The sequence below is a fragment of the Calliopsis andreniformis genome, chromosome 5, assembly GCF_051401765.1.
Source record: "Calliopsis andreniformis isolate RMS-2024a chromosome 5, iyCalAndr_principal, whole genome shotgun sequence".
Classification (NCBI taxonomy): Eukaryota; Metazoa; Arthropoda; class Insecta; order Hymenoptera; family Andrenidae; genus Calliopsis; species Calliopsis andreniformis.
This window is the reverse complement of record NC_135066.1, coordinates 18,316,950-18,457,178: the sequence shown is the minus strand read 5'-3', so window position 1 is coordinate 18,457,178 and position 140,229 is coordinate 18,316,950. Positions and strand designations below refer to the sequence as shown.

Below are 140,229 nucleotides of genomic sequence, written 5' to 3'. Positions count from 1 at the left end.
TAGTAAACAACTGAAACACCCAAACCGAAATACAAAACCAAAAACAGATCTCAAAACTCTTAAATTTAAATTAAAATTTACAATCTAGAAAAATTAAAATTTTATAATTGGTCAAATAAACAAACCCCAATATTTAAACCAACCCTCAAGCCCCCAATTTCACAAATCACAAATTACAAATTACCACATCTTCAAAATCCCAAATTCTCGTACTCTTCAAACCTGGGACCTCACAAATTTCTCGATAGTATAAAAACCAAATCCTAATCTCAAACTTGTAACATATCCTTAGAATGCCGTGAATTCCCCACTCCCACGAAACCGCAGCACCTTTAGTTACCACAGTAGCCGCGAGGTGGCCACCATGCAAATCACAATCGCGCGATAAGTTCACGGGCCGCGGAACTAATAAGCAGCCACGGCGGCCGAGGAAATCAGAGGGTTTACTGCCCTCCTTACCTCATCCTGGTCTAAAGCTCTGGCTATTCGCAAACTGCAAACTCACCTTAATTTAGTTGCAAACTTCTTTCACAACTGGAAATACACTGTAAATACAAAAAGAACCCCCAGGCCATTTTCTTCATGAGACGGCTGGACTCCTCTCTACCTAACTCACTGCATCTCCGTGATTCCCTCATTCCCTGGTCCAAGGAAATCAAGTACCTCGGAGTAATCATTGACTCCAAGCTAATGTGGTCCCCTCAGTGGTGCCAGAATCGTGGGAGTGAGACAAACGTCCTACCCCCACCATGACGTCCCACGTTCTCCCACTTTTGCGACCCTCGCTCTAGGCACACATAACCAAACTGCTCCTATCCGTGTGCGCTGTCCTCGCTGGTGCCACCGTACTTATACAAGAAAATTGTCTCCTTCTTTTGGGTCTGGTGACTCCCCTTAATTAATGTAGGAGAAGCGCTACGCTGCGCTTGCGCGTTGAGAGGTCATCGCGAGATATGTGTTTCTAATTGGTTCCGAGGTTTTCGCGCATGCGATTGGTGGTGTCCGCGCAGGCGTTCGAGAGTTTCGCTTGTCAAATTGGTTTGCGGTGTCATCATCTAATCGTCAGTGCCGTATGCCACAGGATGTCGCTTCGGTGCTATACCGATTTTCTGCGCATGCGTAAATGTAAGCGTTCTACGGTATGTGCACAAGCGCGTCGCTATTCACTGGCGCGATGATTTGATCTAGGGAATTAAGGTTAGGATATGGTTGTGGGTTCGGGTCATTGCCACTGTGCAGATTTAAACTATCGCTTGTTATTTATTAATATGAGGAAAAAAAAGATTATCTTTTGGTTGAGTTCCTAGAACTCGATCTCTTCGTATGCGTAGGCGAAGCTGCTGTTTGTTGTTACATTATGATACATGTAATTTATTATTCCCTAAATGTATAACCCTGAACAAGTCAGCGGGTTTGCAGCGTCTAGCAACTCGCGTGATCTTTTGTTCTGCGAGTACAATTGCTATTACTTGCAATTGTTCACCACTAACACAGTCAGTGGTTCTGGGCTTTCGAGCACAGTGCAACGCTGGCCAGTAGTAATATTTCTGCTACTTTCCGAAAGAGACCTTTTTCGCTTCTCTAAGTATGCTCTCTTCTCCAGTATAAATTGATTCTTTACCCGACCGATGATTTCTTCCTGAATCTAGTTTCTTTCATTTTGCCAATTGTGGAGCATTTCCACATGTTTTTCCTGGTCCATTTCGTATATGGTTTTATCCATATCTGGTTTTTCGGCATTCAGTCCATAATTCGAATCCTTTGCTATGCGGAATTATTTTCGCGCATGTTTATTTAGAAGTTTCTGTTTCTTTCAGCTTCTCAGCCTTCTTCAAGTTTTCTTTCTTCCTCCTGTTTTCGATGTTCCGCAGAAGTACGGGCGGTTTCTTGTTCATTGCCGTATTCAATCACGATAACACTTCTTTTATATTATACTGTAAAACAGCAGCAGTACATTTTCCTGTGTACGATTCTCTCTCACCGAAATTTAATATTTTTCCACTCGTGTACTTCGCTATAATTCCATTAAAGCTTTCAATAGCATTATTATTGCTATTGTACAGCAAACTTTCTGCATGTGCTAATAATGGTCGAAGTACTTCTCTTATTTGTTGGTACGCTCTAATCTTCATTAATTTAGAAACGACGTTGTTTCATCTTTTTTACTAGTTTCATCGCAGAAGTAACGCAGTTTTGAACATTCGGCGTATTCACCGAAAACATGGCTTGACACGTTCTACATGTCAACATACAAATTTTTTATTTTCTTGGCAATTGTTTGATTTTGATTATATGATATCTGTATTCTGCGGCTTTCACAATGTCCGCACGCATCCGCTAAATACTGCTTTCCACGATTCGTCTCAGTGGGGGCCAGGTGGTGTCTTTGCAATCTTTTTCATTTTTTTGCAAAAATTCTGTAATAAATGATTCGTGCATTCAATTTTTTTTACACGAATCTGAGTCTTGTCGGATCCGCATCTGTAATTGTTTTATATGCGCTGCTGTCTCCATCAGCAATTAGCATTGAATATATGAGTCTGCGTTTTTGTACGCTTGTCTTGAAACCTTCGACTATAGTATCGCTTTCCATAGCCGTTGATGCTTGATTTGTGCTCCAGTTCTTGAAACATGTGCTTTCGATGCTTTTCCTTCTTCTTCGCAGCACACTGACTAATTTTACATATCTTATTTCTCACGCCGGTAAATAAAACTTTCTTCGTATGATATCCAATTATCTCTCGATCTCTTCATCCCGCTTTCGTCGACCACAACGGGGATATGAGGAATCCTAGACCTGGGAAGAACGTCGCTTTTTTCAATAGTCAAGCGTTTTTCTTCCTCAGCCGCTGCTATCATCTCTGCTTTTGCGTCAACAATGAGGGAATTTACTATTTCATCGTGATGCTTTCTAAACTGTTTGACATACGGGGTATGTCCATTGCTGCGAGAAACTCCTCCATTTGGGTATAACCGCCCCCGTTCAAAAATGTTCCCGCAACGCCGCTCTTGTTGGTTTCCATTTTATCCGTTTTGTCGGATTCACTATGGATTTCACCTTTGTAATGGCACATTGTACATATTCCACTGAGGGTGGATCTCAAACGAAACCGTTTCCTGCCGGTTATTTTCAGGTACCTGATTCCACAGTCTTCCCTATTTCTTGCACGGTCGCCAATTTTTTGAAATTCGGCAAAGATATGCTGCATGTCTATGATGCTCAAGCTACTTGGAAGAGACGATTGTTCTTCAAGCTCGTTCATAACTGCTTCCTGCGTGACGAATGTATCTTTCTCAGAGATTGTACTTTCTAAATCCGTTCCTTCTTGTCTACTTTTTGCTTCTTGCATTTCCACAGACAATTCTTCTGATATTTCGTTCAAACTCGCCATTTCAGTTTCGGAGATTGACGATTTCTCTACACGCTCATGAATAAACTCTTCGGGACTTCTACTTACGTCCTCAACATGTAAAATTGGTATCGTGTTTTCCTTCTTTTGAAGGGCCAAGCGCTGTCTCCTTTCACGCCGTTACTTTTCTTTTTGAAAATCTTTTCATGGATAATGATAATTTTCTAACGTGATTTTTTTTCACATTCAAACAATCTTGTTCGAAACGATTATCCATTTTTTCGTAGATTTCTTCAACAAACACATTTTTTCCAGCACTCATTCTCACAATTTTTTAAGACACTTCAAAATACTTTACTTTACTTCAATGCACTTCATTTGAATAAACTATGTTTTTTTTTAAACTTGGAAAAGGATTGAATAATCCAATCCGTTTGGTGTTTTGAAACAAACTGCCTATAAAACATAAAATGCGAACCTTTTGTTACTGAAATATGGTACAGCATGGAGTGAGGAGCAAAGGAAGGTACAGGTGCTTTTTGGTCAGACGACTGAGATTGTTAGTACGGTCAGAATCGTTATAATATATTGTTTATAATTCCGTTATGAAAACCACTGTTGAAGAATCGATCGACAAAATCGAAATGACGATCGTCGGACGGGCGATGTTCAGACATGAGCGCTAGACAGTTACTAACAAAGCAACATTTGCTACGAACACAACGTAAGTACCCTCACATTCACTATACCTGTCTTTTCTATTATAATAAAATCATAATTCACTAAAAGCATGTCCAAGGAAAATACATTTGTGTCTCTTTTTACACGATTCATATTTTTATGGATTTTTTAACACATTTTCTATCGGCGATTAGTAACCAGAGATCGGAGACGGCGGCAATGAACGTGTAAAAAAGAGACCCAAGTGTGTACATAAATGTATACTCTTACAGACGAGAATTCGTTTGTCGAATAAAGATAATTTCTTTCGTGGAGTTCCGTCTTGAGGATGGAATAATCTATCTTTATGCATAATCTTAGTCGACGACTATTTATTTAACCTCACATAATTTTCGATTGCGTGTCGGAGAGTCGGGGACTGTCTTGCACCTCACAATGTAACATTGTCCAACGACGAACATTTTAACATTTTTACAGTCATTTTCAGAAACAAACTTTTAACAATTTCCTAATACTATTCTCAAAATGATACGACAATGTTACATTGTGAGGTGCAAGACAGTCCCCGACTCTCCGTCACGCACTCGAAAATTATGTGAGGTTAAATAAATCGTCGACAAAGATTATACATAAAGATAAATAGATTATTCTATTCTCAAAACGGAACTCCACGAAAGAAATTATCTTTATTCGACAAGATTTCGGAAACTTATTCGATTTGTTTTCAGATGGAAATAGTAGAAATAGTATCCGCTCTCGCCCCCGCTCCCGCTACCTCCCCATTCTGTCTCTGATAGACGAAATTGAAAAATATAAGAAAAAAGTAAGTAGATACATAAATGATATAATCACATTTTATAATGAATCGCAAATAATATAATAATTGCGTTTATTTTTTTCATTGCAGATAAAGGAGCTAAAAAAAGCTGTATATGGAGGCCGTGGCCGTGGTCGCGATCACCGGGGGGGATTACATGTGAATAAATTACAAAATATTTCTATATTATGTAACATTGTAATTTAGAATTTTATTAGTCTTAATTAATGAAAATTTATTATAAATGTGAAATTTTGTGTGAATCTCATACGAAAATGTTGTTTTTAAAGTTTTAATTGACTTAGACCATTTTCGTAATTATGGGCACATGTGTATTGTTTCATTCGTGATACTCTTTCTTTCTCGCTCGCACCGTCCTTTTCTATATTCCATATGAAGCAAAATATTGGCTCAAGGTGTATTCAGTAGAGATTTACTGATGGATAAAATTGTAATTAATGTGGCAACAGCGTGACAGAATTTTCCTACGATGCGACTTGGCAATTATACATTCGTACTTCTCATTTTTAATTCAATAAGATAACGCTAAATGCAACATTATCAAATGTCTCATGTATAAATTATATGTTTTCAATAATTCCCGTTTCTTCGCAACAGCGCTTCAATAAATTCGGAGTAGGCCCCGAAGAAATCTGCCCAATAAAGAATATTCTTGACAGTAATCTAGCCTCATCCATTCGTTATTGCGAAGCCGGCGTACCGACTGAGTTGGAACCTCCTTCCCCGTCCTCTGGTGATCTCGCTCAACGTGGTAACAAACTTTACACCGTTACAAATCCTCAAATGTCAAAACCCAATCCCCAAACTTTCAAATTCCCAAATTTTCAAATCCCTCTACCAATCTCAAGCTCGCAACTTACCTAACTTTCAAAACAAACACAATCTCCAAACACAAATTACAAATTGGCCTACAAATTGAGACCCTCAAATCCCCAAAATCTCAAACATTTAAAAAAAATCCCAAATGTCACAGTCTAATTTACAAACTGACTAATCATGAAATCTTCAAGATCACAAATTATCACATTCTTCAACCATAAAAACTCATATCTTTGATACAAAAAAATATAATAATAATAATTATAATAATTAACCACTTTACTAACCTCAAATCTTCAAATCTTTCAATCCCCCAAAAATTGTTTTATTGTAAAAAAAACCTAAAAAGCTGCACAAATTTTTTCTCAAATTCACATATACAAATCCCCATACTTTCAAACTTCAAAACTCTATAATTCTCCAAAGTTTGAGGTTCCAAATTCCAAAATTTTTAAATTTTCATATTTTCTAAGAACAAGAAAGAGAAAACCTAAATTTTAAGATACAAGTACCCAAATTTAAAATTCCAAATTAAAGAAGAAGAAAACTAAACTCACAAATTTTGAAACTTCAATTATAAAGAAAGGAACACCTCCAAACCCAAATTACAAATCCCTAAAGTTCCCAACCCTAAACTCCAAAAAAAGAAACAACACAATCCTCAATTACGAAAAGTTGGGACACTCTCAAAGGTGGGACACCCTGTATACGCAATGTATACTTATTGTAAAAAAAAGTTCAAATATGTTTATTAGATATACCAAAATTACAGTATTTGTGAAATAATAGTACATACAATTCAAATATTCAAAAAAAAAGAAAAAAGTCCTTTTTATACTGGGCATCGACTTCAGAATCTGTCAGTTAGAGAGAAATCGTCATCCGCACCTGCCCAAAAAACTTCCCTTGAGACTATTACTATTTTCTAAGTACAAGTGATTGCGGGACCCATAAGGCAGTGATCCCCCATCAAGAGTAACCAGAAATTCCGTAAATGTAAAGGAACAGAATAGTATTAGCAACCACTGCTAAAAATTTTATACACATTATAACTACATTATAACACATTATAACATTATAACTCGAATGAGAGTTTACGAAGTAGTTAATGTTAGCTTTTAACACCTAGAGTTCGGATTTTATGGCTACGTTATTATCGCGATAAATGTGAAACAGATGTGTTTTTAAGTGCTTGTTCTAAATATTCTTACTATCATGCGTATTTAACTTTGCAAAAAAAATAAAGCAATACATATTCTGCATAATTTATTTGTTTTAATGAGGCTGCAGGAATTTGGAATGACTCGGGCCTCTTGAAGGCCAGATCCGCTGCTGCCCTCTTTTAGAAATCAAACAAAGGGAATATTTGAGCAAATGAAAAGATTATGCCTGGCTCGTGTTCCTTGCGGGCAACTTGAACAGTTGAATCTCAATGTTTCAAGAGCAAGAGAGTAAGGGTTACATCTGCCTTCTCTCTCAACTACTCGCAACTACCCGAAGCGTCGAGCTCACGTACACGTGACTTAAGGAGGCGATACCAGAGAATCAAAGATTTGGGGCTTTCACGGACCCGCATTATACAGTTCAATTGGTCAGCTGAACAATTAAAAATACCAATAGAACACCACAAAGCATACATCAATATCAGTGTGTCTCTCGGCCCCCTGATGAAGCTAGCTGCAATTCTGGCGAAACGTTGGGAAAATAATTCCAAAAAGACGCGGTTTACACCCAGAAACCTCAACAATGACAACAAAGAAGCATTTGCTCGCTGACGATTCAACAGTATTGACGTATAGTTCGGGAACAAATCCGGGGATTTGTTTATGAAATTGTAATAAAAGACACACTGATATTATTGTAACTGTGTGTACATATAATTTTATTTCCTACAGTTCAAAAGTAGGATCACACGTGTGAGAATTAATCTCTCGATTTCATTCAAACGGAGACGTCTGATGATTGAATACTGAACTTATAATTGCGAGTGTTGGTAATTTAACAAAGCATAGTGAACAACTATAGTCCGATTTTCTAGAGTTGAGTTCTTGTGGCCGGGTTCTCTAACTTATGATGTTGACGTTTCTCTAACTCGTGAATGGTGCTTCTCCCTGTGACGCGCGCCCTACTTATTGGGCCTCAACCAATTATCTACGAATACTTAGTCGTGAGTTCTCACAAGTTCCTACTTATACCCTATTTCTCTCTCCCGTCTGTCGTCTTTCCTTCTCAGTGCGGTCGCCTAGCGCTATTTTAGTGGTGGTTAAAAAGGATGTCGAATCCTATTGGCGACTTAAGAAGGCTCGTGTCGCACAGAAAAAATGGCAGTTAACTCGGCTTCATTTAACTCAAATTTGAAACAGGTTAAACAATGTCTTAATCTAACTCATAACTTCTTGCAGGCTTGCAGAATATTAAATCGGAATAGGAATGTCTTAGATAGATAAGTGAATACGAAAACAGTATTTAATTTAACATGGGGTGTTTTGCATATGAAGGAATCTGCTTTATCGGGTCAGTGAGAAAGGTATACTTGTTCCCAAGGATAAAAAGAGAGATCCGACCGGATACACAATCTGATAACGTTGTTTGAAATATGCATCACAACGTTCACAAAGCTGTGAACGTGATGAACAGTTGAGGGAGACCTACCGAAGTGGCAGGCGGTCAAGATTGCTGTCTTCTCTAAGAAATCAGCATAGAACGTCAGAAGAACGAAACCAGAAACAAGCTAGGGAATCGAATTGTTACAATCGGCATCATTCCGAAAGCTTACGGGGTCAGAATACATGTCGAGGTGCAGTTCCAAGACAGGAGGAAACATCCAGTGGGAGCGAATCGAAGGAACGTTGATCACGGGAAAAAATGAATGGAAGTTCGAATATAGATACCTCAACAGCAGATAAGTTCGATTTCGCATGATTGACATTGGCGTTAACAGATGCCATCAGGTCGAGTTCTGGGTAGTTCGAACGTTATAAGAATGAAAAAGTTATATCGGAATTTGATTTGGAAAAAAAAGAACTGTCGTTGATGAAATGGCTAAAAAAGATCAATGAATTTGCCACACTGAACATAAACTTTTCACATGCTTTCGCTGGAAAGAAGGGTCACCGAAAAGCTGATTGCCCAAATTCAGAGAATAAAAGACTAAGAAAAGCTAGTGATGAGACGAAAAAGAAAGATACGGGCAGTAACGAGAAAAGTGGCACGTTCATGGCTGGTAAAACCAAATGCGAATTTGATGGTATTCTGAGGCACACTGTCAATCAGTGCTATAGGAAACAGCGTGAGGAAGGTAAAGAAACGACAAGCAAGAGTATATGACTAGGCAAGAAAGGGGCACTTTTGCCATGTATAGTTAGTAAGGCTCTGCGGGTTCAAGTGCTAGTGGTTGAAGTGAGAGAGAATGCGTAAGCCGTTAAAAAAAATGCAAATTTGGGGAAGAAGAAAAAATATGTATAATTGATTTGGGAAGTGATTATACGCTCATACGAGAGAGTGTGACCGCACAGGCGAATCTTGTATTCAAGGAAACAAATAAGGTCTTATCAGAGTTCAGTTACTCAATAATTATACCTGTATTATGGTTGAAGATGAATGATGCACTGACAATATACCTTTCAGAATAAAAGCTTCCGTTGTTTGGGATAATTATTCAGCTAAAGAAATTATCATTGGTAAGAATATTTTATCAAAAATAGGAGTTCAAGTTATAACAAATTCTTACGAACCGAATAAAAGAAATGATCAGTTGAAGGACAATGCGGTAGATGTCGACGATACAAGACCTGTGTTAGACGATGATGTTTTTTGAGGGCCTTGAGAGAGAAAGCAAGGTTTGATTATTAGAATTGTTGTATAGGTATTGAAAGTGTATCTCGTTCAATTACGAGGAGTTAAACCATACCATCTTTCTAAGATTAATAGGGATAAAGTCATGGATGTGGTGACAGAGATAGAAAGAAACAAAATTATTAGGGAAAGCACCACGGCATTTGATAATTTAGTGCTGCTCGTTAAAAAAAAAAAAAAAGGGGGGGGGGGGGGAAACGCGTACAGCGATTAATTATAGGGCCCTTAATTATAAGACAAAAGTGATTAAATATCCACTACCAAATAATGGCCCAGATAAATTAAGGGGGCAGACTCCTTCGGGGCCTACTCCGAATCGATCGAAGCGCTGTTGCGAAGAAACGGGCATTAGTGAAAACATATAATTTATACATGCGACATTTGATAATGTGGCATCTAGCGTTATCCTGTTGAATTACAAATGAGAAGTGCGAAGGTATAATTGCCAAATCGCATCGTAGGAAAGTTCTGTCACGCTGTTGCCACATCAATTACAATTTTATGCATCAGTAAATCTCTACTGAATATGCCTTGAGCCGATATTTTGCTTCATACGGAATATAGAAAAGGACGGTGCGAGCGAGAAAGAAAGAGTATCACGAATGAAACAATACACATGTGCCCAAAATTATGAAAGTGGTCTAAGAAACAACATTTTCGTATGAGATTCACACAAAATTTCACATTTATAATAAATGTTTATTAATCAAGACTAATTATAATGTTACGTAATATAGAAATATTTTCTAATTTATTCAAATGTAATCCTTTCAATATCCTAAAATAAGAAATATACCATTTAGACCACTTTCATAATTATGGGCATATATATATACTAATATGTGAAATCCTAAAACTTATGTATATAGAATAAATAATTCATTAAATTCATGCTATTCATTCATTCATTCATTCATACTTTTTAAGAAATAAACAAACGAAATTATTTTAATTTTTTTTTATTTAAAAATAAAAATGTTATGAGTGGTATAATTGTAATCTGTGAAAAGGTATACAAAAATTAGAATTATTTAAAATAAAAATTGAAAACAAAAAGAATTAAAACCTACCACGAGATTCGAACCAGGCACCTACAGATTATGAAGGAATGCCTATTTCACACTCAACTAAGGTACTTTCTGGTAAAATTAGTGGATTAAACTATAACTTCTGAAACAATTCCAATTGTTTGTTTATAGTAAATAATAAATATTGAAGAATAATGATTTGTAAATCACCTTTACTTGCTACATTTTCATCGATCAAGAGTCACTCACACTGAACCTCTCGTACTGTTTGCAACGAGTGCAAGACGTTGCGGGTATTCATTAGCAATGTTATAATTTATACATTTAGTGAACAATAAACAACATTTATCATAATATAATGACAAAAACATTATAGGGGTATATATTTTTCGTAAAACCACTCGTTTCAGGGCCCAATTTCGCACAAAATGCAGTTTAACTAGGAATGTTATTATTTTGTTTATAACGTAAAAATTCAAAATTCTATTTTAGCCGTATTTTGCGTTTTGGTTCATAGTATTTGCATACAAATTTGCAAAACAATCGATCAGCATGTTGTCAGTGAAAACAACGACAATATACTATTTTTTAATATATTTTTTAAATAAATTGATATTTTTAAAAACTATTTACATAGGTGGATTCGTCGTTCAAAAATACACAATCGCCCCATTTATATCATTTTGCTATACGCATTAGTTTTGGAGATATTGAACGAAATATGTTTTCCACCCCCAACTTTCTGGGTGGTTTTCACACCCTTTAGATGAATTAGAAGCAATAAAAAAATACGTGTCGAATATTTTCGGCTATTCTACAATCCTACAAAGTTTCATCAAAATCGGAGACTTTCACCTCGCGATGTTCCCTTATTAGTAAGAATCAAAATCTCGGCTGGAGTTGGATTCGTTCGAGTTTTCCTGATGGGCAGAATTGTAATATGTACATACATATATGTGGCAACAGCGTGACGAAACTTTCAATACATTTTGGCAACTAAGCCTTTCTTGCGTCTGATTCGTGTATTCGATGAATACGCTATTCAGCTGTCAAATTCTAGATTACATTTACCGACTGATCTGTATTTTTATCGATGCTGATGATAATATGACCAAATTGATTGAGATATACCATTAACGCTTCTAACGGCAACTCGTTGAACTATTTTTGTGTCAAAACGGGTGCACAACGAAAATTACGCTTTACGCCTTCAAGAAGTGTTAAATTGAGGAAAATCGCATTTCCACGATATTGTGCTAATTCAAGGAAGGGTGCTCTGGTATGCTACGAGTGAAAAAACCATTACATCGTGAGATATTTGCGAAAATGTCACTTCAGCAGCCATCTTGCTAGTTTACAACAGCGTCTGTTTTATGCTTACAGTTTGTAATTTTACAGTTTTCTCAACGTATAGTGTTTATTGGACTTTAAACGGACCAGAGCACCCTGTAGTGAAGTCTACTCGTGGGTTCTGTACCCGCGAAAAATTCATTTATGCAAGTATCGAGACGTAAAGCGTAATTTGCGAAACCGTTTGTCTCTCTCGCTCATCGCGTATACGTGTATGACTTTCTTTGCTTGTGTGAGCGCACGCACACAGCTCAAAACACAAGGAGTCTGCCCCCTTAACTAACTTATAGAAAGTTATTTCCCATTGAAACAACTGCGTTCGTCACTTCGAATGGGCAATGGGAGTTTCTATGTATGCTCTTTGGATGGGTGATGCTCTCCCAATTTTTTAGCCGATGATTCAAAGGGTAGCCAAGGATCTCGTCCAAATGTATATTCACGACGTATTGATTTCGTTCGAGACTCTGAAAGAGACATTTAGACAGTTGGAGAAAGTTCCGAAAACATTAAGGGGGTAGACCCGGATATGTCAGGGCGGTGACATTACCAACAAAATTAGGCAAAAACTGAGGTTTAGGTCATTACATTTTTCGTCCATATATTGGAAGATTTTGATCTGAGAAAGGGCTCACTCGATAAGAAAAAATTCAATCGAATGCACTCTGATCATGATTTAGCCAGATTCTGCTGATATTCAGTAATATGAGTGTCCAAAATAAAGCAGAAGTCCACAAATTCATAGCTTTGAAATCAAAGCATTTTTAGGTAATTTAGAAATTGTTTTAAGCGAAATCTCGTTTGAACTTTCCTCTATCGAATGAGCCCTTTTCCAGCTCATAATCTTCTAATATAAGAACGAAAAGTATAATCGCATTTCGGCAGTGTCATTTTCGGCATTTTGCCAGATTAAGGATAAAAAATAAGAAAATGACAAACTTAATTCGATTGGTGCACACAAGGCGGCACCTAATCAGGAGGCCGTGATGCCCAGATTTGGCACGCGAATTATTGAGAATTTGCCCCTCCATTACACATACTATCGTACGAGTCGCGTGTATTATTCATGTTCCACAAGAAGTCCCCTGTTGAGGGGGAAGAAAGAGGCCGCTTCGGACAGCTTCGGAAAGAAGCTTGAAACTCCAAGACACTGGAAAGTGGCACGAGTCACACTCAGCCTTTTTAATATTACAGATATTTTCACTTTCTGACTCGAAAGGAGATTCTTCGGTGAGATCTCCATAAATTTTTATAAAATTTTGAAGGATGAGTGTAAAGATCAAACGATGACATTCTGTGGAATATATTGTAGCAATGCGTATTTTTTATAAAGAATTAAATTAAAACAAGTTGACAATATGATACAACCAAAAAGGGACGATTCTACATGTAATAATAAACGGAAATTAAAGAATTCTTAGTTTGTGAGAAAATTGAATTTAAAGATTTGTCTGATATGCGTATGAAAAAATACAAAATGAATTGTTGGAACTACCACCCTTGTTGATACATACAAATCCTCGTTCTTCGAATCAGAAAATCCCGTACGGTGCTCTGATGTTTTAATTCCTATGAAGCCTGTATTAATTCTTCTAGCTGCAGAAGATTTAAAGCGTTTTCTGTGTACGCTAATTATTTCGTATAACTTCATAAATAGCTTAGCATTCGAGAAATTAAAGTATCATAATACGGTAACATCATTCTATAACTTCGAAAACAAAGAGTTGTATATATCAACAATAATGACACATTCAACAACTTATTCTATAATATAAATGTAATACAATACGAACAAAATGACATTATGTAAAAATAACGAATAATTTTTTATTTGAATACAAACGTTTTGCAATGATAGTTACATATGCCAATACTGCTTAGTCCAGGCAGTGCCATTAATGAATAAAGTTCAAAAATTTATTCAGGAATTATGAATAACAGTTTTATTCGATAAAAAATTATTCGTTAGTTACGAATAAGTCTTTACTGTCATCTGTTATTCGGGAATAAACTGTATGAAATTATTCGTTATTTTTTATCCCTTATTCTAAATAGAATATGTCCAACTCTGTCTTGTTATAGTTAAAATTTCATGATATCCTGAAGGATGGCGATTGAATATCTGTGAATAATAGTTAATTTCTAATGACAGGCGCTCAGTTCGGTACGCAGTATAGAAAGAACTTTTTCTTAAATATTTAAAGTGCATTGTTTAAAAGCAGTACTAGATTGAGCCTTTATCTCGTCCGCAAAAACCATTGTCTATTAGCATACGTGACGGAACAAAGATCGCCTTCGGTAGGAGATTCAGTAGCGCTAACAGACACGGTACATTCGGCTTATGACTCGTTTTTCAGCTATTACAGTTGACATTCGAACAGGTGAGCGATTTGGATCAGCTGTTTGAATTTCAGGCTTGACGTCGAGCGGGGACGCGAATTATTCGCAAGCTAACCGGTGCGGTTTCGCTACCCCTTCTGTTTCCAGACGCCAGCGTCGCTAACCGCTAAGAAAAGGAGGGCCCCACATCAGGACAATGCCGATCGCCCCAGGAGCGTGCGACACAGAACCATCCCCCTTCCCCTTTTTGGAAGTCAATAAACGTCCGTGTCCTTTTCAAGACAGGCAAAAATAAACTAACAGTAAGAACTCAGTTACCTCATCCGAACCCCGTTAGATCCCTGTTACCAGCGATTCTAACATGAATGTAACATTATTTCACAAAAATTTGTAATGTTTTTATATAAATTTTAATTCATACATCCATATGTAACTGATAGATTTAAATTTTTACAAGCAACCTGAAAAAATTGAACTGTTCTAATTGTTATGAAAATGTTACGTGTATTACTTATACATGGTTAAATTCTTTATTGTTAATTTCAGACACTTGTATGTCATTCTAATTCTCTGTAAAACCTACATAAACGTACATGTATATGCATATGGATGTACATATACACGCAATATGTATTCATTGTACAGAAGACTTCAAATATATTTATTATTATATGTATTTATAAATGAAGATTCGTATAAAAGGATCACAGTATTTATAAAATAACTTCACATGTAATAATATAAGTATTTAAAAAAAAAAAAAAAAAAAAAAATAGAAAATTGATTTTCAATGCTATGTATCGAACCCAGAGTCTGCCACTTAGAAAGAAACTATCATTCAGGTTATGTAACTACTGTAGCGACCATTGGTACGTACAAATGAAACATTTGCAAATGGTGGTAGGGTTTGTGACGGAGGCGATTATGGAAGCTATTTTTGAGAAAGCTAAGTAATATTTTTTGTAGCCCCTCTTTTGTATGCGTGTTTTCGTCGAGTCTCGTTTTAGGCCTCAATAGCTCTTGCGGGCATTGTAAACCCTAAATTTCCGAAAGACCTAACCGTGCTGAATCCGCAAACGCGGAACCGGCTGCGGATCCCGAGGTCGACCGCAACGTCGAAGGCCTGGAAGAAGTCCCGCGTTCGCGTCTTAGGTTAAGTCTACCAAATTAAGAAAATAAAAAGTGCTGAGATAGAAGCAAAAGCCAGCTGATTGGTCAACACCCACCCGCGAGTGAAAAAAAGAGAGCGCACGATTTGCCACGCAAGTTTTCGTAAAAGCATGAGGTGCGACCGGCAGACCGATGCTACACGATGATTTTATGAACGACTTGTACGCTAGTAAAAATTCAGAAATAAAGACTTGTAAAAGATATCCTCTTCACCGCCTTTCTTGAGAAATCTATTATCTTTTAAACATATCTATAGACTTGTTTTAATTGTTCATAAAAAATGCGTATTGGCACAATATATTCTGTAGAATGTCATCGTTTGATCTTCACACTCGTCCCTCAAAATGTCATAAAAATCTCTGGGAGTTACACCGAAAAGTCCCCTTCTCACATAAGTCGAAAAGTTAAAATATAAGGGCAATCGTGAAGGTCGCATGGTTTACGGCTTGTACCGCTTGCCAGTTGCTGACGACTTGTACATACAGTTGAATACAACGTTTCAAGAGTGAGAAAGTAAGGCTAACATTTGCCTTCTCTCTCGATTTTCCCAAGCTATCCAAAGTGGTCCGAGGGGCCAAGCTTACGTACATGCACATCGTGCAGTAGTATGTATAGTGGAGGGGGAATCACAGTGTGGTTCCATCTCACATTCATCAAGTAGCCATGTATCTGTAGGTAATACTAATCCTGTAACAGAAGCTATAACAGCAGATACCGACCTAACAATCTCAAAAAATCACGTAACTATTCTACCCCTTAAGGTCAAATAGTTTAACTCTGAATCGGGCTAAATATAGATTTTTTCAGACAAAAATCGAGTATTTAGGTCGAGAAACTTCGAAAAAGTCTGTACGCCTGGCAGTGCACAAAGTCAAAGCTGTTCTGAAAGTTGCCGAACCGAATATCAAGCAGGTGCGGCAATTCTTAGGCCTAGCGGGGTACTTTCACAAAATTCGATATTTTGCCATCAAAGTAGAACCCCTAACGAATCTCTTGAGTAAGAACATACTTTAGAGATAAGGTTTCAAGAGGTAGTCGAAGAAATAAAAATGATCTTGGTCGGTAAACCTATTTTGGCGATTTATATTCCGGCATTAAATACAGAGGTTCGTACCGACACCAGTACTATTGAGTTAGAGGTAATGTACGTAGTTCAAAAAATGGGGAAACGAAAGGCAAGTGGTCGCGTACTATAATCGGTAGATAACCGGCTACCTTGTGGAGCAACGATATCATTCCTACGATCTTGAGACGCTAGCAATCTACATAGCGTTAAGGGTTTTCCGAGTATATTTGCTAGGTGCTAGATTTATGCTAATCACTGACTGTAATGCAATTCGGGTCACAGCGAATAAGGAAGATATTCAGCCTAGAGTAGTTCGTTTGTGGATGTATATACAGGATTGCCAGTTCTACATTGTTTATCGTCCAGGAATAAAATTAGCACAGGTGGATTATTTAAGCAGAAACAGAATTCAATGCTGTACTCTTGACATCAATGAAGCTGAATGGATTAAGGTTGTTCAGTTGCAAGAATTGAATCTAGAAGTTATCCGTAACATTCTACAATCCAGTGATGTACAACCAGATACACAAACATATTTCGACAACTATTTTTTTAAATCAGTTGTCATCTTCCATAAAACGGACAGGAGTAACAAGTGAGTTGTACCCAAAATGTCTCGCTTTTAAGTGGTTAAATATTGCTATGATGAGCAGGGACATTTTTCAGTGAACAGGACCTTAAAAAAAGTGAGAAAACATTATTGGTTCAAGGGGATGAGGAAATTCGTGTCAAAATATACGTATATGATCATGTCTTAGCTGTCTGTACCACAAAACTCCGCGAGTATGAAAACCGGGATTGCTTCACCCAGTAGAAAAAGTTACCGAGCCATTCCATACGATATATCTCGACCACGTTGGTCCATTTATTCGTAGCTGAAACAAAAATACCCAAATTCTTACTATAATTGATGGGTACACGAAATTTTTCATTCTTAAGCCTGTCCGAAACACGTCTACATACGGTGTCTCAAAGACGATGGGACAATTGGTGGCAATTTTCGGGATACCTTCCTGCATTATAAGCGATAAAGGGTCGACTTTTACATCCCACTCATTTAGGGTCTTTTGCGAGGAACACGCTATAAAACACGTACTTAAAATACCGTGGCAACGCCACGGGAAAATGGTCAATGCTAGCGAATGAACCGCACCATTTTGAGTTCTCTCGCAGCTACCTGTGCTGGTAGGAACGATGAACTATGGAATGAATTTGTCAAAAAGGTTCAGAATGCATTCAACTGCACCGCTAATCGAATCACCCGGAAGTCGTCGACGCAGCCCTTATTTAGTTATAAGTCGCTTACGATGGTGGATGCAAGATTGTTTTTTTTTTATTGAACACTTGAAACCTCCATAGAGGTTTATTTGGCTTACATGATTACATACTATATGCACTATACTCTACATGTATTATACAGACTTATATGTATATACTTAAATTAGATTCTTGTAAGAAAGTGAAGACATAGAGACACGCCTTGATATTTGGTTTAGCAATTAATATTTCTATACGGAGAGGTAGTTGAATCATTATTTTGTGTAGGTTTTGTATTAATCTTACTCTTTCGGAGTCATAAAGTTGGCATTGCCAAACAACGTAGTTTATATCTTTGCTTTCATAATTACATTTACATTTTGGATTACCTATTATGTTCACTCGAGCGAGGGAAGCAGCGAAATTGTAATGGTCGACTCTAAGTCGGTTTATTGTAACGATGAATTTTCAATATGTAGCTTGGCTTTTTGTTTGTGGATTTCGTAAATGTCGGTGAATGGAACTTTCGCTAAATTAGTTATGTTAAGAGCTTTCATACATTTTTTTTTATATAGTCGGTATGAGGAATAAATGTCATTCAGTAGTCTTATCCCTAAGAATCCTAAGAATCCAGTTTCACTGAATTTTATGGTATAGTCGTTGATTTTTATTTCAGTGCCTCCAGGTAATATTTTTTTATTGTTGAAATGTACGTATGTGGTTTTAGTTGGAGTAATTTCTAAGCATAATTTTAAAAGATTTTCTTTGATTATTCTAACAGCATTTTCTAAAGTGTTTTTACCTCTCTTAATACATAAAGCTTTTGTGTATAGTGCTATATCGTCAGCGAATTGTGAGATTATTACATTTTTCTGCAAGTTAGCGTCGACATTTAAAACGTATTGTAGTATGTACAGCAGAGAGCTGAGTACTCCGCCTTTATGCAGGAGTCTGTAATTTGTTCCCGTGGACTCTGTAAATATACATCTTTCGTATGTTAAGAGTTTTACGAATTGGAGTATATTTTTTGAACATCCGATTAAGGCAAGTTTAGTGATCAGTATGTCAGTGTTGACGTTGTCGAAGGCTGCTTGTACGTATATGAAGCCTGCAAACACTTCCTTTTTTTCAGTAAATGATTCTTCGATTTTTAGTGCCAGGCTTGTTGCGTTATCTATACAAGATCTTCCTTTTCTAAAACCTTGTTGGTTATTTGGGATTAAGTTATGGTATTCTACCCACAATTGAAGTCTATTTTGTATAAGTGTCTCAAACAATTTACAGAGGCAGGAAGTGAGTGATATCGGGCGTAAGCTTTTCCCATCCTCTTTTTTAATGAAATGGATAAAGGACTGCTTCCAATTAGGCGGATATTCATTCTTTTCGTTCATCTGATTGTAGATGTTTAATAATAATAGTTGGAATTTTACGGGTAGTTTTTTCAGAACCTCATAGTCAATACCATCAATTCCCGGAGCCAACTTCAATTTCTTGTTATCTAATGTAATATTGAATTCAGTATGAATAAAGTAGGAATGGAAAAACTCATTATGTTGACATGTTGGAAGCCAATTGAGAACCGTTTGGATCCATGGGGGGTTTATTTTATTCAGAGCCTCTTCTATTTTTCTATCTGTTTGTAAGTACTCAGTTCTATGTTGAGGAGTTATTTTGGCCCATTTGTTTTGAAAAATTCTGCATGAATTCCATACATAATTTGGGTTTGTCCTCAAGTCTATGTTCTCTGCAAATTTGATAAAGCTTTCTTTTTTTTTATTTTTAAAGGTTTTTGTGGCAATAGCTAAAGCTTTTTTATAGTTGATTAGATCTTCTAAACTGTTCATGTGCTCCCACTTCTAATCTTCGGAAACTTCTAATTTTATTACAATCTGAATCCCACCATGGAACCGGATTTTTTCCTTTAGGACAGTTTTTTTTCTGTGTAATGAGTTTCGACTGTCTGAGTGAATTTGGTCCAATCTGTGCGAATTGACTTTAACTTGAAGGATTTTTTGTTATAGTAGCTTTTCCTACGATTACGTCAGTACAGATAGAGTGGTGGTCGGACCCCCAAGTCTCATCGCGTACTTTATCATCTATTTTATCCGATATATTTGTTGTAAAGAGGATAAAGTCAGTATTATATTTTGTATTACGAAACATGTCTACATGTGTGTGTATGTGTGAGTTGTCCTTGTGTAGGAAGAGGTCCCATGTTTCAATTGCTTTCGCAAATCCGTTTCCATTTTTGTCGGTGTATCGGCAGTTCCGATTCTTGTGATGTGCATTGAAGTCTCCCATTAAAATGCATTTGTTATTTTTGTCAACGTTTTGTACAATTTTGTCCCACTGATCTTGAGTAGGGACACTTCCTGGGGTCCTATAACAGGCTATTAATTCGAGCGGGGGAGTTATGTTGGTAAGGAATACGCCACAGGTCTCTTCAGTTTGATCGGTGTTTTTATGTTTCTCATTTTTGTATAGGCTAAATTTTTTCGTATAAATATAATGATGCCGTCTTCACTTGAGTGAGTTCGATCTTTACTGTAGGTTAGAAAACCTGTAGAATGAATATTATCTTCTTCTTTGAGCCATGATTCTACACAAATTAGAACATCTATCTTTCTTAGGATATCTTAGATTGTATTATTTGTATACATTTTAATTATTTTGGATATACTCACCTCTAGCTCGTCTTCAGTGCTTGAATCGTCTCTAGAAATATCTGATTTTTCTGTGAGTTTCAGACACTTAACTATTCTAGTAATATGACTTTTCAGAGTCCGTTCTGTACAAAGTTCTTTAATATTCGATAGCATATCTACGAGTGCATGTATATTACTAGTATAATTTAAGGCTGTTTCGGGGATATTTAAATTTTCAAAGGTTTCCATTAGAAATTCTGTGATTTTTTTGTTGTCAAGCGGGTATTTTCCTACGTTGGCTGGAATAAAATCTTCGGCGGGTTGTAGTCGTCGAGCAATTTCCTCCAAAGTGGTTTTTGGTTTCAAAGATTTTTTAAAGTTTTTTTGTGACACTTTTTATACTACTTTCGCTGTTTATTGTTTCCTTGGAATTCTGTTTAGTGATTGTTACAGATGAGTGGGAGAGAGGTTCTTTTGTACTTGAGAGTGGAGGTATTGTTAGAGTTGTGTAACTAGGTTCAGAAATTGGATTTGAATTTTCTATTTAAGTTGAATTTTGGTTCGTAACATTGTCTATATCTTGAGTATTTTCTGTAGTACTAGATGTATGTTGTGATAGAGTATTAATATTTTTACAGTACCTGGCTAGATGACCTTCTTTGCATAGAAAACATGTGAGTTTCTCCGTTGACAGATAGATCCAGTATACAGTATCATCGTATGTTATTTGGAGTGTGTCTGGTAGTTATGGTAAGTCTTCAGGTTGGATGTACGTTTGTCTCCGAAAGCTTAAGGTATAATTATAGTTGGCGTCACTCATACAGAGTCTCTAATGAATGTTATTTGAGAGGTTGGTTTTATGTTTACTTTAGCGATTTACTTCTAGTATATAATGCAGAATTACTGGACACACGTTAAATAAAATAATTCTTTTCAACTTTGAAATTAGCAGTCGTATGCCTACAATGTCCGTTCCGATGTTTACTCTTATATGATTTTCCGTGAGCTTGTCTGCTGTTTCCTTACTATTGAGGTATAAACCCACACGTCCGTGAGAAATCTGTGATACAAATCTGATGTTTTTGGGATCCATTATTTGATCAATTGCCTTTGCATATTCTTGAACAGAAATTCCTTCGACAGAGTCAAGCACAATTGCTTGTTCTTTGATTGAAAATTGTGTTTGTTGAGCCATTTATGCATAGGATACACTGAGAGTAGTTTTTTCCATAATTGAAACCATGATTTCTTTTCAAGGAAGACTGGTGCAAGTGCCTCTGTAGTCAGAAACACTTTCTGCTCTTCTTTCCCTCAGAATAATCTGATTTAGAACGAAAAGTACACTTGCTTTTCTTATGTGCTTCGTATAGTATCTACACAGCACAGTTCTACACTTTGACTATACAGGGTGTAACAAAAATGTCGCAGTTCCTTAAAAGGGGTGATTCAGGGGGTGATTTGAAACAACTTTTTCCTTAGCGAAAATGTAAGATGAGGCTTCGTTAACGAGTTATTAATGAAAAACACCGGCCAATGAGAGCGCGAGTTTGCCGTCCGAGCGACTGCGGTAGCGTTGGGTACGCGCTGGGTGCTACGGTTGTACTCCGAACAAGAAAATCGGCATGCGTCGAAGGAAATAGCATTAGTATGAAAATATTTGCATAACGTATAAACGAAAAAGCAATGCAACAAAAGAAATGAACGGAGAATTGGAGAATTAACGTTGAAGATAGAAACGTTGAAAGTAGTCTGCGTTAGATTTAAAAAATAATAATCATTAATGAATTAAATGCAATTCATCTGTAGTTTGTAAATCTGTGTCACTGGGTCACTGTACCGATACTGGTCATCGACCGTCGGAATGGTTTGGGTTAGGTTTGGGTAGAATTTTTCCAAAGAAGCTCCTTGTACCCCCCACGTAGTTTTAGCACCTCAGACCTTCTTTGTTCGGACAGTCCGAGATCATGTCTCCTTCGAAACCAAAGCAATAAAGCCATAAATTACCTAAACGCGTGCCCTAGCATAAACCATTTCGACGGTCGATGACCAGGATCGGTACAGTGACCCAGTGACACAGGTTTACAAACTACAGGTGAAGTTTGTCCTCTTCTTCCTTTATTTTTCGTTGTATTGCTTTTTCGTTTATACGTTATGCGAATAAGAAATTTACATATTCGTGTTTTTACGTTGCACGTAGTTTTCCTCGATTTTAAGTAATTATTCACTTCAAGTGATACACAAAAAAAGAACTCGGTATTATTTATTATGTCGCTTTCAGTTTTCATACTAATGCTATTTTCTTCGATGTATGACGACTTTCTTGTTCGGAGTACAACCGTAGCATCTAGCGCGCGTACCCAACGCTACCGCGGTCGCTCGGGCGGCAAACTCGCGCTCTCATTGGCCGGTGTTTTTCGTTAATAACTCGTTAACGAAGCCTCATCTTACATTTTCGCTAAGGAAAAAGTTGTTTCAAATCACTCCCTGAATCACCCCTTTTAAGGAACTGCGACATTTTTGTTACACCCTGTATACACAGTCGTAAGCACGAATTTTAAAATACGTCCGACCACGATGACGTCTAGAATCAAACTCGAATGCAAGATTGTTGTCTCAGATTCTGAATACATTGGATCAGGTGGATCTACAAGAGATGTGGACAGCAGCGAAAGCCAATATAAATACGGATCAACGAGAGCAGAAGTGGCGATTTGATGCCCGTGGGTATTTGCTTCCTCAGTATTCGATAGGAGACGTTGCCATGATGGCAGCCAAATCAGAATCAACTGGGACGACACGGAAGCTTTTAGTCGTAGCGATTCAAGCAATGATCCAAGACTTGCGGAATTTAAAGAAGTCGCCGGAGAAATGCTGCGTTGTAGCAGTGAATAAAATGAAGAGATGGGTCGCGTTCGACGCTGCCCAGTGTTAGGGTGAATTAACGATTAAAGTCAGTATGGTTCAAAAGAAGGACTATTTAGTCGAAGTTCGGAGCCTTGAAAAGCACCTTTGGGTCAAGATTGTATTCACACAGAGCTATAGACAAGGCCGGTATCCAGGTCGAGTTCGGGCACTTAGGATAAAGGATTTGATTAATTCTATATCACATGAGAGGATTGGATGCAAGGTGGGACCAACAGTAGTTGAAGTCACAGTTAACACTCGATTGATGCGGCTAGTCACCTGTCTAATCGGCAAGGTATCCCTGATGTGACTAGCGACTAGAAATTGGCTAAGTATAGTAGTGCTGAGAGTATTATAATCTTTATTTTATTATCATCCTGTAATGTGTAGTTTGGTATTTGCAATGAGGCGAGTTGTAACCTTTGCTCAGAATTAAACATTTCGTGCCAGTGGCTGCGATGCAAATCAGTCTAATATCGCTGGTAATGCAGACCTTTGGTAGTACTAATTAGATCGGTCATAAAATAATGCTACAGGGAACCATTGTGAGAGACGTCATGGACGACGACTTGTCAGTATGGCCGAATGAAGACAAACATAACAAATGGCCTTTATTACGACCCACAATCTATCCGGTCATGAGGTTTTCATCAGCCACGTGTCTGGAAAGCATTAATGCTGGGGTTGTTAAGGTTATTGGGACCAGGAAGAGAGATAAGGGGTCTCTCCTGGGGGTGTCGAATAAGAAGGCGATGGCAGACAAAGCGTTTACTCACTGTTGATTCAAGAACATTGATATATACAGTAAAACTTGGATAACTGCCTGAATCGATCTACGGTATAACTATCTGGCCGTCATTCCCACCACTGAATGGGGACCCCTCTCAGGATGCCCCGAAACTCGACAACCAAGCAAGATAACCATATCCAAGCACATATATCGATGAAACTAATACAAGGACAACATTTTTATATATACATATCTTTTTTTCTTTTTTAAATGAAACTTTTATTAGCACAATTGTGAGATTTTTCTTATTAGAATGAGACCAAACACGATATAATTTGGAGAATATTTACTTATTTAGTAGGTGAAAAGGAAAGCTATTATCACTCATTAAATACGCAAATATGATTCAAATTATCTCGTGTTTGGTCTTGTTTTCATCAAAACTTCAAAAATATGATTATAAAAATTTAATCAAAAAATTATCAAAATTAAACGAGTTTTATCAGTAGTATTATATTAATTATTTTTCCTTTACGACACCTTCACTATCTACCCTCTTTCTCTTTCACTCACTGTTCTTTTCCACGTTCAAAACACTTCAAATGGAAACTCGGGCCCTTGGCTCGAGTTCAATTAGGGGAAAGAATCTTTACCTCCGCTCAATAACTACCTGTTAACTGTTACAGGTCCCGAATTTCAGGCAGTCATCCAACTTTTACTGTAGTAGAACGCATCCGGGCATTTGTTTGTGAAATTATAATAAAAAGCATACTGATATTGTAACTGGTTGTACGTATAATATTATTTGCTACAAAAGCGGTATTATAATAATTCATATGTACTACATTTTTCTACAAGATCTTCATCAAAAAGTTAAGTTATTACAGATACCAGATGTTTCAATAGATGGAAGTAATACCTTAGCAATCTTGATGAAAATCATCTTACATTTTACATGAAATGCATGTAAAGCAATTTGTAAGCAATATTTAATCAATAAAACTTACTGTTTCGCTTATAATGAAGATGTATAAAGGTATAATTTGCTATACGCATTTAGCGCTACGGCCAACATCTGTGTTTAATGTACACATTGTGAAGACAATGAAAAACAAATTCAGTAAGTCATGAGTATTAAAACCGTCTTGTGCATTTTAAATATTATTGTCGCCACTATGGCAGATTTTTAACTCCAACCCGAAATGATTTATGTTATCGATGAATATTTAGTTCATACTGCTTTTTGTTCTTTTTAGTCATCTACGTTATATTACTCACTCTAAAAAAGCCATGGTCCATACTACTTTCGATTTGTTTTTTGTAATGATCATCATAATTAACGACAATAATAATGTTTTTCAAACAATTATTTGTTTTTTATGTCTGTCCCATATAACATATAATCCCAAGAATTAGTTGTTTACTCCAACCGTGTTAATTTTTTATCGTCGTTTTTAATATGCTCCCTGGTATTCTTACTTGTATGATTCCTATACTATTATTGGGCGTGCTCGTAAATAAATGAATAAATAACTATTTGTCATTACCTCTATAAAACACCAACAGGTCATAAGTGATCAACGATACTAATCCTAATTGGTCATGTGATCGAAAATATAAATTTAAAGTCTATAGAAATTCTGATAAATGTCAAAATATTGAATTGTTATTTTCTAAAATTCAAAACTTTCGAGTTTTTATTGAAAAATGAAATAAGGTCAAGGTTGAAAAATCCCATTTACAATTTGGTCTAAGAGAAATTATATAAAATTATACGTATTAAATACTAAGAAAAATTGGATAACAAGGCATTTTTCATCACTTATAAGGGAATATTGCGAGGTGTAAATCTCAGATTTTTATGTAATTTGGCAGGATTGCAGAGTAGCCGAAAATATTAGACGTATTTTTCTTTTTATCGGCTCTAATTCATGTTAAGAGGTTTGAAGCTACCCCCAAAGTTGGAGGTAGAAAATATATTTCACTTAATATCTCAAAATCTATTGCGTGTAACAAAATTATGTAAACGTGGCGATTGCGTATTTTTGAACGACGAATTCACTTATGTAAACAGTTTTTGGAAATATCAATTTGTTTAAAAAGTATATTGAAAATAGCCTATTTTTGTTGTTTTCACTGACTAAATATTGATCGATCGTTTCATAAATTTATATACGAATACTCTGAAACAAAACACAGAAATTTTCGTATATGTTTTCGTATACGTTTCGTATACCTTTTCACAGATTAGAATTGTTTTGTAATAAAAACTTTCCTCATTTTTTAAAAAATGTGTGAAGCTGTCTTGTACTTTGGAGTCAGGATCATTCGATCAATCGATGGGGAGACAGAATCATGAATGGAAGGTATACGAAAATTAAAATTATTTAAAATAAAAATTGAAAAAAAAAATAAAAACTTATCGAAAGATTGAAACAACCCGGAACCTGCAGATTATGAGTCACTACCTATTTGCATTCAGCTATGAATCTTTCTTGTAAATTTGTTCGATTAAACCTTATTTTCTGTAGTAACTCCAATTGTTTACATATAGTAAATAATAATTATTGATGGAAAATGATTTATAAACCATCTTTACCTGCTACATTTTCATCTATGTAAGTGTCACTGACACTGAACCTCTCCTACTGCTTTCAACGGGTGTGAGACGTCGCGATTATTCATTAACAATGTTATATATACATTTCGTAAACAATAAACTTGTATCATAATATAACGACGAAAACGTTACAAGGATATATGTTTTTCTTAAGGCCACTCGTTTCAGGGTCCAATTTAGCACAAAATGTAGTCTAACTAGAATGTTATTATTTCGTTTATAACGTGAAAATTAAAAATTTTATTTTATCCGTTTTTTGTGTTTTGGTTCAGAGTATTCGCATATAAATTTATGAAACGATCGATCAATATTTAGTCAGTGAAAACAACGAAAATATGCTGTTTGTAATATACTTTTTAAACAAATTGATATTTTCAAAAACTGTTTACATAGGTAGATGGATCGTCGCTAAAAAATACACAATCGCCCCATTTTGCAACACGCAATAGTTTTCCAGATAGTAAGCGAAATATATTTTCCACCTCCAACTTTAGGAGTGGCTTCGACATTAACATGAATTACAGCCAATAAAAAAAAAGGTGTCGAATACTTTCGGCTACTCTACAATCCTGCCAAGTTTCATCAGAATCGAAAATTTACACCTCGCGACGCTCCCTTGGTAGTCCAAATAAATGGAAAAGTAAAGAAAATAAGTAAATGGATTCCGCACAAGTTAAGCATAATTGCAGAACTTATATAGACAAATTGAGACAGCACCATCAGAAACGATAGTATAAAAGCATTATAAATTAAAGTATGAAATTTTACAACATCCATCACGTTAACATGATCGTACGTCTATTGACTATCATATGTATTCTTAAACATGTAAACAATTTTTTAATGAAAATAGTATAAGGAAAGGGGGGACCTATAAAAAGTTAGACCAATATTCGTAGCTTTTTCGAAACTTAGAGCTCGTGATTTTTAAGAATTTGAAATAACAAAATTAGCTAATTGTTGGGAAGACCGTGTAAAATCACTTAGAATTTATTTCTGTTAAATATGCAGTGAAGAAATTACAGATATTTATAGTCCCGTTTAAGAATACACATTTTATATGCACCAACATAATAATTTTTATATAACTTATTAAGTGGTACGAAATACGTGATAACAATGGAAATTCGGTAGTAATATGACTTATTACAGAACGTAATTCTAGATTTGCAGCAACGTTTGTGGATGCTGTTAAAACAGCTGAATCCTAAGATGCTCCGCTTAATAAGATGAAATTACTCGCCGTCTGTCACATCCGAATCGCATTAGCTGAGATTTGCAACTGCAATCACGCGATGCGCTACATAAAGTAATAATTTAATCTATGCAATCAGAGACAAAGTTTTCTACAGCATATCCAATGCAGCAATAGTTACGTGAACTGATTATTAATTAGGTGTATGAGATTGGAGCATAAAATAAAAACAAATCGCAAGAAATAACATAATAAAAGAAAGAACCATTCCTAAAATTTAAAAAAGAAAACCAAATCACAATTTTTGTGTTTCACTTATCACGTAGGTTGAGATTAAAGAACATGTATTTCAGTTTTTAACAGAGAATAACAAATTTATTTTTTTTCATACATATATGTACCTATTACATATCCCACATGCACTTCAAAAGGAACACAATATAACTCAAACAAAGTACGTTTTTCAGGAGAAACAAAATTATTTATAAACTTAGAAGAAAATTTTTTTCTTGTTCAAATAATTTGTTTGAAAAATAGTTATGTATTATTTAAAGTAGGTAATCTTCTTGTCATTACTTAAATAATTTGTAATTTATATTTAAACAATTCTTTAAGTAAATTCTACAATTTCGAGGTTTAGCTAATAAAATTCTTATAATGAATAGTAGTATGTTTAAGTGAGAAGGTGGGAATATTATTAAATGTCAAACTTATACTGAATTTTATTAATTAATAATAATATTTAAAAAAAAATTCATATAATTATTTCTTTTCTATTTTTTTGTATTTTTGGTTTTCATTTTCAAACATTTTTGAAATTTTTCTGTTTTCAAATTTTCTAATTTTGTTTTCTTATAGGGAGAGTTCCCCTAACGCGGGGTGGCACCTAAAACCGGACATTAGTTATATTTTTAAAAAATTAAACGCGACAAAGCGGCCAAACCGCAAAACTGATAGAGGGAAATCTCCTCTTTACTTTTACTGTTTGCTTTGTCGCATTTCATTTTTTTAAATGTATAGCTAATGTCCAGTTTTAGATGCCGTCCGGTGCTAGGGGAACTCCCTCTTTTATTAAGTAATTTTAGAATGATAAGTAATTTTAAAATGATACATGTAATTACTGCAAATATGAAAAAAACTTGTAATGTTAAAATATAAAATTTGCAAATAAATAAAACTATTTATTACAAGCTTTTGTTTTTTCAACTCTGATCCATACAACCACCCCCACTTTCTCAAAGCTTGTTTTTGACACAATTTTGTAAAACTGGCATAGCTTCAAAACAAAAGTTATCCATATTCTCAACTTCTCCAGCATTAATATAGTATATTTACTGATTCATAGTTGAACCATATCCTGCATTGGCATGTCAACCCACAAATAACTAATTTTTAAAAATCTAGCCTTTTATACCTTTTACTCGAATAAGCTGTTCTAACCATTTTTCCAGCATAACTACTATTATTCGTTAAAATAATTGTTTAAATATAAAGATAATCCTATATAGCTAATATGTAACTTAATTCATTCAAATAACGAGAGTTAATTAATTATTTAACTACAATTAAATAGAACCTAAAAAGAATAGTATACATGTGTATATTATTGTTTTTTTTTTTTTTTTTTTTACTTGAACTCTCTAGTAATTAAAAGAATAATATTAAAGTATTGAAGATATTAATTACTCTCAAAATTGCACGTAAAACATTAATGCAAAATAACAATTGTTAAATATGACAACTCGTAAGAATAATTTGAAGTTTAAAAAATTTCGAAAATCGAGTTTTTATTATTTTTATTCGAGAAGTAATGTAGAAAAAATAACTTTATTTTGTGTTAAGATAAAATAAATAATTTTTAAGTAACCTTTTAAATAAAATAGAAATACATCAAATAAAACGACAGATAAACACACCACAAGAGACGGTATTGAGATTGCTTTTCATTTTATTTGAATATATTAAGTTTTATTTTGCTATAATAAACTATTAAATTTAGAATCAGGGAACGTTTATGATGTAACCGTGTTTGATCCTAAATTGTGCCTGAAACATTCCGTTAGAAGGACACCTATGTATATTCTGGTCAACCTAGCATTATCACAAACGACAACAATCTCTTCACAGATCTTCACGGCTCTCCATCAAAACATCTAAAGCAATCTTCATCATTGATCTATTTACACAGCGTTTTTATATGTACTCTAATAATTAATACCTATGTACTTATTTGAGTTTGTATGAATGAGAAACTATAAAAAAATCTATATTTCTGCCTTTATTGATAATATTGACATAATAGAATTAGAAATTATGTAAGAAATTATTTTAGGAAACATTTATTGAAATGCAAAATATTAAATAAGCAAAGAAATTTTTTTTTTAATAACCAAATAATGAAATAATTCGAAGAATAATCAAATTCGCTAACATACAATTACTTCAAAATAACATACACAGCCAAATAAAACGATACAATAATTAAACAATCACTTTCTTAATATTTTATTTAGATAATACCTAAACTTGGTTAGTTTTCGTGAAGTCTAACACAGAGTAAATAATCGTAATAGTAAATGTACAATTTATTAATAGCATCAATGAATACAGGCCACAGCTAAATACCGTGTCTAAATAGTTAATACTCAAAACGCATACTATCGGAAAACATTAACAATTCGTCAGTTCTAAACGTACAAGTTTAAGTATTTTCTGAAAATTAAGTAAGCAGCAACTACGAAGAAAGTGTAAAGTACACATGTTCATATTGTTCATTATATACATACAAGGTGTAAACAAAATATGCAACAACATTTCAAAGGGTGGCAGGGAAACTTAAATGAAATACAGAATGATCTATGGTATGGTAATGACATAATGTCCGATCCATTTTATAGTAATAATGCGTTAATGTTAACAAGTCTATACGTTAAATTAACACTTAGAGGATTACGTAATTCTCCAAGTGTGTTCATTGAAAAGCAGTATTAAAACAAAAAGATCTTAATACTTTTTTGTATTTCTTGCGGTTTAACTTTTATAAAGCTTTAAAAATCCAATATATTCGTAGGTAATGGATCTTTAAATGTTCAAGAGCTAATTATTATACAAGTTTAAGAGCACTAAATATTTTTCAATAAAATTTTACATATGATTGCAATAGATTTTGTCACACAACTAGCACACTAAATTGAAATTCTTGATTCGTTAAAAAATAGGAAATCTTGGCATCTTGCTTCGTTAAGTTAATCTAATAAGCGCATCGTTTTCTCTGTCACATTGCTTTAAGGATTAATAAACATCTGCATTAAGACTGAAAAAATAGGAATCGACCAGTTTTGGGTCATGTTTGACTGGTGGCAGTGCCTTATCGAAATTCAGGTCACGTTGAGAGCACGTGCGAACCCCCATTTCTGTACCTACGTTAAAAGAGTGTGCTATTTAACCCTCATTTTCACTTAAGTAAACACAAATTAAACATAAATTTATTAGAATTATACGTGAGAAAGATAATTAAATAAAAACAATACACTTCTAAAATTGTGCGAGTCTACAAATTTTGAAAAAACGAGAAATTTAAAACTGAAGTTTTAAATTTGCATATAGTATGTGCATTATATAACATGAAAAAGACTGAAAAAAATTTGAGTAAGATATTTCATTTTTTTCCTTTTGTAGAATATTTTACTTCACTAAAGAACTTTTTACTTCATTTGTATATATACAATGTAAAATATGTTTACCATTTAACAAATACATTTGATATGATTACATTTATTGATATTGATATTTAACTATTTGCTTATGTAAAATATTTTTATGTTAATTTTTTGCATAAAAGGAGCTGTATTAGCTTATTTAAAGAGTTTGAATTACTAAATATCATTGCCTGCAATGAGCAAAATAATTAAATGTAGGACATGTATTTTATGAATTATTAGATCCGTAATGTTGTATCCTGATTAAATTGTTTGGTAGACCTCCATACTACGTTTCACTCAATTATACAGCCTCAAACAAACTGATAATTAAATTCTTCATTTAGTATTGTATTAAATTCTGTTGAAAAAATGATCTTTAAATACCACAATTACAGAACCAAATTCAACATGGAATATTAATAAAAGGTTTTAATTTGTGGATTTATTATCTATCTATTACTATCTACGCGTCATTATATCTATTACGAACTTTTAATGAAGTATTCATTATATTTTCATGGTAACAAAATGATAGTCACATTGCAAAGGAGATTTCAAATTTTGCGAACGTGATATGAAAAACACAATCATAAATCTATTTGCTACTCGTATGTGACTTGCTTCCGTATACTATAAATTTTCTTCCACTTCAGACATTATTATATGTAATACAAGAGTTTTTCCTCTTTGTTACATTAATGAACATTTATTTACGTTTTAACGATTACATTCATTACATTAATTAATAGAAACCGAATTAAGTTTGAGATAATAAAAAAATCATGCAAACCTGAAAATTTCAGCCGTAAAAGTTGAAAAAGTTAACGACAATATGATACAAAAAGTCATATTCGAAGATACGAAAGGAAGCCAAGGGATTGGTTTATGATGTGGCACGTGGCTTCACACTGTAATGTGTTGCCACACATTAATGAAATTTATAGCAATCTTCATTTAATTACCTTGGCTATCACGTGCTCATATCGAGGGGCTTTAACGATCACTCGCCCTTCCTTTTAGCAGATTAAGGCTGATAAGGCGTAACTGATGCAGATAGATCGATTCATGATTGGTGGTACAGCCATTGCTAATTACTACGAAACCTACTCGACAAATACGTTCTTGATAAATATTGCTCAAATATTTTTATCGTTATTAACATGATGGAAATGAAAGCACTCGAACACGTGATTTTTCACACGAAACCAATACATTTGTCGTTTTTACACTTCAATAAAACACTCTATTTCACCATCACGGAGTATCTCGTTAATTAAAACCAGAATTTCGATCGTTTATTTCAACATCGTCGCACACCTACTTTCGTCGCTCAATTTCGTGATATACGGATACTGTACTTTGATATCGAATATTTTTCATTTAATTAAAGCGAACCGAATCCCTTTTTCTTTCGCGCCGCTTCAGAACAGAAACTTTGATTTAGCACTCTTGTAGGTCACAGTTACTTCATCATTTTTGCATGAAGGTTGATAAACACTAAACTTAAAACGAAGGCTGCACTGAAATATTCGTAAACTAATATCGTGGCTATCGTAGCACTTCCTATACAATTGTCATCACTACGAATCTATAATGTTATACGTTTCAGTCGAATTTGGCATTTCATTATAAATTCTTTTTGAATGGCTTTTAACGGCACTTCAATACATCTTTAGCTACATGCACGTAATTTAACTTACAAATGGTTCCAGTTTATATTCTGACAGATGAAGAAGAGAATTGTGTAATATATAACAGTTACGCTATTTCTCGGCTATAAATAATATGCAACAGTACATCAGGGAATCACTTAAATCAAACATCTCGACATTTATATATAACAGAATTCGAATATAAATAGGTAACACCAGAAAATTTTCGAGGTATGCCGAGCGCATACACGTGTTCAGACACTATTGAAGTTAACTATAAAAATAAAACCACCTCTGAATTAAGCTGGAAAGATTTTAAAGACCACTTCACTCGAATTTATTATTTAGTTGATCTGTAATGTGAATAACAGATTTTCTTGTCAACAAATTTTTATGTTCTATTACTTATTTTTATTCACAATTGCTAACACACAATAATTATCAGTATATGCATTATAGCAATAGCTGTGTTGCAAAACGTGGGTGTATGAAATATTTTGAAGACTGCAACGAAGGTACGTAACCGGCAGTGGATGCGGCACGACTGTCTAGATCGCAGAAACGAAGACGAAGTATCGCCTTCGAGTTTCCCCCAAATAGGGATGCAGTATTATTTTCAGAGGGAGGGAGCAAGTGGCATCTAGCACCCTTCACAGAGCTCGAAACATTTATCGATCCATTCTTCCTCAACCGCTAAAACGGTGAATCGACTGTACCTTCAACTAGTAACACGTATTCTACACAACCAGCCAAAAGTATCCAGACCAAGAACGAAGTATACGTACGAGTAGACCTATGACCCATTATATTTTTTTGTTAAAGTGTCGGAGGGATCCAGAGCACAGAGGAGGTACACGAGAGCACAGGAATAGATCTAGCATCCAATGTATTTTTTCGTCTGGGCTTTAGAGGACTCTAGAACCTTTACCATTTTTATCATTCTCAACGTTACCGATTTAGTCTAAAATATATTCTGAATTTAAAATGTAAATAATTTTAATCTCATTTTATTTTAACAGTTTTGTTATATTTAATAGAGTCGCCTTTTGATGTCATGATTTTAATTTGTACTGTATTAAATTAATAAAATTAGTTGTAAGAACAGGCAAAATTTTGTAAGTAGTAGGTAAATGAAACATGAAGAATCCAGATAACTCTTATAACTCATTCAGGTGAACCAACATGAAAAATACAAAATTACGTTTAAACTTTAAACAAATAGAATAGGCCCTTAAATCTTCCAAGCGCCTCCAATAGAATACATCTGTTATATTATTACGATCGAACTCCAAGTCGCTCATACATTGCAACTTCCATATATACTTGTTCAACGCATATTTTGTTCAAATAACGCTACATATTCACATACGTAAGGGCATTCCTCATGTACCGCAGAGAATTCGAGGACTCCTATTGTAATCATTAAGAGTAATCAGAGTTATCGTTAGTATCATTTTCATCAGAACAACAGTAGAAATTTATTGGTGACATTTCTGTAAAAATCTAGCGAAAAATATAGAAATAAAAATTTTCATTACTGGATAATCTATTGCTATCTTTGTCATTATAACTGACATGTTTAGAACACTCACTGCGAGTCGTTCAATAGGTTTGACCCAAGTCTCCGTCAGGGTCATAAAAATTGTCCCCTTCACCCGATTTCAAGAGCTTCATTGAAAAAACAAAGTATCATGGCTAAGAAAATCTATGTGTAATTCCCACTGTGTGGATACAGATCGGACATTGAAGAAAAAATGTGAATACGTATGAATTATTTCATCCAAAATACGAATACTTTCGTATTATCGTTACTATCGACACTGACGAGACGAATCTGTGACACAACTGCTACATGTAATCTTTAATTAACCCTTTCGACGCTGTCAATGTCAGGTTGGTTATTGTGCTATTCTCATATATAGTCACATTTTTGTACATACACATAACATGGTGAATCTACAAGAAACGTGTCAGCGATTTAAAAGTATCATAATTTTATACGCTTATAAATTATTGAATTGTTTTTTAATTTTTACACTATTTAAAAATAAAATTTTGTTTTACACTATCCAACAAATACAATTTGTCTATTAATTTTTACTCCTAATAGAAACTATCAATCATATCAACAACTTCATAAATATTATTTGTATATTTTTAGTACCGTGCAAGTAAAAAAGATTCACCACCACTGCTGTACACAATTGTAAATAATTCTGCTGGGTCAAGGTAGGATAGTGCCAGCAACCGAAACAGTAGATGACAGCAAGTCATAAATCACCACAGACTAGAGGTTCGTGTAAATTGCGGTCAACACTGTTGTGTTTATCCCTACCTTTTCGCTTGCTTTTATTTGGATACACACGATCCCCAGGCTCGACTACTCAATGCAGACAAAACTGATTTGTTTTTTCGAACTGCTTTTTCAGGTGACTGATTGAAAAGGATTGATTACCTATCACGTATCCTCTGATTTCTTTTAATCCATTTTTCGACAATATTGTACCCTCAAAATCAGTGACGGATTTAACCTTCAAAAGGCCCGAGACATTACAAATTTTTGAAGCCCCATTAAAATAAATCAATTATACACAATATATATTTGTTTATTTTTATACAAAATTAAACACATAAATGAAGAATATTTGGATCAAGGGATGAAATAACGATTAAAGACTGAGTAACCACTCAAAACTGTTTCACATTTATCGCGACAACACTGTAGCTATATCATCCACATTCTAAGTATTAAATACATTTTTTTCGAAACCATGTTTTTTAAAATTAGCAAATCAGTAACTCGATAAATTTTCATCCGATTTGCTTGAAATTTTTGATAATGGTATCCAATATTATTCTTTCTAATTGCTCTTCGGAATTTTCCATTGAATAATATACAAGATGCAAACAATATACATGGTAACAATTTAAAGGGTGGTAGGGGAGCTCAAATAGAACATAAAATATCCTATGACATAATGTCCGATCTAACTCTATTTTAGAATAATAATGGCTTAAAGTTAACATACCTATATACTAAACTAGCAATCAGAGGATATTGTAATTTTACATATTAATTGAAGGGCAGGTATAGAGCAAAAATGTCTCAAAACATTTTGTCATACTTCTTACGATTTAACTTTTATAAAGCTTTAAAAATTCCAGACATTTGTACGAAATTTGTAAAACTTTATAAAAATTAAGCCGTAAGAAATGCAACAAAATCTAAAAATTTCTAAATTTGACCAAAACTAGAAATTTTCCTAAATATACATATAGCAGCAAAAGCTGACAAGTCTATAATTTTACAAGCCCCAATATACAGCGGCTCACATTATAAAGGCTCTTACTGTATTATGTTTTTAATTTTAGGCATTTTGTCAACAATTAATAACTCTGAAACGAGACTTTAAACGCTAATCTGTCATTCTTGATTATCGTCTTATTTTGACATGTAGAATCACGCGTTAAAATTTATGACACCTGTTGTCAAACACCGTATATACAGGTTGTTTCCAAACATGTGGGACATTTTTGTAGGATAGATTATACATATCTAGTTAATAAAAGAAGTTCATATGCACATGCGAGTTCACTTTTTTAGTTGCACTCTATTTTATGTTGTGGAAAACGCTCACTCAAATTTCCTTAAAAATAAAGAAAATATAAAGCACTTTTGGAGGATAGGTTCTAGATACAATGCAAAGATAATAGAAAAAGTTCCAACACACATATGCCCGAAAACGCATAGTTCTTTATTTACTTGCTATTTTATATAGCGTAAAATGCTAGCACATTTCTTGCTAGCATGGTGTATTATCCTCTTTAAGATCCTTCTACGCCCAGGAATGCTCCGATTCCTTGAATGAGTGCCAAACAGTGATAGGTCTTAAAAAAAGTACCATACTGTATACAATATAAATACGTAGAGATGAATTTTTTGTATTGTCTTCTTGTCTAGAAAATGTCTTCCAATAATATCCGACATGCTTGCAAAAGCCCTATACATGAACATTGATGATAGCGTATGCATCACATAAAACTGTCGCTCATGTGTTTATGTAAACACATTGCGGTAAATGAACAATCAGCTCAGCCCCCCCCCTCTCGCCCTCCTCTCTCTGGTAAGAGGGAGTGTGAAAAAGGGTTTTCTACAGCTGCTTGAAGTATAGTGCTAACTCTTTTTTAAAAAATAGATAACCGTGCACAATCAGTTTGTGCATGTTTATAGTAGACATTGAAGTGCTAAATAAAAATGATTTAATTTATAAAAAAGTTGTTTTTAACTATTTTTATTACAATTATTTCAAACAAATACGTTTTTTTTCTAGTGGGGAAATATTCGCAAATCTGTCCTATTTGTCCTCTTTACGGACAGCTTCTCAAAAATATGGGCACTTTAAAATTAGCTCTATGAAAATTTGTTGTAGTTACCACTGCGTCAAAATTCACGAGTGCAACATCAGGGGGCGCCTAAGCAAGAAGCCCCTGATGCTCAGATTTGGCACGCGAGTTATTTGCCCCTCCAGTACACATCCTATCATATGAGGCACGTGAATCGTTCATCAAGAAGTCCCTTAAAAAGTTGTTCCAAGCTTAGACCACATATACAAGGTATAACAAAAATGTTGTAGTTCCTTGAAAGGGGTGATTTGAAACACCTTTTTCCTTAGCGAAAATGTTAAATGAGGCTTTATTAACGAGTTATTAACGAAAAACACCGGCCAATGAGAGCGCGAGTTTGCCGCCCGAGCGCCCGCGGTAGCGTTGGGTACGCGCTAGACGCTACGGTTGTACTCCGAATAAGAAAGTCAGCATGCATCGAAGGAAATAACATATGTAATAAGTAATAACATATAATGGGTAACAAAGAATACGTAAATTTCCTTGTCCTCTCACTTCAAGTAATTATTATTCTTGATTCTCCTTGAACAAAAAAAACTGTGTATTCGTGTTTTTATATTACACGTAGATTTCCTCGATTTTAATTAATTATTCACTTCAAGTGATAAACAAAAAAAGGACTCGGTATTATTTGTTATGTCGCTTTCAGTTTTTATACTAATGTAATTTCCTTCGATGCATGCCGAAAGAAGCGCTTAGCGCGTACTCAACTCTACCATGGCCGCTCGGGCGGCAAACTCGCGCTCTCATTGACCAGTGTTTTTCGTTAATAACTCGTTAATAAAGCCTCATTTAACATTTTCGCTAAAGAAAAGGTTGTTTCAAATCACCCCTTTCAAGGAACTACATTTTTGTTACACCTTGTATTCATAGACATAGCGTCGCACAGTGGGGTATTCGGTCCGAAAAATCGGAAAAAACTATTTAAAAGTTATTTTTAGGCTAAAGGTCATTATGCAGTAGGTCATTGAATTTGTCTTAACATCAGCTACAACACTATGAAATCAAAAATACATTTTGACATTCAAAAAATCAAACTGACCATGATTTTCTCTCGAAAAAAAAATTTCTTCAAAATTTTATATTTTAATATTTATACCAGTGTCAATACTCTATAACTTTTGTTTAAAACACACTTTTGTTCGATTATTGGAAACCTTTGGAAAATCGTGACGATGGTGGAGTACTTGCCCGCAGTTTCCATAGAAGGATTTGCTGACATTTTGATACCTACACGTTTATATATTCTCGTTAAATAATCAATATCTGAATAATAAAAGCGGGAAATACCTAGGTCATAAAATAAATATATTCAGTTACTTACCAAGTAAAATAAGGGCCTCGCAGAGGCATACTAAACGATAATGTAGTGGCATAACTTCGAATTAAAATCGTTATAAAACTTAAATTCGGAGGAATTCGGAACAATTTCTTTTTGCACTATGATCATAAAGATTTACCAAATGTAATGAGGTAAGAAATAACATCGGGACTCACCCGGAAGCGTAACGAAATCGTTAATGAAGTCTTACGAGCGTCAAGAAAATTACCAAATTATCGATTGTATTCAAGTATTAATAATTATGCAAATATACGTGTTAAAACAAAAAAGATTGTTCACAAATGCAGGCTATACTGTCGTGAAAAGCTTCCATAACGTGAAAATATGTATAATTTTTGTAAAACATACAAAAATCGCTGAGAAATGTACCATGTTTCAGAGGATGGTTACGAACGAGACGCGTGTTATAAAATCTCTTAACTTTCAACAAATATACTAATTTTACAAATGTACAAACGAAAAAGAAATGTTTACTACATTGTTCCTTACACTGTCAACAATCGTAAATGATAAAAATTATACACCTAACGCAAACTCTTTGAAATCGACTTTTTTCCGGGTTTTTCGTGCAAATACCCCACTGTGCGTCGGATAATTTCCCTGAAGCAAAGATAGAATCTACGTGTCGTCACATGTGGGCAAGATGTATAAGGTAGAAGACATACTACCTATGCAGTTTCAAAAGAGCGATATACCAATGTTTCAAACGTAAAACTATTTTAATTTTCGACTTAAGAAAGTAAGGTAGTCACGTGACTTTTAGAGATTGACAGGTCGGCATCTGCTGTTACAGTTTTCGTTATAGGAATATTACCTACAGATACGCCGGCTGTCAAATAAAGACGAGATGGAGTCACTCTATGGTTCCAAATTGGAAACGCGACTTAGAAAATTTCCCCCTCTATTACATATATTACTATACCAGCCACGTGTATGTGAACTTAACATTTGGGACAGTTGCGAAAAGTCAAGAGAGGAAGCAGATGTGAACCTTATCCACTCGCTCTTGAAACGTTGAGATTCAACTGTTCAAATTGCCGACAAGCGACACAAGCCAGGCACAATCTTTTCATTTGCGCAAATATTTCCTTCTTTCGATTTATAAAAACGGGCAGCGGCGGATCTAATCTTCAAGAGGCCCAAGAAGTTCCTTTCTGGAGCCCCATTAAAACTAATAACTTATGCAAAATATGCATTACTTTATTTTTTTACAAAATTAAATATTAAATTTAGACCAAGCATTTGAAAAAACATCTCTTTCACATTTATCTCGATAATAATATAGCTATATAATCCAAAATCTAGGTGTTAAAAGCTAACAATAACTCCGTAAACTGACTTAAACTATCATCCGATTTGTTTGAAATTTTTGGCAGTGATTGTTAATACTATTTTGTTTATTTACACGTACAGAATTCTTGGTTAAGTGATGTATATTTTTCTTGTTGTATAGGGGATCCCTGTCTTCTGGGTCCCGTAACCACCTAAGAGATTTTTATAAAATTGTAAAGGATGAGTCGACTAATTATATTTGTTTAAACATAATAATGTATTTTTCACGTTAAACTGTAAGTGTTAATTTATGAGCAGCTTGTGTTTCAGGCGAATGTCTTGATTCTTTATGTTTTATGCAATATTTGAAAGAATAATATAAAATTTTGAATTTCTTTTTACAATCAGTTTTATTAATTTAATACGATAGTAGCTAAAATCAATCATTAAATGGAAAGATAACTCTATTAAATATGTATAAGGAAATTGTTTAAACACTTGTCATGCTCAGAATTATTATATAACTTATTTTGTACAAAAAACACAAATGTTATTTTCACCGATTTTCATGTTTACTAATATTTTCATAAAGAGTATAGTTATCGTAGTTATGTTTGCATAATGCTTATGTTGAAAATTTCTAGAAGCAAGCAATTACTTATTTACTGAAATGTATTAATAAAATAAGTTATATAACTTATTTTTTAAAAGCAATTTTAAGGTTCAACGTAGACTACGTTTGAAATATTGGCGAAAAAAACAAAATTTTCTAACTGAATCGAGAATGTCGACAGTGACGTGAAAATGTTAACGGGACTCTCCAGTGCCATTTGCCTGGAACAGAAAAATGCATTGGATGTTAGGTCTAGTCGTATACTTAGTAATTTAAGCCATTCTCCAATGAGATACAGCAATTTTTTGGAAAGGTGTAAAATTGTAACCTTGTATGTACCGCCAACTTAACGCAGTTGTAAGAGCATGAACCCATGTGAAGGTAGCTCACACTAGTAATCAAATTCAATAAAACATAGGTCAAAAAATTGCTCTTTAATTGCCTATAATTGCTCATCAATTACTTTTAATTGCTCACCATTCGTTTTCGAAATATTTCCAAAAAACTTTTTTGGGCATTTAGGGACTTTTATGGGTTGGCAACGACATTCAATATCGCGAAACTTCTAAAATAATGTACAAAACGAGGTACACAAGCTACCAAAAAATTGCTCTTTACTCAGAATTAATTGCTCAACCTTTAATAAACAACAATTAGGCCAATAAACAACAAATTTTATAAATAAAAATATGAAACTGTAATCTAGTGACTTCTAAGTGCGCATGTGCATATCTTCAGTAACATTAATACAAATCGTATATCCGCATCCACATGAAAACTCAAAATGTGGCGACCGTGGCGACACTCCTTGATACGAAGTTGCAGTTATGGAAGATTCAAATGTTAAAAGAACGTTATTATTTTATTAGTTAACAAGATACAAATGTTTAATCGATACTTGGAATTCTAGGAAGAAGGATCAAAAGATTTGCATTACTAAGAATTGTTAATCACCTCCTTATATTTATATTTTACAAAGTTTTTAATAAAGTTGTTGTTTTGAAGAATTAACTTCAGTCTCACATATTCATTGGAGACCCTAGAAATAAATCCCCTAGAGGTCTACCAAAAAAAACTTGCTCCACTACATTGCGCAGTGACTTAAACAATTGCTCTTTATTTGCTCTTTCCTGCCCTGCAATTACTTTTAATTGCTCATTCCTAGTTTTCGAGAAATCTGTAAAGAAAGCATCGTGCTATTCGCACCAGATGCATTATCAGCGACTTCAATTGGTCATAACCCCGTCATGGTTTTTTGGACATCCCTCGCAAAAATTTAGCTAAATAATTAAAATTGATTATAAGATAGGAAGGAGGAAATAAAGAGCAATTGTCTAAGTCGTCATTTATTGAGACACAACAAATTTTATGCGTCGATATAACCTAGCAGACTGACACGTGCGACCAATTTCGCGTCGGTGCGAATAACACAATGTTTTCTTTTACAGATTTCTCGAAAACTAGAGGTGAGCAATTAAAACTAATTACAGAGCAATAATGGACAGGAAAAGAGTAATTTTTTAAGCCATTCTGCAGTAAGATAGAGCAATTTTTTGGAAACTTCTATAATTGTAAACGTGTACAGTAATGTTGCGGACGAGAGCCGCTCTCGGGTCTAGTCGCGACTCTCGTCCGCGACTGGTAGTCGATTCGGCTTCCTTTGCTCTCGGTCGCCGAGATAATTGGTACACGACCGGAGAAGCAAAAAAAAGGGTCTCGCTCGACCGTCGATGCTCGAGCTCGATGCCCGAAATCAATGACGTCAGGAAAGACAAGGATAGCATTAGGGATTTAATAAGAAAAATTGAAGTTCCTTATTTGCAAACAGATTTTCACGCAAGTAACACCAATCGATTCCTTGTGCTCTCCCGATAAAAATGATATCAAATACGACATGATTCCTATTATTAAAGATATTTAAATAATAAAGGTTGGAACCCTGCGATGGTTACGGAGAATCGTCAAAGTTACTTTTCTATCAGTTCTTTACGAGCTAAAAGTGACAGTAAATGAAGATTTGGCTAACAGAATTTATGTATATTATATTTAATCGATGTCGGAAAGAAGATATTGAAAATAAAAAAATAAAAATTTCTAAACATTTAAAACGGAACTTATATACTTTTTGTGTTACGCTTTCATTTTCTTAATAAATTCAGTCATTAAATAATTAAACACAAAAGTATGAGGGAATAATAGGGAGTTAGTGAATTAGAGAACTTTTCGTAGCATTCTAACATGCTACGACTAGAGCCGCGCTCGTCGAATCAACTACCACTCACGGACGAGAGTCGCGCTCGGATCTAGTCGTGCCTTAGAATCGACTACCATTCACGGACGAGAGCAGCGCTCGGGACTGGTCGTGCTTAAAATCAACTACCACTCGCGGACGAGAGCCGCGCCCGAATCTGTTTACGTAACGAGATGAGCATAACCTTTCGTTCTACAAACCAAGTTTTATGTATCTTTGTTAAAAATAATCGGAATCATGTCGTGTTTGACATCATTTTAATCGGAAGAGCACAAGGAATCGATTGGTGTTACTTGCGTGAAAATCCGTTTGCGAATAAGAAACTTCAATTTTTCCTATTTAAATCCCTAGTACTATCGTTGTTTTTTATGACGTCCTTGTTCTCGGGCGTCGTGCTCGAACGCGGTGGTTCCAAAAATTGGTTTCTCGGCGGCACGTATCAAACGAGGTAGTGGGGATAAACCACAGCTCTCGTCCGTGTAGACGAAACGGCTCTCATCCGCAATATTACTGTATATAGTGCCAACTTAACACAGTTGTATTTACTAGATGAGTGAGCAATTAAAATTAAATACAGGGCAGTCAAGAGCAATTAAAGAGCAATTGTTTAAGTCACTGCGCAATGTAATGGACCAAGTTTTTGAGTTTTCATGTAAATGTGAACAAATGATCTGTATTAAAGTTACTGGGGTGTGGGGATTTGCGTATGCGCGCCTGGGAGTTACTAAATTTCTGTTTCATACTTTTATTTATAGAAACTGTTGTTTATTGATCTAATGGTTGCTTATTAAGGGTTGGTTGATCGTTTTATGCATTATTTTAGAACTTTTGTGATATTGAATAAAAAGTCATAAAAATCCCTATATTCACAAAAAACGTTTTTTTGGAAATATCTCGAAAGTTAAATGAGCAATTAAAAGTAATTCATGAGGAATTATAGGCAAGTAAAGAGCAATTTCTTTACCTATGTTTTATTAAAATTAGTTATTACTGTGAGCTAGATAGCTAGAAGATATCCAGAACTATGTTTCTTTCAAGTCGGCATAAGCTTATTCGAAATACCGTAAACATATTAATTATTATTATTATATTAATATATAATTTGTAACATATTTTCGTCAGTAATTCTATATTCATCTCGTTTTCGTTACAATATTCATCCTCAGATGTATCTACTAATTCCATTACTAAGTGCAAATTGTTGACGCAGTTGTTGAAACATTCATGTTTGAATAATATAAATATAGCTCTTAACCTGCGCTACAATTTGAAATTTGAACTTGCTGAAAATTGTCGTTACTTTTGTTCCGAATTACACAAAATTCCATTGACTTTGTCAAAACTAGATCTAGATGATGCAGGGAATTTCGAATAAGCGTATACCGACTTGCTAGAAATATAGTTCTGAAAACCTCGCTTAGGCGTCGCCAGTGGTCTAAATCCACGGCTACAATCCTGTTGTCAGTGGTGCAACTACAAAGTGTAACTTCGGAACGGGTAAATATTCAAATGTTCAACTTCAGTAGTATTAACTGTTAACAGTCTGCAATCTCAGCTAATTTCGAACTGTAACTTTATAAAGCTATCTGAAGATGTCATTGCGAAGATACCTTCGAGATATCGAAACGACACATTTCAGTGTATCCTGAAGCATCTTTGAGAAGATGAAATGATATATCTTCAGACGTCTTGTGTTTATTGAGAATTGGAAAGTTTCACCTCTATAAGAATACTCTGTACTTTGTGGTTTCCAATTAGGTTGATCACCCTATAGTTCATGAAATAACTCGTTCAATGAATCACCGCCAAATTTTAAAAACTCGCCAATCTATATCAACTAATCTATAAATAGGAAGTGGCAGTGAGATTGTTAATATAACCTACATATGCAACGTACATACATGACGTGTAAAAATCATTGTAACGCACAAAGGAAAGGATCGATGAGAAGCAGCTAACAACGTGCATGCAAGGCGTTTATTTTTATTGAATGATTTCCTCTAATTATCTAACCTTTCAGCTCCATGCTACTGTGAATCTTCTGCTAATTTCACATTCATGAGTACAATGTTTGATTCTTTGGACAACCGATTGACTGAATAAAAAGTAGTTAGTAAATAAAAACGCATGATTACGGGCAAGACTTCGGGTAATTTTGTATAGGATGAAGAAGACTGATTCAACGAACACGTATGGACCCCTTATCGGTGCAATCGACGAAGGGACAAGTAGCGCTAGGTTTCTGGTACTGAAATCTTAATCATTATTTATAGTATTAACACTTATTTAACAATTTTATTTATTACATATACACAATTATGCTTGTTTCTATGTATGCAGATTTGTAAATTTTAGTAACAATAAAGGTAATACGGAATAATTAAAATTAATTTAATGTAAATATAATTTAAGACTCCTGACAGTACTATTCTGGGTTAATTTAAAATAATACCAACTCAACTATGAAAATAACAAATAAACTATAAAAATAAGAAATGTACAAATTATATATTTTTTATTTCCTTTTTTAACGGTTGTATTAATGTATCAGTTAGCAAATGTTTATCTTATTTTTACTCTATTACATTATAAAATTATTGATCGTCATCAAAAAATCATTTCCCATCATAATAAACTTCAGCAGATGCATCATAGGCATCATGGGCATCTAAAATGAAGATCATATTGCTATATTTTTTATCTAATATGTTTTTAATGACATATTTTTGTTTCAGGTTTTTGCTGCAAATACAGCTGAAGTATTAACATATCATCAGGTTTCAATATTACAGTCATGTCCAAAAGAAGGATGGGTTGAGCAGGATCCTATAGAAATATTAAATGCAGTTAAAGAATGCCTTAGTCAAACTGTATTTAATTTGAAGCAACTTACCATAGATCCAGGTGATATTGTTGCAGTTGGAATAACAAACCAAAGAGAAACCACTATTGTATGGGACTCCATTACAGGAGAACCATTATATAATGCCATAGGTAATATAATTTTATATTTAATCACACTTATACTTTAATTATAAAAATAAATTGATTTTTTTGTAGTATGGATGGATATGAGAACTACTGCAACTATAGATGACCTATTAAAAAGTATACGTAATCAAAATATAAATTATTTAAAACCACTTTGTGGTTTACCAATTAATCCATATTTTAGTGCTCTAAAATTAAAATGGTTATTAGACAATGTACCTCGTGTTCAGGAAGCTCTAAAACAAAACAGATGCATGTTTGGCACAGTTGATACTTGGATAATTTGGGTAAGATTCACCAGTAATCTCTTTAAATATTTGTCTTCATACGTTAAAAAAAGAAATTATTCAAATGATTATTATATTATAGAATTTAACTGGGGGAAAAAATTTTGGTGTTCATGTTACTGATGTTACAAATGCTTCAAGAACAATGCTAATGAATATCAGAACTTTAAAATGGGATCCAGTTTTACTATCGTTCTTTGGTATTCCAACAGAAATTTTACCAGAAATTCGTAGTTCATCAGAAATATACGGTTATATCCAGGATGATGTTTTAGCTGGAGTTCCAATATCAGGGGTATGAATTTTTGACAACTATTTTCCTAACTATAAATGTAATTACAAATAATTATTTATATAGTGTTTAGGTGATCAGCAATCAGCATTAGTGGGTCAAATGTGTTTTGAGAGAGGACAGGCAAAAAGTACATATGGTACTGGCTGCTTTCTTCTCTATAATACTGGAACTGCTGTAAGATCAATTTTAGCATTTTCCAATAGTGTATTTTTGTAAATACTATACTAACAATATAAATTTTAAAGGTTGTAGATTCATCTCATGGCTTACTAACAACAGTTGCTTACCAGTTAGGACCTGATGCAGTACCTGTGTACGCTCTTGAAGGTTCTGTAGCTATAGCAGGAGCTGTTATGAAATGGTTAAGGGACAATCTTGGAATATTGTCAAATGTAAAAGAATCTGAGTCTCTTGTTAAACAACTTCCTAATGATAATGGTATTGCATTTGTGCCCGCATTTTCTGGATTATATGCTCCATATTGGCGGAAAGATGCCAGGGGGTAAATAACATAATTACACAACACTATAAGCATTTTAGTGTTTGATAACATAGGAAATCTCGAGTATTATTACTACCACATATCTCTTGCAAAGTGTTATCATTTCAGCGTTATATGTGGAATTACCGAAGACACTAATAGCGCTCATATTATAAAAGCAGCATTGCAAGCGGTTTGTTTTCAGACGAGAGACGTTTTAGAAGCTATGAAGGAAGACACTGGATTTTCTTTGTCTGAACTATTGGTAGATGGTAGAATGACGAGTAATGACTTGTTAATGCAAATGCAAGCAGATATTTGTGGAATTTCAGTTGGTAAGTAAAATACTTCATAGATTTTAAAACAGTGGTTAGACTTTTTCTATATTAAAAAGGAAGACTAATTGAGTCGACAATTTTACAAGGAAGTCAGGCCTGTAATGTGTGAGATTACTGCGCTTGGAGTTGCAATCGCTGCTGGAAGTGCAGATGGCATACGTAAGTGGGACGTGAAAACAGATGGTGCCATCCCCAGCGACACATTTTTGCCTTCGATAACTGAAAATGGTAAGTTTATAAAGTATCTAATATTATGGAGATAAACAATGAAAAATATAACGATGTGCTTGTAATAGAACGAGATATGTTATATTCGCGATGGAAAATGGGCATTGATCGAAGTCTTGGTTGGGATTTATCGACGGAAACTGAAGGTAAATATAATTATATAAGTTATTGTATAATGAATTTGACAAACTAGATATATAATTCATTTACAGACGATACAAACTCTATCCATATGGCGATTGCCCCTGCCATTTTTGTGATAAGTACAATAATTTTGCTTATATTTGCTAAGAGTCATACAGTGTTGTAACATAATCAGTATGGTATTATCTACTGCGCGTATCTCAAATAACGCATTTAGGCAGGTCCTGTTTGCTATCGAGCGTTATATTGGTCATTAAACTTTGTAAAGGTATTTATAAATATGACTAGCAAAGTCGAAGAAAACGAATAAAAGTATCATAGTATTACAGTAATTTTAATATTAAATGAAGTTCAAAGGATTCATGAAATTATATTTGACAGTAATAATTTATTGTCTATTATAGATACAAGTAGTTATTGTTGTTCTGTTTCGTAATGCTCAATTGAGATGAACGTATTTCAATGATTTGAGGTCCAATATCAACTGGACGCTTGCTTATTTTGTTACTTTTTTTGCTTGTTGCCGCTTCATTTATGGTCAGTGATGCATGTGTGGCACCCTAAGAAAACGCGAAGTATCACGAGTAAATATTTATAATTGGTAAAGAATGAAAATAATGCGAAGTATTACCGTAAGGCTATCAGTAGAAGTTTGAGCTGTGACATATGAAACAGCAAGCCAAACATCATTTCTTATACTATCAATATGCAATCGCATTCGTTGTGGAACAAGTATTCGTGAGATAAGAGAACGACAAGTTTGAGACACCTTTGGTTCTTTCGGAAACGTAATTTTACTTTGTACTTGCTGCATTACAAAAAGAAACTGAGCTGATACAAGAAAATTCTTGTTCAAGGAATAGTATTTTTATGTAAAATTTCATATATTATTTTACATTGCATCTTTTTAATTTAATATTCTTTTTAATGTACCTGGGTACCTTTAGAAGTTGGCTGTAATTTGTGTCGTCAAATGGTAGTCGACCATAAACCATTGCGTATAGTACTACACCCATGGACCACACATCGGATAGTTGAGGTAAGTATGGAATTCCTCTCAGTATTTCAGGCGACGCATAAGCGTAACTTCCACAGAAAGTTTCGCTTAAAGGCGCTATGCCGTTTTTGGGTTTCATTTGTCCACGTGCAAATCCGAAATCAGACAATTTAATGTTGTAATTACGGTCCATCAAAAGATTCTCACATTTTACATCTCTAAATAAAGCAAAATTAATCATATATTTCAGGATATTTTATAATTAATGGATTAACAGATATTTACCTATGAACCACCCCATGTCCATGACAGTAATCAATCGCTTCTAGTAATTGTCGAAACCATTTACGACTGCGTAATTCATCGATATATGTATCATGTCTTATTATGTCCAGTAAGCTACCATTTTGAGCATATTCCATAATAATGTATACTCTGAATGTTAATTGTTTATGATTACTAAACATAACTTAACAAAAACGTATAATAAACCGACTAACCGATGGGTTGTTTCAATTGCTTGCAAAAACCGTATTAAATTCGAGTGTTTTAAGCCTTTAACAACTTCGATTTCTCGGGGCAAAAATTTCTTTAAGTATTCGCCAGGTGCTTGAAATTTTGAAACAATTTTGACTGCTACTTCAGAGTTATGTCGATCAGATTTTGCAACCTTTGTATCATACATTTTAGTAACAAAGTTTTATTTAATATTTTCCTTTGTGTTTATTAATTTCTACTGAATTGTTTAATAAGTAACATACTTTTACAGTAGCATATGAACCAACGCCTATTGTTTTTCCGAGGGTGTAGCCATGAGTTTCAAGAACAGTTTGTTTTTTCTTTGAAGTATCGTCATTTTTGTCTTGCAAAAATTTTAATACAGCTTTTGTACTTTTATCATCTGTTATTGGTGTAGTTGCCATTTTCTGTGCAAGTAATTGTTCTGTCTATAAGCATTAAAATCAAGTAAAAATACATAAATTCATGTAACTTTTATTTTTTATTTGAAATGTTCTTACTTTAGTTTTAAAACTTACAACGACGTCATGTTACTTGTTGAATTGCATGTTTCATTTTATTATTTGGAAGAAAAATTAGTAATACATGATGTGTTTGTTGATTTGATGAGTATGGAGTGACGTTTGACGCGATGCTCTTTGCGAAGAATCGCAAAATCGGTTAAAACATTTGAACTGCATTCCACTACTGGTGTAATTTCACGTCATTCCATGCAAAGTAAAAAAAGAACAAATTATGTGTTATAATTTATTTATTTATTATTACATTAACTTATTCATGTAATGCATGAATCTTGAATGTTGTAAACGCAAAGGAAAAGGTACATACGTGTCTTTTTGAACATAATTACGAACACATATTCATATAAGCATCAATTTAGAAAATTTCTATCATTAACTAAGTAAAATAAGGAGTTGTTTTACTATTATTCGTAAAGAATTAATGCTTCCGGGGTCATTCCAAACCAAATCCAGTCAAGATATGATCTAGTTCATGTGATACTAGGGGAGGTTAATCATCAGTTTGCTGAATTACATTTGTTTAAAAACTACAAAGTTTTGAATTTTACGATTTATGACTCTAGTCATATATAAAATGCGACCGTCAATATTGTTGGAAACCTAGCATTTCTTATGTTGATAATTCGTGTGGCAACCTTGCTTTTCCTTCCAAGCACAACCACGAAAAAAGCCATAAACACATTTACGAGGCCTACAAGGTTTCCACCACCACCTACCCTCTCAAGAGGGCCCGATGCTTGCCCTTAGATGGAAAAGCCAGATTTTGGTTGACTGTCGAACTGTACGCACTGTTGTAATAAAGCATTCTGTAGTTAACATACAAGTTAATTATTCTGGGAATGCAACATACAAAAATTTGTCGACGAGGATGGGATTCACCTTGACGTTCATAAGCCAATGATAATTTGGAAAATAATAGTTCTACCTGGTTGTGAGCGGCGATTTTCATTGATTTAAAGTATAAAGGAGATTAGAATTCTCCAATATAAGCAAAGACCATTGCTATAAACTAAAATTTTGGAAGTAGCCTCTCCAGCAGCATAACAGTACGTGACACAGATATACTGTAAGTACCAAGGTCCATTTTATTCTAAGCATTTTTCGAAGATCAAGTAGACTTTCTATTTCCTATTTTTCTTTTTCTCTGTCCTATACCAAAATGGCACAGCCGGGTCAAATCCCTGATACAAATGAGATTGCTCAGCCATTGTCCCTTGATTTTCTGGTCATAATTCCTATAGAGTTTGATGGGAATTGATATAAACTTTGTAACTTTATTAAACAAGTGGATGTTGCATTTCAATTAGCGAAACCTCATCAAAAATATTCTCTTCTTTTATACATGAAAAGTAAAATAGTTGGTAAGGTGCGTGAACAGATAGATGTACACTGTGATTTAACTACGTGGGAAAGAGCATCGGAATTATTACTAAGTTTATATCACGATGAAAAATCTATGGGTCAATTATTAGAAGAGTTAAGTTCTATTAAACAAGAAAAAAATGAAAGTGTCTCAATTCTATCAAAGACTTGAGGAAGTATGTTCCCGAATTTTAGGCATAGTACATGTAAGTGATTCAAATGATTTAACATTAGCGGGTAGATTAGCTATGATTAATGACATAACTTTAAATAGATTTATATATCACACGAGTCCGCAAATTTCACAAATGTTGAGATATAGAGATTTTAGAAATATGAATGATGCTTTTACGGCTGCTATATCGGAAGAAAAAGCGCTACGCTTACGATACGACAACATTAAAGGTAGGATTTGTTTAAGATCAAATCATTCAACAAATGAATGTTATTTAAATAAAAGGAGACCTCAAATATAACAAGTTCATTATACTGACTATTTACAAAATATTTTTTGCCAGTAGAACCATTAATTAAACAATGCAGATACTGCAAAAATTTAAGTCATACGATTGAAGATTGCAGAAGAAGGCAATATAACAACTCCAGAAAATTTGGTCAAAACGTCAAAAATATACCTAGCCCTTCTAACTTAAGTGCTGGCAATCGTCAGATAGGCAGACATCAGCAAACAAATTTTCAGGACACTACCCTTCAAGACCACCCATAGCGGCAACGGCAAATTATGTTCAAACGGAACAAATGAACGAAATTCAGGCTCAGTTCAGTCACTTCCTGTTGTAAACATTGCAAATGCTTTCTCTCCTTCCAATGAACTAAAATTCGGAATCTTTACATCTCGTTTTTCCACATATAAATCTGGTTCTTTAAAATTTCTCATAAATTCTGGAGTTTCAACTTCCTTAATTAAATCTAATAATATTAAGGATTATCATATACTTGTTAGCGTCAACGTATTTTAAGAAAGAGTTTGGGACGGTTAGCCGAACGAGAACGTGTCTTTTAGAAATTTATGATAGGGTCTTAGTCTACGTGTGGCTGATTGAGGGCGCATGAGACTAAACAGTCCCGTTGTCGACCGATGGCTGATGACTACGTTGGGCCTCTCAGCTATCGAGTATTGTGTGACTGTTTGGAAGAAGAGCGAGTGTTTAGAGAAGGCAACCGGTCCGACACCGTATTGCTAAAGAATGGGAATATTGTTCCTAAAGGATCTGACCACGAAGAGGGGAAGGCTATGCCTTTTGGTAAGAGGACTGTGATGAACCCCACAGCACTTACCCCAGAACCGTCGTCTAAGGAACACATTTTCTTATTCTTCATATTTTCCGGCATACTAGATCAGTCACCCATAATATTAAATGGAATTTCATGTGATACACCAATACAAACTGCAGGACAAGTAGAAATTGTTCTACAAACTTACACAAAAACTACATTCCTGCACAATTTCATTTATTAACAATACCAAGCAATATTCTATTTGATGGATTATTAGGTAATGATTTTCTAGAAGATTATTCTAGAAGATTATTTTTCTAGAAGATTATTCTTCTTCAGTACTTTTAATTGATTCCATTACTATTCGGTTAAGTCAAAATTCTCGATTATGTTCTAATAATACACTTCATATAAATGCAAGAACAGAAACAGTTATTCCTATTAAATTGCAAAATCTCCCAAAATCTTTGTGAAGAGTTCATTCACTCGCGCAATTTAGAAAACGATAAATTTTCATTAATACCGAATGCTTTCGTTAAAGTTTATGAAAAAAATTTAACACTAATAACTGTTGTAAATTCATCTATACATAAAAAACGAATATCGATTCCCAAATTAGTACTGAAATCTACTCTCTCAGAAACAATTCTTTCATGTTACTGACTCAGAGCATACAGATTCTGTAAAACAAGATAGAATACTAATTCTTAATGAAAAATTACAATTAGATCACTTAAATTCTGAAGAGAAATCTTCAATAGAAAATATTTGTACTCGTTTCAATAATATATTTCATTTGCCTAATGATACATTAACTTGTATATTTTCTGCTGAACATACAATTAAAACAACTGATAAAAAACCTGTACACGTGAAATCATATAGATATCCTCAAGTTCGTAAAGAGGTCAATAAGCAATTAAATGAAATGTTAGATCAAGGCATAATAAAAAATTCTAACAATCCATGGTTGAGTCTATTGTGGATTGTTTCAAAAAAGACTCACGCTTCTGGTAAAAAGAGGTGGAGAATCGTAATAGATTATAGGCAATTAAATCAAAAAACTATACAGGGTGTAACAAAAATGTTGCAGTTCCTTGAAAGAGGTGATTTGAAACAACTTTTTCCTTATCAAAAATGTAAGATGAGGCTTCGTTAACGAGTTATTAACGAAAAACAGTGGCCAATGAGAGCGCGAGTTTGCCGCCCGAGCTTCCGCGGTAGCGTTGGGTACGCGCTAGGCGTTACGGTTGTACTCCAGACAAGAAAGTTGGCATGCGTCGAAGAAAATAGCATTAGTATGAAAATATTTGCATAACGTATAAACGAAAAAGCAATGCAACAAAAAAAATGAACGGAGAATTAGAGAATTAACGTTGAATTCGGAAACGGTTTATGCGTTTAGCGTTTTACTGTGGAAGATCTGCGAATTTAACGGGGTCCGTTAAGGACGTTAAAATGGCCAAAGACTGGTCATAAAACATCTGCACCCCAGACGGGGCTTTAGGTAGCCGACTGCAGTCCGGGTGGATTTACCCCACGCGATCTATATTCCCTCACTCCACCGACTCCGGAGGGCGGAGAAAATTTTATTTTCGGAAAAAAGATTTGATTGAGTGCCGAAAAGACAACGCCTTCAGGAAAGTGAGAATAAGAACTCAGCTCGTCTGCAACGAGGCGATAAGTAATTTTCCCAACTATCACGAAAAGTCGAATCTGTATAGAGTTGCGTCTAACCGTTTTATCCGTAACCATTGTACGTCCTATTCTAATGTATTTGTTTTAATTAACTCCTTAGTCTATAACCACGAGTCTGACTCGTGGTAAAGAATTTATGCCATAAGCGAAAACCACGAGTCTGACTCGTAGTCAGGAATTTATGCATAAAATGCGGCGTATTATTGTTGAACCAACGATTGGAGTTATTTCATATCGACTGTCTTTTCTTGAAATGTAAGTATTCTGTAAGTATCTTTGAAAGATACCATACAGTTGAAGACTACTAATTTTCATTAAATTAATTAAGTATTAATTTACAAATTGCTAGTGATTCATAATCCACTTTGAAATAATAAATTGTTTTTGTTAACTAATCAATTGATCATGATTACGCCCTAGACGTCTTAAAAATACTATTTGTCCCCAAACGTTGTTTATTACTTCCCAATCCCTTTTGTAACCCCGAAGTATACACGTTATAAGAAATGTACATTTTGCGCCATTTCGGGCAGACAGCTGAACAGCTAAATGGTACGGCGCGCGACCGAACTTCTTGTTTACTATGGCTCGCGCAATATGCAGATAGTGTGTAGGCCAAGGGATTAATACTATATTCTTCAAAGAATTGTAATTTCGAAGAATCCCTCTTCATCCTTAAGGTCGCTTCCCATTGCTGTAACGGGCTCGTTCGGTCATAAATTGTACGTGCTCGGCGAATTTTGTTCGAAAAGACGTTCCCACTAGGCGATTTATATAGACGACCCACGAGCCACTCGAAAGGGTCGATTTTTACGAGCGTCTGAGTATGAGAGGCGTTCGGCGCTGGCAGCCACGGCTATATTCCACGCGAGCATCCGAGCACGCGAACAGAGTGAACAGAGTGAAATTTGTAATTTTCAGCCTCATTTTGTATGCTATTTCTACAGATTACTTGCATATGCGCACTTATTGCGTATCAGTACGAGTTCATACATTAAAAGCAGACAAAAACATGTTAATTATTGTTGAAAACCGCAATAATTATTGCTGGAAACTAAACAATATTTGTTAATCTTTCTTCGTGTATTTAATCAGGGTTGCCTCAATTTTCTCAATGAAAATATATATTTTTTTAATACGTCAATCGATGCATCTTTGTATTCTCTTTAGAAAAGAATTCTTAGTTCGAAAGTTGATTAATTTAGGAGCAATGAGTTTTGCTCCAAATTTCCATAATAGGCGATACACTGTGGGACGGAAGACCCTACCCTTGTTGACCGCCTGCGGCGGCGACAGCGATCGTGGTGCATGGTCGCTTTGGGTCTGCCGGTCTCGTTTGGTGATTAAGCAGATCACGGTGCGGGCTCGCTGGGTACTTCAGACCCTCCTGCTCGTAAAGTTGACACTTTCAAGTGGACGGCGAACGCGCTCACGGCCTGAACTTACAGCAATGGGAAGCGACCTTTACAGTACAAATGTTACAATCCTAAGACCTATGAGCGATCTGTTCATCATACCGAATAGTAATTGTTTTACGACCATAACTCCTGACTTCGCGTTGTTGCGTGGCCTTCAGGGATTTTTATTTGGACCCGGGAAGGATTCGTGCCCGTGGAGCGCTAAAGCACTCTGCTCGTAAAGAAATGAAACAAATTTAAACTCAAACTAAACTGTTGTATTTGAACCAAGGGAAAACACGTCTTATCAGTTCACAGGACTGGGACGAAGAGAGCGTACCAAAATGGTTTCTCGCTAAATTTTTATACATGTTTGTTAATTTTTGGTATCTTAGTAAGGTATCTTAGTGGTATCTTAGTTTGGTATCTTACATAATTATATTATAATTAATAAACTCCAATTCGTTAAAACTATCGTCAGCATTTATCGATTTCTAGCTTTCGAGTCTTTTACATCTTGGCGCTGGAGATAATTCCTTAGAGAAGGGGAAAAAGGTGAGATTTGAATGTTTAAATAAGTGTTTCTAAGGAGTTATTGATTTATTCTTTACTCTGAAATATTCTGTAGAGTAATGTTTATAACTGGTTTCAAGCATATAAACTTATTCCAATTTCACTTTTGACGCCTTCTCTATTACATTCAATTTGAACTTCGCGCCTTGAAGTTAGTGTCACACGTTGTCACACAACAGCGTACCGTACTATTAGGACATCAGAGATGTCAGACCGATTCGAAAGAACAATGACCACCATAAAATATTGTATTCCGAAGCGCGATTCCAGGAAAAGAAATTTGTTATAACAAACTCCCACTAACATAACGCAGTTACTAAGACCGCCCACTGCAAAACATGAAGACCAATCAAACAACACCTCATCCACCACCAATATCACCAAACAGCCAATCACAACCAACCAACATTTATAAAACACTGACAGACACCGACCAGGCAGATTTTTCTGAGCAATTTTCGAGAGGATAATAAGCACAAACATACTACGAAACTTGTATTATTATCTCGTATAAAGTCGAAAATTATAAACAAATCACATTTGTAAATAGTACGTAACTTCTATGTTGATTGATTATTTGAGGAAATAAGTGTTATTCAGACATCGAGGAAAAAAAAGTTATCGATTTGACGTGGAGTGACTCTACTATATTTAAGGCACGTAATACTTAGTATTTATGTAGTATTTCTAATTTGAAAAATACTTTTCAATTATTCGACAATACACTTCATGTCCAAATCAAGATCTCAAACATTTTGATATATATTTCACGAAAGCCGGTGACAGTCTCTCGATTATTTCATCCATCTCTTCAAATAAAGCTGTTATAATTTCGAGTAATTTATTCTGCATTTTAAAATTACTAATAGAAGAAGCTACATTTGAACACATCTGTATTAAATTTTCCTTTATATAGCACCATAGGAAGTAAACTCCCTTAAACAGAGATTCAAAATCTGTTTCACTTCTTCTTATTAGATTAATAGCCATTTTAAATAATAGGTTGAAGATATGTGTAGCATTATCCATTGATTTCATATCGTTAAAAATGTTATCAAATTCATTAATATTAAATGCATCCGTATTTTTGTTATTTTCTTCTGAATTATAGGCAATTAATAAATTCAAAAGCAAATCTCTTAATTTATAAATTATGTCCGTATCATTGTTTCCATCAATTGACGAAAATCTATCATCATTTTCCTGATTATACTGACCTGAAAGCAATCTCTGTACAAACAACATAGGATCTAATAATACAATGCCTTGACATAGCATTTTGCCTCCTTCGAATAATACAGAGCTGTGTGTAGGGATATTGCTAACATTAATGTTCATCTGTAAATCTTTTTTCCTATTAATATAAAGTATGACTTCAGCATTTTCAGCTAATACATCTGTATTATTTGTAAAAGCTGCACGTTTCGCGCGATTATATTGTTTCAAAAGACGTTTAGAACGTATATTAGCCCTATACTCATCCATAACTTTACCCTGAGTAGATTTAATAAGATCTTCCGCAGATTGAAAATTGATAACGGAGTTACAAAGAAACAAGATACTTGTTCCCAGAAACAGTATATCAAGAGTATTAATTTTTTCATTTTCTTCATGTAATTCATACATGCAATATCCTTGGTGTACTATACCGAAACCATTAATACCTGCATTACTAATGAGTAACATGTTGTACGCTTTTTGAGCAGTTTTACTAACAACTTTACCACTTTCTGCAGCTTTTGTAAGAGCTGCAGCTCCTCCGCTTGTTGCAATACCAACTAAACTACCAGTTACAGCTAGCCACGAACAGAATGCACTTCTGTCTGTAATACTTTCTTTATGTCCTTTTTTGTCTATTAAATTACATGCGGAACGTCCAGCTGTCCATAAACCACTTACTCCAGAAGTAACAGCTGCACCTTTAATCATAAATACGACTATTACAATTTATTATACCTTTACATTAATTATCACGCATATCTTTGTCATAATATTGACCTACTTGAAACAAATATTTTCTGATATTTTCTACAGGGTGTCTCATTTGAACTTTCGCATACAATTATCTCCCAAACTGTAACTCATTTCAAAAGGTGTATGAAAAAAACTTACTCTATTTCAGGGGGAGAGAGGCATCTTATGCTCGTCACAAATCTTTTCTAAATGGACGTGCTTTCAAAATTTTAAGAGATTGTCGAGATCCCGTTTGCACCTTCAAATTAGACACCCTTTATATACAACTGCACATAATTTACCTGCTGTTACTGGTGCTGCGGGTGTAAACAAAGATGCAATGCTTAGACCCAATCCTACTACACTAGCTACAGTAGAAATTGTATCTATTTGTTTTAGCACACTGGCACTAGTGCTACATGCAGGAGAATCTAGAATTTCTAAGTATACTTTTGAGAAATCTTCAGTAATTTCATAGTTTGGATTAGATTGATAAAATCCATTTTTTGGAAGAACCATTGTGCATTTTGGTAAAGTATTATTTGTTGTATAATCTTCCCAATTTGCATATACTCTTCCATTTACATCAATGTACCATGTATCATACAAATTACATTTTGTTGTCTTGGTTGTTTTCCTACAAATTCTTCTTATTTTGAAGACTGGTGTAACTTCTATGTTTATTTCCTGCTTTTCATTCTCATTGACTTCTTTTATATTTTCACTGTTCTCTTCTTTATTCTCACTGTTTTCTCTTTTATTCTCAGTGTTTTCTTTTTTTCTCAGTGTTTCCTTATTCTTACTATGTTCCACTGAACATCTTTCATGATTACAACGAAAAGTCACATTGTAAATTAATCCATAACAAATTGTATCTTTCTCTACTCCTTCTCCAAACTTGCATATCTGATCATATATTCCATCTATCATCTCTTGAAACTTGGGATTATAATGAAATGCATCAGTAATATCACTGTTATCAGTTGATACATTGTCAGTTAAGATAACAGTTGTTGCATTTGATTTATTAGAATCCTTACTTTCTGTAGGAGGACCAAATAGTGCATACCCAATATTTTGTTTCAAATATTTGTACTCTTTCTTCTTATATACTGTCCAATTTGGCAGAAGCTCATAATATTGTTGTTGTTGAATTTCCGCAATATTCAACATAGTATCCTAGATAAAAATATTTGTGAAGCAATTCTATGTAGACCTCAAAATGAAACAGAAATATTTGTACTTACCCAAGCAGAATCCTTTGCAGTCATTTTGTGTTAGTACAACTGGAAAATATAAATAGGTTCATTATCTACATATAAACAATTCTTTATTCAACATTATTTTCTTATATTTGCAGCTTATAAGTTAGGACATAAAATAAATATAACAAATCATGATTTTAGCCCAATTGTAAACAAGCTGAATCTATTATCTCTAATCTAAGACTACTGCAAATCTGACTTTTTTTCTTACACTGTTTATGGTATTATGGGTATTTCCAAATATGTGGAATATTTTTAAAGGGTAAAGCTCAGTTTTTTGTTACACATTATTTTAAAATATGTAAATAATAATAAAAAAAAAAATGAATTGCCTTTGGAAAATAGGTTCTAGGTATAAAGACAATAGAAAAAAGTTCAAATACACATATGCCTGGAAATTTTCAGACCTTTAGTTATACGCTAGCTTATATTGCATAAAACACTAGCTCAGTACTTGCCAATATCCCTTGTACGAGCCTGCTAGACCCACAAACATCTCAATCTTTTAAGTGAATAAGACACCATTATGAATTTTAAAAAGAGTATCATACAGTATGAAGTGTAAAATAAAATATAAATAAGTACTAAGCATTTCTTTCATTATCTTTGTATCTGAAACTTATAACCTCTTGAGTTAATTAATTTCCATGCACCAACAAAGTCATTTACATTTATATACACTTTTCTCCCACGTATCTATCAATCCAGATTTCATACCTTCAATCCTATCAATTGTCTACACATTTATTTTGTAATACTATAAATTCTTTTAGAAATAAGATATTGAAACTGTTGTAAGTGTTATTTTACTTGTTCCTTTTTCTATTTTCATTTTAATTTTTACAATGTCATATACCTATAAACATTTTTTAAGCTTTTGTATACTTATGAGATTTATCCTGTATACTTAATAAATAAACAAGTAAATATACAGGATTATCCAGTCCTCCTCTATAAAACTTTGACAGCATATTGTATTGGTAAAAATAAGAAAAATATGCTATGTAAACATAGGTGCAGAAATACCTTATTAAAAGGTTATAACAAAAATATAAAATCACAATGAACAAGTGTTTCATTTGACACAATACATAAACATATTTCCAATATCTGTTTAATATGTTTACACAAACTTTATATTAACTGGTTGAGAACATTGATTTGTGGTTTCCATTAAAATTAATGATAGTTAGTACCTTATATTATTTTATATCAAGATGCAACAAGTGAATTATGAATAAGGTGACATACATTTTATTTACAGTTTTGTACAGTTCATTTCTTGTTACAGTATATTTTTCAAGAATATCTTAAATTGCAAAATTCCTCTTTTCATTCTTTTTTTTTTTCTTTTTAAATTTAATTCTAGTAATACTGTAGCATTTCTGTAGCAACAAATTTGTAATATTTTATTATTTCTGTAATCATGTGTTAGGAACAAATAATTATTTAAGCTAAACCCATCTGTATGACCCATTTAGTTCAAAATAACTTACAAGTATATTAAAAAAATTTGTTGCTTTTTTCTCAGGGCGCAGTAGACAACATGCAACATGAATCAATAGTCAACAGGTCACTTTATAAATGCTTTACAAAACAAATCTGATAATACATAAAAGATGAGTTGTAAATTGACAATATTTGCAATACTGGAACTAAATAGTCCTAATGAATTAACAAAAAAAATTTTCAATAAAAACTTGTGAGTTGCAAGTATCAAGTGATGAATTTCCTGGCGTAAAAGAGATCTGTAAATATAACTCTTTTTTGTCAGAAATTGATGTCATTTTCTACTTTCTCAATAGCACTGTTTTCTTTTTCACGTAAACGCCTCAATTACCAAATATGTTTTCATAATTTATTTATACTTTTAGCACTATAATTAAGAAATAATTTTAATAGATAAAGTATTACCTCATACACCTTCGTCAAAGGAAACCAACAACGGAAGTTCACGTTTGACGTTAAAAGACAAAGAATGCACAGAACAGTTCGGTAAGTTCGGTTCGATCTGATTCGATCTCGATCGTTAAACTTTTTTAGTACAAATGGGAAGTCCCATCCGCCATTCTGATTTTACGTAACAAGCTTTCCATAGTACACACACACAGCACACATGTTTATTATTGTATACCAACTTCGCATCGATGCGAATAGCACGATGTTTTTTTTACAGATTTCTCAAAAACTACGAGTGAGCAATTACAAGTAATCACAGAGCAGTAAAGAGCAATTAAAGAACAATTGTTTAAGTCACTGCGCAATGTAGTAGATAAAGTTTTTGGGTTTTCATGTGGATGCGAACGTATGATTTGTATTAAAGTTACTGGGGATATGTGCATGCACACTTAGAAGATACTAGATTTCTGTTTCATGTTTTTATTTATAAGATTTGTTGTTTATTAACCTAATTGTTTCTTATTAAGGGTTGAGCAATTAATTCTAAGCAAAGAGCAATTTTTTGGTAGCTTGTGTAGTTCGTTTTGTACATTATTGTAGAAGTTTCGGAATAGTGTATGTCGTTGCCAACACATGAAAGTCCCTAGATGCCCAAAAAAGTTTTTTGATAATATTTCGAAAACAAAAGGTGAGCAATTAAAAATAATTGATGAGCAATTATGGGCAATTAAAGAGCAATTTTTTGACCTATGTTTTATTGGATTTGGTTACTAGTGTGAGCTAACTTCACATGGGTTAAAAAAGGAATATGTAAATAACTGGCGCATTGGATTAGAAGGTTTTGGTTCTATGACCAAGCTTTGAAATAAGTCGATAGTTTGAGGGTCGCTAATAGTGAATTGTGAGTCTCTGCTGTAGTTCATAATAGTATTTGACGTAGATGTTGTCAAACGCAAACAATTTCTAATTATTATTTGTTTGTGAATCGCGTAACACCATGGGTTGTGATGGTGGAACTATTCCTCGTAGAGACGAGCTTGTGAGAGTTAAAAAGAAGCCAGAACAGGTAATTTAGTATTTATGTTTCCGCACGATTTTTATAGTTAGTATTCTTTCTAATTTACACGTGTAAAATCTCATGCTTTTATACATGCATAATAGTTAACCTCAAATTTTATCTGTCAGTAGAATATCTGAATGATGGTAAACTTATGTATTAATATAATTGTTTGCAGAAAGACAAAGCAGCAGAATTAGCATTTAAATGGAGACATTGCGCAATAAAGCAATTGCCACTGCAACAGCCTGTAGTAGGTTGTGCTTTGGGTCGCTTGTATAGCAAGGAATCAGTGTTGGAAGGTCTTTTAGATAGGAGTACACTTCCAGAATCAGCTCAACATATTAAAACCTTGAAAGATGTTAAGAATTTGAACTTGACAGCAAATCCAGCATTTGAAAGTAACGTGGCAGAAAAGGGAGACTGTTACACAGATGGAGGAAAAAGTCCATATATTTGTCCAGTTATTGGATTAGAAATGAATGGGAAATATAAATTTTGTTTCCTCTGGTCGTGTGGCTGCGTCATGAGTGAACGTGCACTTAAACAAGTCAAGACTACAGTAAGTAATTGTATTTAGCATGTAAAGACAATTTTTAAAAAAGATAAAAATGTGTAATTATTGTTTGGAATGCTTTTTTTTAGATATGCCATCAATGTCAACAACCCTTCACTGCAACAGACATTGTTATCATAAATGCAGAAGGTGATGATCTAAAATTAATGGAAGAAAATGTGACAGTAAGGAAAGCTGCACAGAAGAAGTCGAAGAAACAGAAGCACAATGAAGATAGTCAAACACAAGACAGTAAACAAGATGAGGTTCCAAAAAAGAAGATTAAAAAGGAGGATAAAGTAGCTCCTGTTAAAATCAACAGTAATAGAAGTGAAGCAGAAGATCCTGCATATAAAAAAGTTAAAGAAAACTATAGTGTAGCCAAAGATCCTAAAGCATCAGAAGTTTTCAAAAGTATTTTCACCACCCATAAGTCTGCATCTGAACAAGACAGAGCACATTGGATTACATATAATCCCTTTTACAATTAAAGTATTACTTATTTTAATGTAAAAAATATTAAAAGCATATTATTTATAGATATAGAGGATACATACAGATAAATAAAATTGCAAATAAGGAAATATTTGTATATCATTAAATAAATTGTTTTATGTACAAAGAAGGAATGGTCTCAATATTTTTATCATTTCTTAAATTATCTCTAGGAATCATGTAATTCATTTTGCTAAATAATAATATCCTTTAATAAAAAATACTGCATTACTATATATTGGAATAAATTTTTGTAATAAAAATTATACAAACATAATTATAATATATCACAAGTTAATAACAGTGGAAAATAACCTTATTCTATGTTTTTTACGCATGTATACTTCACTGTAAGCAAATATGCATTCTGTATACTTAAAATCTAAAGCATTTAAAAAAATTAAATACACAAACATATAAAATGCTATTAATTTAAAATTATATTTTTGTAATCGATTGGAAATGTGTACTTCTTTATTTATGTTTTCATTTAAATAATTAGCATTTCTGTGTGTTTCATATAATTAATAATGCATAAAGTTTATCAAAATTATTTATATAATATTTCGATTTATGTTGGGTACTGTATATTTAAAGGTACATAATATAGTTCCTTTATTTTCGAAGCATTCACCACAGATAATTGGACATTATCTCGCATTAGTCAAAGATTTCTCATATACAAAGTCACATTTGAGGCACTCTGCGTACAGAAATCGTTTGTATAACTCCGCGTAATCTACCAACTGTTCGTTTTCTTCGAGAATGCCTTTTTGATATTAAGTAATTCCATCGATTTAATAAATAGAGGACAATACTTCCTATAATAATAATTCCTGCCATGTAACTCCACTTACTTGGAAATATTTCATTATTATCTTGCGCATTTTGTTCTAATTCAGCAATAATGTCATTTCGCTCTGCATGATGCAGCGTAGGAATATTCGCGCCGCCAACTCGTCTTCTAAGCCATAAAGAATTTGAATCTTGTAAAATCGGATTTACTGCAATTATTGCATCACCCACGGATAATAATTTCTGAGGTTTATAAAGATTTCTAAAATCGGATTGAGTACATATATCATTATTATGAATTCATAAATTGTCCTAGAATTTTATAAATTTATAATCACTTACATAGGAACAGATTTATTTAATGGTACTGGAATAGCAAGAGAACTGCTAGGGCAAGATGGAAGCGGTCGAATATGACCAGCATTAGTATTTTCTGGCTGCAATACTTTGCTGTGTCGTCTTAAGTGACTTCCTTCCATACGTTGTGGTAATTCATTAATGTCTAAAACACTATGCTTTTCAAGAACTTTTGCCTTGGTTTTGCTTTCGTCCGTAAATACAGTTGCAACGTGGCCTGTTGTTGTATATTCCAATATAGCATCAAGCATCCAAAAACAAGCTAAGAAGAGATTACATTATTATCATGTATTGCAAATAAATACGTTCACTTTTTTGTCAGAACATACGTTTTTGTAAGTGACTATCATCGATGCAATTAGAGTCCCCATATACTACGATTCTACCTGGCGCAACATTGATTTGATCTTTCATATTATTTTTCTCTGAGTTTTCTTTATCAGGTATCACGTTGTCAACATGACTATCGTCAGAAATTTGTTTAATATTCTTATAACCGCTTGTTTGAAAGAGTCCCAGAATTGGCACCGACATTGTAGATTTTATTTCAGATTCTAGCAGAAGCTCTTGTCCTTGATCGTGTAATTCCACGTATAAAATAACTCCATCTTTTGGAAATCTGAGCCAATAAAAAACTTAATAAGCGTCATTTCATTATTAATTTATTAAAATGATCGTACCGAGTAATTGTAGTGCCAGAAGCAAAAGTAACAGGTGGATGTTGACCGAGAGTAAATTGACCATTGCGCACTTGATCTCCAAATGCTATTCCCCAATTAGGATATAATAAATCATTTAGAGCTGGTATATTTGCGCCTCCTGTATCTGGTATCCACCACTGTCGAGTGTTCTCATCGTAAAATTTTACTTTTCTCATGACAGTGACATTATACCAATCTGCAAATATTATTACAGAGAGACCTTCTTCTTCTACATCTCGTTTTAGTTTAGTTACCTAAAATAAATCAATAAAATTAAAAAACATTACTGGAAGTTCTAAAACAGATATTGTAGTATTACCTCCTCAGGAAAAAATTCTTCCTCTGTATCTACAACAAGTAAAGTACCATAGTTTCTGGCATTAAAGCAAGTGAATGGAGCACCGAGTACTTCTAAATAATAACCAGCATTACGTAAATGCTGGTACATATCCTTAAAATTAGTATGAATATGATCGCCATTCCAATCGAGAGGATCATCCTTTGCTTTTAAGTCATCTCTTGGAAAATATCCCGGAGGATAACGCAGATTATGATATTGATCCCACAGAATGCGCTTACTGTTAAACACATAACATTAGTTTAACATACTTCTACAATGATATTCAGAAACTCTGTTTTTTTAAATACTCACTGGCGAGGAGGTGTAGGAATAACTTTTGCTTTTAAAGGCAATTCTATTTTAGATTGTCTAGGCTGTTCTTCTCCATCACTTGGCGGTGACTCAATTGTAACAGATATATGACCTACATATAAAGTTCAATTGTGCAGAATAACTTTACACGAAATTTTCTAAACAGAAAAATAAGTAATGCTTTTTTAACCTTGTGCTATGCCTTGCCAGTCTCGAGCAGATGATGGAACTGTTATCGCAACTGCTAACCATCCAGACCATGGCCAAAGGACATCACTATGAGTTACGGACACATCGATTCGATCACCATTACCATTTCCAATATATGGATGCCATATGAGATCCGCTACGTGCCCAGATACTCCCAAGCCATTTATTATAGTTATATTTACAATTGTTGGCATTCCAGTATGATAGACGGCTTGTGTACAGTATGGCCACATATACTGGCATTCGGTTAAATCTATGTAGCTGAGAATAGAATTTTTCAATTGAAAACAAGCAAAAGACATTGTCTACCACAATATAAAAAATTGATTACCTCGGACTGAGTGTAGCGATTGGTGTATAAGAACGAAGAAAATGGAATGCTCGTAATAGATCCAATTTTCCTGCGCCTTGCTCGAACATTCCAACTCCGGGTAAACGGCGCGCAGAACCGAGCAATGCTTGTTTCATACTAGCTGGAGTTACCTAATGATCCATACAATTTTCGATTATCATCAGTTTCGATTATATATACATATGTGAGAGATAATAAACAGAAAAGCATAAATCTGAGATGTAATTACTCTTTGTTTAACATTTTGTGATCCATCTGCTTGTACAAACCCGCTGGCTAACAGTGCTACAGCTCCCGCGACAACAGGACTAGCAACGGAAGTTCCAGACAGTGTTCTGCAACCTGTTTGTAATGCAGATCCTCGTACTTCCGAGCCATATGTGACTAAATCAGGTTTGACTCTACCATATCCAGATGGTAATTCCCAAGTTGTCATACCTCGCGATGAAAACCTTGCTATCTGATCTTCCCAATTAATTCCACCCACTCCAATAACGTCCATTTGATCCGCGGGATTGTTTAAGGTACTATATCAAAGGAAAGAAGTTCACTTATGAAGAATAATAACACATTATGAAAGTGGGAAGAATAATGATGAGCTATAGTTCTTTACCCATACAAAGGTCCATCATTGCCAATTGCAGAGACCATGATTACACCATTTGCTGTTAACTCCCATACTTTATCAACAAATGGATGATCCATAAAGTCTGGTCCCCCAATGCTAAGATTCAATACTGTAACTTTAGTCAAAATAGCATAATTAAATGCATCCAAGAACCAAGATGTGTATGATATCTATGAAAAAGTAAAAGTTTACAGTATTTAGGATTAAGTAGAAAATGAATATATGTAATAATACAATATCTTAAAGGTACCTGAGTATTAGTGAAAACACGAAAAATATGAAGTTCAGCATCTGGTGCAAAGCCAAGGCAATCTATACAAGATGATGCAATAACTCCAGCTACAAATGTTCCGTGACCTAAACTATCTTCTAATGTTTTCTCATTTGTCCAATTCGAACGTTCTTTAATCTTTTTAAAATGTGGATGACTAGCTGCCAATCCAGTGTCAAATATTGCTACCTAATAGTAATCATTAGATGTATGTTTTTTTCCAATTAATCTTACAAAGATTTCTCTTAGTACTAATTACCTTAACACCATTTCCAGTCACACCCATTCCCCATAAAGCATCAGCTTGAAGTATGGTTGTAATTTGTCTAGATATAGCTCTTAATAATCTACGTGATGTGTGACGATTGGTTGACTGCCAAAATTGACTGTCCTAGAATTTATATCATACTTTAGTATAAAAAAGTTTTATTCAATTTAAATCAATAACAATTTTTAATTTAAGAACTTACATAATTGTTAATTTTTCTTTTAAAATTCTTATATTCTGGAAAATCAACATCTTCTGATGCATTGACAAATTTCAAACTTCTTTGTACAAGTCTTTGAGGAGTCACTCTTCTTATAAGAGGATGATCAGTCAAAGCATCAAGGCCACTATGTTTATCTGTTTCTTCTAAGAGTACAACATCAAAATCACTAGGAAAATTGCTAGCCAAATTATTACGAAATAAAATTTTCCAGTTATAAACACCAGAAGTATTCAATGCAGCTCTTATATAATTTTTACGTGTTTGTGGTTTGTAATAGCCCTTAAATGCAACAATATACTCATTTTCAATAATTCTGCTAGTGAAATGGACTTTCACTTGTTCTGGTCCATTGCGATGACATCGTGTTTTAACTGTAGTATGAAGTTCAGGATTTGTAAAGTTCTGGTTATCAAGCAAACAGTTTACTTGATTGTGCGATATTTCAATCACAATACCAAATAACAATAATAAAGAGATATATAGCCAACATATGTGTGGCTTCATACTATTAATATCAACTAAAAAACAAATAAAAAGCATTCATTAATCATTATATTTTATCAACTTTATAACAAAACTGTTGTGATAGTTTATTCTAATCTTAAGAATTAGTGACGGAAATGGATTGTTATACAAGTATCTATTGTAAAACATACGACAATATTACATATAAAAAAATTAAATTAAAAAAAATTTAAATAATTGATATATTTCATTTCAATTATGCAAAACTAATTGTGTTATAATATAATTTGAATATCTTACATGTAGTAGAGAGGCATAATTTATTAGACAGTATTTTCCGTAATCATGCTTCTTTTTAATATTTCAAGAAACAAGGAGATAAGTCTTTTTTTAATTGGCAAATGTTTAAGGGATCTAAAAAAGACGTAATGACGTTCTGTTATTGACAAATTCTTGTTTTGATGTCATAACCTCAACATTCTTAAAGTAATGATCTGCTTTGATCGAAAAAATGAAACGTTAGAAACATGCATTTTGACTTAACATTTGTGTTTCTTAGTTCTTCGAAGTATAATCGTTATGCTTTATTACATTATTACGATTAAATAGTACCTACGAGCAACGTCAAAGAAACCATAATGCAAACTATTATCGTACTGTTTACAGAACTTCACATTGCACAGTGCTGATGTCAGTGAATTATTAGATTTGACCAGATTTGACTGGTCGGACTATCTTTCCAACTATAAAAGAATTAAAACACGTCAGTCGTATAGGTACTGTGTTGAAGAAAAGTTTACTCTACACAGATGCATTTGTTTTGACGGAAAAATTTCGTGTCAACTACATCAAATAAAAAATCAGCGAAGGTAAACAATTACGCAATAACTTAACCTCTCATAAATATTTATTTTTGAATAAATACGTTATTTTTAACAAGTGCAATGACTCTTACACCTGTACGTTATCAATAAAGAAATTTGAAATCTGAAATTCTACGTTCTTTATACATATACAATTTAATTTTACAATTAAGCACGCGATAATTAAGTGTCAAAAAATGATAACTACTAGAACTTACTATCCGGATATCCGAGTACATCCGAGTACTCTAAATATTCATTATAAATCGAATTTGGATTCAAAACCCGAGCCTGAGTACTCGAGTATTCAGATTTAGATAAAAGTATTTGAGCTTAGACTCAAGTATTCGAATATTCGAACTTGAATTCGAGTACTCGAGTATCCGAACTTGGATTATCTTTGTTAATCACAAAAATATATACTGCTGTTTTTATTTTAATCTAAAATTAATACAGTTTACATACTTTAAGATATATTCAAGGACTTAGTAAGAGCTGAAAGAACCACTTGCTTAACAAGAATATTTTGCCTACCCTATATATTTATAAAATTGCTTTATGTATTTTATGGCACTCTACACAATTATTTAAAATATATATTTAACAAAGGATTATAGTGTTTTACATAGAGAGTGAACACTTATAATGGCATCTAATACAAACATTAAAATGGAAGAGGACACAGTGATTGAAATCAGTTTATCACCGTCCACTGACAAAATTGATGAAATAGTAAATGAAAAGAGTGCATTAGCACCAGTGATCATAGAAGAACTTGATGAAAATGCTCTGAGTAACATGGATGTAGACATGACTGAATTTGTTGAAGCAAAAGCTTTGGAGATTAAAGACATATCACAAAATGTAGTACCAGATATTTATTCTGAACAAAGCAGTTCTATCACGGATGTCACTGTGGATACAGAAAATCAAGAAGTATTATTAACAACAGATGAAGAAGATCAATTAACGAAACAGTTTTTAAATGGAGAACTGACATTCTCAGAGTATTCTTCAAGAATGGATCAAGATATAGATCTAGAAACAACAGAGATTGATTCTACTAGGTAGTACTCCAAAAATTAGCTTTACTCTTTTTATAAAACATCTGGAAAACATAGTATGTTCTTTGCAGAGTTGATAATGATAATGAAGAAGTGGGAACAAGTAAGATGACTCATCAGAAAACATCAAGAGGACGGTATAAGCGTAGAAAAAGGACGCTTCCTCCATTTCTTCAAGGTCTTATGGGTGAAGCTAACTTAAGATTTGCAAGAGGAGAAACAGCATTAGCTGCTCAAATATGTATGGAAATAATTAGGCAAGTGATCTTCCTAAAATGATAAATGCAAGTTTGTACCATACTGAGATTATGAAACGAAAGGATATAAATAATGTAAAGGTTCTAACTCTCTTTTAGACAAGTACCAAGTGCTCCAGAACCATTTCACACATTGGCAATGATATATGAAGCAGATCAACCAGAAAAGTCTTTACAGTTCGCTTTGATAGCAGCACATTTGAGTCCTAAAGATGCTGATCAGTGGGTACGATTGGCTACTATGTCACTAGAAAGTGGAGATATCAAACAAGCTATAACATGTTATACTAAAGCAATTCAAGCAAGCCCAAAAGACATAACTTTATATGAAGCGCGAGCACGGCTTTTAGAACGAAATGGAGACAAGAGATCTTTCTTAAAGGGATACTCAAAGTTACTTCATCAATTGGAACCTGAGAATGGTGAACAAATAATTAAATATGCTAAAATGTTAGCTAAACGGTACATGGAAGAAAATAATAATGAACAAGCTTTAGAAGCAATGGAAAATATTTTTTCAAAGTGTCCCAGTTTCATCACCTTGGAAGAAGTTAATATCATGACCGAAATATTAATAGCATTAAAACAGTTTAAGAGATGTTTGAACATTTTGACTACATACACTAGGATTTGGGTAAAATATAAGAATGATGAAGAGAATGCTGATACAAAGATAAAAAAGTTTGATGAAAAGAAAGATGGAGCAGAAGATCAGAACATACCTGAAATAGAAGCTTGTGGAATACCCGATGATGTCGTTGTTGATTTGAGGGCAAAATTTCTTGTAACTCTTATTGAATTAGATCAAATGAAACTAGCAGAAAAACTTTTGCCCAGTTTTTATTCGAATGAAAACCCAGAAATTTCTGGAGATCTTTTCTTAGACATAGCAGAAACTTTGATGGGAAAAAAGGAATTTGATCATGCTTTAAAGTTGTTAGATCCACTAGTGAATAGTACTAATTATAGTTTAGCTGCAGTGTGGCTACGACATGCAGAATGTTGGGTCGGTTGTAAAGATGCAAAAAAAGCTATAAAATCGTATGAAGTTGTTAGAAAATTATCGCCTCAGCATCTAGGTGCACGGACAGCTCTAGCTAAACTATACGAATCAAAGGGTCAGTTCAGTAAAGCAATAGAAGTCCTTGACCAAGATCCTGAATCAGATGCTTTAGATCCTCAAGTACTTTATAAGCGAACTTTGCTCCTATTTAAAGTAAAAAGATACGATGAATATTTTCGATCGGCTATGCTACTTTTTTCTAGACATTGTAGTTACATAAGAAACAAAGTCGAATTAAATGTGTTAAGTAGAACGTATGTAGTACGCCAACGATTAGAGTCATTGAAACTTCATCGATTGTCCCGAGGAGAGAAAATTGAAGACGAAAATGTGCCAGTGTTTCTTAACGCTACAGAACTTAGTGAGAAAGATGAATATTTATTGCTTTTGCAAATGTGTAAACTTGCTTGCAGATTAAAAAAGTACAGTCTTTTAGAAAGAATCTGTATGAGTGCTTTAACGTCAAAGAAATTTGAGAAGAGAAATACACATATTATGTTTTTGTGCTTGCTTTCCTGCATTTACAATAATGATTCCTATCATGGATACAACATTGTGCGACTGCTAATACGTGTTTGTCAGAAGCCAAACTTATGGAATTTATTGAACATTATTATTCAAAAGGCACAGGATTCTAGACACAATAGGTTTATCATGCGCCTTCTTGGACGGGAAGATGTATTTTCATATTTGAATATAATGCATGCAAATAATTGTCTTGTGTCTGGGACATATAAATATGCCCTGAATGATTATATTTCTCTGTTCAAAATAGCACCAAGTGCTTTATTAGCATTACTGATTGGTGTAACTCAGTTGCAAATGGCTTGCCAAAAATTATCTGTTAAAAAAAATCAGCTTGTAATTCAAGGTAAATACAAGATTACATATATGAACTATATTTTATTGAGGAAACAAAAAACTGTTTTACTAAGAAATGTTTTCAACATATTTTTCTTATACCTTGAATTCTTTTGTTTTAGCTATTGCCTTTCTGAAAAAATATTCTCAATTACGAGGCAAAGATGGCAAACAAGAAACGTATTACAATATGGCCCGTGCATTTCATCAGATTGGTTTATTACCAGCAGCTGTACATTTTTATAAATTAGCACTTAATGAAGATCCTGGAGAAGTAGTTAAAGAAAATGCTAATCTTTTAGACTTGAAACGAGAAGCAGCGTTTAATTTACATCTTATTTATTTGCATTCAGAAAATCATTTATTAGCAAGAATGTATCTTGAAAATTATATTACAATATAATTTAGAAATATTAGTTTATTTCATTATTTGTATAAAATTTCTAATTTATATATGTATAAGGAACTTAATTGTAAGAGAAACTGCACAAATGTAAATAAATATGTATACATTTTTATACAAATTCAATCACTTGTATAATTATTTAATATCTTATAATTCAATTATTTATTTATTTATTTATATAAACACGCTGTTATATGATTGATTGCTATTGTTTTTCAGACTTGTAGGTGAAATGACTCTGACTTTGGCTAGTAAAATTGAGTTTAAAAGATTATGCAAAGTCTTAGAAGAAGTTACAAAAGTGCAAGGAGAAAAGAAGACTGAAATTTTAAGGAAATTCATTCAAGCGTGCCGCAACATTAGTCAAAAGATAAAAACGGAGTTACCAGATGCGGTATAATTGTGCACTCTTCCTTCTTAATAATTAAATATATAAGTCACTTAATTGAATTTATATCACTAGGATGTATCACTCTTTCCTATATTAAGATTAATTTTACCACATCTGGAACGAGAACGTGGGCCAAGTAATTTGAAAGAGAAATCGCTTGCCAATCTCTATGTTCGTGTGTTCTGCTTGGGTAAAAATAGCAAGGATGCAATTAATCTTGTACAATATAAGTGAGATTATTATTTGCATCTTTTTCTTAGTATTTTTATTATAATTTCATTAGATGAAAAAGAAAACCAATTGTTTTAGGACTCCAATAGCAAAAAAGATTGCAGGAAGTGATTTTGCAGCAAAAGCTTATTCGATTTTGCAAAATCGTTTACCACGAGATAGTTCTGATTTTTCAGTAGAACGAATTAATTTGTTTCTTGATAGTATATCTTCTCCAGACGAAACTGGCCAAGAAAAAGATAAAACGTTTAGTGTTTTACTAGAGAAAATAAATGCACTGGAATTTAAATGGATTACACGAATAATTCTTAAAGATTTAAAACTTGGCATTGGAACAAAGAAAATATTAGATGGTATATTTTCTTTCTACCATTTATTATAGCTTTAGTAACTAATGGAAATCTGTGTTTATAAATAATATATTGTTTCAGTTTTCCACCGAGATGCCAACAAATTATTTGATGTTTCATCAAATTTACGTCATGTATGTGACACATTATATGATCCTCAATTGAGATATCAGCATAATATCACAGTATTTTCTCACTTTAAACCCATGCTATTAGAAAGGTGTAAAATTGAAGATGCAGAGAAACTTTTCAGTAAAGGTGAACAGTATTTCGTACAATGCAAATATGATGGTGAACGATCTCAAATGCATATGAAAGATGGTAAATATAAATATTTTACAAGACAAGGATATGATATTACAAATAATCCTGGTTATGGAGAAACTAGTTCTTCAGGTATGACTTCTATACGTACATTATACATGATCTTATTTTTGACTAATAAAGCTAAAACGGAATCCCTCATTGTAGGTTTTATGAGTAGTGTCTTCAATCGACTTTTAAATTCAGAATGTAAATCAATAATTTTGGATGGTGAATTAATGGGTTGGCACAAAGAAAAGAAATTAATGGGCTCAAAAGGAATGAATTATGATGTTAAAAAACTTTCTGAAAATAGCCACCACCAACCATGTTTTGTTGCATTTGATGTTCTTTTGTACAATGATGTTTTACTTGATAATGAGTCTTACGAAGAAAGGTTGAAAATCCTTAAAAAAGCCTTTAAAGAAGAAGAGGGTTGTTTAATGCTGTGTAAATCTAGTAACGTTTCAAATAGGTATATTATTCAATACTAGCAGTCTTAAAAATAAATTTCACGTGTATAATTATAATTGTCTTTTTCTAAAGCGTGGAGGTATGTAGCGCATTTAATGAAAGCATGAAGAATAAAGAAGAAGGAATTGTATTAAAAAGATGTGATGCTATATACAGACCAAATGTACGGGACGGTAGCGGTTGTTACAAGATAAAAGCTGAGGTAGCATTTCTTCCTTTCAGATCTTATATTATACTACTGATTTACACTTCCTTTTCTTATGAAGAATTATTTTTTCAGTTCTCTGATGATCTAGTGGAAGACGTAGATTTGCTTATTCTCGGTGGTTACTATGGAGAAGGAAGATTTATGGGTTTAATCAAAAGTTTTTTAATGGGAGTAGCTTCTTCAGCAAATATTCCAGGAGAAAATCCTTCAAAATTTATGTCCGTCGTATCAGTTAGTAATGGTTTTTCTATTAATACATTGACAGAACTAGGGAAAAGATTTGAAAAAAAATGGAAATCAGAGTGTCCTCCAAACGTTATTCCTCCTAGAGTAAGTTTTTTCTTAAAAACGATTGTTTGTGTAGATGTGTCAATGTTAATCTTTTCTAGCTTGATAAACCACCATTATGGGTTCGTCCTGAGGAGTCTATTATAGTGACTGTGCGTGCCTCAGAAATGACACGAAGTAACGATTATCCAACAGGATACAGTTTACGATTTCCTAGAGTAATGAGAGTTAGAGATGACAAACCATGGTACGCCGTTTGCACTGAAACAGAATTGCTGTCGCTAATTAAAGTACGTACATTTGAATTACTCTATCATTCAAATATGTATATTTAAATTATTATTCAGGATACACGACCAATTCAAAAATTAACGAAACGAGAAGTGGATTACGATGATATAGAAGATGCTCCTGAACCTAAAGTGAGTAGAACAAAACGACGTTCAATAAATTCAACAGAAAATGTAACGTCAAGTATCTACGACAATCCACCGATTTATATTTCACGACTTCTCTATGGTAAAGAAATTTGTGTGATAAATGGAAATGACGAGCTGCCTAAAGAACAAATTGAACAAACTCTCTTGCAACACAGAGCGAGAGTTGTACAGAATCCATTGAAAGATAATTACTGCATTATACTTGGCAACATCAGAACGGTAAAATTGTTTTCCTTTCGTTATTAGTACATCATTAATTGTACTCAAGTACTCAGCATGTGAACTTGAATTTTCCAGGCGAGAGCAAATAACATCATACAAAGTAAAATGTATGATGTGGTAACAGTAGATTGGTTCAAACGTGTTATCAAAGAAGAAAATTGGTCGTCTTTACAAGATTTCCTACCGTGGGATTTGATATGTTGTCGCGAATCAACGAAGCAGCGATTAGAACAGCATTATGATGAGTTTTATGATCATTATACTACAGATGCAGATGAAGAGAGTTTGGGACGTTCTTTTAAAAAAGTAGAAGAAACGGTACGATTTTAGTTGCTGCATTTCTCTAGGATTGTAAATTAAGATTTTTAATAATTTTAAAAATTATTTTTAGGCAAATACTATAGAAATTGATCGCGCACAAATGAAAGAATTAGATGCAGAATTGTTTGGCAACAGAATATCACCTTATTCCATATTTCGAGATATTGTGGGGTATTTCAATGATGAATCAGATTCTTCAAAATATAAATTTCGTTTTATGACTGGAACAATTAAGGAAACTATAGATGATACTGTAACGCATGTGTTTGTTAAAGATAATTCAATTAATATTGAACTTCGAACTTCAATTCTTAAGTTACAGCCGTCGTTAGCAGTTGTTAAAAGCGAGTGGATCATGGAATGTTTCAGAAAAAATGAACTTATTCCAGTTACAGAATATCTTCTTCAATAAAAATTTATGATAGATATTCATTGTTACAGATTATGCAATTTATTTTTAATGACTTTTCTATTGTACTGTTACTTTTTGTAATTAAAATGAATATACATGTAAATAAATTTCTGACAAACAACGATGAAAGATATAATTTTGGAATTGAGTCATTTGCAAAAGCAAAATTTGGCATTTAAGTTGTAGCCGGGCTATTTGTAACATAGACACCGAAAATATACAGATTCGTTTTAGCTCGTATTTTCGTTAAGCGCTAAGAAACTGGGTACTAGTTGGAGTGACAGTTAGACAGTTCGCTCATTTAATATTCTGCTTTCGAAATATTTCTTCTCAGTTCAAGTCGGCACACTTACTGTTCTTGTTTTATTTCATCGGAATGCGTGCAAAATGCGGAGGCGAAGGGATGATGCAGCTGCGACGTTTCCCTCACAAAGCCTACCATTCAAAGAGATTCTCGAGCAGATTAAGTCTTTATGAAAACGAAAACCGTCGCGTCGACCAACGTGTCCATCACGTTATCAATTTCAAATGTTAAGATTCCTATCATTTTTCTAAATTTACAATCTGTTTCTCATTAAATCAAATCTGAATTTAAATCTCTTTTTCTAGAGGCCCAACATACTGACAATTAGTATAGAAACGTTTATTTGATTTTCATAAAATACTGAAGAACAGAAAAAACCAGTATATCATAATATATACACATATCAAGTAGATACACCGTTATCAAACAGTAAAATATCATTTATCAAGTAGAAAAAATCGTAGCTCCGTGTTCACGTCTACGAGCTCAAGCCAAAGAGCCCATTCGAAACGGTCATCATTCCTCTTTTTCGCTGACCGAATTGTAGCTGAAAATTTTCGTCGAAGATGTATACCGTGGTATCGCGTGATGTATGGGTAGCGTTAACCGTTGCGGATATCTCGTTAGCGTAAAGGAAGCTTTCGTCCAGTCGGGTCAGAATATAATATATGAATATGACTGACGGCTCGGCGTCCGTGGAAGAGTCTACTTATAGACACTTCACCTACGGACACGACACGTATTAATCGAGTTTCAGATTTTCCAACGGCGTCCAACCGAACGAGGGGACGCGTCACTCCTGCACCACATCCAATTTATTCGCGGAGTTCTCGCCGCTAACTCGGTACCTGCCAATTACGCGTACTCGTTACTGTTGTTCCTCGCGTTTCATCGTAACGCGTTAAATTTGCGATTTAACCGTTCACGCCTGGATTCCGTGTTTATCGATGCCTGTGAAAGAATCGTTTCAGCCACCGCTGGTTACATCGTTCCTTACTAATGTTCCAATTTGTTCCTTTCTCGACTTTAAACGATGCATGGATACTTCCAGCACGATATACACCCCTTACCTTAAACCTCATAATTAAATGGCACACTTTATGTACTTTCTATCTACGTTATCCTCAAAATCACGAGTTCCCTTTGTAATCGCTATTAATAAATGTGTTTGATATCCCACCTAACATGACGTTCATCTGTGTATATCGTTTTCTTCTTCTGCTGTGGATGAAATTTCGACATCCCCCACCATTTCTGATTCTTCCTTGGTTCTCTAACACTGCTTGCTTCTTCGCTAAATATTTTATTGTCTCTCTTCACTGCACTGTAAGCTGTCTGGTCAGTATTGCTTACTTCCAACTCACGCTCTTCTCTGTATGTTGAAACAGACATCGATGAGGATGAAGAAGTCGAAGAGGGATAGGTGCTCGTTCTTCCTCCGTTTCTCCGGTATCTTCTGTTCCATTTATGAATATTCGTGCAAGAAGAAGAAGAAACTGGTTCTCGCTTGTGATATACAGAGTCTTGCGATAACAACATCCAAGAATGATGCCGTTTGGACGAAGATAAACTCGACGATGATGACAACATAGAATTACGAGTTCTTGTGTTATATTTGCTATACATATACTGGTTGTTCGATGTTATTGGGTAGCGAGACGATTTGTGAGACTGATACCCACATGCAGTTCGATTATTGAGAGAAGAGTTTTCGGTGAATTCTGTAGAAATAGTTGACGAACTATAAGCCGAATACGATGAGTTCCCACCACTTTTCGAGTTTTTGAGATCCCTGTATCTACCAGATTTTTTATTTCTATAGAGGACCAAAGTCGGTTTTTCCTTGTACTGTGCGACCTGCGGTTTATGTTTTGCGCAGCGAGTCTCGTGAGTCAGGGGGATTTTACGATCCATATTCTCTTTTAATCTTAAATTGTCGCATGAACAAATGCTTTTCTGCGATTGTGGATTTAGGGAAGGCATTCTGCGTTGCAATTGCGAGGAACGTGAATTGGATTTTGATGGAAATTCTTTTTTAGTATTCCACCATTGTAAATTGCTACGATTAGGTGCTCTGAAAAAAAACAGTGTCTTTTTTAAATAAGAAATTGCAATAGAATATAGTATCCATCTCAGAAAGTTACGTAACTAACTTGGTGTCACAAGAGCAAGGAAATTTGGATTGCTTTCTATAATTCGTTGTATTCTTATATACACTAGGACACGTTGAATCGAAATACTTCTGCAATCTAAAAGTCGATTGATACTTATCGGTCAAAGACTTGACATTACACGTTTGTTTTTGTTTTACAGACAGTTCTCGTTCATTACTTAAAAAGTCTTCTGTAACTTTATTATCGACAAGACATTTATTTCTTGTCTTTTCCGTATTTGACTTAGAATTCTCTATCGATTCCATTTTTTTGTGATTCATTGCTAATCCTTTTTCAATCTTAGATAAGTATTTTTGCCGTAATTCACGATACAGAATGGAATCCATGCATTCTTCTGTGATAATCGCCTTATTGAAACTGGTATCACTTAAAGATCTCCTTTTGTTTGCTCCTAAGGCACACTGATATATATCTACATTTAATTTTTCGTTAGAAAAAGCTTTATTAATTTCACTCAAACTATTCTTCCTGTGTTTCTTAGGTATGCTTTTAGATGAATGTTTCTCATTATTATTCCAATCATTTTTAAAAGTGTACCCTTCCGTAGTACTTTGAGGTGTCTCATATAATTTAATATTTGTAATTCGTACATCACGATAGTCTTTAGAGAATCTTTTTCTTGGACCTATTTCATCAACATATAGCTTAGGAAATATTTCTTCCTTCGTGAATTTAATGTCTCTAAATTACCTTCTACATTTACTTCTTCTTCGGCAGGTTGGGTGGTCGTACTAAATTTGCTACAGTCTTTACATTCAGTTTCGTTTAAAATTCCTTTGCATATTCGCGTATCGTCAGGTGATACAATATCGCTGTTTTTGTTGGACATTTTCCAATTATCAGAAACAACGTCAGGAGAAACGCGCAAATGAACGGAATGTTGCTTGTTCCGTCGTTTCTTCATAAGCTTCTCAGCACACACGATCCCGCTACAATGGCGAAAAAGGCAATGTCTACCCGATTGTTTTTTTCGTACGCTTGTCATTGATTCTGTAAACTAATTCAGGAATTTCCACCATTAAAAATTATTTTATAATAAAGAATAAATACTCTTCATCAATGTCCCTCACCTTCGTCTTTCGATTAAGTAATGATACGTAACACATACAATTTACAGATGATATATCTGGAATCGAAACGACCACAGAATCATTGATCTGTTATATGATTAGATAGATCCACGATGTTAAGACTTACAGCGATTCGCTGGAGAAGTCAAAATTACCATTGTCAATTTTAGGAAGACCTTTCCCTAGCGCAAGTACAGTTTCCGACAAGATCGCTGGATCGTTTTCGTGAAACCATTCCCGCATCCTCGTATACCCTACAAACATTAATTTGTCAATACTCTATATCTCTTGACAGGTACAACGATCTCTGTAAAGATCTACACTTACATGTCCACACGCTTTCTACAACCGCAAGCATAGACCTTGGTCTCCATTCTATGTGGAACGACCATAAAAATCGTATTTAATTTATTTGTGGATACGTTTCGAAAGAATATTATTGTCAGTGCCTTACCCTTCCTTGCATCCACATCTGCCTGGTCGGCTAAAGTACAAGAATTAGTACTAAGTATTAGAACTTTCAATTATGCCATGCACACGATATTGCTGGTCATACGATACGTAACATTCTGTAAGGAATCAGTCATGAATTGTGTTTCATATCATTTTGCAATGTATATAGTAGAAGAACAGATCCTCGCAAATATCTCGTACGTATGACCAACGTGACTCACTCTTCCCCTTTGCGGCGCAGTTCCTCCCTCATCCTTGCTTTGCAGAGGCAAGTGTATTCTCTGCAACACATATATTTTATTCTTGATAGATTCTGCATTCTTTGATGTGTATTATGTATAAGTATTGGACGACACTTACTTTTCTTTTAAGAATATCATGTACAAGAAGAACATTCCTGTGAAACCCGCGATAAATTTGCCCAAGTACCAAGCAAAATTGCCTGTACAGTGGGGCATCGCAATGCATTCGACCACTGGTTGTTAACCAGCCTTATAGCTGCATCAGAGAAGTGAAAATATTAATACGTATGTAAAAGAAGAGAAGAGTTGAAGATATTCAAGCACCTTCCCTATGTATTCACAATTATATTTCTTCAGTGGTTGTTTTAATACACCTGTAGCGAGTAGTTAAGATTTTGTAGTATTTTCCGAATGAGATCGTAAAATATTTTCCAGACATTTTATGTTTAAACTTCTTAGGGTTAGTTCGACGTGCTTGTTTGATCTATTGTTCGAATTTCAAATTATATAACACGTTTGAAACGTCGAGACCATTTCAACGTGTTTCAAGGCTTCTCGAGAGACTGTCAAACGGACTTTTTCGTTAATTTTCATGCACCACGATTTTCAGATGACCATGCCGCAAGAAGGGAAGTTTTTCGGTCGCGAACAAATGCAAAGTGCTATCGATTTGCAACTGTCAGTAACGTGTCGAAGACGCTGCCTACTTTTGATACTCGGCCTTGGTTCTTAGAAAATCATCGCGTTTTTAATACATGGATAATGTTTTCCACGAGCATTTTTCATAGATTTAACTCTGAAAAACAAGTAGGGATGATTGCACCCTTAAACACTAATAGAATAAGTGTTTATTAATATTCCTTGTAATCCAGTTCTCTGTTAGAAACAGACGCATTTTTACAAAGAGAGAAAAGTGGGGCTCAAAGAGGGCCCAATCTTAGCCACGGATATTCTGAGGTGCAACATCGCTTCAGTCATGAGTCTTCAACGGATTCGTGGCTGTCTAACGGCAGAAAGATGTTGAATGACCTGTCAACATATTTGCCGCAGTGACAACACCCTCAGGAGCAAAGCTGTCTGTGTCGATGGGGCAAAAAGGGGGGAAGGAACGTCTGAAACGACACCCCTTCGTTCCACGCTCATTAGAGCGAATTCCTCGGTGCGTTTCACGCGTGCCTACCGACCGGATGTAAATTTAAACTTGTCCGATCATTTCTTCTTTCGTCGTTCAAGAACAAAGTCGTTCACAACACGCTGTCGTCACTAACGGGAACAAGAATCCTGCCTGCAACGATTGAGACATGGAAAATATGAAATACGATGAAGAGAGCTTACTATCAACTTTACAACATGCAAATGCTGCCTTTGATTTATGACATAATCACCGAAACATTAAAATGATACACGTGCATGTACTGCTTAAAAAACCTATGGCATAGAAAACTTTTGGGCAAAAATTGGCCAACTTTGATTGGCGATAACTCTATGAATAATCATCATAGAATCATGATTTTTCTTTTAAATTAAGGCTTGAAGTCTTGACTTCAAGATACTGTATCTCGATTTGAAGGTTTAATGCACCCCTACCACTGTAATTCTTTAAATCTGAGGACATGTTTATCACATTGAAAATTGCAAAATTTGACGGAGTGCACAAACCTCATACAATTTTTTGGAGAGATGTCATTTCCAGAAGCGTAAAGTTCAATCCTTGTCCTTTAATTTAAAAAAAAAGATCAGGTCGCTACGATTTTTTTTCTCAAAGTTACAGCACCTTAAAGAAGCACCTTGCATTTTTGTCATATATTGGCACTACCCGAAGTAGTGCTGCAAAATGCAAGGGTTTCTTTAAAGTACTGTAACTTTGCGAAAAAAAATCGCAGCGACCTGATCTTTTTTTTAAATTAAAGGGGAAGGTTTGATCTTTATGCCACTGCAAACGATATCCCCGAAAAAAATTTTCGCAAATCTATGCACATCGCCAAACTTTGCAATTTTTAATATGGCAAACATGTCCTCACATTTCAAGGATTACAGTGGCAGAGGTGCATAAACCTAAAATTAAAACATAGTGCTTTAAAGTAAAGATTTCAAGCTTTAATCTAAAAAGAAGATCATGATCCTACGACGACTTTTCGCAGAACTATCGTCAGTCAAAGTTGGCCAATTTTTTTAAACAATATCAATAACGAAGATCAGAAAAGGAAATGCACTAAAGTGTGATCCTTGAATTGATGTACTTATCATGCGCCATCGAAGGTGTCAAGAAAAGCGACAGACAGTGCAATCCTTTGCTTTTTTCCGTCCCCTATCACATACCGCGAAAATAGAAGAGAAAGAGAGAATCTCGTTCAACTAACAACGGTGCTCACCGCCAGCTGCGGCCACATGGCATTCTTTCTGTGATCTTGCTCTAAGAGCTCGTTAATACGATCCTCTCGGATGTTGCCAACGCACAGTTAATATTAGTTTCGAGTATGTTTTCCTAACGTATGAGTGTTCTTTCAGGAAAGCCAGCACTTAAGTGCCTTAACCGCCCTGAGCGTTATATGTTCTACCCTTGTTTTGAGTAAAACTCTATATTGTACTCAAACGAAACGGAAGCGTCGTGCGAGTTTATGTTACTTCAGAAGAAAATTCAGTCACTGACATATCATCTATACCAAATTATTTTCCTTCCTTTAAAATTGGTATTTGATTATACAGGTGAGCAAGAAAGTGCGGTCGCTATTCAAGTTAAAATCATTTGCATTTTTTAAATAAAGTAATTTTGTTTTCCAATCCATATTGAACTACCATTATAAAAATCAGAATTTTTAATATAATATGAACGACCTTTTAACTTTCAAAGCGATATAAAGCTTCTTCAAGAAATTCAAAAGTAGTATATCTCAATTTGCAAAGTAAATAATACGTGGTTTGTTCTTAGTTTCTGCTGATACAACTCTGAGGGTACTTCAGTCACTCGTGAGAAGTCAAGCTCAATAAATCTTCAAGTTTCGCGTGAAACAACCCTCTGTGTGTATGCACCTCGACTGAAGGATCTGCTCTTGCAAGATCGATACGATTCCGTCACGGGTGTCCGTAATCAAAGAAGTCGTTCGTTTAACGAAGATCTTCGGCTTTTTCTCGAGATGATACAAGCCGATGGTAACAGGAAGAGCGAGACGTAAGTCCGTCTCGATTGGCTCTTGGTCTACTAAAGTGGCGGAGTTTCCTGACGTTTCGAACCAATCCCAACGTATTCCTTCTCTAAAAATACATTTTGAATTGGTAGGTGGAGATGAGGAGACACCTCCTTCGTTGGAGGAAAAAGATTCCTTCAAATGTGTAACTCATTCATCAGTGCTTACCGATCTGTTCCTTCGAGTAGAATCTCGTCGGAAGCTGAGGAAGAATCATTTGAAGAGTGCTGGACTTAAAGGAGTTGACGAACTGATAGTTCATCGTGAAGTGCTCGTTTTCACGTGTAATAAATTACGAAATGTTTTCTCACGATATTCTATATAACACATGTTCCTACAATCGCTTCTGTAGTTCAGTAAAATCAAATTATTTAGGATAAAAGTATACGAAATCAACTTTGAGGTGATCAAATAATTTACAAAAAGACAGTACACCTTCTGGACATTCTCAAAATGAAAACCGATAATGGCAATTCGAATCAAGTGAACCAAGGTATTGAGCAACGTTTAAGGAGTCCTAAGTGCGCAAGATGCAGGAACCATGGTGTGATTTCTGGTTTAAAAGGTCACAAGAGATCGTGCGCGTGGAAAGATTGCCGTTGCCCTTGCTGTTTGCTTGTAGTCGAAAGACAACGTGTAATGGCAGCGCAAGTTGCGCTCAGAAGACAACAACAGGCTCAGGGCAACTTCTTCGGAGACAATAGTCTGTCCGCGGTCTGTCACACACCGGTGGACACAGCCAGTTCTCCTTATTTACTTAAAACGGATCAGAGTCCTCCCTGTCGAAGAACGAAGAATTCGTTTCAACGTCATCAACTGCATTTCACACAAACCAGTATAAGTGTGACACAAGGATTCTATGGGTTGAAGACTCTCCATGGTTTACCTAGAGCATGTTAGTATCTGCATTATAATACCATAAAGTGTTAACTAAATTTGCTAACAGATAGGCTAGTGAAGAAAATCCAATTGCACTTCGTAAGCTTAATGGAACTATATAACCACTTGCAAAAATTCTTATTTAAACTCTAAAGTGTTCCGTTTGTTTCTCTGGATTTACGGATAGGTAGTTTCGTTGATAGACTACCTTTCAGTATAGGTTTACGAGAAATCGTAAAAAGTAACGCCAACGTGGCGACAGCTGTCGTTAATGTATACAAGATTTTAGTTTGTTACTGTACAGATTATATTTAACACTGTACTACTAGCAAAGAAAGTTTTAGTTTCACACATATGCTCCAATATTTTCTGAAACACAATTTAGACAGACAAATTAATACTTCCATGAATTGAAATAATTCTCTTCTTTCAGTTACCGCAGACCCCCCGCTATTGAATGACTTATCGTATAATCAAGAGTATCCGCGAAATTCTGAAAATCCAAAGAAGTTACCGTCTTTTCCCGCTACATATTCTACACTCCCATGGTTTGAACACGTTGCAGAGCCCCACAGGACAAAAAAGAACCTGGATAATTTTTCTTCAACCATGACTGACTTCGACAATATCTCTGCTGCTAAAAGTGGACCTTGCCTAGAGAAGAAGTCGACGATTTCTTTTAGTGTAGAATCTATCATTGGCACGAAATGATATGGAACGCTATTGCATTTTATTATTGTACATGTACATATAATTCTATACTTTCTATGGAATATATAAATTGTATTAATCTTTGTATGGACTGATTCTTTTTTTAGCTATACATCGTCTTTATATGATAGTAATATATCATTCTGAAATTAGAAGGCTGCTAATTCATCGCATATATTTAAAATACATTATTTTCTATTAACATCACGATAAACTTACGTCTTGCACAATATCGTGTAATATTTGTATAGAAATTTGGGTATATCGCTTTTAATTTGTTATTCGAGTTACTTTAAATGTATTAAAGTTAATTGGATAACAAATATGTAATTATATTATATTCTACATTTTGTGAATTAAGATAATGAAATAAATATGAACACGTATTAAGGAACGAGTGTACTTTGTAAATTCTCACGAATTTATATAAATCTATGTTATTCTAATGGGTTGTTTCATCCAACACATATTATAATGATAGTCTTAGATGAAAGACCTAGATTAAACAAGAGTAATATTATTGATATCATATACTGTATAAGCGAACACAATTCCGGTTTATCATTTGTCATTTTCAAGCGTTTTGCTACAGCATTTCATGTATGCATCCATTTCAGAAAAATCTGTTAAAGTATTATGAACTATTTCAGATAAAATGCTTGGCCATGTATTTTCAAGTAATTGCAACTTTTGTATTGCATCTATAGTGAGATTGATCAGATTTAATAAATGCACTTTCCCCCTGTGTCTCCAAATGAGATCTTCCTGTAATTAAATAGAAAACTTCACTGATGAAAAGATATTCTAATTTGGATTATATTTCATGTTAGCAAGTTACTATTAACAATTTTAATTAAGTAATGGTTTTATGACCTGTGTTATACTTCCTTTTCTCCATTGTAATGCCTCCTTAGCAACAACACTTCGAAGTGCAGGATCACTATTAAGTAAGAATTCTTTGGCAGTAATTTGTTCTCCATTTTGTCTTTGCATCTTTTCTAAATGAAGTCTTTGTAATAAAGGTTGTAACAAAGATTCTGGCAGTGAACACATTACAATATCAACAAGACCAGCATATTCTTTGTTTGCCAGCTCAATCTCTTCCTCTGTAATCTGTACATGGAATTCATATTTTTAATAAATAAGAGAAAATAGATAAGTTATTCCCAACTAAAAAAATATTTACTTCTTTTCCATTAATGACTTTAAGTCCCCAATGGGCCAAACGAAATATAGCATACACTTTCCAATCCTTTGATATAATTGGATTACCGGTATCTATATGAATACTTGTTAGCCCTTGTACTTCAGCTAAAGCATTAAGTTGTCCGAGGTAACTAATATTTGTTTCTTTAAACATAAAATGTTCTATATTCGGAAATCTATTTTTTATTTTACAAAAGAGTTTGGCCGCATCATTAAACTGTACATAATTAAATTTAACTACATTAACATCTTGAGCTTTAGAGGAGTCCCATGAACGGTCAATGAAACGCAATGCACCTTGACCATAAACATTTAAACATCGACCAATAATTTCTATTAAGTAATCTCCTCCTGGTAAAAATTATTACTAAAATTATTATATCGATACATTTATTGATATTTTAAATATTATTGCTTCATACCTTGCTCTCGTTCTTTTGGTGGATTTTGCAGAGGAGGTGGACTCGGTGGTGTCAATGCTCTATATTTAGCTCTAGCAGTTGCTGCTCTGTTACTTCTATAGCACACTATTTTTTTTACCTGAGCACTCTTTATTCTACTCTTCTCTTTCTCTGGACTTTTATACTTCAACAATACAGTTTTGGTAACAGATGATGTACTGGAATCACTTAACATTGATTTACAACTATCCACACTATTAGCCTTAGAACTTAAGGAACCATATCCAGAGGAACCAATACTTGATTTTGATTGGCATTCACTTAAAATATGTTGATTTTGAAGTTCATTCAGTGGAATTTTTGTTAAGTCTTTGTCATTATGTGTGAGTGCTTCAAAGGATTTAAAAGCTGTAGGACTTTTACTATCCTGATTATCATTAATAGCAGTTTTTAACATAGATGCAGAAACATTTGTAGGACTAACTGTTTCTGTTAAAATAAATTTGTTAATATTATAAGGAGAAATATAGTCATTGGAGCTTAAGAGTTGAGATTTCGAACAACTCTTCAGGTTTTCATGACTTTCTAAGCTTTCTGAATCACTGCTTGATGTACTATCAATATTACTATTTATTTTTGCTTTAATAACGTCCTTACTGTTTTTATTTACTTTCTCATCAAATTTATTATTAATCAAATTATCTACAATAGAACCTAAAATAGGTGGAAGTTTAAATTCTAGTGGATATGCTTTCGATGTATCTTTTAGACGAAATAAATTATCGGTAGAATTACTTCTTTTCTTTATATTTATTTTTGTTGCTTCTACGTTCTCATTTATGGATGTCAGACTTCCAAAACCTTTTGACTTTCCTTTTTCTAAAGTTTTAGGTTTCAAGGCATTAAACTTATTTGATTTCTGAACCTGCACCATGCTAATATTACTGTTCCGAACATTGTTTCCATTGTTATCTGTAGAGAATTTAGAATGACAGCTAAGTAGCTCCCAGTTTATTTTAGCATTTGATATAATTTCTTCTCGTCGAACGTTCATGCAAACTTGAGCGCTAAGATTTGAAAAAGTGGAATTACTTTGCTCTTTAGTTGTCCTCCAAGCTATAGCAGCTCTTCGAATTTGTTCAGTAATTGGCATAGTGGATAAAAATTGCAAATTTGGTAAGTATGAAACAAGGAAAGAGACATAATCTCCAGTCAAAGTTACAGGATTTCCATCAATTGTTATTTCTCTGAGTTGTAGTGCTTTCGCAAGGCTCCCTATATCTTCAATTCTATAACATTAAATGTTCATGTGTAAATAGTTACTTTAACTATATCTTCATTAAATACTTACTTTTGAATGTCATTATTACTTAAATATAATTTCTGTAATTGTGATGTATCACCAAAACCTAAGAGCTTTTTTATTTTATTACGCCTGAGGTTTAATTCTTTCAATGATGTCAAACCTTGGAAGTCCTGACAACCTATTATTTTAATATTATTTCCAGCTAAGTTAAGCACTTTTAATGATCCAAGATTATTTAAGTCAGATATCTGTGAAATCTGATTTCCATGGAGATCTAAAACTTCTAACTTGGAAAGCTGCTTTAGACCTTCAATCTTTTTTATTCTATTTTTTCCAATCAACAATACTCTCAAATTTTCTAACAATGCAAAGCTACAAATTTTTTCTATTTGATTATCATACAAGTCCAGAAATACCAATTTTGTTAACTGAGCGAAATTAGAGTCCTCTATTTTAGTAAGAAGATTATGTTGAAGAGACAACAAACGTAATCTTGGTTCTTCAACTATATATGGAAATGTAGTAAGACCTCGTCTATCAAGACATATTCTATCAGGACTTTTCTCTTTTTCTGTAGCTGTTCTTGTTGCCACAATAGTTTTTCCTTCACTTGCCCACTGTAACTTGACTGTATATGAACCCTTGGTTTTGGCATGTTCTATATTAAATGGAGAATCTGCTGGGCTAAATAAAGAGTTCATATAAATCTTACAAAATAATGATAATAATATACTACCCCTAAATGTATGCTTTTTATCAATACCTGAATGAATTGTAACAACGTTTCGATAGTTTTGGCGGTATCGGTGCGCCAGGTAAAATAGGCAACGCAGGTGCAATTGTCAGGAAATGATTGTTCTCCTGAACATGTGTCTCAGTCTCTGTTGATTTTCCTGTTATGCCTCTTATACTAAAAGCTATTGTTTTCGTCTGCAATATTAAATAGTAAAACCTAATTTATGTAGGTACTTTTTTGCTACCTAGACCATCCACTATTTTACAAAATATTCTACAAAACTCGAACCTACCCGAGTCACTTTATCGCTGCTTATTGGCATCACATAACCGAAACATAAATAAAAAATGAGTGTATTATGCTACAAGTATGCAAGTTTAATTACTCTTATTTAGTGAGCACTGATCTGTTTATGATACATCACGAACCTTGTTAGATCGCGTGTAATCAAGTTAAATATAGAACTGACTTATTGTTTGTTATTGCGCGTTTGGATCCATCGTTGTCAACGTTCGGAATTCCCGCGTTCTGTTATACTTCTCCAATGGCGCCAAATTTATTAAGTTTAAACGAATGCTAGGGAATTTAACTCTAAAATTTAAGGATTTGTTTATGTGAAATACCATGTCTCTTTTTTCTGCTTTACGATTATTCCAATTTAAGGAAAGCTTTATTATACCTGTCCAGTATGCGATACAAACAAAGAACTATGCAGGTAAAAATATTTTTGGCCGAATCATCCTGTAAACTTTGAATAGTGTTTTACATCGAAATGCATATAGGTTAGATTACGCGTGATGCATTTGTAACACCTATAACCATTCATTTTCGATATCTATTAAGTAATTTTGAAAACAAAACAATGTTCCATTAACTAATGGAATATATAGTGCCTAAATAATCGAAATCGATGTTTGATGCGTTGTATGCTATTTAAAACTGACACAATCACATTCTACATATCGCTCATTTACTACACAACAATGACACAACTTCAAGTTTTGTTGTTTTTAAATTATTGGTGTAGAAAAAATAGTTTCTAAAAAAATCACGATAATATTTCATTTTTCAAAAATCGTTATTTTTGGGTTAGGTCACTATTGCGGTGAATAGGCGATATGTTTGTACAATAAGGAAATAAAGTAATTGATTAACGATATTTTTATTAATTTTAATAACAAATCCAGTGGTTCCAAAAAAAAGTACTGCAAAAAAATTTGGAAAACAGGTTAAAATAGAAATTCCTGTTGAGAAGGATGTCAACAAATTGTTAACTTATGTATGTGGTTCAAACATTTATAAAGAAGGAGAAGACATTAAACTGAAACCTGATTCTGAGTATCCAGAATGGTTGTGGAATATTCCAACTGAACCACCAAAATTATCTGACTTAGACCCAAATACAAAAAACTATTGGAGGTACATACGGAAACAAGCCTTAGTAAGAAATAATCAAATGAAGAAGCATAGAAAATTTTAAATTTGTGTTGTATATTAGCTTAGATAACTGTTTGCTTCTCTGGATTGTGATTTGTTACATATGTACTAAATTTGACTTTGTAATTTCATATGTAATAAATTTCACTTTAATATTGTTAAGATATTATATAAAACATGCAATATGTATAAATAAAATCCTGTTTGTAAGTGTATCTGTATTTAATTACTGGTCCCTTAAAAAACAATATTCTAGGTATTTTTTCTATTATTCTATTGTTGCCTGAAAAAAAGAATTCTTTTTTTCTTTTTAAGAAGGGATTAACCTCGTTTACTTTATCACTGTGTAATTAGAACACCTGTTCATATTTGTAATTGTGATCCCATATTTTTAGCTCATAGCTCAAAAACAGATTTTGAAGAACTGAAATGTACCCTCAGTACTTAACAAGAATTTAAATTAAAAATATCTTTATCTATGAACAGTTTAGAGGTTCTTATTTCACGTGTATTTAAATATAATAGTCGTAAATAACTTCGAACGCCAATTCGTGTAAATTTTGTATACTCGGATAACCATGTCTTTCTGTCATAAGTTTATCTAAATGCGTGATAAAAACCATAACATTTTTTTTGCTTAAGTTTTTAAATGAATAATTTTCGCAATGTTTATTAACTACACATGTAATATCTCCACTATCTACAAATTAACATGGTCTCAATTCCAAAGCCACCAGGGAAATCAAATAAATTAGTCAGAAATGAAAACAAGGAAATCTTTTGTTGATGATGTGTGAAATGATAACACCGATTACTCCTACGGAAAATAACGAAAGAATTAAATTGAAATGAAAGGGCAGCTACGATAAGGCTTTCCTTTGCAATTAAGGGAAAAGGCGGAAATTGAATAGACGAGCACATGGAACAACGTATCGATTATCGCTATTTGCTGTGTCCGATAACTAGACTAAAGATAATCAGCTAGATCGGAGAACAAGTCGCCTGTAATCTTGTAACGCGTGAGGTTGTGGAAACGAGGAAGCAGTTCTATTTTCTAGTTTCTTACAGGTAACGTGTTTCGATCACTCTTCGGTTTGCAATTTGCATTGCTTCAATTAAAAAATGCAAAAGATGAATCATATTGGAATACCCACATGTTTCCGTACATATCGCTCAAGAGTGTAAGAGTGTTGTGACTGTAAACAAGTACTCAGAAATCCACTTGTCTTGGAATAACAGAGATTATTTAATATACGAGACAAATTGAGACTCTGTTTACTTTCATATGCATGTGTAAATTTAATTAAGTTCATAAATATTACGGATGTTGCAAATTATGTATTGCATAAATTTCCCAACTTTTGACCCTATTGTATAGAAGATTGAAAATTCGGTTCCCAAAAAAGATAGTACCTTCGAGTACATTACGATGCTCGGTTCTATTTCGAAAATCGGAGATGTTCCTTTACATAGTAACATATTAGAACAAATGCCATTGGCGTCAAAGTACAACATTGTAACATAATTTATGACGTGATTTATGACGAAAGTAGAATTACGCGAAATTCATATGCTTCTGTTGTATCAGGTGTTAAGACGTTTCGTTCGAATTTGTGCTTTCATCTGTGTTTTTAAAAGTAAGATTTTGGCGAAATTCCTTTTACATGCAAAAGACGATAAGAACTGATTAAAGATGATTAATTTAAACACTTGGTCACGTCGATGTTTGAGAATATAAATACGATCTGATGGATCTCGTTCGAGTAGTATCAAACGTAGAACCATTGTGAACATCAGAGTTAAATTAGCCAAGGTAAAAATCGATATTTATGGAAATAATGGCAATTTATCATGTTATCATAAAAAATGCAAAATAGTATCGTTAAAAAATTAGTTTTGTCTTTTTCCCAAGAGTTTGAATAGATTTATAATTAGTTATCTACATAATAATCTCTTGCTTAATTAGATATTTCATCAGTTGTTTGATTAATTTATTTCTAATTGCCTATACAAATTTTTTTTTAGATTTGATACAAAATAATTCAATATTTATTAAGGTTAAAATACGATTTTTTTCAGATGTTCAAAACAGTCTTAGTGGCTGCATTAATGACCCTTGCCGCCACAAATGTAATCGCTGACAGTAAGTATCTATTTAGTTATCACTAATAATGGTGACGAAACTGAGTTACTCCTAGTTTTTCTATGTTTTATCCACGGTGGTGATTAATCTATTACATACAAGTTCTTTTCCATTTACCAAGATTATTGTTCATATAATTACATAACTAATGACAACAGTCTTCGATAATTAGCTCCATTATCTCTCACTTTTTCGTCACTTTTAAGAATTCGGATAACAAGCCTTTGACACTTTGAGATGTTACAAATGAGAACTATACTTTTGTCTGCTAACTTCTGCTTCACGCAGGTGGTGATCGGCGAGTTGCCAGATATTAGGCGCCTTTCGCCCGAAGTTTTAAATGCTAATAACTAAATGGCCTGCGAATTTTTATGCCAATATAACAAAGATATAAAATAAATCTTTAAAATTATATAAGATTCAATACAGTCGCACTTATTATATCTATCGATAATATATATTTTGAATTTAAGCTTCTATTAAATTGCTACAAAAATGTTATTTTACATAAATTTCCGCAGTCTACTAATAATAAAAACTAAAATCACCCCTATATTGTATTGAACCTATGATGCATCAACTCAATGCAATGCAACATAACAAATACACAGCATGATAAATCCGTTAACTTGTTCGCTACCCAGCACGCGATAGTGCGTGATATGGTTCCTCCCTCAAGTAGCCGACCACGCACTATTGCATATTAGCTCTACGTTTAAGTAATGCGAGTTGCGCGGTTGGCAGTTTAAGAGAAGTACGTAGTTTCAGATGGGCAATGAGTGTCTCTATATACATACATTGCTACTCACTACCAAAAAAGATTAAATGTATGTGGAATCTACTTACAGAAAAGATCGTCTGCTACCATGGTAGATGGTCCGTTTATCGTCCTGGCCTCGGCAAGTTCGACATCAACGACATAGATCCTCGTCTCTGCACTCACATGATTTACAGCTTTATCGGTATCTCCACTGATGGAAGTATCCATACATTGGACAGTTGGGCTGACTTATCAGACGGATTGGATGGTTTTGGAAAGTTTACCCGCCTCCGCCAATTGAGTCCTGGTACCAAAGCTATGGTGGCTGTTGGCGGCTGGAATGAGGGATCCACCAAGTTTTCCCAAGTTGTCAGCAACCCTGGCACACGAGCACAGTTCGTCCAAAACGTAGTCAACTTCTTGAGACAGTACAACTTCGACGGGTTCGACGTTGACTGGGAATACCCTAATCAGCGCGGTGGTCAACCATCCGACAAGCAGAACTATATAGCCTTGTTGAAGGAACTCAGGGAAGCTTTCAACAGAAATGGGTACCTGCTGAGTGTAGCCGTCGCCGCTGCTGAATCTTCGGCTTCCAAATCCTACTTGATCTCACAATTGTCACAGTATGTTGACTTCATCAATCTTATGGCGTATGACTTCAATGGTTCCTGGAATAACTTTGTTGGCCTCAACGCTCCTCTGTATTCTTCTTCCCGCGAGTCGGGTGACCAAGCCAAGCTTAACGCGGTACGTGTGATAAGTAGAGACCTAAGTTTCTCTATGTTTCTTACTTTGTTACCTGATTTTTTTAATTCGGGCTGGGTCTCGTTGGATTTGGTATCGTCCAACCCATATTAATTCAGCCAATAGCAAAAATCCTCACAGTCATGACGATCAAGCAGTCTTCTGGTTTGTACAGAGCTAGAAAGATTTCATCAGGAAAAAATTCGGATCTAATTGTTTAGATTTTAGATAGTACATAGCACAGTACGCGTCCTATTGATTCTGGTAAAGGACGAGAGCTAATTCGTTCTTGCTTGGACGCTTGGTCGTGGTGGCTGCTTTTGAGTTAATACATAGTTTTGCTCACTGTCACTATGATTGATAGGCTGAGACGTTCTTGAGGTCTTCGGAATGGAGCGATACCATCTCATTCTCTGATTTTAGTTTTAATAATATTCCAATTTTGATGTCAGAACCTGTACTGTATGAGTTTTAACGTAGAATGTCCATTCTTTAGAACTCGGCTGTTCGCTACTGGCTCTCTCAAGGCGCTGCAGCCAATAAGATCATCCTTGGTGTTCCCTCCTATGGTAGATCCTTTACGCTGGCGAATCCTGGTAACAATGGATTAGGCGCACCAGCCACTGGCCCGGGAGCTGCAGGAGAATATACTCAAGAGGCTGGAAACCTGGGTTACAATGAAATATGTCTGAACCTTCGGCAAGGGGGCTGGACTGTTGTCCGTGACCCTCAGCAAAAAGCGCCCTACGCGTACAAAGGCAATCAGTGGGTTGGATACGACGATGTTACGTAAGTATAGTAATATAATATTGTTTTCATGAGGTTTAAAGAGGGACACAGGTAGTTCTACATTTATGACTTCCAGGTCCATTCGAGAGAAGGCCAATTATGTCAACTCAATGGGTTTGGGCGGTGCTATGATGTGGAGCCTGGAAACTGACGATTTTAAGGGTACCTGTGGTCAGAAGTACCCTCTTCTAAGCGTCTTGAATGATGTTTTGAGAGGTGGAGCTCCAGCCCCTGCACCCAATCCTACTAATCCACCTGTTGATCCTAATCCACCTCCAACTGCAGCACCACCACCACCACCGCCACCACCCCCTCCATCGGGAACTGTTTGCACGCATGAAGGATACATACGCGATCTAAATGACTGTTCAACGTTTTATTATTGTAAAGCTACGAATGACGGTTATCAACAGTTCACGTTCAAATGTCCCTCTGGTCTTGCATTTGACCCATCTATCAATGCTTGTAATTATAGAGACCAGGTTCCTGGTTGCTAAGTTATGTGATGTATAGTATATTTATATAAATATTTTTAATAAATAGTTGTTTTAAAATTCTTTTCTTTCTTTTAATTAAATTTACAAATTCTTTCAAAGGATTTTAAAATTTTAAAGGATTTAGGTATATCCTAAAAAGATCGCAAAACAATTATTATACATTAGAAAATGAGAACTGCACAAAAATCTGCCCCTGATTTAAAGACTGTAGATTAAGAGCTAAGGACCGTCAAAAAAAAGTACATGCAATTACAATTCACTTTCCTGTTGTTATCTAAAATGAGAAAACATTGTATTTTTTGGTAAGCTGTATCTATACTAAGGCAACGACGAAGAACTTTTTGTTACTATTTCACGTGGCCTAAAAAGTCGCCGCTTGTTACCGAATGTTTCCCAGTTTTTTGTGGTATACAATTGTTTTAGCACATGGAATCCATTGAGAAATCCTTACTGTAAAAATCCATTATACACGTGTGGTGTTAACGTGATGTCTTCTCTACAAACTTGATCAGCCACGGATCAAAACCGCAGTAAAATCACCTCATGTATGTTGGCCTATTCTATTGCTAGCAACAAATGATGTGGCTGATTTCCTGTTTCCATTCGGTGTGGCAACATTCATTCCTCAAATTATGTTGTTTTAGTGTGAATACAATGTTTCTATAAGTCGTGTTTTGAAACATTTTGGAATATGTAGGAAATGTTTCTCGTTGTCAAAGTAAACGTAAAGTATATATACGTACATGTAAAAAGAATCTTTTAGCAATATTTAATGAGTACACACGGCATTTACAGGGTCGTATACATAATTTTTTGATAAGCATGAATGTGGGATAAACAAATAATGATGAGTTGGGTATAAAAATGCGATTGGGTTGATCTCAACGACAGTGTTAATTAAAGACTAGCTAAGGTAAGAAATCTGCACTTGACAGACAAAATTTGTATAAGGTAATTAATTGTATTTGATAATCGCAAATCTTATATCTTTATATTCGAGAGAACAAAGTAGAATATCCGTCCCTTTCTTGTAATAATATGAACGAAGTGCGATCTGTATCTCTTTGATAACTATTATCTAGTGAGACTTCATCAACTTTGCATTATCCAAAGATTAAGAGATTTTTTGCGATTATCATTTTTTACTATCATCAGATTATGTAGTAATTTTCTATCAACTTAAAGTATTTACACTTAAAGAGCAAAATATTATATTATAATATTTCTCTTATGTTACAATAATAATTACAGATGTATACGAAAATTCTGTTCTTATTCGCCTTCCTGGCGATGACCGTCATTGTGCTTGCGGAAAGTAAGTTCAACTCATTCATAAATCCAATCCTCCAATTTTGCAAACAGTAACAGCCCACTTAATATTTGTTATCCAGAGAAAATTATCTGCTACTATGAGAGTTGGGCGAAGTACCGCAATGGAGACGGCAAGTACACCATCAACGACATCCCAGCAAACCTGTGCACTCACGTGATATACAGTTTCGTTGGTATCAACACCAATGGTAGCATTAAATTGCTGGACGACGCATCAGATCTCTCTCAGTTCACCCGCCATGTCCATGGAAGCACAGGGGTAAAAGCACTTGTGTCCATCGGTGGGTGGAGCGAAGGTTCCAAGAAGTTCTCCGATGTCGTCACCAATGCCTCCACTCGTAGACAATTCGTGAAGAACGCAGTTGCATTCCTACAAAAATACAATTTCGATGGTCTTGATGTCGACTGGGAGTACCCGCTCAACGCGGTGGCCGCAAATCCGACAAGAACAACTTCGTGCTCCTGCTGGAAGAGCTGAAGCAAGCGTTCTCCAGCAAGGGCTACAGCCTCAGCGCTGCAGTGGGAGCTGATTCTGACTCTGCCCCGAAATCTTACGATATTCCAGACATATCTAAGTACCTGGACTTCATCAATATTATGACTTATGACTACAATGGTAACGAGAATGGTTATACAGGCTTGAACTCTCCACTGTACGCAGGATCCCAAGACGACTCTTACCAGAGAACATTGAATGTAGTACGTAGGAAGTATTTCACTCGTTTTTGTTACAAAAAGAAGATCCTGCCTTGACTCTGTTGATTCAAAATAAATATTAAGATTGAGTCTAATCCTAATATAGAAACATTTACTTTAGAACGCAAGTGTTGAGTACTGGCTCTCTTACGGTGCTTCAAGGGACAAGGTCATTATAGGTCTACCATTTTACGGTATTACTTTTACCTTGAAAGACTCTAACGAGCATGGTTTGTATGCCCCAACTACTGGCCCTGGAAAATCTGGACCTTACACCGATGAAGCTGGAACGATTGGGTATAATGAGATGTGCGTGAATCTTCAGGAAGGTGCATGGACTGTTGTGTATGTTAAGCGGCAGCGTGTACCTTATGCTTATAAGGGTAACCAATGGGTCAGCTACGACAATCCTCAGTGAGTATGCGGAATGTAAGTCTGTGTTGGAATGAAATAGTCATTGTGAAATATGGTTTTAGATCCATTAGCGAGAAGCTCACATACCTCAAATCTAAGAACCTTGGTGGTGCTATGATATGGAGTATCGATACTGATGACTTCAAAGGCGCCTGCGGGCAGAAAAATGTGCTGTTGAATACTGTGCATGATGCTCTGTAAGTAATTAATAAATTATGCGTATATATAGTCCTTCTACTGATATTGTTTACAACTTTTTTGTAGGACATGAGAAAGCGAGGAAAATTTACTTGCTACAGCACTCATGTATTTTGTCTTACTGATGGAAGATTTAAAATCGTTGTACTTAGGTTCCAATTCTTTAATTGTATTTATCAATATATAAATAAACATCCAGTTTTTATTAAATATAGACAACTTGATCATATCGATTATGTGACTATAATTTATTCATTTAATTAAGAAGAACTAATTTTATTTTTATATTTTAAGAAGTTCCCGTTAGTACTGTGTACAGTTGTCATTATATATATTAATTAATATAATTCAGTGGATATCGTTCCCTTTACTGACGTAAAATGCGGAATTTATTCTGAGAAGTCAAAACGTAGCAAGTGTTGGCACGTACATATACATATCTATAAAAGACACGTGGTAACGCGTTAAAGAACATTTGAGATAAGGATGGCGTGGCAATATTTAATCAGTATATATGTGGTTTTTAGTGGTCGTTTATTTAATTTTTTGATAAGTATGACAGATGGAAAACTAACTAAAGAGACACTGAGTATAAATACAATCGAGAGTTAATCTCAATTACAGTGTCATTCAATAATTAGCTAAGGTAAGAAGTCTGTCATTTGAAAGACAAAATTTGCATAAAGTTTGACTAACAAATGTAGATAATTGCAAATAACAGTATAATCATGTTCGAGAAAGCAGTAGAACTGTGCACCTTTCTTGCAATAAAATGTTCGAAGTGCAATCACTATCTATGATAACAACTATTTAGTAAGATACAACTTTGGATTATTTAAAGCTTAAAAGATTTCTTGCAATTGTCTCTTTGTATTATCAGAGTCTAGTAGCTTTTTATCACCTTATAGTACTTAATCTTAAAAAATAGAATGTATTCAGGATATATATATATATATACTAGATAAACAAACTATGGAAATAGTACATACGAATTCATTCTGTTAGATCATAAATCATAAACACTTACATTACCGTAATTCCAGATGCATACAAAAATTCTCTTTTTATTCGCCTTCCTGGCGATGACCGCCGCCGCTCTTGCGGAAAGTAAGTTCAACTCATTCAAACATCCAATACTTCCAAGTTTGCAAACAGTAACAACTCACTTAAAATTTATTATCCAGAAAAAATAGTTTGCTATTATGAAAGCTGGGCGAAGTACCGCAAAGGGGAAGGCAAATATACCATCCACGACATCCCAGCAAATTTGTGCACACACGTGCTCTACAGTTTCGTTGGCATCAATACCGATGGTAGTGTTAAGTTGCTGGACGACGCGCAAGATCTCTCACAGTTTACCAGCTTCATCAAGAGACATAACGGAGTAAAGCCAGTTTTGTCCATCGGTGGAGCCAGCGAAGGTTCTAAGAAATTCTCCGAAGTCGTCAGCAATCAGTCCACACGTGAACGATTCGTGAGAAACGTAGTCGCCTTCCTAGAAAAATATCATTTCGAAGGCCTCGATGTCGACTGGGAGTACCCTAGTCAAAACGGTGGCCGCAAATCTGACAAGAGGAACTTCGTACTCCTATTGAAAGAACTGAAGCAAGCGTTCTCCAGCAAGGGCTACAGCCTCAGCGCTGCAGTGGGTGCCGATTCTGACTCTGCCCCGAAATCTTACGACATTCCTGAAATATCCAAGTACCTGGACTTCATCAACATCATGACTTATGATTTCAATGGTAACTGGAATCATTACACAGGCATGAATTCTCCACTGTACCCAGGACCCAAGGACGACTCTTACCAAAGAACATTGAACATAGTATGTAGGAACTATTTATTGAGATTAAGTTTACTGATATTGGGATTAAATCTAATCGTAACATGAAAAAATTTTACTTTAGAATGCGATCGTTGAGTATTGGCTATCCCATGGTGCTCCACGGGAGAAGATCATTGTAGGTCTACCATTTTACGGTATCACTTTTACTTTGAAAAACCCTGACGAGCATGGTTTGTATGCCCCAACTACTGGCCCTGGAAAATCTGGACCTTACACCGATGAAGCTGGAACGATCGGGTATAACGAGATGTGTGTGAAAATTCATGAAGGTGGATGGAATATTGTGCATACTAAGAAGGAACGCGTACCTTATGCTTATAAGCATCATCAATGGATTAGCTATGACAATCCTGAGTGAGTACATGGAATGTAAGTCTGTGACTGAATGAAACAGTCATTGTGAAACATACTTTTAGGTCTATCAGAGAGAAGGCCGAATATATTAAGTCTAAGAACCTTGGCGGTGCTATGATATGGAGTATCGATACTGACGACTTCAAAGGTGCCTGCGGGCCGAAGCATGTGTTGCTGAAAGCTGTGCATAATACCTTGTAAGTAATTAGTAAATTAGGAGAAATTATGTACATGTGTAGTTTCCCTACTGATATTGCTTATGATTCATTTGTAGGAAGTGAAAAAGTGAAGAAAATCTACCTGCTGCTGCTCCCAAATACTCTACTTTACTGTTGGAAAATTCAAAATCATAGACACTAAATAAATTTTTAAGTGTGTGTATCAAGTATGTTTCTGAACTGACGAAATGTAGACCTATCCAATATACAAAATATTGGAAGTTAATTAGATTCCAATATTTTAACTGTATTTAGAAATAAATGCATTCAAATAAACATCCAATTTTTACTAAATATAGTCCACTTAACCCTATCCTCTTTATTGATGCAAAATGCAATATTTCTGCTGAGAAATCAGAATGTGACATGTGTCTATACGTATGTGCATGTGTCATGGGTAAGTAGTACATACTAACGGGTAAGATATTGAGAAAAATCCTAGATCCAGAAGGCGTGGTAATGTCTATTGACTATGCACGCCCGTTTAACGGTAGTGTACCTGTTTCTTCGATCATTTTAATTGGAAGAAATCAGATAATAACACACTGAATATACATACGATAGCACGAAGCTCCATCGCAATAGTGTTAGACGAGGACAGATTAAGGTAAAAAGTTCATGACTGCATAACATAGACAAAATTTGCGTAATATGTAGCTAACAAGTTGAACTATAATTATAGTAGCACGAGTTTAAATTCTAATTATAATTAAAATCCTAAGTAAGGTTTAAAATTTAAACATAAGCATAACCAAAATTAGCGTCACCCACGTTATATTAATTAATATAGTTTACGTGATCGAGTTCTCTTTATTGACGTAAAATGCAAAATTTATTTTAAAGAATCAGAACAAAACGAGTGTCTGCACGTACATACTTCCGCAAAGGACTAACGGATAATGTATTAAGGACGTTCTCAGATCTGAAACAGGTGGCAATATCTGACTATACACGCCTGTTTAACTCGACTTCGAATGGAGTGAGTTATTAACCGGAGTCGGTTCGCCAGGTAGCGAACATGCTAGCGGTCGTTTACTTCATTTTCTGATAATTTTAAAATGGAGTAAGTAGTTAACGGTACACTGTATATAAATACGATCGGAGCAAAACTCGATCACAACAGTGTCTGATAAATACAAGACAAGGTAAGAGGTCCGCTATTGCATAACGTAGACAAAATTCGTAGCGCACACATAAATTCCAATTATTACAGATGCATATGAAACTTCTCTTCTTAACCATCCTCCTAGCGATAACTGCTCTTGCAGAAAGTAGTAAGTTCAACTTATTCAGAAATTTAATATTTAATACTTTGCAAACTGAACAGACCAGTTAATATTATCATCTACCAGTTAATATTTTTGATCCATCACTTCTATTTTGTTCAGGGAATATCGTCTGTTACTTTGAGAGCTGGGCGAAGTACCGCAATGGAGACGGCAAGTACACCATCAACGACATCCCAGCAAACCTGTGCACTCACGTGATATACAGTTTCGTTGGTATCAACACTGATGGTACTATTAAGTTGCTCGAGGATGAGCAAGATCTTTGGAAGTTCACTAGTTTCGTCAAGAAGCACAATGGAGTAAAGGCACTTGTGTCTATCGGTGGGTGGAACGAAGGTTCCAAGAAGTTCTCCGCTGTCGTCACCAATACATTTCTTCGTGAAGAGTTAGTGAAAAACGCTGTCACCTTCCTAAAAAAATACAATTTCGATGGTCTTGATGTCGACTGGGAGTACCCCACTCAACGCAGTGGCCGCAAATCCGACAAAAACAACTTCGTGCTCCTACTAAAAAAGCTGAGGCAAGCATTTTCCAGCAAAGGCTACATTCTTAGCGCTGCAGTTAGCGCCACAGAAGATATTGCCTCAAAAGCTTACGATATACCAGAAATTTCCAAGCACCTACACTTCATCAATGTCATGGCTTATAACTTCAATAGTCCCTGTAAAACTGGTACAGCCATGAATTCACCACTGTACTCGGGACCCAAGGACGACTCTTACCAGAGCAAATTGAACATAGTACGTAGGAAGTATTTTATTTGTTTTTATTACAAGGACAATTTTTTGTTTTAACTCTGCTGATGTAAATTAAATATTAAAATTGAGCTTAATCCTAATATGAAAAAATTTACTTTAGAATTCAGCTGTTGAGTATTGGCTTTCTCAAGGTGCTCCACGAAATAAGATCATTCTAGGTTTACCATTCTACGGTATCACTTTTACCTTGAAAGATTCTAACATTCATAATATGCACGCCCCAGTTTCTGGCTGTGGAAAAATTGGTAAAGATGGTAACATTGGATATTATGAGATGTGCGTGAGTATTAGGAATGGTGGATGGCATGTCAAACATACTAAGAAACAGCGTGTACCTTATGCCTATAAGGATAACCAATGGATTAGCTATGACGATCCTGAGTGAGTATATGGAATGCAAGTCTGTGACTGAATGAAACAGTCATTGTGAAACATATTTTAGATCTATCAGAGAGAAGGTCGAATATATTAAGTCTAAGAATCTTGGCGGTGCTATGATATGGAGTATCGATAGTGACGATTTCAGAGGCGCCTGCGGCCCGAAGCATGTGATGCTAAAAACTGTGCATAATGCCTTGTAAGTAATTACTAAATTAAAATAAACTAAATATAAGTATGTAATCTTTTACCAATATTGTTTACGATATGTTTGTAGGAAGTGAACAAAATCTATTTGATAAAACTATCATTCACTTTGCATTTAGAAGGTAATATCATAGATCACATAAATATTTTTGTATTATTTATTTAATTTTATGATTCAGTTGTATATAGAGTTGAAAATAAATATTATTCTGATACAATTTGTTTATGATTAATTTTTAAGTAATGCAACCCTCCATTACGTATCGCTAATTTTTGCTTGGGTTAGGATGGAAGCCTACGGCTGGGGCAAAATATTGAATCGTGCAAAATAAAACTTACTATCTTACAGATGATCTCAATTTTCTATCTGTACAGACGAATATATCAGAATAAACTGGACAGCTTATGGACAAATAATAGTATTTTCAACTAATAAAATATTTCAATTTTTTATATTTGAAATGCTTCTGGTAACAGCTAATTCCTACCACTCGTGGTGCTGTAATCGTATTTTAGACTGAATCGATAATGTCGAATACGGCAGAGAAATGGAAAAGCTCGCGAACCCACTGAACGTGTGACAGGAAATACATTGGATATGTCTATCTTGTAGTTTGTCAATGGTGGTACATGTTACGCAAGAAAATTTCTACTCATAAAATGTTTTGCTGAATAATTCGAAAGAAAGATCATGGAGGACAAAAAATAAAAATCATATTTCATAAAAGTACGAAAATGTTATATTACATTCGCGAATTTTTTCACAAGGTTTCTATAAAAATCAAATACATATTGGCTAGCTTCTTTACATTTGTCCATAGTTTCAAAAAATTCGTCTTGTGTGAAACGACCTACTGTATGACAACATACAACATCCTTCTTCAGACTGTCAAATGCATATGTAAACTCTGCCCTAGCATGCTGTATAAAAAGAACATCATATTTTAGACCCCTTGATTTGAATGCATATTGATTACTATATGTATGCATATACTTGTAATTGGCTGTTATCAGGATCCAATATAGTATCTCCAGTGTCTTCCTCTATCATACAGCTAACTGCTGCAATAGTAAATTTCATTGGGACTCCAGAATTAATAAGCGCCAAGCATGCTGCATTAATTATACAGGCTAATAACTAAAAAATTAACTTATCTTTATTATTTTGTAAAACTTAAATATTTCTCAACTAATATAATATAAAAAAACAAACATACTCCACCAGAATCCTCCACCTCTTGTATATTGATACATATAGCTGTTGCTGGATGAAATGTAACAATTATTGCAGCTTCACAAGTTTCTTTTATATACATTTCTGTTAATCTATCATCCACCTCTAAAAAAGTTAATTTAAGAATCGCATTATAATACCTCTATTTCAAAACTTTTTAATTGAACTTACTAGTTGGTCCTCTTATAGGAATGTATGAAACTTCAACAGATGCTTTATCATACATCATTTTCTGTGGTTTTGACTCTATTGGTCCATAAATACCAGCAAGTACGGCAGTATTTCCTAAAAAATACCCGTTATTCATAGATATTAATGTTAACAATTCAGACTGACCTACCTTGCATCAGCATAGCTGACCCATCTGGCATAGAAAGTTGATTTAATTCGCAATTCATTGGTCGTAATACGAATTCATTTTCTGTCGTTTCTTCTTCTTTCATATTTTCTGTCATCAATTCAAGGAATTCAAGGATAAAGGTTATTTAATATATTTGGCGCGAAATGTTTGTTTAGAGGTTATGACATAGCAAACATAGGCACGTATATTCGATATATGTATAAAATCAACGAGTGGCTATATCATAGAATAAGTAACATCTAGATTTATCATGCTATATATTTTTTGGATCCCCCTTTACCAGTTCTGTGTCATTCCCTGCTTTACCCTATACGTTATAAAATATACAGGGTGTCCTATCATTTTTTGTACCAATTGCGCCCATGTTCTACAGACAAAAATATCGATTAATTTTATCACGATCGAATCTAAAGTGAACAGTATAGCCGACGATCGGCAACGCAGAACAAGAGCGGTAACTTCAAAAAAAATTCAGTTTCAACGCCTCGAAAACAGAGACGAATATTCTATAGAAGCAATTAAGAGAAGATCGCCCCGACGAAATAACAGTAACGAAATGCTCGAGCGTTATACAATTACATGCGTGGGCGTGTTTCTCGCGTGGGCTGGAAATTAAGGGGAATAGAAAAATGAATTAATCGTTCGACGATGATGTCATTGCCCCGACAGGTTATGAGCAGTGCGCGGCGAGGATGTCAAGATGGCTGCCACGTACATCTGATCGGAGGTGTGTGCGCTCGCGAAATTTGACGCCGAACCGTGATAAAGGGGGCTGTGCTTTTCGAATCCCTGACATGGTGACAGTGCGCAGTTAGTCGGCTCGAATCCATGAGGACCACTTTGTACACCCTCGATGATAGTTCTTGTCGTCGCGGCCGGCGGCGGCTCGCATTGAACCATGTTCAGCAAAAAACTTCACGTAGACGTCAAAAAGTCAACACTGAAGATTCAGGATGTTAAGAAGGACAGCGCGACCCGATTTAAACACCTTAAAATCGTACTAGGTGAGCTGGATCCTTATGGTTTACCTCCCTCGACTTCTTGGTAATTAAGTCGAACGTTAATCCGTCGTTAGAAATTAAACGCGAGTAAGCAATAGTTCGCAGTACGGGATAATGAGTAACGACACAACGGTTGCGTGAGAAAGAGAGAGGGGCGGCAATTTTGTTAGTATTTGCCGCCTACGCATCTACACCCGAAACACTATTAACACTGCCGTAGAACCTCTGGAATTTTTCCACGAAAATTCGGCTGGATGAGTTTTCGTTCACTGCCACGATGTTTGTTCCACTTTTAGCGTCAGCTGCTGTTTCGATGTTCTTCTAGAGAACACATGTTCTTCGGGAACCACAGACAGTAAAATAGAAATAAGAATTGAGTAATCAAACGTTGAGATGTAAGAGAGTTTGATTTGGTTTCTATATTATTGCTAAATGACATATTTTAGAGTATAAAAGTTAATAGATTATTTGATATTCATCTGTGTTGCTTTGTTATCTGTTTAGAGAAAACAATAATTCGTTTGTGTGACAATATAGTCATTCTATAGATACACAGCTATAGTTTTCAGAGGTGGTTGGTATCTAATCATCAAACCGCATGACCACAGTAACCAACCTACTGTGGCCTTCAATTTCAACTAATATTTCATTACTATTACATAAAAATAATATTACATGCCTGAGTATACTCATTGTAAATGAATGATAAACTTCATAAGGTTTCACTTTATGTTTGAAACATAATTTTTTGAAAAAAGATAGAATATTTATTTAATCATTGAAAGTTAACTTATATTATTATGATTATACATACCTATACTATGTATATCAAAATTATAGAAGAAACAACTCCAAATGCATAAGTACACGTACATAAGTACATGTGCATAAAACCACTGATGTTTTAATAGAGGTTTCACAACTCTTCTTATAAATTAAACCTCATAACAGGAAAGTGGTTCTAATTTTTTATCATGTTTCACTGATTGCTTAGTAATGTATATTCATAAGAATAATATTTTTTTACAGAAAATGTGGATACTGATGAAGCAAAGGGGTTTTTTGAAGGCAATTTCAGTCATGTGTATTTTATTCTATACGATTGTTTTGTCTCAGCTGAAGCCAACTTGCGTCAGCGAGGTAAGACCATTTACAAATATAGTTGATATTTTGACAATGCAAATTATAACTGCATTGCATATAAATGTGGATATGACTGTAATCTTCCTTTCTATTGGTGTAACCAAGAGCAGTTTTAGTTATAGAAGTATGATTGTAATAAATATATTAAAGTTATGATTATATATCATTTTTGTAATTCCAAATATTATAATTATTTTACTATTTGCTTGTTTTCTCTCTATTTTGCTGCCAGAACTTTCCTTCCACATTGGTGAGTAAAAGACAGAAGACTTAAGTATTGTGTCCCTGGCATGTTGCAGTCTAAGTTTTATTCATCTGATCAGTATCCAATTAATTCAAGTATATTGTTATTATAACTAGCATGCAGATAGGAAATTTATGTAGCAGTGCTTTCTTTTACTTTTTTTATTTATTGTTGATAAAATACTTTCAATAAAACTTATAGAAATAATATTTGCACACTTATTAAGAAAATATTTTCTTTATAGTGCATAAAGCACACAGGGAGGAATTGGAGCAGGTATTGCAGCTCTTAGAAAAAGTTCTGACTCTTCTTCCTGAACTTCTTAATAGAAGATGGCAGTGTCATAGTTTAGCAAGAATTTTACAAAAACTTTTACATCCTGGTAATAGTTGGAAACTGCGTAGACAAGCCATAAGGTATATTGAAAATATAATACACATATATACATGTTTTAATTTTGCATACAATATCATTTTTACAATGTTCAATGTGTAATGTAATACATTTCAAATGAATTCTAGGTATTTCATTTTATGGTACCAAGCACTTGGTGAAAATGCACCTGAACATATACACCAAATGTTTGCTAGTTTGGTACCAGGGTTCCCACCCCAACAACCATCTCCTTATAAGTCTGAACGTAAAGTGGATGGGAAAAAAGATAAACTTGCAAAAGTAGTTGGTTGTGATGATAGAGATAAAAAGGAATTTTATGATACACAATTGTCACAAAGTACTTTTCATGATAATGGTTCCAACCAATATCCTGTGGCTCCAGTTGACAGTGGGCCCATTTTGCCCCCACAAAGTGGGGAAAAACCTCTAGATAATGAGACTGTTCGATTTTTAGAAGCATTACTTGAATTTATGGTTACTCAGGTATACTAAACATTACTAAAAAAAGTACAGTAAACCACTTAATTCTATGGATGTCATCGTGATTTCTCCTGGTGTTTTTTTTAGGTTGTAAAGATAGAGTGGCGAGATAAATCTTCACGACAGCACAAGACTTTTCAATTTTTATTAGAACGTTTTAAAGCTACGTACCTTCGTCATATTTGTCCTGAGTTTGATGATAATTTCTCTTTGTACAAACCTAATTTAGAATTGCCTACAATGCGTAAACCAACAAATCAAAGTCAGGATAATTATGTATTATGTAAAGTTGCGTTAATTAAATGGATTGCTAGTTTTACGCATATCGCTAGAAAAGACGGTCTTTTCGCACACCTTTCTCATAGGTATTAATATTATATACTTAATATTATTTATACACTGATTATTATACACAAAATCTGATAAAATTTCTGTTTCAGCACAACTCCAAATGAAGAAAATGCGGAATCAGAACTTCGTCGGGTTTCGGTTACTCAAAATCCCACTGATTCGACTTTACTATCACCAGAATCAACTACATCTCAACAAGAGAATCAAAATCAGGAAGACAGTACTGTATCTGCTGTTACACTTGTCAGGGAAGTTCTATATAGTAACAGGGATAACGTCAATTTCGTACATGAATTATACAGACAAGCATTTCTCTTGGATTTCAATCACGCTGGTGCTATAAGAAAGGCTATAGCTGTTTATAAAGATTGGATTCAAATGAATGTAAGTAATTATATGATAATATTACAAAGGAGATTATTATCGACATACATTTATTATCATTTTTTGTTAGGAACTCCCACCATTCATGTTAGAACCGTTGGATAGTCACAAAGAAAGGGACTTAGATGATAATTCTAAAAAAGATGCAAGTGATATTGATAAGAGTCCATCTGAAACTTATCGTCAGACAAGATTGCGAAACGATTCTTACCTCGGTGCTATACACAGAGAAAATTTGTTTATAAGAGCTGGATTACAAAATGTTTTACAAGTGTTCATTACACAAGCGTCAAATGTTTTTTTCTTAGATAATTCAGGACCGAACGCGTCTCCAACATTACTCGAAGAACAGACAGATAGTTGTAAAAGAGTTTTGAACGTGTATCGTTACGTCGTTATGCATTCTAGATTAGAACCGGGTACTTGGGAACAGTTGCTTAGGTAAATTACAGTAAACAGTAAAACTCTTTACTAACATTACGTTTCTAATATTGTTTCATATTTCTTAGGATATTATTGCAAATAACATCGCTTGTTTTAAACGAGAAGTCATCTCGACGCAAGGTCCATGAAAGCATCGGTGGCAAACTTGCGCCTGCCATATTTCAAACTTTAATTGTCACGTGGATTAAAGCCAACTTAAACGTTGTTATCTCTACTCAATTATGGGATCAGTTTCTAGAGGTTTTGGTATCTTTGACACAGTGGGAGGAGTTGATTCGAGAGTGGGCAGTAAGTTAATCTAAAATCCCTACGTTTTCTATTACAAATAATAGGAAAGAAATCATTTTTTATTACTTCTCCATAGAAAACATTGGATACTTTAACCAGGGTACTTGCCAGACATGTTTACAACTTGGATCTAAATGATCTACCATTAGATAGACTGAGTGAACAAAAAACTAAAAGGCGTCGTGGTGTTGGAAGTCGGGCTGCCTCTACAGGAAGTGTCCAACCACCACGCAAAGGCAGTGTCGATCAGGAAAGCAACACTGTGTCTAAAGAAAATGTTACAGGTGAGAAAGACTAAAATAATTCTTTATTTAAATTCTTTTAAATATTATTATCTATTTTCTTTCAAATAGATCATCCAATGCGAGACTTAAGAAAAGTACGACCTCTTCCACGCAGCGCGAGTGATAATACTATATACAATGGCAAAGCGCGTACGAAGCTTCACAGAAATCGAGCTCATACTGTACACAGCGGTATTCCTGGTAAGTAATTCACAAAACACTTCTCTTAATTCTGTTTTCTATTAAACATTGGTGACTTATGTTATTCGGTAGTGCCATCTGTGTTGCTGACAGCGCGTGCGATTTATTTATAACTTTGTCTCTTACTTTTTTGCTTTGATGCTGACACCGGTTTAAAAATAACCAGTCTGGTGTTAGCCAGACGCTTGTCTCGTTTCATCACTCTTTCTATTTCCTTTATTCCCTTTATCTGTAACATTCTCCCTTGTTCGTGCTTTCTCCTACTTTTATTTGACAAAGCGTTAATTGAACTGCAAACATTTACAAACATTTCTCTCAGTGGTTGTGGCTCATTCGCGTATTAAGTGTAAACAATTTCCACACGTGCAGTACTACCCCTATCGATAGAGCAAGACATGGCGCGGCTATTGTCAAGCGGTCCCGCATCATCGTCGGGAACTACCAGGAAAATGTTACCCAACAGGCGTGCGAAATCCTTGGATAGCGTTATCATAGTCGATAGTGAGCCACCATCCCCACGTTGTCCCTCTCCAACACCGAGCAGCGGGGTCGACAGCAACAAAGACAGTCCAATACAGATAGAAAATATTGACGGTAGTAGTATCGGTAAGTACATCATTTCCTATTGTTTCACATCTTTTATTATGAAGTAAGACTCATTTCTTTAAATCGTAATTATATGTGAGCATTTTCATAATCTCCAAATATACTTCCGTGTGTTTTTTACTAAGCGCGTTCAACTCATGAAATGTAATACTAACCATTGGATTATAATTATTACTTGGACAATGATTTATTCTTTTACTCAGTGCGCTTTGCTTTACATTTCTGCGATTTAACTATAGCTTCTTTCTACAGAAATTTTTATCTGTTTATATTCGCGATTTGGTCAAGATATTTTAAGTTTACTCATGGTTGCATATTTTGTTTACATTTGTAAGAAGTATGCATACGAGATTATTCAAAGTTTTTTACCTTCAGTTTCTGGTTTTAATTGATAATTACATTTTTTTGTACACTATATAGATTGTAATTTGCAATTTTTTATTGCCTTTGAAGCAAATATTAGTCATATTATGTTAATAACAAGTTTTTGTACATTTGTGATTGGGTTATTAATTTGCAGACACTAATGATGCATCAGAAAGAAGATCTGTAATGGCAGGTGGTGGTGTTCGCGGATGGTTGCCCGATGTAGCAGTTGTATTATGGAGACGTATGTTGTCAGCATTAGGGGATGTGAATAATATCCAAGATCCTACTCTTCATGGTCAAGTCATGGATTACCTGGTTCAACTTACACAAACACTTATAAAAGTTAGAATTCATCGTTAATTTACACATACTTTATCGATCTACCATGAAATTAATACGACTCTCTCTTGTTCACTGCATAGATCCGTTTGAATCAAGGTGTATCTGGAGATAATCAAGCCACCCCCTCTCCTCCAGAGCTTATACCACCATTAACAGTCATTGCTCCATGGTGTTTTAAGGTTGTTCATCAGTTATTGAATTTATAATAGCAAACAGTTTTGATACTAACAAAATCATAAAATTGTGTGCTTCTAGGCCATACAACTTCCTGATCAATTCGTAGTTGGCAAATTGGCAGCTTACCGTTTAATTTGCCTTTTGACAGTTCAGCCACAGGATATTAGTTTACCAAAACAACACTTAACTCTTTTTTATCGCGCGGTTCATAATGGCATTGTCAGTGAAGACACTGAAGTGCTACATGTACTTGTTAAATATACTGGACCTCGACTGTTCAGTCTGAATCTTCCTGGCTCTAGCCTTCTGATTTTAGATTATATACATGCTGCTAATGTAATATTGAACAGTTACGATATTGAGGTATTACACAAATTTTACAGATAGTATAAATAAAAATAGATCAGATAGAATATAAATATTATTGAATTCTAGGCACCAAGAACTGAAGCTGTTTCAATAATTGGATCATTATTATCGCTACCTGCTACCACAATTAAATTGCCTGTATTACAGCCTACTGCAACTGATATTGTAACCATGACATGCCCAGATGCAAAAGTAAAAAATATGAGAGTATGTATTTATACTGCTCAAAAAAATTATAGCGTAGAGAAATTTTGGGCAAAAATTGGCCAACTTTGATTGTTAAATTAAAGCTCGGAATCTTTACTGTATCCCGATTTCAAGTTTAATGCACCTCTATCACAGTAACTCTTTCAATTTGAGGGTATGTTTGTCATATTGAAAATTGTAAAGTTTGACGGAATGCACAGACCTCATAAAATTTTGTTGGGAGATGCCGTTTGCAGTGGCATAAAGATCAAACCATCCTCTTTAATTTAAAAAAAAAAAGATCAAGTCGCTGCGATTTTCTTTCACAAAGTTACAGTACTTTAAAGAAACCCTAGCATATTACAGCACATGCAAAGGTGCAAAATGCAAGGGTTTCTTTAAAGTGTTTTAACTTTGCGAAAAAAATCGCAGCGACCTGATCTTTTTTTTAAAACAAAGGGCAAAGTTTGAGCTTTATGCTCCTGGAAACGACATCTCCCCAAAAAATTGTACGAGGTCTGTGCACTCCGTCAAATTTTGCAATTTTCAATGTGACAAACATGCCCTCAGATTTAAAGAATTACAGTGGTAGGGGTGCATTAAACCTTCAAATCGACATACACTATCTTGAAGTCAAGATTTCAAGCTTCAATTTAAAAGAAAAATCATGATTCTACGATGATTATTCACGGAGTTATCGCCACTCAAATTTGACCAATTTTTGCCCAAAATTTTTCTACACTATAATTCTTTTGAGCAGTATATATATTTATTTATTGAATTTCAGTAATTTGTTTGATACGAATTGTTTGATTTTAGGAACATATAATCACGATTCTTTTAAGAAGTTGTAGGCGTGAACCATCTGGTATTGCAAGGTGCGTGGCTCTGTCAAGTGTTGCTATGTTCGCGTATAGGGAATTATGCTACAAGAATCAACATCCCAGAATCCCAGAAGCTGTGACGGTTCTTCTTCTAGCTCTCAGAGTAAGTTTTATGACTTATTTAGAGAAAAAAATGCAGAAAAAAATTTGTATTAACAATTTTTTTATATAAAAGGTATTTTGCATGTTACAACAAATATTTTGCACCTGGGAAACAGTTTTCAGTTAAGTAGTGTATTACAAAAATAGTAGTAGTTATGTATCGTCTTTTTGAACGACAAACTTATCTAACAATGTTTGAGCTAAATGTAGTAGATATGTCATAGTAGTAGTGACAGATTCAGTATCTCTTCGACTGAGTATGATTGACAGAGGGTTCATGGAGCAGAGCGTCGCAGAGCTGGTTTCTGTTTTCCCTTAATGGATCAGGTAGTTTTTTTTTTAGTTTAATCGCACCTGTGTCGAACCCCTTATCATGTGTTGTTTACAGTACTCATCTGTCGACTGATGTCTACGTGTCTTTAAGGATATCATCAGTATTGCATGATTTATTGCACGGTCGTGTGTATGAAGTGTCCAATGATATTTCTATGTTTCTGATTTCATTATACCTTTGAATACGTTAGTGATTAATGTGTTTTTTATATGATACTGATTAATACAGAACTGATGATTATACGATAATATTGCATTTATATAATATTCAAACTAACAATTACTTTTTCTTTATTCTGTAGGCCAATCATGTCACTGTTGCACAAGTAGCGTGCGACTCTCTTCTATTGTTATGCGACAAAGCGGATACTCTCCTGGAGCTATACCCAAATGTGCCATCTAAAATAATTCAGGCGAGTGTTATGTGAAAATTTTAATAAAAATTGGATTCATAAATATATAATCTTATTTGTACATTTTAGGTTTTGTCGGAGACTTTAGGATATATGAGTACTCGAGATAGACGCGGTTCTTTGATAATATCAATGATATTTTGTTTGGGTGAATGGGCTATGCATCTAGGTCCAGACGTTTTATTACGTGTGTTTCAAGGAAAACCTTTATTGATGACTTTATTTACGGTTAGTAACAATAAAATGTTCTAAGAAAAGTAAGGAGGTACGAATTTTTAAAATATATCATTTTTATCAAGACAATCTTTATGTATCTATTCAGGTTCTGGATAACATAATACAGGATAAAATGAATAAAGACTCACTACATTCGAACAAAAATCACGAAGATGAAGATAATGATTTTGATCCCGATATTACTTTAGACAATTTATCCGACGAGACTTGCACCAAGTCACCCCGTCGAGGCAATATACACTCTGTCCAATTAGCAGCGAAAATGGTAAGTACATTACAAATGCTTCTTCCTTAAATATGATTTAACATATAATTTTCTCCAGGTGATGATGCATTTAATAAATCATTTGGGACACTTTCCAATGGGTATTGGAGCTGCGCGATTATCTTCGTTAGTCGTTGAGTTGGATGACGTACCAGGAATTGATGGAGACGAGCTATCCTCTGCCATTTTTCACGCACCAAATATACAATTGCTGATGTTATCGAATTCTGTAATAATGTCACTTGTTGAATTGGCAGCATTAGATGCACCTGGAGGCGGTGTTACTGCTGGATTAACAACAGCTCCGTCACTAGTTCGAGTTTTGTTGCGAGATTTAGCAGGAAAGGCATCTTGGGATAGTTCTATTCTATACAGTCAACCATCTATAGACGAAGATATCCCAATAGCATTTACAAAACATGGTAATAAACGTATTTATGAAGATTTTATCCTTGCTATTTTATTACATGTTAAAATTCGGTTTAATTGTATTATCGAACTATTTTAGTCGAATGGAAAGTAAAAGTGCATGGGGAAGACTTGAACAGCGTCACGCCTCAAGCGTGTACACCTCGGCACACCATAAGGCACCGTGAACCTCATATATTACCCACATTCGCAAATGGTGCGAGCGATATGGATAATTTGGATGATGTATGACTTCATATAACTTTAAAAATTAATATTTAATATATTAATCATTTTATATTGACTCAATATTTATTTTTCCAGCTCTTACAGTATATAGGACACACAAGTCCAGAAGTATTAACCAATCCAGAGGTAGCACTCAATGCGCCCGCTAACCCACCGCAGGGGCTTTATTTAGAAAGTGAAACTATTGCAACCATTCTCAGTCAAAGAAATGCAGAACAAGAGCATATCAATAATTGGAATCAACATATTAGGTAAATCATGTTTGCGATAGCTACTAAACTATTATTTCGAAATCTACATTGATAAATTTTACATTGTTTTTTAGTATGTGTGCATCAGCAATAAGTCCTCCATCATGTCGCCCGCCTCCAGCACCATTTCATCACTGCCGCCTTCTATTTTCGCATCTTGGTTTATCGGGTTGGGAACAACGTAGAAAACTGCATTTATTATCCAAAAACGAAAAACTACTACGAGAATTGCGAAATCTTGATAGTCAACGATCTCGGGAAACTCATAAAATAGCAGTGATTTACGTTAGCCAAGGTCAGGAAGATAAGAATTCTATACTAAGCAACGTCACTGCTAGTAAAGAGTACGAGAGCTTTGTCGCAAGGTTGGCTTGGGAAATCGAGCTTGAATCGCATACAGGCTTTCTCGGAGGTCTTGTACCTGGAAAAGCATCTGGTGTCACTGCACCTTATTTTGCAACATCCTTTACAGAAATTCTGTTTCACGTAGCAACGAGAATGCCTTCTGACAGCCCTGAAAGTTTATTGCAAAAGGTAAGCTTTAAATAGTGTTTTAAATGGAATTAAATAATTTAATGTGAAATCATTTCAGACTCGACACCTCGGCAATGACGAAATTCATATAGTATGGTCAGAACACTGGAGGGATTATCGCAGAGATATTATACCAACCGAATTTTGTGATGTCTTAATAGTTATTTATCCGTTACATAACAAGTTATATAGAATTCAAATTTCTCGAAAGCCAGAAATCCCATTTTTTGGACCCTTGTTTGACGAATGTATCGTAGAGGACAAAGTTCTACCGGGATTAGTGAGGACAACAGCGTTGGCAGCGAGTAGAGCGAAACGATCTACGCTTACATTGTACCAACATTAGTAAGTACATTATCTTCTGTGTTATTAACGTTAAGTTAGACGATTCCTTAATACAAAACGTTTTAGTTATGAGGAGAGAGCGAGGTCCATCGATACAGTCATGAGAAACCATAAAGAAGCCACTACGTTTGAGGAATTCACCGCCAACGTGTATTCACCAGTACAACCGCCGAGCCCATTCAGTGGTGCTTCTTCCGTATCTGGTTAGTTTACACGTATGTTCGTAAAAAAGAGGAATATAAAATCTACTATCTACGTTTATAGGAACAGTGTCAACTTAGCAGCATAGCAGAGTGCAAATCGTATTTATTTGGCAATTTAATTCAGTGTACAAATTTTATTCCTTATAGCAGTTAGGAGATAGACTTCTGTTTAGAAAGTTTTATAGAAGCTAAACAGAGCACATATAGTTGAGAAATGAATCTTTTTCGATAGTTTCTGCATGAATTTAGATATCGGTTATTATTATTATTATTGTTATCGATATCATACTGTCAGGATCTACAACAAGCGTGCAATCCACAGCATCGTCAAACCTCGCAGCAGCGCTTATAGATTCACATCAGGGTCGATCTGGTCTACGAAGTTCTTCGGCGGCGAGCAGTGATAATCGCGCGAATAGAGGTGACTAATTCAGTCCACTAACCCCCACCCACCTTGTAACACCATCCGACAAGGTAGTATTATAATTTTATTTATTTTTTTCTTTTGCTGTTCTCCTATGTTTTCGTCTGTAACGAAGTGTGTCCTGTTTATTTATTTCTTTAATAGACTACTTGGCAGTGATTCTATATTTAAACAATACGTTAGTAATTACACAGATTTGTATGTTGTTTTTAAGTTTTATTCAATGAACTCCAAACTCTGTACCCATGTTATACAATTAAATATAACATCACACTTTTACTGTTCGTCGAAAAGGTACACGCTTAAAAATTACTAAATGCATACTCTTAATGACAATATATACGTACGTATCGTATATTTCTTGAGAAACAAGACTGAAGACAAATATATTACAATTACTCTTTGTTTAATATCCACATGTCTCTTACTTCTATTTTTGTTTAACAGTCTTACACAATCTATTCAGAGGTAAAATTTCCTTTCTATGTGCATATTAGACATAGATTGATACATACTTTCTTCTATACGTATTTTATTACATGTGCTGTTTTTGTTAATGTTGCTTCCTAGAATAAGTCTATAATGCTATGTAAATATATATCATACTTTTTATCATTACATGGTAAAATAAAAACAAATCAAGATAGAAAATTGTTTACAGCATACAATTCTTCTATAAAACTATATTTGCATAGCATTGTATTTTGCAAACTGCTTCTTGCGAAAAGTTTAGTTGTATTTAAATGTTTCCATTCAATCATCTTCACAATAAAGAAACTACATATATAAATACAATACATCAACGTTTGATGTGATCAAAATCACATAGAAGATCATACATGTACTTTAGTTTCTAGCTTGCTTGCTTTTGTTTTATGAAGCTATTCTAACAAAAAAGAATAGAAGAATTACAAAAATTGTTTCATTGACGTTGCGCAATGAATAGTTTCTTTTTCTGATCATTTCTGTATGTATAAATAGTATGAGTTAGTTTTTATTTGTATCAGTTATCGTTTACTTCTTAGCAAATTGCACGTTGAATTTGTTATTATATATTTGCAAATGTTATACAGGGCCGTTGCATTTTAGTGTGTCTTGGTACGGAAGTCAGTTATAAAATGGTGATTGAAACGAATATTGTCTGACTTTGTTTTCAGTATCCGATGGAAGCAGAGTGTGGTTTAGTAATGACACTCCAGAGAGTACAGCGTTTCATGGGATTTCCCCGAGACCCGTGAAGAAGATGTCCTTCAAAACTGGACCGAAGCAAAGGGCAAACACTCAGCCTACACCTCCTGACAGTCCACGATATAAATAAGGAATTTTGTATCAGTATCATAAGATAGAACACTTTTTGCACAAGAGGTTGTTTGGGAATATTGTAGAAGTCGTAATTTAAGAGAATTCTTTAAAAGGCTAATTAACACAATTCGTTACGATAGTGTATAAAAATGATCCACTGTTCTACGCATCGAAGGTAGTAGAATACATTAGGATTGAAATGGCAGGTACCGACGGACTTACCATTTACGAAATTGTCTTTGCAGTGGGCAAATCGAATATCTGATTAGTCTTAGCGTTTTCTGTTTTCCGTCCTTAGGTTTAATTTTTATATTAAATGTACAGATCGTTGTTTATTTGTTGCAACGTGAATATTAATTTATTGGAACTTAAATATATAAAAAGATTTAACGAATCATAGATATACAATAGTACTATATTTGTTACATACATTTATTAGTGTCACATGACAGCTATTTTCATTGTACAGTACTTTCTTAAGATCAGTTTACCCTTGTACTTGAATAGGTAAGCTTAAATAATTGTATCGACTATAGCTTCTATTTGAATTTATATGCAGATAATGAATTCCTCGATGTTACATACATGCCTTCGTAAATATAGCTTTCATTTTCTGTAATGTAGTGGGTGATACAGAAAAGGAGAACACAATTATATTCGTCTAACACGAATGATAATAAGAATCAAATATTATTTTTTAACGTCAAAATTTTACAAGTCCAACGTCTTAGTATTGTAATAAGATCCGATTTCGTTGAATCTGTCTACGCATTACATTCCATGCAGCTATCATTCTTTATGTTTTATTCATTCTTTCGTCGTACGAGTAAATTTCTAACATAACTCGGAAAAAGATCGAAGCATTCCATTTATATTTTGTATTTGATTTGAATCACCTGAACTTATAGAATTTATACATCGCGTTGTGCCCTGCGTGGTGTCAGGTACAACACGTCAGAAACGAAGACAATTGTCTTAGTTCGTGTACAGTTTGTAGAAGAAGAAATAAATTAGAAAACAGTTTTGTTATTGTCATACCAAAGTTACAGACACTTGGTGCTTTATGATACTTGAAGTATAAGTACTTTAAATACTATATCAAAACGTATTACATATTTCCGAAGGATAATAAACACATTAAAGGAATCAAGAAGAGTTGTGAAAGTAAGCGAATAATTAAGAGTATATCAAGTAAGAGTAAACTTTTGCTTTAGAAAGATTCATTTTCAATACAGTGATAATAATCAAAGTATTAATATATAATATATGCATTATTGGTCGCTATCAATCTGAACAGAGTTCAGGGAGAAATTGTATCATGGTGAACATTGATATGTATGGTGTTTGAGTTGAGATTATATAAAATACGTACACACTTCAAGTTTTTTGACCATTTTGAGAAATATCAGAAACTGCAATTCGAAACAACTGTAGGTATTAGCAACGAAGATATAGATAAATGTAATTAATTACCGATGCGCAGACCATGGCCAAAGCAGCATTATTTTTTCACTAATTTATAACGAAGTAGGTCGAGAAGAGTCGTGTATATGTATTGTACATAAATTGTTAAGCACGCAAATGACGTTGATGGTCATTAATGAAAAATTATTCTCTGTGAAAAATTATATTACTAAGATTATTGAAAAACAATATTGGTCTATATATACGTGTATGCATATGAAGATGGAGAAAAAAAAACTTAATACGCTCTGACATAAGAATGCTTCTATGAATCGTATCTAAACATTGTACTTAATTAACTATCTTCATTAGTACCGCTATGATAACAACATGCTATTATTTATGTTATAAATATATACAAATTACTGTTAACATCATTAGCATAGTGCTGAACTATTTTTCTTACTGAACATTACGCTTGTAATACACCGGAGTGAAACTTACGAAATAGCATGGGAAGTACGAAAGCGTATTTTCGTGTTACGCTGTCTCTTCCATTAATAATGTCGCTTAAAATTGTATTATTAAGATCACTTCATCCTCTCCCGATTTTTGTTTCCATTTTTTATATATAAAAACTATTGCAAATACTTATGAAATATTAACTGTTTACGCATGATAATATACAAATTTTACTGTATCTCTATTATATGTGAGAAGGGGTTTGTTTTTCAAAGATCTAAAAAACTGAGAACATGTACAAAGAGTACAAGTTCGCGATTCCGCACGTCTTTGTCGATGTAAAACAGAGTTAATATATACAAAAATTGTTTTATACATAGAAAGAGGAGAACGTTATCCTCTGATTCTATTTTTTGCCAAATAAAATTGTCTAATTTACTGTACGTATTAAATAATGAGCAAAGTGTAATTAGATTCAAACAGTGTGGAATTAGTATTTCGTAGCATTACAAGCGACTCTAACGAATAGAGCTTCTCAAATTTATAACGAAAATTTCTGATGTGGATTCCCTGACTGAATCCCACAAGATATTCTCAAAATTCATAGTGTCATAGAGCAGGATAGTAATTGGATAGAATCTATAATTCCATATTCGAATGCGTTGAATAGGCTCCTGTAGAAACTGTATTCGGAATTGATCTAAACTACGTTATTCTTTCTGTAACGAAAAATTCGTTGCCCAAAGATTTCTCCGATATCGTATTAATTGTAAACATTTCTGCAATGGAATGTACATTTTATTGCACAATAAAATTGTGATGAATCGACCTTAACGAGTCGCACATAATTAAAAATTCGATACACAGTAGAAAAATTCCCTCCTAAAAAAGTGTTTCTCCAATTCGAAAACTATGATCTCTATATGTAAAGTTCAAATTTAAATTTGCGCTCTTTCTAGTTCCCATTTCCACAGCAGATGGCGCAGCAGTGAGTCATTCTCAAGATGGCTGCCGTCAAGCGTCGTGGGTTTTCGTAGCGCTCCAAAATAATTCAAGCGTACGTTTCCCAGTGATCAAGAGTTTCTCGAGTTAAGCGTTTTAAAAATAGAGCATCAGAAGTAACTTTCGACGCGTCCAAGTAAATCGAGAATATTTTTCTATCACTTTTCGTACGTGAGCCATTGGCGACAAAGGCTAGTGGAGCGCGGAAGTACAAAAGAAGCGTGAGGGAACTGTCAAAGGGTTCTTATGTTGATTTGCCCGCAAGCACAGCTGTTGATGAATGTCTGAGAGTGACACTTACGATTCAGCGGACGAATACACGAGCCTGATGGACGGTCACGTTGCGGAATCTCGCGCGGACGACCTAGGCTTGGTCACTGGTCGGAAAAGGCGTTCGCGTATCAGTAACGAAGAGGTGATTAAGATGTTTTTTACTTTATATTGGTGTTGTTAAAATAAGCTTCGAGGCCTGAGCTTTGGAAGCTCGAGACGTAATTAAAGCTCTAAACGCGGGGATCCTTTAGATTCAAATCTTGAACTGGAAGTGTTAGAGTCTTTAACAGGCTCGTTAAATGTCCAATCACGCGATAAGCGTGGATTTAATATAAATGTTTCAAAATGTCAGTATTTGTTTAATACGCAGTGATTGACCTGCTTCTTGGGCTAGGCAGCGAAAGTGTTTACCAATGTATAAGATTCCATAACGTGTACAGTTTGTTTTGTTAAATAGAGAGCGTTTTATATTTGTTCTCATTGTACAGTCTTGTCTGTAGAGAAGTTAATTTAATTGATAGTGAATTTTAATATCAAAGAATTTTTGTTACAGGTTGAAAATGGTGTTCCTGAGGTACATGTTCAGACTCCTGGTATGAACAATGCCGGTTCAGCTAGGAGAGGAGGATCAAGTAATAATGGTCAAAATAGGACAAGAAATTATAGGGATGAAGAGGAAGAAGAACTGAAATATGGAGCAGCGCATGTTATTAAATTATTTGTGCCTGTATCTCTTTGTATGTTAATTGTAGTTGCCACAATTAGTTCTATACATTTCTACACAACCAAAGGAATGTACTTGTAAGTTTTCTTCTGTAAGATCATTTAGGGTCTTTAGAGTTTATATGCATGTATAGAGTAATACTCTGATATTCTTTTTTAGAGTTTACACTCCATTTCATGAAGACAGTAATGAAACAAGTACCAAAGCTTGGCAGGCAGTAGCCAATTCCTTGATACTCATGAGTGTCATTGTAGTTATGACTGTGATACTTATTGTCTTGTATAAATACAAATTTTACAAAGTAATCCATGGATGGTTGATAATAAGTTCTTTATTATTGTTATCTCTGTTTTCCATGCTGTACTGCGAGTAAGTGTAGTCATTTCACATTGACTAATTAGTCTTATATATTAGTTAATTAAGATAATATATTTTCAGGCAAGTTTTAAAAGCTTACAACATTCCAATGGATCTTTTCACGTTAGGTATAGTTATATGGAACTTTGGAGTAGTTGGAATGATATGTATACATTGGCAGGGGCCTTTGCAATTGCAGCAAGCATATCTTATTTTCATTTCTGCTCTAATGGCTCTTGTGTTTATTAAATATCTGCCAGAATGGACAGCATGGGTTGTCCTAGGTGTTATTAGTATTTGGGGTAAGATAATCATAGTACAAGAAAAGAGAACATATTGTAAATAAATTTTACGTATTTCTTTTTTCATAGATTTGATAGCTGTATTAACTCCGAAAGGACCTCTGAGAATACTTGTAGAAACAGCTCAAGAGAGGAACGAATCAATTTTCCCTGCCCTGATTTACTCTTCCACTGTCATGTACACAGCCACAATGACTTACGCTGGTTACGTGCAGGCGGCAACAATGACCAACAGCGATTCTGCTTCTGGTGACAATGCTGCGTATTCAGCGCGAGAGCAACCGGACACTCAAAATAATACTGCACCGAGGGATGCAGAAGAAGGTGGATTTACTCTTGAGTGGATTGAAACTCATGGTACTGTACGAAAGTACTCGCAATCTACAGATCATATTAATGGGCATAAAATTTCGCTCTTAGGTGAACGAAGTGCGAGGCGATTACAAGAAATACGCGAACACAGTTCTTCACTAACAGAAAGCTCGAGGCAACAAGAAAATCGAGTCGTAAGAGAGCCACAGCCACAACAAGTCGCAGTAACTGAGGAGGAACGGGGAGTCAAATTAGGTCTTGGAGACTTTATTTTCTACAGTGTTTTAGTTGGAAAAGCTTCCAGTTATGGTGACTGGAACACTACATTAGTTTGTTTCGTTGCCATTCTTATCGTACGTATAAATAATTGAAGCATTTTATTAAAAAATGTCCAGAGTTTCATCATCGATACCTTCTATTTTTAGGGGCTTTGTTTAACGCTACTATTATTAGCCATATTCAAGAAAGCGTTACCTGCTCTGCCGATCTCCATCACATTTGGTTTAACATTTTACTTCGCAACGAGGTTAATCGTCGCGCCGTTCGCTGATAGCTTAGCGAGTGAGCAAGTGTTCATTTAACCATAGGTATGATAAGCATAACATTATCTATCGTAATTTATTACAAAAGGATAGTGCCTATTTCAGTTATGATCGTCTAGTATTTGTATTTCTACTTCGACTCTTTATTCATAATTTATCGATTTTCAAACTTGTACTTCGTACGTATGATCATCTCGCGATATGGTACAAATCAAGATAGACTCTGCGTCATACGAGCTGGATGATTCAGTATTTTTTAAAAATCAAATGTTTGTTGTTGAGTAGAAATCCAGTATCAGAAGGAAATGCTCAAGATAAAAAATTTACATTTGTAAGATGAATAAAAGAGAAATAATAAATGACGATTGTATTTATCTGACGTAAGTTCGTAATGACTTTAGAAATTCTTGAGTAACTTTTTAGTTTTTAATGTAACTTTTTGTTGTCCTTAACTATATGTAAATTGATAAAAATATTAACATATTGATAGAGAATAATCAAAATAATCGAGCTATGTCAATTTATTGTATTTTTATTACATTTAGACAACATAGTTCGCGTAGATCAAGTATAAAAAGAAGCGGTTGATGATCGTCCTTTCGGGAACCGTATGAAACATGAGGTATAATGTTTATCTAAACAATTAGCTAAATGTATAGACCTTGTGGCTATGAGCTACTAGTACCACTAGCCGTCCATCAGGATTAGTTGTCGGGGTTAGAAGTCCGTTTATACACAGCCATGGAATAAGTATCGTTCACTGAAAATCACAAGTTGGATATTCGTTCCAATAACAATACGTATTGCTAGAAGTTCCGTTCACTTTCACAATATTAAACAAGAATAACCAAAACTACATACGTAAATTTAGTTGATGTTTCTCAACATTTAGAATTCAAGGCAAAATGATTCGACTGTGGTAATGGAGAAGACGTCGTTTATATTATCGGTAGTGGTATAGAATTCTTGGATTTTAAAAGCATATAATACTAGATTCACGTCTTTGATTGTTGAAGAAGCAGATTTACAATGGCGGATAAACATTTTGCCGAGAATAATATCAAAGTTAGCGTCGATTAACAAGAATCTTTCGTTTAATTGCTAAGCACTTGGCATAACGATTTCCTTAACTTTAACATCGCTGCTTTTCTCCTTTACAAACGTCGTCGTGAAACGCAGTGTATACATATACAATATAGATATATTATATATTATAAATTCCCGGAACCGGAAGAACTTCAACAGCGATATGATATCATTTGCACTTTGTAAAATTATGATAATTTCAATATGTTCATAACTACATGCTAGAAGGAAGTTCCGTTTCTCTTTCCTCTCGCTAAATATCCAGTCAATTCTCAGTCACGACGATGTTACAAAGACGTTGTTCGACGAAAAAAATAAACGCGATCATTTACGAACTCTAATTATTATCACGAGCATAACCGCTTCCGATATTATTATTATGGTCATCATGATTTGTGCGCACAACAAATTACCCCGTATCTCGTGCGTATTTTGTTGTAACAATACTGATCTAATTACATTTATTATCAGCGATAAACGAGAGATTCAGACACGAATAAATTCAACGATTCTTAAGAAACCGAAGCGAGGAAGGTACACTTTGAAAATTGTTAATTCTAACAGGAGAAAAATATTAGGAAAATATCCACGACCTGTAACAATTATATACATGGTCGCTTCGCAGATTTTCATTGACGCTTAAGCTATGATGCACGATTCTTACTGGGATCTATGTCGAAAATATCATCGAGACATCATCACCAATATTCAGGTTTCATTCTGTCTCATTAAAATATCGATTTCGCAGTACCTTTTCACTAACGCGCTAAGAACAAACAAATAAACATTTAAATATGCGTTATATATCAGTCTTATAAACAATAAACTTTTGGAAACGTATTCTTTTTTTGGTAAATATACAGTTAATTGTCGCAAAAGTGGTAACTGTACTAGTATTTTTATCCCACTTTTTTAGGTTCTTTCCAGTTCGTCTTTTATAAAAAATACAACGAATTATAAACATCTCCTATACACGTACCACTCGAATTCGATTCATTCTTGTGTAGCGCGGAGACATTCGTTGCTTTTAACTCGTCCCGTATTTGCTGCTCTCGAATGTCCCGCGTCTGAAGAACGAACTAAATTCCAGCAACGATTGCTTATCTATGTTGCTTAAGTTGCCATTGTACTTATAGAGAGGTTCACAATGCGGCAATTCCGAGCAAACCTGAATTAGTCGTCGTAAATATTCTTCTAACTTTTTCCTACGGTGTCGGGCGACGACCTCGTACCTTGGGAAAACTTGCCGAGGTGGAAAGCGTATTGCTGCTACCTATAAAACAGAAATTTCTTTTTCAGTTTTTCTTCTAAGCCACCCACTCAAATCTTTAATTACACAACAAGCTATATTTGCTTTTGCCTGTCGCTATAGAAATAACTATTTACCTTGCTACCATACTTCTGTCGCATTGAAATATATAATTCTCGGAATCTTCTGTATCTACGCAAGAGCGTCCAACTATCATCCTGAGCCACCACACGCACCTCATATTCGTAATGGCTAGACGTACCAGCTCCACGTATTACATACGAGGGTATACTAACAATCATGTTAATGACGTTATCGTAATCGGCGTCGTTCGCTATTAATGATGGTAAGGACCTCGTGATTGTCAAAGAGTATGGGCTACTCAATCGATCGCCCCTGTTTTGACTCTGCATTAGAAGTAACACAATTTATGTAAACTATCAATTATAAACTGTTAATTTTTTAGTTTTAGGACATTGTCATGAGGATTACCGTTAAATACACAGTTGAGTATCCCCTTCCAGAAGATATTCTAGGTGCAACAGACTCTGACAGGCCACGATCGTCGTTAGTATTAGGCCTGTTGTTCCTGATAGCCGCAGATCGTGTGGCCGCTGTCAACAACGTCATTGAATTATCCATAGGTTCTAACTCCCGACATGTTTTCGATTCTATAGTCTGTATACGATCATTCGCATCGCCAGTAGACAGTCGATCGTTATTGCATTCTGTTTTGGACTGTTTCAGACTGTTTCGTTCATCCTCCAAAAGCGAGACTTCCAATTCAATTTGTTGTTTTTGAAGGTCTTGCAAGATCGCTATTTGCTTATTTAAATCTTCTTTAGAAGGTGTACTCGCTTCTAGACACCTCATCACCATCATTCGTTGACGAGCAATTCTTTGGTTCAGTCGTCTCATAGCTGAATTCTGTTGAACAGGCGACTCGAGTGAATCTTGAGGAATATCCTCCTCTGTTAAGGAATTCGTTGGAGACTTGGATTCTGTTTTGTCACCGTTAGAACTACCGTTACACTTCTCTGGTTCCGTGATACTTTCTACAGAAAACTTCCTGTTTACATTTAAAGCACTTCTTCCCTCCACTTCAGATAAATTGCATCTGTCTTCTTGGGAAGCAATTCGCTGCTCGTCTGGCTCTTTTAGTGAAATCTGAGAATCTTTTACATTTGCGTCTCCAAAAGGAATGCGAGGTTCAGGAGAATCAGCCGCGGCTGTATGGAAAGTGTCAGCAGTGTCGATGGAACTTGGAATATTGTCTGGCAGTAGACTCAAGGCAGAGGCTATTTGAAGCTTCCTATTGCACGCGTCCTGGAACAATTGCGTGTCCCCATTTGAAATGATTTCATCCCCATTCGAGGAGTGACCCCCAGGGGATGCAGGTAAAGCTCGTTTTAGGTTCAACGAAAGGCTCTGTTTTCGTCGTAGGATCTCCTGCAGTTGCTCCTGGGTTCTCTTTGCGAGAAGTAGCTTCTTCTCTGTGATCCCCTCTCCCTCCGACTAATAGAAGTGTTTTGTGTCAAGTGAAAGTGAAAACAATACAGTCATAGGTAGCTTTATGTGACACTTACATCTAAGTTGAACATATGCTTTTGTTTTTTCGCTATTTCCATTAGCTCCTCTTCCATTTTGTCCACTTTACTTTGGTGTTCGTTTAGCGACTTCACCTTGTTCTGTAGTTCAGTCTCCAGGACAGCCAATTCTTTTCTCTGAAGAACGGATGTTAATCCTTAATTGTAATATCTGATATAATTGTTTTTCGTTAATTATATTTTGTAAATCTTACTTTATATTCTTTTTCAGATCTCAGTTAAGGTAGTTTTAATATAACAAGTCTTAAAGGAATTTACTTACATGATGATTCACAAGCTCTCTCATCGCGTCGACACATTTATCATCATTCAAACTTGACCAGGATTCTGGCAAGCTGCCGTCACTGCCAGCACCATCGTCGGTCTGAAACGGTACATTTTCTTTCTGAACTAAGAAACTGCAAAGCGTCTTCTAGTGCATAATACCACACGATGAAGGTAAGTGAATAAATAAATACGGACACAATGCAGGTTCATATAGCGTGCTATTATTTCGTACTTCGTGCTTGCTTACAAACTATAGACGTGCCTCTAATATCGTATTTCCTTTCTCTAAATCTTACCTTCTCCCACCATTGATGAAATCTTTGCGCGCGTTCGTGATTGTTCATGAACTCTTGAAACTGACGATGTTTGGACTGCAATGTCGTGCGCAGAGAGGCAACTTCCCTACATAAACTTTCTACCTGGTACCACACATACACATATCGATGCGTTAACAAAAAAACGATAACTGAAAAATTATAATTAAAAAAGACATTTCATACTTCTCGGGGGGATAAATAAAAATAAGGATGTCCACATGACCAGGTATGATCGCTTGCAAATTGTGATAAACAAAACAGATTAATATTTAAAAAAATAACAAAGGTCACAACATGCTAATTCTATGTGATTTAGAAATCTACACGACATTCTAGGGGTCAATTTATGTAAGCTTCACTGATCTTCTAATCTAACAAATAGTGAATTAATAGAAGATAAATAAAAATGAAAAAAAAAGTGTTATTGTGATACGTTACCTTAAAAATCAGTTAGTTACTTGAGACCACAGTGGTGCACATGCGGACGTGCCCCAGAATTATTGACAAGATACGTTGGGTTTGTTAATTAGGAGCATTAATTCAACTATGTTCGAGTGTACTTGAAAAGTGTTGTGAGAAACAAAACAGAGTAGTGTGCGTGCAACGTTTCGTGGAAGATCGAAGGCCAATTTTCGTAAGAAAAATTTATTAATCAACAAGTATTGTATAACAACAGTTCTTTGTTTTCTTCTCTTTTATCTCGCATAACAAACCCATATAGACATTCTACAAACAAGCCCGAATATGTACATAACTTTTATCTCCATTTTCACCTTAACATCATCTACAAGGTACTTAAATAGATAACAACATTCCATGGAATGCCATTTGTCCGGCAATATCTCGTCAACACTGGCACAGTTCGTTTCGGCTGCTTAATTAGTCTATCAATACGCTAAAAATAAGCGTTAAAACTTTGAGAGCGACTATTATCTTTGTAAAATAGTAGTACCTGCGTAGAAACGTAGAATACAAATAAAATATATATATATATATATACATATTTAAAACGGACAAATATTGTCCTGTTAACAGTTATAAGTACATATTACATATGTTACATTCAGGAGGGAACCCTGATAGACGCCGTTAATTGCATTGGAGCACCATCTTAGTCTTTAGTCAGTTTCTAAACCTACGCTATAACGAAACATATTTTAATCATCATCATCGTCGTCAACGATGATATCTTATATTAACCTTTTCATTCAATTTTAGTTCTCGATGAACACTTGCAATGTTGAACTCATATTGAACAGCAGTAGAAACGTGGAGAGAGAACCAAGATTCCTGACGATACTCAAACGGGGTCACATATTCAAAGGGCAAACGTGCGAGTAGATGATGATGTTGCCAGACAAGCAAATAAGGACACCGAGAGCGATAAGGACCAGGTAAAATTGATACTTGATCGAGATTACGTTCAAGTCCGGGGACGGCGCGTCCGAATCACTTACTTGGGTCATCTCGTCCCGTCGTTCTTGCTCCAAGAAGTGTCGTCGGGCGCGCAACTCCCGTTGCCTTGACTCCAGAGCGGCTATCGCATCCGCCCACTCTTTCCATTGTGCGCCCCATTCGCGTTCCAGTTCACGCTGTGCCCCTTCCAGAGCCTCTCTTCTTGCAGCCCATCTCTCTTCTCGTTCCTCCTGTTCTCTCTACACGTAACAAACAAAAAGAAAATTATTAATTTTAAAAGATTCTAATATCCTGATTGTAATAGCAAATAATTCATTTTAATTTTTAAATAAATTTATTTTAAGAAAAATACTGAGTGAGAAAAAGAATTTATAACGATAAAAAATCATGAAATCAGGGGTAAGAAGTCTGTGGTTGTAAGTCAAAATGACGTACGTCATATTTTTCTCTCACGAACTTGTGTCTTCTTACACCCTTATTTTTAAGGGAAAAGAATTCCTTTAATGTTCTTTTCTCTTTCTGGAAATATAAATTAATTTTGTATTCTAGATCTCAATTAAGACCTTAGCTCGAATTTTTTGCAAATTTGGTATAGATCGCTTTGTCTTACAGCCACAGAATACTCTATTCACAGTTTTTATTAGGAGAATATTAGAACGCCAACTCATAAACCTCAACGAACCTTGAAGTCCTCTTTTTCCTTGATAAGGGCAGCCTTCTGTTGTTCTAATTCCTCAAGTGCGCGGAGATCCTCGCTGGAGTTCAGAAGGTTATCGCTAGAAGAGGAGGCATGCAAATCCGAGACGCTCCAGCTCAAGAGGGACAGTCTTGAGAGATTGACGACCGTGGATTGTAAGTTACCGTTACCCGTTCCACCTTCCTTTCTTAGCTTCGCCGCTTCCGCTGGATCGTTATATCGGAACATATTGTTCCTGCCCAGAAGAATGATACAGCCTTGTGACAAACGAGTCGGCTTATCCACTTGGGCCGTGTTGATCCAGCAGTGGGGAGAAAGGGGATGAAGGGTCGCTACGCCGTTATCGAGCTCCACCACACAGTGTTCTGGCTCGACATCCGCACCAGTCAACACGATATCCTATCCATAGAATTGTATATTATATTTCAATGGTATTGTATTCAAGGAATTTGAATTCTGATAAATGGATCCTACAAAGTGTGTACCCAATTTTTTGTTCAATTTTTTTTTAATTTAGGGGAGGGAAAACGAAGCACTTTTACATAATAGGAAGGGCCTACCCTGTCTCGCTTTCGAAAAATTAATTATTGAATATGTAAAAATTCCTATGGATAAAGGTTGACAGTAAAAATATTAATCTTGTCACTGAAACTGTAGCACACACATTTTCCGTAATTAATTTTTCGAGAAAGATACAGAGTCGTTCCTTCTTACTTTATAAAACAGTTTTGTTTGTCCTTTCCTACATCTCAAAAACAATTGAATAAAAAACTCAGTGTGCAGTTCGTAGGGTCCTTTTATGAGCTTTAGTAGGGATAAGTATAAATCTCACCTGCGTGGCAGGCGCGTCTTCTGTTCCCACTAACGTTCTACCTTCTTTCAGGTGATAAAGTGTGACACCGGTACTAAGAAGATCATCGTCGATTCCTACCAAATGTGGCATTTCAGAGTCCAACACCACGCCAACGCCGCTCTTTCGAAGACCTAACGCTTTCTGCTCTTGAAGGATCTGCTGCGTTTCCCGCCACTTCTCCGTCCATTCTTCCGTCAACACTTTCTCTTGCTCTTGCTTCTCGTGAATTTGAGCCAGCAGAACTTGCGGCGGTCTCTCGACGCTCTGGTAAACAAAACACGATAAAGTTTCATTCTCATATATCGGTATACGTGAAAATAGCTTCAGTTTAACGAATGAGGAGATAATCGTCTTTGAATACTTGCCATATCTTTCCCAATTAGAGACTTCAACTTCTGAATCTCCTCCCTGAGTTCTCTGATTAGTTTCACGTTCGGATCTTCATTGATAGTCGGCTTGTTGATAATGTTCTTCGCCCTATTGGCGTACCTGAGTGTACTAAGGGTCTCTCCGTAGTTGCAATCTGCTGGACTAATAGTAGCGATCATGATAGTCTTCGAATTGCCGCCAAGCGAGTCCTTTAGCAGCCACGTGAGCACACTGTCTCGATAAGGTATGAAGACGTTCCGCTTGGAGGAAGAAGACACGTCAACCGTGGAGCTAAACTCCGCGAGCGCTGATATCACAGAACCTAAAGTCACTAGTGACTTATTGATGTGGGCACCTTCTTTCAATCGCTGGCCGGTTGCACCCGTTGCGTTTGCGCGTTCGCTGAACAAATTACACATTATTATGTAGACAGTACTCTCGATTGCGTATAAGTAGGCTGCGGATATTTATATAAGTCCTTACACTCATACACAAAATTGGAGAAATGTGAACCCAATTAACGATTTGTGTCACTCTCCAAATTGTATTATTAAGCATTATTTGTCTTCTAATACAGGGTGACCCTCTCGCTAGGAGACTCAAAGACAGTGTCGCCGCAAAAATATCGCAGCGGGACTCCATTGTGACCTGAGAGGCCCACAACGCTCCTGTGCGTTTCTTAACTGAAAATCCACACATCGTACATCCAACATTGGTGTTCTTACTACGATATTTTTGTCCTAGCACTGTCTCTGACTCTCCAAACGAGAAGATTACCTTATATTTAACACATTTTCGCATATTATATGGATTCTAAACTCTTTAACATATTGAGATTTCTCATAAATAGATAAAGATCTGCAGTCTACATATAAACTATTATCTTTTTATTGATTTGAACTGGACTGACGAGTCGAAGGAAAAATTCTGCCTTCAGACACTTGTCTCGTCTACCTGCCGGCCAAGTCGACAAGATGCACCTTGGAAACAGTCTCCGACGGCATGTTGCCCTCAGATAATCCAGCTTGCACGAACGTTATCGTAAAAATCGCGTGGCTCCTACTGCTCACGTCGTTCATATTTGTGCTGGCTGTTGTTCTGTGCGTGTTACCTCTCACCATACATTCCTGCAATGAAACGATTTGCCTGTTATACGTGGGTTAGTGGTAGAACGAGTAGGAGGGAGCGTGGACGAGTTCGTTTACCTGAATGTCTGAATAATCGTACACGAGGTGGCTGGACAGGTCTTGGACATAAGGCCCCCTTTTAGGATGCTCCCGCACTCTGAGAGAATGAGACTGTGACTGGTCCAGTCGCAGCAAGTCTCTCACTCTCTCATTGTGTATTTCGAGGAACGATACCTCGGTTCTATACGACGCTCCGCTCTCTTTACCCGCGGCCATTCTCGCGAAGAGCGTCTTGCAGATCCGTGGTATCAACCCTTGAGCCTCCTACGATCATAGACAAAACATAAAACCATAAATATTGAATAAATGATTGAGAAATATTGAGAAAAATTCATAGGAATAAAATAGAAGTGAAAGCTGGCACAAACTGTTTCACAATTAAATGATAAATTTCCACTGCTCGTTGCTAGGTATGAAAGGTGTACGCAATCAATCGCTAGATGCGCATCCAAGCGTAATAGTATGATAATTAAATGTTAATGAAGCTCTTACGATGCTGCTCTAATAGATAACAGTTTATGAAAAATGGTATTCCAAATTTATGGTTCGTGATGAAGATGCATCGCTTAAAACAATTAAGTTCATGTATCTGAATAATTATGGGGAATCGAACATACATCATACACGAGGAAAATATATTTAAATGAAATGAAACGAAGAGTATTTAACATAATTAAAGGATCAATTGTTCAGATAATTATGAAGACTCGATGTAGGTAATGCTTTAAGTGAATACGTGGCTAGTCCGCGATATGGAGCTTTTAGAATATTGAATACATTATCATCTAATTAGTATAATCAGTTCTTTAATTGTTTTAAACAGTGCGCTGCAGTAGCGCTGAAGTTGGAGGTTTGACTCTTATACAATCCAGAGTTCCGAAAATAATAAATCGATGAAAATTGACTTTAGTAGGTGATCTTGAAACTATTTTAAGATATATGTAACATTTCCCAAAGAGTTGATGAAGCAATTCTCGTTGAGAGCGTAGTGACTGAAATATTACCGGCGTGCCCATCATTGTAAAGGTCTTCCCAGACCCTGTCTGACCATAGGCAAAGACACAGGCATTGTAGCCCTCGAAGGCACTTTCTATAACGTCCGTACCAAGATCGTAGAAAACCTAGAAAGAAAGGAAACCATTTAACATTTCTTCTTCCTACTATGTCTCTAATGATGCAAAAAAGGTGTCTCTTATCGCGCTCGAAGACTAAGGCAAGCCTTATTTGTAATAACACATTGGCGTAGCTGCTTTAACAAGATATATATCAAACGTAGGAATTTTAACGAGGTGCCAAATGAATCAGAACAGTCGATAATTGCTAAACGATTACGTACACAGTTGTTAATTACACGTTCGATAAATATAAAATAAATTGTCTCTTACGCAATATAACTCTTTATAAAAGTGTGATTACTGGAAAGCTGCATTTATTGCTTCATTTCGGAGTACTGGCGTTGTTCATTTATATCATAAAAGATTCGCGCGAGGTCAACGATTTTGAGAATAATTATGAATGCCTGTTGCCAATTAGAACTTGTTCTTACGACAATGGTTACTATACCGGTGCACGCACGCCGGTCTTCTATTTTAATTCTGATTGTGGCTCATCGTCAAAACCTCGTCGTAATATTTGTTATATATTATATAATATTTAATATGTTTAATATATTGATCTAATCAAGGGGAGTGAATTTTAGACTGAATCTTAGACTTGTATATTCATATTCTCAAAGCATACAATTAAATCATGAAAATCTAGGAATTATAGAAACGAAGGAATATACACCTCTTCCTGTGACGCATAATTCTCGTCGTTCGTGTCGCAGGACCAATACGAGTGATCGAACGTGAAGTCTTTGTATTTCTCTCTGTCGATTTCTCTGCCACTACCCGGTGTCTGAAAATAATAGATACCTCTTCAGGACAATGTCTTCTTTAATTTTAAATCAGAGACATTGACAAGAGCCCACAGTACTTACTCACTATAAGCTCATCTCTAGCACATCTATTTTTTCAATTTCGCAAAGTGCTGATATATTAACAATTAATTTCAAAAATCTATCTTTTATTCTAGAAGTTCAACGAGATTATAATGAGTAAATACTGTGTTGAGAACCAAATTGGACCCATTCAATTGTTAGTCAACTTTGTCAGCAGAGCCATTTAGTTAATTAATTTTTTCCCTACAAATCTAAATATACATGTCCATCATCTGAGAATATATCTACCACAAGTTGCTTTCAAAAGTCAAATTTGTCAAGGTACACAATATTGATAGTGCTCAATATCAGTGCAACCATTGCAAAAAAGCTCTCAGGTGGCCACGTATCTTAACATCTCAAACCCAGTGTTAATATCGCAACTTATTATTCTTTTTTAAGATCCTGCGGTTAGATTGATACAGGTCAGTAGCCGGCACGATGACTGCCGCGAAAGAAGTGCATCACACACAAGTGGCTGGCGAACTGTAAGCCGTTATGTCACGTGCATTCGTTAGGCTGCATCCCACATAGCTAATCGCGCTACTATCAAAGGCCCACTCAGCACATATTACGCAACAAAAGGAGAGAGCAATTAAAAAGTAAAACTCCTTATGTTTACCCATCATGCAACCCACAATAAGCACGAGAAGCCGAGGAGTACGTATTATCGTGCGGGAGTAGTATTCAATGCGTCGATGCTGCAACAAACATTGAGGGGACGTCACAGAGTCAGTGTCACGCTATTTAAGCATCTGTTTTTAATTCTTCCCATCAATCAAGTTTAACAAAGTAAAAAGAACTTCCTGGTGATAAATGGTATATTTATTTTTACTATGTACAGAGTCAATACAGTATTCCACGCGCTCTATGTTAAATACACAAAATTTCATCGCGAATGCATATTGATAAATCGATCAAAGTCACGTTGCACGCGGGCTTTCTTAATCCTGTCTGTCGTGGATTATCGTGGATAAACACAGAAATTAGTCATGGACGAAATCGCAAAGGTGTGGTTATGAAGGTTCATAAACTTGGAGCAAAGAGATTTGTATCCTCAATCGTTGACTCACTCGGTCGAGGAAAGGTGATTCAAACTCTTGGACGAGAAGCTAATAAGTTCCAGCAATTTCACGAGACTAGTCATGTAAGAAGATGAGGGTATCATTTGAATTTATCTCGTATTCTATTTGCTTTCATGTACACATCTAGATAGATAAAACTTTATTAAGCCTCTGACAATTCACCTGACCAAGTTCACGCATCGAAAGCAGGTTAAAACCATTTCAATTTATCTCGTAATCTATCTGGTTTTATCTAAGCGAAAAAAATTCAAACTCGGCCACGCAAAAAGAACGGGCATTAATCATGTTATGATTGGTCAGCGTCCCGTGACGCGTGATTGGTCCAGCGACGATTTTCGCACTTTCTCCGATCAGATGACGTTCCGTTCGCTATCTTGCCCCGTGAGATCTCGGTCAGAGATTTCGCTCGGCAAGCATGGATATCAATGACGTAACTCGAAACAACAAATGATCTCAGCTGTGGACGACAGAGGACCCGCAGGTACGCGACAATAGGCGGTGACACTTAATGAGTCAACAGCCCGGGGCTCATTCGGCCAGAAATTATGACACGATTTCGTGCACGAACCGTGTCGGAGCGTTCGTTCAACAACTGCTCTTAAACAAAGAAAAGAAAAAAATATCGCCACACCGTGTAGAAATCTTTTTAGAAAGTCCGGTTCGCGATCATTAAGGACGAAGCTTGGGGATTGGCAGGATTGGTCGCTGGTCGAGGTCTGATACGCGTTTACAAAGGAGGCGTTTAACCTTAATAAAAGCAACGGTTTTGCGCAACGTCGAAAGCGAATGCCTTTTTGAACGTCTCTTACGATACCTTGGTGTTGAATATACGTGTTTTCTTGCCGTCCATTTGCACGATCATCTTCGCGTTCATCGCCAGCTCCCTGCAATACAACATCGACAGTATTCACCCACGAGCTCGAAACACTTTACCTCTCTCATTCTCGTATCCTCGCGGTCACGGGGGGATCAAAAGGGAAACGAAACGATACACAGGAGAGAATGACAGCAGGTGGCAGAATCTCGAGTGCACCAGGGTCGATCGAGAGCGTATAATTGATCGTGCCACGATTCGAGTCGAGCCCTCAGGCCCAGTAACCACGCGACAGAGATGAATTTTCATCGAGACCTCCGTGGCACTGTCGTTCGAAATTTCGAGTAGAATCACGCTGATCGATTGAACCGGACTGTGAACACTGAATTAGAGAACGATCCGCTCGATCGAGCCTGCCCGCATCGCGAAACGTCGACGAGACGTCGGCACAGGGAGTTTTGATCACTGATCGCATGGCACGCACCTTTTGTTAAAGGGACGAACCCTCACGGCTACCTTCACCGAAGCCATGGCTTACGAGGAGCGCATGGACTGTTCAGGGACGGTGTTTATCTACGTTCCACACTTCTCGCCTGTCCCTTCCGCTCGCGTTACGCGAAAACGAAGCAGCTGAGGACGCTACGCAGACAGCACATCGTCGACGGTGCCCGCCGTGCTACGAAACGTCGTCGTCGTCGCGCTTCCCGCACGGCGACCAACATCGTCCCTAACACGCTCGAGACAGACGGACGACTGCTGGCGAGCCGCTGTCAGAGACAAAAAATTCCGTGTCGGCGCATGCGCGTGCGCTCGCGGATCCCCTAATTTCAAGCGATCCGCACATTTGCCTCGGCCGTTCGCGGCGGTTCGGGGCGCAGAAAACGCGAAAGGATGGAAAAAAGCGCGTCGAGGCGGTGGAAAAGAAGAGGCCGAGAAGGAGATGTGAGATCGTGGCGCAGAGGGAATCGGTCGCGGAAAAAAGAGAGGGACGGTTGGAACAGGTTCTGGTGATTCCCCTTCTACGGAATGTGACGTCACCGCGGGATCGGTTGCCGGAGCGGGCGGTGGTGGAGAGTGAACGGAGAGAGAAGGCGAACCACCCACGCAGCAAGCCGACACGGCTAAATCAAACGCTTTGCGGTTTCTCTAGCGCGTAACGGCGGTTGTGCGCGGGGAATTCGTGTCGTTTTGTTATCCAGATGGAGATTGCGCGTCGTAGATGGCTGTGGATTTAGGACGATGAGGATGGGAGCAGAATGAACTAATGTCTTTGGTCAAAATTCGGGTAGAATAAATGAGTCCTTTTATTGTATTTACAGTAGTTTAACTGACTTCAACTTTGTATGACTATAATGGCTCAAATACTCTAGCATATGTGTGTAATATTAGTGTAAATACGTATACAGGATGTTTCACGAAACTGGCCGAAGCTGAATTTATCAAATGTTTAGAGACAACAAAAATTCGTTAATAACCAATGACTTGAAATAATTTCGAATTTAAATAATAACGATCAAACTACAAATTTGAGTTTCAATTTGAAGGATGCAAACCACATAAATCACGGTTTCCAAGAAAACCTAAATATACCACAGACTTTTATATAATACACTAGACTGCTAACTTACACTTGTGAAATGTCCCAACTTTTATCTATGTACGAATTTGGTATGTAGATCAAATCGCATGCGCCTCAGAAAGGGGCGCAGAAAACCCAGGCTTCTATATAATATAATATATGCAAAAGTATTATATAGAAGTCTGTCTTTGTAATACATACTATGTATGTATCGTTATCTAAACATATATTTACTCTTTTTCATTGCACATACGCCAGTTTAGTACCTACATACATATTTTCTCGGTACATTCGTCCTGCAGCTACAAGTATTTACATGGTGAGTTAGCAACCTAGTTCTAGTGTATTATATAGAAGTCTGTGAAGTATATCATCAAGCTTCGAGGTGATCAAGATAACCCTATAGCAAAGTTGTGGCTACCTGTCCACCATCTTACGAACTAGAATATATGTATGTAGCAAATGACACTGAACTCGGCTTCGCTGACGTAAGACACTTCGCGCAGGTCAACGGACGTCTCTGAAGTTTTTGGCACGTTCTCGTAGAAAGAGGAAGCGTTCTTCGACTCGTGCACGCACTCGTATCTCGCGCGCTTACCCGCGAGCGTGCAATAAGCTACCTGCCAGAAACGAGTCCAGCAACTCCTCGCGGGCTTGCGCCGTAATTTGTCTCTCGCAGAACTGGCGAGATCCGCGGCCAACAGCATAAACAAAAGTCTTGGCTCCGATCCTCGCTGCGATTATACCGACAGCCAGCTAAATTCAGAGCCTGTTGCTTCTCGAATTTAATATACGTGGGTGACCATTGATGTTTTCCGCTAAACGCGTGTAAATAACCGCGGTTGGCCTGGCGTTAATGAAAGGCCACGCTGCGACGCGTCGCGGACGTGGACCTCGTTATATGCACAGGGTGACTCGAAACATTTAATATAAATTGAGAATAGGAAATTTGAGAAATTTCTAGGGGTAATTAGAAGTAATAGCTTTTGCAGAAAAAAGACGATTGATTATAAAAATATTTTGGACCTTCGCGGGCAAGTATTTACTAACCTTCAAACTTCATTATTTTGAAAATAAAATTCGTGTAGAATGGTTCGTTTGCTAGTAGCTTTGCTACATTTGCAGAATAATACTTTGCCCCACATTTTAGATTTTTTATTCTCATGCTCATTAATTAAGTAGTAAAGTTTAATGGAAATCGTATCATTTAAAAATTCTTTTACGACTCATCAAATATTGTAAAATGAGTTCGCGTTGATGGCAGGCTGTTAATCGAATTCTGCTGCGGTAATTATAAAGTCGGCACTTGATATCGAGGAGGACGAGAGCGATCGTAAAACGGGGAGCCTTGAAAAGCCAAGTTATACGATATGCTCGGCGCATAATGATTCATAGCCGATTGGACTCTGACGTAACTACGTGTCTACACTACGGGACTGCTGCTACAGAAAAACGTGTCGAATCTTTCTTTCCGTTTAGGCAACGACTTCCCGTGGAGCCAAATACGGTCGCGTGATCGTCACTCGCCTTACTCGAGCACTCGCATCATTATTCGCACGCACGATCGCGTTTACAAGTGAGGAAGAAAAAACGTTCGCATACGTAAAGAACGATATGACTAAAATCTAACTGTATTCTTCCATAGGTCAGGCTGAAAATATACATAAAAACATTTATCATTGACATAGGGTCAGAAGCATTCTGGAGTCTTCCGCTAGCAACGTTTCGTTGCAATAAACGAGGTCGCTGAAAGTATCATTCATTGCTACCATTCACAATGCTAGTATATTATATTTCCTGTTTTTTCCCTCTATGAGTTCATCTCACCGTTTCTCGATGGACAGTGAACTCTCGAAAAAACTGGTTGAAGTTTACAACGTTAAAACTACTATGAGGTACTAATCGTAATTTATAGGTACATGTACTTATCATAATATGTGACAATCTATTTCTGTCGTAATTGCTAATAAATGTTAATAACGACAAAAAAAAAGAGACAAGTCCATTAGTTTTGCAATTTATGGCACTTACATAAGATAGATCAGGAAAATGATCCCTGGAAATAATGCAGATGTGATTGAGTCCAGGGACTGTCTGCTAAGAAAAATAGATATGCACAATTTAACCAGTTTTGAAGAGCAAAATTATGCATACCTGCCTTATTCCAATTTCAAAACATTCCTCAGATTTAGCAAGTGCTGCCACGTTTCCTCTTCCGCAGGTACTAATCAACAACATTCTGTCGATAAGGTAGATCTCACGCTCAGTCGGTAAAGGAAAAAAGAGGTGGGGGAAGCATAGTCCGCGTGGTGGCGCGGCGAGTCAGGGTTAGTTCCATTTTCCATTCGAAAAG

The 140,229-nt window shown here is 35.1% G+C and overlaps 16 protein-coding genes and 1 pseudogene across 34 annotated transcripts; 11 read left to right on the top strand and 6 right to left on the bottom strand.

Annotated features, from left to right (window-relative positions):
- The first annotated feature begins 44,630 nt into the window (after positions 1-44,630).
- Positions 44,631-49,223, top strand: LOC143179079 (glycerol kinase). Of its 5 annotated transcripts, XM_076378097.1 has the most exons (11): positions 44,631-45,325; positions 45,816-46,074; positions 46,141-46,358; positions 46,441-46,653; positions 46,717-46,827; positions 46,899-47,155; positions 47,264-47,469; positions 47,563-47,700; positions 47,769-47,846; positions 48,792-48,883; positions 49,092-49,223. In XM_076378097.1, the coding sequence occupies exons 1-11, from the start codon at positions 45,245-45,247 to the stop codon at positions 49,101-49,103; spliced, it is 1,665 nt and encodes a 554-aa protein (XP_076234212.1). In that variant the 5' UTR covers positions 44,631-45,244; the 3' UTR covers positions 49,104-49,223. The 5 variants fall into 5 exon arrangements, 4 of the variants coding, with proteins under 4 accessions (XP_076234212.1, XP_076234211.1, XP_076234210.1 ...); XM_076378096.1 differs by having other exon boundaries at positions 44,631-45,308; positions 45,858-46,074; positions 48,792-49,211; XM_076378095.1 differs by having other exon boundaries at positions 48,792-49,211.
- On the bottom strand, positions 49,123-49,526 carry LOC143179657 (testis-specific serine/threonine-protein kinase 3). The gene is made up of 2 exons (XM_076378970.1): positions 49,342-49,526; positions 49,123-49,300 (listed from the first exon to the last, which is right to left on the bottom strand). Exons 1-2 carry the CDS (start codon positions 49,524-49,526, stop codon positions 49,123-49,125), a joined length of 363 nt encoding a protein of 120 aa, XP_076235085.1.
- Positions 49,527-56,782: 7,256 nt separating this feature from the next.
- LOC143179453 (uncharacterized) lies at positions 56,783-61,421 on the bottom strand. 2 transcript variants are annotated; one of them, XM_076378693.1, is made up of 4 exons: positions 61,283-61,421; positions 59,351-59,389; positions 58,406-59,282; positions 56,783-58,069 (listed from the first exon to the last, which is right to left on the bottom strand). In XM_076378693.1, exons 2-4 carry the CDS (start codon positions 59,372-59,374, stop codon positions 56,889-56,891), a joined length of 2,082 nt encoding a protein of 693 aa, XP_076234808.1. In that variant the 5' UTR covers positions 59,375-59,389; positions 61,283-61,421; the 3' UTR covers positions 56,783-56,888. The 2 variants fall into 2 exon arrangements, with proteins under 2 accessions (XP_076234808.1, XP_076234809.1); XM_076378694.1 differs by lacking the exon at positions 61,283-61,421 and having other exon boundaries at positions 59,351-60,159.
- A 499-nt stretch (positions 61,422-61,920) lies between these two features.
- LOC143178702 (replication termination factor 2) lies at positions 61,921-63,522 on the top strand. Its single transcript, XM_076377486.1, has 3 exons — positions 61,921-62,333; positions 62,503-62,886; positions 62,970-63,522. Exons 1-3 carry the CDS (start codon positions 62,265-62,267, stop codon positions 63,369-63,371), a joined length of 855 nt encoding a protein of 284 aa, XP_076233601.1. The 5' UTR covers positions 61,921-62,264; the 3' UTR covers positions 63,372-63,522.
- Positions 63,523-63,674: 152 nt separating this feature from the next.
- S1p (membrane-bound transcription factor site-1 protease) lies at positions 63,675-69,185 on the bottom strand. Of its 2 annotated transcripts, XM_076377480.1 has the most exons (16): positions 68,914-69,185; positions 68,598-68,711; positions 67,812-68,350; positions 67,601-67,732; positions 67,321-67,530; positions 67,056-67,240; positions 66,672-66,969; positions 66,422-66,573; positions 66,071-66,351; positions 65,881-65,992; positions 65,548-65,806; positions 65,208-65,482; positions 64,857-65,146; positions 64,513-64,789; positions 64,233-64,432; positions 63,675-64,144 (listed from the first exon to the last, which is right to left on the bottom strand). In XM_076377480.1, the coding sequence occupies exons 3-16, from the start codon at positions 68,334-68,336 to the stop codon at positions 64,026-64,028; spliced, it is 3,315 nt and encodes a 1,104-aa protein (XP_076233595.1). In that variant the 5' UTR covers positions 68,337-68,350; positions 68,598-68,711; positions 68,914-69,185; the 3' UTR covers positions 63,675-64,025. The 2 variants fall into 2 exon arrangements, with proteins under 2 accessions (XP_076233595.1, XP_076233594.1); XM_076377479.1 differs by having other exon boundaries at positions 63,675-64,432.
- Dnalig4 (DNA ligase 4) lies at positions 68,954-76,609 on the top strand. 3 transcript variants are annotated; one of them, XM_076377483.1, is made up of 12 exons: positions 68,954-69,166; positions 73,031-73,205; positions 73,275-73,432; positions 73,512-73,786; positions 73,865-74,179; positions 74,255-74,561; positions 74,633-74,762; positions 74,841-74,999; positions 75,158-75,346; positions 75,404-75,715; positions 75,794-76,036; positions 76,110-76,609. In XM_076377483.1, the coding sequence occupies exons 2-12, from the start codon at positions 73,044-73,046 to the stop codon at positions 76,449-76,451; spliced, it is 2,592 nt and encodes an 863-aa protein (XP_076233598.1). In that variant the 5' UTR covers positions 68,954-69,166; positions 73,031-73,043; the 3' UTR covers positions 76,452-76,609. The 3 variants fall into 3 exon arrangements, with proteins under 3 accessions (XP_076233598.1, XP_076233597.1, XP_076233599.1); XM_076377482.1 differs by having other exon boundaries at positions 68,955-69,166; positions 74,841-75,098; positions 76,110-76,608; XM_076377484.1 differs by having other exon boundaries at positions 68,955-69,166; positions 73,865-74,104; positions 74,294-74,561; positions 74,841-75,098; positions 76,110-76,607.
- LOC143178700 (general transcription factor 3C polypeptide 3) lies at positions 69,802-73,037 on the top strand. The gene is made up of 4 exons (XM_076377481.1): positions 69,802-70,227; positions 70,296-70,481; positions 70,581-72,415; positions 72,528-73,037. The coding sequence occupies exons 1-4, from the start codon at positions 69,806-69,808 to the stop codon at positions 72,806-72,808; spliced, it is 2,724 nt and encodes a 907-aa protein (XP_076233596.1). The 5' UTR covers positions 69,802-69,805; the 3' UTR covers positions 72,809-73,037.
- A 7,126-nt stretch (positions 76,610-83,735) lies between the features above and the next one.
- Positions 83,736-85,708, top strand: LOC143179192 (doublesex- and mab-3-related transcription factor 1). Its single transcript, XM_076378298.1, has 3 exons — positions 83,736-83,863; positions 83,972-84,774; positions 85,192-85,708. Exons 2-3 carry the CDS (start codon positions 84,333-84,335, stop codon positions 85,467-85,469), a joined length of 720 nt encoding a protein of 239 aa, XP_076234413.1. The 5' UTR covers positions 83,736-83,863; positions 83,972-84,332; the 3' UTR covers positions 85,470-85,708.
- A 151-nt stretch (positions 85,709-85,859) lies between these two features.
- On the bottom strand, positions 85,860-89,500 carry LOC143178704 (uncharacterized). Its single transcript, XM_076377489.1, has 7 exons — positions 89,411-89,500; positions 89,146-89,312; positions 88,428-89,066; positions 87,098-88,365; positions 86,656-87,026; positions 86,343-86,582; positions 85,860-86,234 (listed from the first exon to the last, which is right to left on the bottom strand). Exons 1-7 carry the CDS (start codon positions 89,438-89,440, stop codon positions 86,031-86,033), a joined length of 2,919 nt encoding a protein of 972 aa, XP_076233604.1. The 5' UTR covers positions 89,441-89,500; the 3' UTR covers positions 85,860-86,030.
- Positions 89,501-89,701: 201 nt separating this feature from the next.
- On the top strand, positions 89,702-90,770 carry Mrpl54 (mitochondrial ribosomal protein L54). The gene is made up of 2 exons (XM_076378578.1): positions 89,702-89,833; positions 90,306-90,770. The coding sequence occupies exons 1-2, from the start codon at positions 89,743-89,745 to the stop codon at positions 90,596-90,598; spliced, it is 384 nt and encodes a 127-aa protein (XP_076234693.1). The 5' UTR covers positions 89,702-89,742; the 3' UTR covers positions 90,599-90,770.
- A 2,540-nt stretch (positions 90,771-93,310) lies between these two features.
- LOC143179656 (chitinase-3-like protein 1) lies at positions 93,311-95,491 on the top strand. The gene is made up of 4 exons (XM_076378969.1): positions 93,311-93,329; positions 93,406-94,208; positions 94,702-94,994; positions 95,071-95,491. The coding sequence occupies exons 1-4, from the start codon at positions 93,311-93,313 to the stop codon at positions 95,489-95,491; spliced, it is 1,536 nt and encodes a 511-aa protein (XP_076235084.1).
- Positions 95,492-96,335: 844 nt separating this feature from the next.
- LOC143179655 (chitinase-3-like protein 1) lies at positions 96,336-98,610 on the top strand (annotated as a pseudogene).
- Positions 98,611-98,617: 7 nt separating this feature from the next.
- On the top strand, positions 98,618-100,648 carry LOC143179654 (chitinase-3-like protein 1). The gene is made up of 10 exons (XM_076378967.1): positions 98,618-98,684; positions 98,773-98,777; positions 98,836-98,905; positions 98,950-99,038; positions 99,114-99,131; positions 99,175-99,274; positions 99,316-99,956; positions 100,039-100,331; positions 100,394-100,528; positions 100,606-100,648. The coding sequence occupies exons 1-10, from the start codon at positions 98,618-98,620 to the stop codon at positions 100,610-100,612; spliced, it is 1,425 nt and encodes a 474-aa protein (XP_076235082.1). The 3' UTR covers positions 100,613-100,648.
- A 2,729-nt stretch (positions 100,649-103,377) lies between these two features.
- On the bottom strand, positions 103,378-105,226 carry Rrp46 (exosome complex component Rrp46). The gene is made up of 5 exons (XM_076377729.1): positions 104,756-105,226; positions 104,587-104,700; positions 104,399-104,520; positions 104,176-104,319; positions 103,378-104,102 (listed from the first exon to the last, which is right to left on the bottom strand). Exons 1-5 carry the CDS (start codon positions 104,868-104,870, stop codon positions 103,920-103,922), a joined length of 678 nt encoding a protein of 225 aa, XP_076233844.1. The 5' UTR covers positions 104,871-105,226; the 3' UTR covers positions 103,378-103,919.
- An 8-nt stretch (positions 105,227-105,234) lies between these two features.
- On the top strand, positions 105,235-120,691 carry LOC143178838 (putative Rho GTPase-activating protein CG5521). 9 transcript variants are annotated; one of them, XM_076377723.1, is made up of 29 exons: positions 105,235-105,780; positions 106,807-106,917; positions 107,153-107,170; positions 107,409-107,580; positions 107,686-108,043; positions 108,128-108,405; positions 108,481-108,775; positions 108,846-109,216; positions 109,285-109,507; positions 109,584-109,791; positions 109,861-109,992; positions 110,362-110,598; positions 111,119-111,309; positions 111,390-111,488; positions 111,565-111,849; positions 111,922-112,062; positions 112,861-113,028; positions 113,663-113,773; positions 113,843-114,001; positions 114,096-114,275; positions 114,334-114,697; positions 114,784-114,929; positions 115,008-115,183; positions 115,258-115,717; positions 115,776-116,062; positions 116,129-116,265; positions 116,588-116,686; positions 117,137-117,157; positions 117,847-120,691. In XM_076377723.1, exons 1-29 carry the CDS (start codon positions 105,675-105,677, stop codon positions 118,005-118,007), a joined length of 5,694 nt encoding a protein of 1,897 aa, XP_076233838.1. In that variant the 5' UTR covers positions 105,235-105,674; the 3' UTR covers positions 118,008-120,691. The 9 variants fall into 9 exon arrangements, with proteins under 9 accessions (XP_076233838.1, XP_076233842.1, XP_076233840.1 ...); XM_076377719.1 differs by having other exon boundaries at positions 105,470-105,780; positions 116,561-116,686; XM_076377720.1 differs by having other exon boundaries at positions 105,474-105,780; positions 111,922-112,047; positions 116,561-116,686.
- A 190-nt stretch (positions 120,692-120,881) lies between these two features.
- Positions 120,882-123,748, top strand: Psn (presenilin). 2 transcript variants are annotated; one of them, XM_076379444.1, is made up of 7 exons: positions 120,882-121,274; positions 121,686-121,933; positions 122,016-122,225; positions 122,295-122,515; positions 122,585-122,839; positions 122,936-123,180; positions 123,253-123,748. In XM_076379444.1, exons 1-7 carry the CDS (start codon positions 121,140-121,142, stop codon positions 123,406-123,408), a joined length of 1,470 nt encoding a protein of 489 aa, XP_076235559.1. In that variant the 5' UTR covers positions 120,882-121,139; the 3' UTR covers positions 123,409-123,748. The 2 variants fall into 2 exon arrangements, with proteins under 2 accessions (XP_076235559.1, XP_076235558.1); XM_076379443.1 differs by having other exon boundaries at positions 122,585-122,872.
- Positions 123,749-125,480: 1,732 nt separating this feature from the next.
- Klp98a (kinesin-like protein 98A) lies at positions 125,481-137,037 on the bottom strand. 2 transcript variants are annotated; one of them, XM_076379441.1, is made up of 16 exons: positions 136,782-137,037; positions 136,298-136,367; positions 134,206-134,316; positions 133,422-133,538; positions 132,436-132,681; positions 132,185-132,357; positions 131,227-131,632; positions 130,841-131,125; positions 129,994-130,407; positions 129,353-129,550; positions 127,875-127,997; positions 127,574-127,675; positions 127,291-127,428; positions 126,197-127,219; positions 125,842-126,111; positions 125,481-125,728 (listed from the first exon to the last, which is right to left on the bottom strand). In XM_076379441.1, exons 1-16 carry the CDS (start codon positions 136,826-136,828, stop codon positions 125,483-125,485), a joined length of 3,969 nt encoding a protein of 1,322 aa, XP_076235556.1. In that variant the 5' UTR covers positions 136,829-137,037; the 3' UTR covers positions 125,481-125,482. The 2 variants fall into 2 exon arrangements, with proteins under 2 accessions (XP_076235556.1, XP_076235557.1); XM_076379442.1 differs by lacking the exon at positions 127,875-127,997.
- Between the last annotated feature and the right edge of the window lie 3,192 nt (positions 137,038-140,229).

What these genes read in the sequence shown, in the direction of transcription:
- LOC143179079 (XM_076378095.1), top strand. Translation starts at nt 45,245, where the DNA reads ATGAAGAAGACTGATTCAACGAACACGTATGGACCCCTTATCGGTGCA. An exon ending in CTGGAGTTCCAATATCAGGG is followed by an intron (nt 46,654 to 46,716) that starts GTATGAATTTTT and finishes TTATTTATATAG; the next exon opens with TGTTTAGGTGATCAGCAATC. An exon ending in TGGCGGAAAGATGCCAGGGG is followed by an intron (nt 47,156 to 47,263) that starts GTAAATAACATA and finishes TTATCATTTCAG; the next exon opens with CGTTATATGTGGAATTACCG.
- LOC143179657 (XM_076378970.1), bottom strand. Translation starts at nt 49,526, where the DNA reads ATGTATGATACAAAGGTTGCAAAATCTGATCGACATAACTCTGAAGTA. An exon ending in GCAATTGAAACAACCCATCG is followed by an intron (nt 49,301 to 49,341) that starts GTTAGTCGGTTT and finishes AGTTATGTTTAG; the next exon opens with TAATCATAAACAATTAACAT.
- LOC143179453 (XM_076378693.1), bottom strand. Translation starts at nt 59,374, where the DNA reads ATGACTGCAAAGGATTCTGCTTGG. An exon ending in CTGCAAAGGATTCTGCTTGG is followed by an intron (nt 59,283 to 59,350) that starts GTAAGTACAAAT and finishes ATTTTTATCTAG; the next exon opens with GATACTATGTTGAATATTGC. An exon ending in CGCAGCACCAGTAACAGCAG is followed by an intron (nt 58,070 to 58,405) that starts GTAAATTATGTG and finishes TTATGATTAAAG; the next exon opens with GTGCAGCTGTTACTTCTGGA.
- LOC143178702 (XM_076377486.1), top strand. Translation starts at nt 62,265, where the DNA reads ATGGGTTGTGATGGTGGAACTATTCCTCGTAGAGACGAGCTTGTGAGA. An exon ending in TTAAAAAGAAGCCAGAACAG is followed by an intron (nt 62,334 to 62,502) that starts GTAATTTAGTAT and finishes AATTGTTTGCAG; the next exon opens with AAAGACAAAGCAGCAGAATT. An exon ending in TTAAACAAGTCAAGACTACA is followed by an intron (nt 62,887 to 62,969) that starts GTAAGTAATTGT and finishes GCTTTTTTTTAG; the next exon opens with ATATGCCATCAATGTCAACA.
- S1p (XM_076377479.1), bottom strand. Translation starts at nt 68,336, where the DNA reads ATGAAGCCACACATATGTTGGCTATATATCTCTTTATTATTGTTATTT. An exon ending in AAGAATTTTTTCCTGAGGAG is followed by an intron (nt 65,483 to 65,547) that starts GTAATACTACAA and finishes GATTTATTTTAG; the next exon opens with GTAACTAAACTAAAACGAGA. An exon ending in TGATAGTCACTTACAAAAAC is followed by an intron (nt 64,790 to 64,856) that starts GTATGTTCTGAC and finishes ATCTCTTCTTAG; the next exon opens with CTTGTTTTTGGATGCTTGAT.
- LOC143178700 (XM_076377481.1), top strand. Translation starts at nt 69,806, where the DNA reads ATGGCATCTAATACAAACATTAAAATGGAAGAGGACACAGTGATTGAA. An exon ending in ATATGTATGGAAATAATTAG is followed by an intron (nt 70,482 to 70,580) that starts GCAAGTGATCTT and finishes ACTCTCTTTTAG; the next exon opens with ACAAGTACCAAGTGCTCCAG. An exon ending in AAATCAGCTTGTAATTCAAG is followed by an intron (nt 72,416 to 72,527) that starts GTAAATACAAGA and finishes CTTTTGTTTTAG; the next exon opens with CTATTGCCTTTCTGAAAAAA.
- Dnalig4 (XM_076377482.1), top strand. Translation starts at nt 73,044, where the DNA reads ATGACTCTGACTTTGGCTAGTAAAATTGAGTTTAAAAGATTATGCAAA. An exon ending in ATTAATCTTGTACAATATAA is followed by an intron (nt 73,433 to 73,511) that starts GTGAGATTATTA and finishes CAATTGTTTTAG; the next exon opens with GACTCCAATAGCAAAAAAGA. An exon ending in TTAAAAAAGTAGAAGAAACG is followed by an intron (nt 76,037 to 76,109) that starts GTACGATTTTAG and finishes AATTATTTTTAG; the next exon opens with GCAAATACTATAGAAATTGA.
- LOC143179192 (XM_076378298.1), top strand. Translation starts at nt 84,333, where the DNA reads ATGAAAACCGATAATGGCAATTCGAATCAAGTGAACCAAGGTATTGAG. An exon ending in CCATGGTTTACCTAGAGCAT is followed by an intron (nt 84,775 to 85,191) that starts GTTAGTATCTGC and finishes CTCTTCTTTCAG; the next exon opens with TTACCGCAGACCCCCCGCTA.
- LOC143178704 (XM_076377489.1), bottom strand. Translation starts at nt 89,440, where the DNA reads ATGCCAATAAGCAGCGATAAAGTGACTCGG. An exon ending in CGTTGTTACAATTCATTCAG is followed by an intron (nt 89,067 to 89,145) that starts GTATTGATAAAA and finishes CTCTTTATTTAG; the next exon opens with CCCAGCAGATTCTCCATTTA. An exon ending in ACCAAAAGAACGAGAGCAAG is followed by an intron (nt 87,027 to 87,097) that starts GTATGAAGCAAT and finishes AATTTTTACCAG; the next exon opens with GAGGAGATTACTTAATAGAA.
- Mrpl54 (XM_076378578.1), top strand. Translation starts at nt 89,743, where the DNA reads ATGTCTCTTTTTTCTGCTTTACGATTATTCCAATTTAAGGAAAGCTTT. An exon ending in ACAAACAAAGAACTATGCAG is followed by an intron (nt 89,834 to 90,305) that starts GTAAAAATATTT and finishes TAACAAATCCAG; the next exon opens with TGGTTCCAAAAAAAAGTACT.
- LOC143179656 (XM_076378969.1), top strand. An exon ending in ACCAAGCCAAGCTTAACGCG is followed by an intron (nt 94,209 to 94,701) that starts GTACGTGTGATA and finishes TCCATTCTTTAG; the next exon opens with AACTCGGCTGTTCGCTACTG. An exon ending in GTTGGATACGACGATGTTAC is followed by an intron (nt 94,995 to 95,070) that starts GTAAGTATAGTA and finishes TATGACTTCCAG; the next exon opens with GTCCATTCGAGAGAAGGCCA.
- LOC143179654 (XM_076378967.1), top strand. Translation starts at nt 98,618, where the DNA reads ATGGCGTGGCAATATTTAATCAGTATATATGTGGTTTTTAGTGGTCGT. An exon ending in CAAACATCCAATACTTCCAA is followed by an intron (nt 99,275 to 99,315) that starts GTTTGCAAACAG and finishes TTTATTATCCAG; the next exon opens with AAAAAATAGTTTGCTATTAT. An exon ending in ATTAGCTATGACAATCCTGA is followed by an intron (nt 100,332 to 100,393) that starts GTGAGTACATGG and finishes ACATACTTTTAG; the next exon opens with GTCTATCAGAGAGAAGGCCG.
- Rrp46 (XM_076377729.1), bottom strand. Translation starts at nt 104,870, where the DNA reads ATGACAGAAAATATGAAAGAAGAAGAAACGACAGAAAATGAATTCGTA. An exon ending in GTCAGCTATGCTGATGCAAG is followed by an intron (nt 104,701 to 104,755) that starts GTAGGTCAGTCT and finishes GGTATTTTTTAG; the next exon opens with GAAATACTGCCGTACTTGCT. An exon ending in CTGATAACAGCCAATTACAA is followed by an intron (nt 104,103 to 104,175) that starts GTATATGCATAC and finishes CTTTTTATACAG; the next exon opens with CATGCTAGGGCAGAGTTTAC.
- LOC143178838 (XM_076377719.1), top strand. Translation starts at nt 105,675, where the DNA reads ATGTTCAGCAAAAAACTTCACGTAGACGTCAAAAAGTCAACACTGAAG. An exon ending in TTGAATTTATGGTTACTCAG is followed by an intron (nt 108,044 to 108,127) that starts GTATACTAAACA and finishes TGTTTTTTTTAG; the next exon opens with GTTGTAAAGATAGAGTGGCG. An exon ending in CAAAAGTAAAAAATATGAGA is followed by an intron (nt 112,063 to 112,860) that starts GTATGTATTTAT and finishes GTTTGATTTTAG; the next exon opens with GAACATATAATCACGATTCT.
- Psn (XM_076379443.1), top strand. Translation starts at nt 121,140, where the DNA reads ATGTCTGAGAGTGACACTTACGATTCAGCGGACGAATACACGAGCCTG. An exon ending in CGCGTATCAGTAACGAAGAG is followed by an intron (nt 121,275 to 121,685) that starts GTGATTAAGATG and finishes TTTTTGTTACAG; the next exon opens with GTTGAAAATGGTGTTCCTGA. An exon ending in TGAGTGGATTGAAACTCATG is followed by an intron (nt 122,873 to 122,935) that starts GTACTGTACGAA and finishes TTTCGCTCTTAG; the next exon opens with GTGAACGAAGTGCGAGGCGA.
- Klp98a (XM_076379441.1), bottom strand. Translation starts at nt 136,828, where the DNA reads ATGGCTTCGGTGAAGGTAGCCGTGAGGGTTCGTCCCTTTAACAAAAG. An exon ending in TTACAATGATGGGCACGCCG is followed by an intron (nt 132,682 to 133,421) that starts GTAATATTTCAG and finishes CTATGATCGTAG; the next exon opens with GAGGCTCAAGGGTTGATACC. An exon ending in TTCATCAATGGTGGGAGAAG is followed by an intron (nt 127,676 to 127,874) that starts GTAAGATTTAGA and finishes GTACCGTTTCAG; the next exon opens with ACCGACGATGGTGCTGGCAG.